We start from the raw sequence: 115,152 nt of genomic DNA, 5'->3' as shown, positions 1-115,152 counted from the left end.
AAAATCAAGGATAAGAGGAACTTCCAGATATAACCGAAGAGGAAATCGAATCAGCGTTGAAAGGTATGAAGAACAGCAAATCACCTGTAGAAGATGGCATTGTAAGTGAAATGCTAAAATTAGGAGGCGAATGCGTAATAAAAGCTTTAAAAACACTTTATAATGCCTGCCTCTTTGAAGGAGTTGCACCAGAAAAATGGAATAATGCCATTATGATAATATTACACAAAAAAGGAGATGTAACAGAAATTGGAAACTACAGACCTATCAGCTTGTTATCTCATTTATATAAGCTCTTTATGAGAATAATTACTAACAGACTGGAACCTAAGTTGGTTTTTCACCAACTATTAGAGCAGGCCGGATTTAGGAGTGGCTTTGGAATGAATGACCACCTACAAGTAATAAAATCCTTAATAGAGAAAGTTACAGAATACAACTAGCCATTGATATTAATATTTGTAGACTTTGAGAAAGCGTTTGACTCAGTCCAGCATAGCTCCACGTTAAGAGCTCTTACAGAGTGCAGTATTGATCATAGGTACACAACTCTTCTTTGGAATATATATAATAGCGCAACAGCTGCAGTTAGAATGTATTATGGCAACACAAATACATTTCCCTTCGAGAGGGGTATTTGGCAAGGAAATACCATCTCTCCTAAGCTATTCACCGCTTTGTTGCAGAGTGCTATGAGAAACAATAATTGGGAGAATATTGGAGTCAACATAAATGGAGAATTTCTGAACAACTTGAGATTTGCAGACGACATAGTCCTTATTGCAGACCGGGTAGATCATGCCTGCCAGCTTCTTCAAGACCTTCAGAGCTCGTGTACACGAGTTGGATTTAAAATTAATTTCTCTAAAACACAATATATGACCAACCTAGTACTGGCGAAAAACATCTCAACTAACCTAATAAATATCTGGACCACGAGATTAAATTAGGAAGAGATAATCAAACAACGGAGCTAAACAGGAGAATAGGACTGAGAGAAGTCTTTAGATCAGATATTCCCATGTTTGAAAAGGAAGGTCTTTGATCAATGTGTACTCCCAGTTCTAATGTATAAAGCAGAAACATTGACCCTTACCAGAAAAGTAATCAATAAAATACAAGTGGCACAGAGAGCGATGGAGAGGTCAATGCTGAATATATCCATCAGAGACAGAGTATCAAATACAATAATTAGGAGAAAAACTGGTGTAACTGACGCAGTTCAAAGGATTACAACATTGAAATGGAACTGGACGGGGCATGTTGCCAGATTAAAAGATGGAAGGTGGAAGATGGAAAAGAAAATTCTGGAATGAAGACCTAGACACGATGCTTATCGTAATCGAGGTGGTCAGATGACATCAAGCGCATTCAGCACAACTGGATTCAGGGTGCTCAAGATAAAATGCATTGGTATTACTTACGGGAGGCCTATGTCCAGCAGTGGACTCAAAACGGCTAATGATGAGTAAGCGATACGTATTTCTAATACAACCATGAGTTTCAAAATAAATTTGCACAATTTCGAAGCAGACGTCCGTCTATTCATGTTGACAAGACAAACCAAACTAAACATAAATTTATAGCTGTCATCAAAAATAGCATTGTCAACTTAAGGAGGTATGTTCACGCCGCAGTTAAAATGAGTGGCATGCAAATTACTAACGTTTAAAAATTCTTTGAGTAGATGGCAGCACGTACATCGTATCCTAATATTTTAATTTTCTTGAGATTTAATTCTCTAAACAGCGACCTTGTTGCCAGCGATGCCAAGTACTGGTATTTACGATCGGTACAGTTCGCTCTCAATCGGCAGTATTCATCAATGAAAGTTGATATTAGTTGGAAGTTTTACAAATTCTAATTTTCGGATTGGATAATTCGATATAATTTTTGTATTGTGTTGTTGTTTATTTACCTTTGAGGTTAAGTTGTTTTGATTTTGAGTGTTGTTTTTTTGTTTTAAAACCATTTTAAATAGTGTATAGCAGTCTTGTTTCCTAATATTGGTTGACTGAATATTTTTTAACAAGTATTGATAAAGACATAAACACTAAAAAGTGTATTTATCCTACTATACACATTTTTAATTAATTTCAAACGTTTACTGATTTTTCAAATTAAAATATAATAAAAATAATCATATTTTTCTTCATTCTTTTTTGCGTAGAAAATTACGAGAATAGGAAAAGCTAATGAAATATAAACAAAATTTACAACTGTTTGAAATACAAGTAAATAATGATCAAAAAGGGGATTATGCTAATTCTCAAGTGAATGAAGATTGAGTTACTATTTATTTATAAGAACAGTGTTTCTAATACTACTACTAGGTCAAACGAGGCCAAAATTTTTACTGGAGAGGCTGCTCTGCTAAACAAAACTACGTGATTCGTATTTCCATGGTTACTGCATAACCACAAAACTCGTTTTCAATGTTTTGCAGATTTTTCTTAAATTTGGCAAACGCACATCTGTCGCCATTTAAAACATCACTGTTACCTTCTATTAAATAACACGTGAACTTATTTGCCAAGAAGGGACAGCCGAACTAATTTCTCCCTACCAAAATGAAAACTTGTTACTATAATACCAACAAAATCCCCAGTTTGCAGATTTTAATTGTAATTTTATCTGTAGGTAAAGTTAATTTAAAAATTACGGCAGTACGAAGTAATTTACGTTTGCTTAAAATAAAGCTTTTTGGATAGTTAATCATTTAACCTAGTTATTTTGTACCTAAGTTCAAAAATTATTACACAATACCAAATTTTAGGCAGTTTACCAAGTAAGTTATAACATGGGTTCATTTAAGTACAGTTATGAAAAATTTACCGCCTTCTTTGGAAATTTTAACTAGATATCATTAAAATAGAAAGTTTACAGTTCACGTCAATAACCATAAGGTGAAGATTTGTTTTAAAATAGTGACGATAACTGTACCTAAAAAGTATATAAATTTTAACATTGTGACATACCACCTTAAAGTTCTATCAATCTAAAAAACACCCAGTATTTTTATCCTTTTTATCTCACATTGGTTTTGCCACTTTTGTAAGATTTCTTCTCGGATATCGGCTCTCACTTGTAGGTGGCTCTTTCTGTTTTGTTATGTCGTTGTCTCTTGCTTTCAACAAGGAGAATGGATATAACTTATGTGGCAATCGTCGAATTAGTTTCAATAGCTCTCTCTCAACGGGTTTCCATATAGCATAGAGGAATCCAAAATCTGTACACAGATACAATTTTCTTTTATGATAACTTAAATATTCAATCTAAAAAAACCGGATTTGGCACTCCGGTAGAAACCGAGGAGGAAAAGCATAACTTTCTTATCGTATAAGTACGAAGCGATGGTATTTAATTTAATTTATTTATTTTATTTCGTTTCATTTTATAGATTCGATTCTATTTTATTATATTTTATTAATAAACACTCATAGGACTGCGTTACTACTCCACGTAGTGTGTGGTCGCGCGATCTGTCGTTACAGTCGGTTATTTTTTTCATACCTGTGTGCGATCCACCACTCCATCCGTAGCCCGCGATATGAAAGCTGCGCTTCCACCTTCCAATAAAAATACAGTCACGTTGAAACAAAATTTATTTTGTTATTTTACGATATGTATACACTGGTTCCAAAAAATAAGTTTCGAACATCATTACTTCCGACATTAATTTCTAAACATATACGTTTCGCACAGACATGACAAATTTTTAACTACTTAAAATATTTAATGATGGATGGAGAATATTATCAAAGAGATAGCTCTGCTGTCAAATAAGTAACTAATTTGATTGTTTTATTGTGTTAAATGTATACTCTACCAAGATAAAAAACTTATATGAAGAAATTTAATTAGAGAAGCCTTCCCTCGTAGGGATAAAAACAGAAAGTAATCAGTACCTTTAGTAAAACTAGTTCTTTTGATTTGATTTGATTCACTGCAAAGTTTAACAATCCAAAACCGTTGGATGTTCCTTTTTTTGTCGAGCTCTGATCAGAACCATACACACTACGTAAATAGTATTTTGCGAGTGTAATATTGAAATTCAAGTTAGGGATAATAATTAATATATGGTGAGAGAGATTTATTTTATACCAGCTATAAGAAGTCAAAGAGAAACTAATCTTTCGATAAGTTGACTGGAGGTGAGTGTCTATCGTTGAGTAAAGATTAGGTTAGGTTTTTTTACATAAAAAATCATTTTTGGGTAAAAAATTAGGGCACACTAAAGGTTCTACATCTTAATTAATTACAAACGTTTTTACCGATATGATGAAACTATGATTTAATTTATTAACGAGATTGTACTGTTTTTCCTTTCATACTGTTTCTCTATTTAATATTTTGATCTGATTCTGCTCCAAATATAGAGCACAAATTGCGTTAAGTTGTAAGATAAAAGCACCACTTCTCAGCACTATGCAATAGTCCCTTATTTGACAACACAGCCAGTCACAAACGTTTTAGTTAAAATTAAACATTGTCATTGAGCAATAAAATCACAATATTTTCACCTTATCCATATATCTAATTCTAAAACTAATTTTAGCATCTATCAGGTAACATTAAATAATTTTCTTCGTAAAATTTGGCATCTAATGGATAACGAACTTACATAGAACTTTGGCTTAACACAGACATTTCTTTAACTTTAATATGACGTGGTAAATTGTTTACACTTATCAACAATAGGTATATATTGTATAATAAAGTACATTTAAACGATAAACTTGGCAAAACGTAAAAGTACACCGTTTAAGTATAGTATTGTGCGAATTAATGTGAACACAATTTTACTTTTTTAGCAGTTGGCAACACATTTATGTCATTTTAGTGATAAGTTTTGACAGTCGGTGAATAATGACACATACTGAGCTACAGATGAAATGTATTTTTGTTTTTTTTTTAATTGAGTTTTTGCTGAAGTAAGCTGAACTAAAGCGCTTTATGAACTCATTCTTGAGGATAGACAACAATTTCATAATGTGCACTAATATTTTTACTTTGGGTGAACAATCGTCATTGAGATAGATTGTCAAGGTAAGTAGTGTAATTTTAACAGCTGTCAAAAATGTAAAACTTTGACATTGGGAAGATTAAAGTGAACACAAAATGAAAATGTAAAAGGAAGAAAAAGACAACAAGACACGAATCCTTAATAAGGGAAATAAATGATTACGGAGAATGCAGGTGTTGTAAGTTGTTTTCTTTTTTGGAATATGGCTGTTCTGTTTTTCAAAAATCTTTCATTAGTGTATAGTTGTTCAAAGAGTGTACTTGTGCAATTTTTAAATTTAAAACTATGGCTGAGAGATTTGCTAGATCTTTTCAAATTGTTACTGTGATTGATAATGGAATGAGTCAAAGAGAAGTGGCCAGACAGCTTGGAGTCAGTTGTTGTATGGTCCAAAAAACATACCAACGATTCGTAGACATTGGATCTCACGAACGACGACCAGTATCAGGCGCGAGAAGAATCACGACGGCCAGAGAAGACCGTTCTTTACAACGGATTTTGCAAAATCGGTTCTTTATGGCTAGAGCAATCCAAACACGTTTTCAAAATGCCCACGTGTGGACATTAAGCACTTCTACAGTGAGAAAAAGGTTGACATAGTGTGATACAAACTGTATTTGAAAATCGACACAGCATCCTGGAATATTTTGAAAATATTGAGTCCGGAAATCCCAAAATATATAACATGAAAACAACAGTTCATTACAAAGCTGTGGGAGAATATGCCCTCAAATTGGAATTGACAATATTTTACTCGCTGCCAGAAATAACACAAAAAATCGAAAATGTATTCGGTTGCTTATGACCTTAAAAAATGTACTCTCATTTGCTTATGAACTTTAAATTTAATAGTGTCATGTGGTTTGGATTGAACATTTTGCGAAATAAGTAAAGTTTTGATATTTTAATAACGACGCCAATGGCAACTGCAGAAACGGAAAGACTTGCTGAGTTGTCCATCGAAAAAACTTGCTGATGTGCTTGTCATCGAAACAACTTTTAAGGGAGAAATTTCCGACTTCAACAACAATTTAAGGAAAGTTTGAGTTTAATTTTAAGAAAGTTTGTTTGTGTTCTCGAATCAGCGCCTCCCTGAACAAAATTATCACCAGCCACCACTGCCAGCAAGTATTAGAAAACTATAACATACTTGTTGATTATATACCAAAACGCGATTAATAAATAATAAAAGCCAAGGGAGGCCATATTTTCTATAAACAGTGAAATTGTATTCTTTTTTCTTTATTTCTTCGTCTATAAATAATGTTGTTTATTTCAAATGATCAATTGTATTCACATTAATTCAAACTAATTGTAGTTTTGTAAACATTCTTTAAAATAGTGTTTTTAATGATTTGAAATCCCCTATTCTCTAAGAAGGAATCAAAAGCTTCAATATGTGTCCTTCCTAACAACTATAAGATCCTCAAATTGAGCGTATTTCATTAATAGAATTTGCATATTTAGAAATTATTTCACAATAAGATTGAGTTGAAGTAAATAGGAGATATTTTATCGGGATTGGCTCGTCAAAAAAAGTCTTGAGGATCGGTTTAGTACAATATTTTTTTAAACATGGATTGAATGAATCTATTACACTGATTCTCCCATGCGGATTTAATTATCACCATGGTCAACATTTTTATGGTATTTTTTTGGTTTTAGCACTCCTTAATAAGGTATTAGTGTAGTCATCCTGTCATTCTCTCCTCTTAACTACATCTGTAAGCTGCTTTAATAGACTAACGAATAGGTTAACAATAAAATTCGATTGATACTAATCTAATGAACAAATCCGCTTGAGAAAAAGATTTAGTACAAGCAATCACTTACTAAGAATTAAAATACGTAAGTATCTAATTGAATACTGCATATCAGATTAAAACGCACTAAATATACTTTCGAACTAATAATGAAAATATATATTACATCTTCATTCTGGTTTTACAACTCTCCGTAAGTCCCATCCTCCTCCGGAATTTCTCTCCTATCGTCCCTAACCATAATAGGTTGCTAGTTATCTGAGTAATCGAGTTCAATATGTGAAGATAAAATCTTTTGTTTCCTCTGTTGTCCGTCAAGGGTCTCATTTGGGACCTTTACTGTTCCACCTATCCATTAATGATATAGCTATAATATTTAAGCGTGCTAAATTTTTACTCTTTGCTGATGATCTTAAACTGTATATGGAGATAGACAGGAATACTTAACTCATAATAACTCATTATAAAGATGGTCGTTGAAATAAATGTTTTAATATAACCTTTTTAAGTCTAGATCATGTATTGACTTTGATTATCAGATACATTCAAATATTTTATGTAGAGGGAGTAAAATTCGAGATCTTGGTATTTGACTCATAGTCAAGAGTCAAGAGATATTACAGATCGGGATCTGAGTAGCTTGGGATTTGTGATAAGGACCTCAACTGAATTTTCAGTTATGGCCTATAGGATTCTTTATTTGACTCTGGTACGTAGTATCCTATCTTATGCCTCAATTGTTTGGTCACCTTATTACCAGTGCCAAATCGATTCTGTAGAAGCAGCGCAGAAACTGTTTTTGAGAACCTTGTCTTGGAAATTTTTCTTTTCTTTTGAGGCTAATTGGTATGGTGGCCCTAAGTGTGTCTCGCAGTTTTCCAAAGGCTGCCCACGCTAAAGTAATTCGTCATTGGATTTCGCATGTTTGGTTATCCCTGCTGAGTTAAAGAAAAGTATTTGACCAAAGCGTATTATCGAACATGACCTATGGGGCAGAAACTGACAAAATAAGACTACAGCTTCGAAATTGTGAGTGACACAGAGACAAATGGAACGGTCTATGCTGGGAGTGACGTTGTGGGACTAAATAAGATACGAAGATCTGCGAAGAAGGACGAGTATTGCTGATGTTGTGGAACACATGGCGGAACTAAAATGGAACTGGGCAGGCCATGTAGCGAGAATGAATGACTCACGATGGACAAGTAAAATCACAAATTAGAGGGCAAGAGCAAACAAACATAGTAGAGGAAGACCACCTACACGTTGGGCTGACGACATCATGCGTATCACCAAAAATTGGCAACAAAGTGTACAAATTCGCAAAGAATGGAGGTGTTTAAGGGAGGCCTATGTCCAGCAGTGGACGTGATAAATGAAGGCTGGATGATGATGATAATGATTAGGTTCTTGGAAATTGAGATTTTGAGGTCAAGATCTTAACAACATCTTACATTTTCTTCCACTGTTTAGGTTAAGGGTCAAGACTGATCTCATATTTTTATATAAGGTTTGAATGGTCTTATGAATTGTTCTAATATTCTGGAATTGCTTGGTCTGTCCCTACGACGCCGACGCACAATTTTCGAGAAAAATTGATTTGTACTTTTCATGTATCAATGCATAGAATTACATTGATAAATAAATTCATTTCTAATTGTGAAAGATAGCCATGGAAATTAAACAAATTGTAGGTCATAAAGATTTCAGATAAGAGCACCATTAAAAAAAAATAAATTTGTTAAATTTTATGTCAAAATGATGGAATTTTGAAAGACAAAAAGTTATGAATAAAAATATACCATACCCCTCCTAAACGAACCGCTTATGACGGCAAATAAAAAACGTATTTCACCATCGCTTTTGTACATTCCACCAAATAAAAATATATAATGTAATCACTAAATAAGACAGCCATGTTGAAGATATTTCAATTAAACTGATGTTGGGGCGTCATCTTTAAAGAAAACATTTTGGATAAGGTGCTTTAAGAACAAGAATTTATAGTTTTCTTTTTTGAAGAATATTTAAGGACATTCTGTATGAAACTAAAGCATGAAAGGACAAATAAGTGAATTAGTGAGAAAATTAAACAAAGAGATGTCGGAAAAGAAACAGCTAAAATAAAAGAGAAATTTTTAGGTTAAAACATTTGATACAAAGATGTAAGGTGGAATAATATATTTCATCTTCGTACAGTGTAGATCTTGGGAAAACAGGAGAGGACAAGAAACGCGATAAATACAACACACACGACAGGAGAACTACCCAAAAAAAAAACACAAGCTCGAAGAAGATAAATGTAGCAATGAAAAAGATAAAATTAGGTGATAACATGGAAGTATTTTAGGATAATTAGGGGGATGAATAAAGCTGAGATATAGATACATATTCTAATTTACAGAGATGGTTTTATTCCTTGAAGCTTTTATCATTGTTATATTTGGTTCCACATAAACATGTTTGTGAATCTTAAAATCCTCTTCCTTTATGTTCATTAATAGGCTTATTAAAAATAGCGACTTCATGAATTATAACTGATTTGGGTGTGCAGTTCACAATTTTTGGATCATTTACAAGTTTTAACGGTAGGAAAATTCAAGCTTCCTTCAAAATATAAAAGTCAAATATAAACACCAAAGCAGAAAAACCTATGTACTTGATATAATTGCTGTGAAAGGCAAGTTATAAAAATTGAACAAAATAATCACCAATAGGCAATATCGGCATGTCTGAGTCGGTGCCAGCTGGAGGGCTTTTCAAAGGTTTGGTAAAGTTAATTATGGAATAGTAGGTAACTGCTTTTCAATCAGCTAACACTGAACAAAAGAATAACAGGGCCTTTCATAATATATCGATTTACTGTATCTTGGAATAACTCGCAAGGAGTTCACTACACTATACATTATTAAGTCATCTGTTTTTAAAAGTATTCGCATACGTCTTGCTTTTATTTAGTCAATTCGATAAAGCTACCCCCTACGCCTTTTTTTAAATGATGCAGAATCAGTCATCACGGACTTTTATCATCAACTTTTATTATTTTTTTTAGTTAAATAAATGAAAGATTATTAATTCTTTAAAACGAGTGTAAAGTTACCATTTCCCATAAAAATCTCCATTTTAGAAATGTTTGAAAAGAATTAGAAATAAGTTCTTACTTTTAAGAAAAAAATTATGCGTAATATTTCTACAATAAAAGTTCAAAATATGGTAATAAAATGAGTAATACAGAAGAAAAATAATAAATATACTTATATAATAATATTTGAGTTGTTATTTCCACGAAATAACCAGAGGAGATTGCAGAGGTATATCCAATTTGTCGATATTTAAGTACTGAAAAAGAAAAAAAAATTAATGTATTGTAGTTGCTATATTAAATTTAATCTCTACATACTTTGTGAAGTACATCTGTATCCTAATTAGATGTTTTATATACAAAGCCATTTAAAAAAAATCGTAATTAGAAGAATAAGCCTTCATTCGTGTGGACCATTCGGGTGGAGCCTCACACAAAAGAAATACAAAGGCAACATATCATAACATAACTTGTCTGATTTCATTAAACCACAAATCTAAAGAAAATAAGGTAGTCTTTTCAAGCTCTTGGTTACTTTTGTAACATTTATAAGAGGGTTATTTGTTAGTTATGTAATAAAATTCATAAACAAGGTTATTCAAAGTTTAGACCTCATTTGACTATGTGTGTATATTTTAAGTATTTTCAAAAGAAGCATATGGAAAAGCTGCAAAATGAACTAACATAAGAAACTAATTACTTTAGAATATATAATTTCAGCGATATAATTGGTATAAGTGGTGAAGCAGTGACTACCTAGTACTTCGAGAAACTTAATTTAGGTAATTTACTTCTAATACAACCAGGAACGAATCTTAAACCCATCATTCATATCATTTTAAATCAAGTTATCATTTTCTTAACATTCCTATGATATTATGAATTTATGATCGACCCTTTACGCCACCACAAAACTTACCCCATCTCGTGCGCTTGCGTCGCACCAATAACTTTAATATGCACTAGAAATAAAATTTAATAAGATCACCACACCAACCTTATCCGAAGATAAATTTCTTTGTAATTAAAAGAACAAAACAAACTTAATAGACCTTCTCAAAAGTGTGCTCTATCAGAAGTGAGTTTTAGTGTCGACCAGGCTGAATCTACAGCTTTCGATAAGATGTTGTAGATCTTCTATACTCGTTGCTATGATCACAGTGTCGTCTGCATATCGTAAGTTGTTAATTAATTTTCCGTTAACGGTAACTCCCGCTTTGATATTATTGAGCGTGTTTTGGAAAATTTCTTCAGAATATAAGTTACACAAAAGTGGCGATAAAACACATCCCTGTCTAACTCTTCTACAGATCTTCATTTCTTTTGAGTGTTACCCATGTCCTACTTTATCGAAAGCTTTTTCGTAGTCAACAAAGCACAAGTGTAGATCAACGTTTACATCCCGACATCGCTGAATCAATATGTTGATGGCAAATAGTCCTTCTCGAGTACCCATTCCATTTCGGAACCCGAACTGCGTCTCGCTAATATCCTCCTCTACCCTTTCGTATATTCTCTTATGTATTACTTTCAGCAGTACTTTTAAAGTATGACTTATGAGACTCAGTGTTCGATCATCAGAGCACTCTTTTGCTGCTTGTTTTTTAGGGATGGTTATAAATGCTGACTGTAGCCACTCTTGTGGTATTATTCCCGTATCGTACACCGTGTTGAATAAATCTGCCAATACTTCCAAGTTATCCTCTTCCACTAGTTTTAACAGTTCTACTGGCATTTCATCTAATCCAGCTGCCTTATTGTCTTTAGAGTTTTTAATAGCATATTTGATTTCATCTATCGTGATCTACTGCCTCTCTAAAGGATTTAATTCTTGTATTTTCTGCATTTCACCTCTTTCATCTTGGAAAAGTTCTCTAACGTACTCCTCCCATCGTCTTAATTTCTCTGGTAAATCTATTAGTAGTATTCCTTTTTTGTCTTTTATGTGTGCTTGCTGTCTATTTCGACTCATTTCAGTCACTTCTCTTATTTTTTTGAGCATATTTCTCATATCATATTTTGTTTCTAGTTCTTCTATCTCTTTACATTGTTTCATCAAATAGATTTCCTTAGCTGCTTTAATTTTTTTCCTTAATTAGAGGATCGGAAAACTTAAATTCATCAAAATTTTACAGAAACATCTTGAGTTGGCTAATGGCACAGCATTATTTCTCAGTAAGAAAGCCGAGCCATCTGTGCTCGCTCGTTTAAAAAATATTTAACTTATCATCGTTTCCGCCAACACAACATGCAGCTGGTTTTCACAATCTTAGATTTTCTTACCAAGAAACACAGCGATCCTTAAGATTGGGGCTGGAAAAAGCATGGAAACATTTGAATTTCAATCAAAACTTTCCAAACCCCCAAACTTCTGAAATTAATTATCTGCAGATGCAAGAGAAACTGTGTAAGTATGTGTGGTTGCCGAAAAGCAGGCCTCAAGTGCTCTGCATTGTGCCTCAATTGTTCTGTTGAAACCTGCAGTAACATCATGGAAATGTCAAAATTATTCGAAAAATTCGAAGATGAATTACCCACAATGGGGCCAATGCTAACTCCCGTTCTTCCGCAAACATTCACCTGCGATACTGAATTAGATCCTGAACCGCAGCCTGGACCATCAAAGAAAATGAAAAAATAATAGCTGGAAAATAGCAGCTAGAAAACAACTTTTTAAATATATAATTATGTTCAATATTATCTCTCGAAAAACCCTATTAATATTACTCTGATATCTTTTTTATTTTTAAATGACCAGAAAAAAAGTTATAAGGCCAAAATAAAATTTGTTCAAACATTTTTAGTTTAGTAGACAATTAAATTTGCTACAATCTGATAAAATTTTCTGAACGGCAAGATGACGGCTGGGGGACAAGCGTGGTGACCCTAGAAACTTAAACTTATTCTTAACACCCAACACACAAAAAAAAAATAACTTCTCTGTCTTTTGCAACGTGGAATAATTCGTCTACAGTCATGTTTGTCCAGTCTCGAATATTTCGCAGCCATGACTTCCTCTTTCTACCTATTCCCTTTTTGCCATCGACTCTACCCTGCATGATGACCTGCAGAAGACTATATTTATTATTTCTTAGTATGTGTCCAAGGTATGCAGTCTTGCGTACTTTTATCGTTCTCAACAATTTTTTGTCTCGACCCATCCTTCTCAGCACTTCCTCATTGGTGACCCTGGCAGTCCATGGAATTCTCAATATTCTCCGGTATATCCAAAGTTCAAAGGCTTCAATCTTTTTAACTATTTGCGCTTTTAGTGTCCATGTTTCTACCCCGTACAATAGTTGCGACCAGACGTAACATTCAACAAACCTCAGTCTCAGCACAGTATTCAGATTTTTGTCACAGAACAATTGTTTGAACTTTAAGAACGCTGCCCTTGCCATTTCTATTCGTACCCGGATCTCTTGGTCTGGATCTAATTCTGTGTTGATGTAAGCTCCCAGATATTTATATTTTGTCACTCTCTCTATTTGCTGTCCACCAAGAGTTAGTTGTTCATTATTTATTGGACTCCTTGATACTATCATAAATTTGGTCTTATCTGTGTTGATGTCAAGTCCCATTTGAATGCATTCACTATTTATTGCATCTAGTAAAGTTTGTAGTTCTTCTATACTCTCAGCCATAATTACCGTGTCATCTGCAAATCTCATGGTGTTTATGATTTCTCCACCAATTCTTATTCCCTCTTTTCTTTCCCATAAGGCTTTTCTGAATATGACCTGTGAGTACACGTTGAAAAGCGTCGGAGACAAGACGCATCCTTGCCTAACCCCTCTCGCAATCGGTAAATTATTTGTTTCTATATCGTTCACCTTTACTACTGCTTTCTGGTTCCAGTATATAGCCTTAATAAACTCAATGTCTTTTTTGTCTAAATTGATGTTTTTTAATTCATCTATTAACTTCATATGCTGCACTCGGTCAAAGGCCTTCCTAAAGTCTATGAAGTATGATATATCTAGTATGATATGAAAATTATTATATGTACATTAATATTGCTCAAAGTAAAATTGAAACAAATGGTACCAAATTCAAACAACTAAAGAGATATAACGATGCATTACTCTCTTATTTTGTATGTCACAAGTTTTTCCTGTCATAGCTCTGACTCTTCATTTTACACGTTTACATATTACAATAACCTTGTTGTTTTGATGGTATCGTGTTGTGTTTCAAATCATAACATATCATGTTGGCCCTTGAGTTTATTACTTAGAAAAGTAAACTGAAGATGTGAAATCTATTAAAAAATTATATGTATTTAAAATCATACATTACCTTATTTGTAGAATTGTAATCGAAATTCTTATGACTAGCACCGTTGACCACAACTTCTTTCACATTGTCTTCAATTCCCAGTACAGCAATTCTGTCGAGATTCGGTGGTATTTCAGATCCGATGAAAGTAGCATAGGAACGTAGGGTGTTTTCTTCGAGTTCGAACATGAGTGATGAATACTGTTTTTCTTTGTAAGAATCTAAAAAATATAAGGACATATTAAAACGAGAAGTAAACTCACAATTCAATTTATATTCATTATTTAATTACTTCAACTCACAATTCAATTTATATTCATTATTTAATTACTTATTGTACAATTGTTATGACATTCTATAAAATACAGCTTAGATCATAATTCCATAAGAATAACCGGTTTTTATATAGATTGAATAATATTCGACATAATCCAGGTAAATAATCAAAAAATTCAGAAGGAATCCGGTTTACAAAGACGCACATAAGGTATTTTTTTAACTCTCTAGCGACTAATGGTGACTCATTACAACTTTCGCAATAATTCTGGAATTTTTCAGTATTACTACTGTCTGGTGACTTCCGACAGACATTACTGGTTATTCCTCTCTTTACATATGCGGATGAGATTAATGTATGTAACACAATCGTTTTTATGGTGAAATGTCGAAACATTTTGATTGATCATTAAGATAAGAGTGGGGGATAAAGGGATGGAATGCAAAAACAAGGAGTTGATTCCAGTTTACTCCAATTAGCCTCTTTTATTCAAATCCGACTCTCACCTTCACGCTGGTGTCCCCTGTAAACCGAGCAAACCAACTGAAGATCAGTTATCCAACCCGGGTGGAAAGTTGGGTCGGGAACTGACGAGAGCGGGTGAAATGGCCCTCCAAAAAGGGGGTTTGGCGTTGGGTTAACTACCCAACCCTGTAAAAAATCTTTTGTTATGAGAGCTAAAAAGAAAGAAACCGGACTGTTAAATCTACGACGAACTCGCAAACGAAATAAGGATAATGATTTAAAAATTTGCACGTGGAACGTAAGAAGCCTTTATCAGCCTGGAGCTACGGCTTTGTTCATACAAGAAATTAATAAAGCCAAAGCAGATATCATTGCTTTACAGGAAATGAGGTGGACTAGCTCAGGCATCCTGGAAAAAAATAACTGCAATATTTACTACAGTGGACATCCTACCCGACAAGAATTTGGTACCGGATTTATTGTAAGCAGCAAGGTCAAACATAGTGTAATTGTTTTCAAAGCTATTGATCATAGGATATGTCGAATAAGACTTAAAGGGAAGTTCTCTAATATTAGCATTATTAGCATCCATGCGCCAACTGAAGAAAAAGAGGATGATGAAAAAGACATGTTCTATGAGGCACTAGGCCAAGAGTACGATGAGTGCCCAAAAAATGACATCAAAATAATAGCAGGAGACTTTAATGTCAAAGGCGGAAGAGAGAATATATTTTCACCCACCATCGGAAAAGAGAGCCTACACGTAGACTCTAATGATAATGGTCTCAGAATCATAAACTTTGCGATGTCTAAGAACATGGTAATAGCTGGGACACGATTTCCCCATAAAGATATACATAAGGGAACTTGGAAATCTCCTGATAATGAAACGATTAACCAAATAGATCATATAAACATCGATGTGATACTGCTCTAACTTATTAGATGTTAGGACTTTTAGAGGAGCAAACGTAGATAGTGATCACTATTTAGTTAAAGCACGATTTAAAGAGAGAATATCCAATTTAAAAAAGGAGACCGGGAAAAGGAGAGAAAAAATCGACATTAATAAACTAAAAGATCCCGACATTGCAAATGTATACAGACAGCAAATAGAAGATCAAATAAGGACAGAAAACTTAGAAGAAGAAGAGGACATTAACTAACTATGGGCAAATATACGAGATATTGTGTTACAGAAATCGGTTGAAATATTGGGCAAAACCAAGTCAGAAAAAAGAAATCATTGGTTTGATCATGAGTGCGAAATGGCCACAAATAGAAAGAACGTAGCATTTTCAAAAACCATCGACGCAGGTTGTACGCGGAGAAAAAAAGAAGAGTATAGACATCTTAGAAGAGAGGAAAAACGTATCCATCGACGAAGGAAGAGGGAATACAAACAGATTTGTATCTCAATGAGATACAAAGTTTATTCGATAAAAATGAAACGAGGAAATACTACAAATCCTTAAATAATAGCCGTCAAGAATTTAAACCACGATTAAAAATTTGTAAAGACACTAACGGTGAAATTCTACATGATAAAAACTCGGTTCGTAACAGATGGGCACAACATTTCAGCGAACATCTAAATATAATCGATATTGAAGGAGGTTACAACATAGACCACCAAGAAGATGAATTGATGATTTGGAAGAAGACCTACACATTCTAAGGGTCAGAAGATGGAGGCAAGTTGCCCAGGACTCTTTGTGAGCAGGCCAAGATCCACAACGGATTGTCGAGCCACTTATGATGATGATGCTTAAGATAAAAGTGCAAAATGATCCATCAGCGCAAATATTTTCCAAAAATTTGCCCAAATGTATTCCAAACATTTGCTAAATATTGAAAACGGTAAAATAAAACTGCATCCAAAAACACAATGCATCAAACTTCTAGATAATTTCTGCACTTTTGTTGAGACCAAACATGAATTAATTGTAAGTGTCTTCCCGACTATACTGAATAATTACTTGAATCATAATTGGTTCATTGAGCGCGCAATTTTGGCGGCGAAAAATGTTGACGTTAACGAAATTAACTTTCAGATTCAACAGTTGTCATCAGGTGATCTGATATCTTTTAAATCAGTCGACAGTATTGTTAATGAAGACGAAGCCGTAAATTATCCAAAAGAATTTTTAAATTCTCTGGATATACCAGGGATGCTATCACGGATTTCATCATATTTACTTAACTCTGTTAAATAACCCTAATATTAGTCGTATAATAATCAAGCCACGGCAAAGCGTGACCGGGTCATCTAATATATATATATATATATATATATATATATATATATATATATATAAACTCCTGGACAAAATTAACGCACCACTTTAATTAATCTAAATATTTACAATATAAACACAAAATGGAACTAAGTTACATTGAAATAATAATAAACACCTACAAATAAGTCCAACATGACTTAAACAAGTCCATTATGACCTTAATTTGCCCTATTGTTTCTTTAAAAATTTGTTTTTGCCGGAAATGCGTAAATAAGCTAGCATAACTCCAAACTACAAAAAGAAAAAAAAAATAGTAAAGTAACACCATAAAATGCATCTGGATCTACACTAATACCGTGTAGGCCCTCCTCTACTTCTTATGACTGCATTTATGCGTCGAGGCATGCTTGATATCAAATGCTCAACAAAAGCTTGCGGAATATTTTCCCATTCTTCAATAACGGCCTCAATGAGTTGGTTGTGATTGGCAATAGGTGGTCTACGACTTCGAATCTTTTTTTTGAGATAGTCCCATAGATGCTCTACAGGATTTATGTCCGGACTGTTAGGTGGCCACTCTAGTAATGGAATATCAACATCATTTAGGTAGCCAATAACCTGTCGAGCCACATGAGGACGAGCGTTGTCTTGCATGAATAAAAAATTAGGTCCAAGAAACGGAGCAAAAGGCATTACATGTTGGATAATAATGTTGTCTAAGTAATAATGGGCATTCATAGACCTCGTACGTATGGGGACCAACTCCGTACGAGCTTCAAAGCAAATTCCCCCCCAAAACATTTTAGAGCCGCCACCAAAAGGTACTTTAGGAGAGATATTGCAGCTGGCAAACCTTTCTCCTCGCCTTCGCCAGACACGCTCACGACCATCTGGAGCTTTTAGGCTTACTCTAGTCTCATCGGAGAAAAGAACTTGTTTCCAATCATCGATGGTCCAATTTTGATGCAATCTTGCAAAATTCAATCTCTGAACCCTGTGTTCTCTGGTAAGCAAGGGTTTTTTGGCCGGTTTCCTGTTGCTCAATTCTGCTTCATGTAAACGTCTTCTAACTGTTCGAGATGATATTGCGACATTTCGAACATCTGCTAGTTCATTTTTTAGCAAATTGCTGGTGACTCTCCTATCTCTGAGAGCACGTTGTCTCAAAAAACGATCATCAATTTGATTAGTGCAACGTTTTCTCCCTTGTCCTGGCCTTCGATGGTACGACCCTGTTTCATTATATCGCCTCACCTTGCGACTTATGCTGGAATGATGTCTTCCTAACAAACCTGCAACGTATCGCATTGAATATCCTTCATCTAGGAGAGTCGATGCTCGCACTGCCTCCTCTATTGACAAATTTCTTTGGCGGTTCATTTTTTTATTTGATTTTTATGCAAATGAACTTCCAAACATGCAATTGATGAAAAACATCACAATAAAAAGCTTGTTTGTCACAAGCACTTTGCTTTAATCGGCACTCTTAATGAAAAATTTAACTCACTTTTAGTCTAAAACGAAGTTTAATACAAATTATTGTTAAAACAAGACTATTATTAGCTTACATAACAACTGTCACTGTCAAACAAGGTCCATAGGCAACTTGTCGTACAGTAAATTATCAATAAATAAAAATTATTGAGAAAAATATGAGTGGTGCGTTAATTTTGTCCAGGAGTTTATATATATTATATTAAATTAATTGGATTCCCATAGACAGCACATACCAGTGTTTTTTATACTTACTCAGAGAATCGCCGTCGTCCCAATACAGATCACCTGAAGCAGATTTCCTCTCATCGTTCGCTATGAGCAATTCGAGTTTTGACTTCCTGGAGTCTGTAGTAGTATTTTTCGGTTTCTGTAACGGAACGATTGCTCCACCTCTAACCAGCAACGGTATCGTGTCAAGAGGGGCATTCAGAGTGAAATTTTCACCTTTGCTATAAAATCCGTCGAGGGTGTAAAAATTGTACCAGTTGCCTTTAGGGATATAAGCAGATACTTTTACATCGTTTTCCTTGAAAAATAAAACAAAGATAAAAGTGTATAATTAAATTTTAAAGTTTATATCAAAAGATACAGTAGTTAGTTATAGTTAAATACATTGCTCTACAAAATTAAGCTATTTATCTCGTGATGCGCGGGGAAGAGGGAGAGGGGAAGACACCATACGAGCGTATTTTCAGAATTCGCTAAAAATCTGCATTGTTGAAAAGGACGTGGTGGAGAGCATTTGAGATATTACTTTCCCACGCCATATCCACTCCCCCCCTCACACTTTATCACATCTACTCTTCTATTACAACATTCTTCGGCTCTTTCTTCAGTTTCCTTTTCTATTTTATAAATCATAACAGTTACCTCTCCACGGAGCATAAATTCAACTAGTCCCTGCACATCATTTCGCCTAGCCCCTGTGATGTGATGAGAGTTATGTATATATAAGTGTATAATTAAATTTTAAAGTTTATATCAAAAGATATAGTAGTTAGTTATAGTTAAATACATTGCTCTACAAAATTAAGCTATTTATCTCGTGATGCGCGGGGAAGAGGGAGAGGGGAAGACACCATACGAGCGTATTTGCAGAATTCACTAAAAATCTGCATTGTTGAAAAGGACGTGGTGGAGAGCATTTGAGATATTACTTTCCCACGCCATATCCACTCCCCCCTCACACTTTATCACATCTACTCTTCTATTACAACATTCTTCGGCTTTTTCTTCAGTTTCCTTTTCTATTTTATAAATCATAACAGTTACGATTTTTAAATCGCTCTCCACGGAGCATAAATTCAACTAGTCCCTGCACATCATTTCGCCTAGCCCCTGTGATGTGATGACAGTTTGTATATTATATAAATGTCAACTTATTGTGTATATTCCTAAATGTAAAGTGTCACGATTATCCAAGTCAAGTTTATCCTGAGTAAGCCATAGGGTGATTCGAATAATCTACTTTACATCCGTTTTAAAAATCAGAATAAACGTATATTACGCCCTGCAAAGACGTGTTCTCTCTTAACTACTCAACAATAAAAATAACCTACTTCCCGAAACCGTACAGTCCTACTCACATCTAAGTGAAAAGCTCGGCTCGCATCTAAGTGAAAAAAGAACTCAAAAACACTATCAACTGTGCCCCGGGACTTGTCGAAATAAACAGACAAACGGTTTGAAACGTCAGAATGATTCTAAACGTCAAAAAATTGTTTGGTTTAACTAAATGATGCATCTTAAGTTCAAATAGCACGTGCAGATAGTCTAATTAAAAGCGGAAAATCTTTTTGTTTTGATGATATTGATCTTTAAGTTAGCCCTTCAGTCATTCATTTGTTGTGGACACGCTTTATTGAGAAAATAGGAACTTCATAAAAGGTCGAGATTATCTGTTTAGTAGTAAATCACAAAATAGCACTGTTGCCATTTGAAAGAATCCACGTGATTGGTACTATATTTTTCAAGGATGAGTATAAGTTTCCTGCTATCTGTATATCTGTTGTCATTCAGAAAATTTACCAATTTAGTGTTGAATATGTGTGTTTTTCGTCGAAGTAAGTATAGATAATCAAACAGATATATTTATCCATATTAACCTTCGCATTTTTTATTTTGGTTAAGGTACTTACTGGACGTCATTAATGATGTTTTAACATTACGGAGATGGTTGTTATCACTTTGTTTAGTTAACATATATATTATATTCCCATCAAAACTGCTTGAATTTATTCATTTGGCATCTTCCCCACAATGTTTTGGACCCACAAAAAGTATTGTGATCATTTGGTGGAGCAGGTTTGGCAGGTTTTCAAATTTTGAGAAAAATAACGAGCAAAGAATAAAACAACGATACCTATCACTTCTAAATTCAACACAAGTGTACCAACTTCGTGAATTAAAATCGCTCTTAAGCAACAAAAATGTCGGAATAGAAATTATAAATATACATTACTATTTTTACTGGGAAAAGCCACAATTTTATCTTAAAATAAGTTTATTTTGACGCTTTGATTTCCACTTGAATGATGCCACAAGAATATAACTTACATTCACTTCAGAACAAAACATTTAGTCAAATACAAATTTTTATTCAATTATTTCTGCTTACAATTTTCTTTTGTCCCACTACTAAAACACGATCTGTTAATACACACAAGTTAACCATTATCTTCGATACATCTAATGGGTTAATGAACAGTTAATTTAGTTCATTGTAAAAAGTTTTAAGATGAATTAAGAATCCATTTTAAATCAAATAGGTCACATAATTATTGCAAAAGTGTACAACAACAGTATACAACAAAATAAATTAATATTTAATGAAAATAAATAGAAACAAAACAAGAGTTAAAAAATAATCTTGTTAAAAACAATTCGAGCCGCTTGTTAAAAATACAACATAGTTTAATTAATAGTAAATAATAAAAACAAAACTAAAGTGTCAACATCGCAACTGTCAAATAAGTGTTACCAATTTATGCCAAAATTTCACCTTCGTTCGATTACAGTTACAGTGTGTTCCGAACAAATATTCTTGATAAAAACGCTTTATAATGCATTTATACAAATTAAATGAAACATATTATTGTGTATTTCTTTAAGTTAACATTAATAGAAATCTTTAAATATTATTTCTACGCGTATATAATAAAATATGTCTAGTGGCTGTAATGCCAGTGTACTCGGCAAAGTGATTCTAGAAAAGAACACACCTACCGCCTAAATATTTCGTGTTGGTATCATGTGACGTCACGGGCTATGACGCCGATGACGTGCAACGGTTTGTAAATTAGATGGACTGTACGTCGATAGAGATGAACGCATACCGTCCATATACCGAACAGGACGAAACATACGAGAAAGTACAAAAATAATAATATCCAATGGCACTATTCCATTAAGATGGACTCGCTGAATTGGATAGCTTTATTTTTTTACGAACACAAAATAAATAACTGCACTACTAACCTTTAATACAGGAACAATCAGTAAGTCAGAACCCCATAAAAAGTGAGTATCAATTCCATACGTATTTTTATCTTGAGGAAACCTGAAACACAAGTTGCAGTTTTTGCGTTAAAAAATATGTACCTACTAGTAGTAATATTCTCTTTTTCAAATAATTGCTTCAAAAACTAAAACTTATATTTTATTTATACTATCCTTGTAAAATAAATATATTCGTTACTCAGTCAAGTATATGTTACATTCTTCTTGCAGTACCGTCTCCTATCGTAGGTTGGCTACCATCACAGCAATCTTTACTTTGTTGGCTGCAGCTCTGAACAACTGTATTGAACTGCACCCATACCACTCCCTTAAATTTCGCAACCAGGAAATCCTCCTACGTCCCACATTTCTCTTTCCCGAGATTTTTCCTTGGATTATGAGTCTAAGCAGAGAGTACTTTTCTCCTCTCATTATGTGTCCCAGATATTCCAGTTTTTTCGTTTGTATGATTTTTATGACTTCGCATTCCTTCCCCATCTTCAGCAGAACATCTTGATTTGTTACTCTCTCTGTCCATGGTATTTTCCACATTCTCCTGTAACACCACATCTCGAATGTTATGAAAGCCCTCAATTAGAAAAAAAATTTGAAGTGCGTTTGTTGAATTGCCCCATACGATAAAACCATAGTTTAGATGGATAGTGGAATAAAGTAAAATATGCCATTTTTAATATTTCAAAGTTTAAAACCCTTGCTAGTAGGCGAATAACAAATAATGAACTTGATAGCTTTTTCTTTAATTGTGAGATATGAGCCGACCAATTTAGTCGATTATCTATGGTTTTTCCCAATAGTTTAACAGTCTCTTTGTTATCTGGATCATTATATGTATAAAGTGCTTGCTGATATAACCAAATTTTGCGTTTTATCGGATTAAGTATAAGTTTGTTTGTAGTAAACTATGCGCTAGATTTAGTAGAAACTTCTTCATAATACATTTTTAAAATCCACAAGGAAACAAAGTTCCTGTATTTGGCTGTATACCATATATTAAAAAATTTTGAATAAAATCCTTTATAAAAAGGTATATAAAAAAACCCAGTTGGGCTATGTTGCATTGACAAAACGTTTTCGGAATAAATATTCCATCATCAGTGTCCTAAAATAGTATTTAACCACTTAATTAAAAAGAACATGAAAAGATTTAAGTTTTGACTAAGGTTAATGTAAAAGTGTGGTTAATACTTACAAGTTAATACATGGATGTAGCCACTAAATATGTGGGTAAAAACCCTTTAAAAATTATTAAATAAGATTTGATTTACATTATGTCTAATTTACAGTTAAGATGTTAAAGTTACCGTTGGATTGGTAACATGGTGACATATGACTCTACATTAGTTGCGAGTCCTGAGACGGTATGTCTACGAGGACTTTGTCAAAGCAACTGATTGAAATGACAATCTTGGCAGGTTAAGACGGAAGTTATGACAGAGCAGTCAGTGTAACTGTATATGTCTATTTAAGACAGAAGCCAACGTTGTTTAAAATTGTGAAAGTTGAAATAAAATAAAATTATAACAGTATCAACCATCAATGTTATTGTTTTAAATTATGTATGTGAAATGAAATTGTGGTGAGAAAATTATGTGATTATAGTTAGGCAACCAACTATACAGTGTCGAGTGGTGTGATGAAAAGATTCTTATATAAGGCCCTTTATGTTTTAATAACATTTGGTACCTGGAAAATGGAAACTAGACACTGGTGGAAAGTTGGGTTCTTGAAAAAATATAGGAATTGATATATTTAACATGTGAGGATGTTGTTCAATGAATGAAATAAAACTAATATATAATAGTCTCCCGTTTTATACCGCTGTCGCGGCTTTGGGAGTATAGCAGGGTAGTCTGCTATATCTAGGGCCTACGGTATACAAGGAAGGTAACATGGCCAGTGCTACGCTTCAACCGTCTATTATTACCCCTGGTTTTACCCAAGGTACTCATTTTTATTCAGGCTGAGTCGACCTGGGGCCTATAGACATTTTTAAAATGTCTAGATGTTCTTGCCGGCGGTGGGATTCGAACCCCGGACCACCGGCTTGCGAGGCGAGCATCCTACCGCTTGCGCTACGCAGGCCCTGAATACGCAGCCCATGAAATAAAACTATTATGATATAAAGTTCATGTAAAAATTAACTTCCAACTCAATTATATTAGGCCCTGTATGTCAAAAAACAACATTTGGTACCTGGAAAATGTAAAACTTCTTGAGTTGTAAGTTCATGAATATGAATATCTGATTGGATGTTGACAAACTGAGTGAAGTAGTTATATTTTGTGTGTTGACTAGTATGAAATGGACAAAATTTGATGGTTGAAAGTGGTTTTGTAATATATTGGTCGTAAAGTACTTAACTTATAACTTGAGAAAAAGCCCTATTTGTTATAAAGCAACACTAGGTACATAGGAAGATAAAAGATTAAGTTATAAGTTGGTAAGTTGAATGAACTATTGGTCTATATTGACTATAATAGTAAAATGAAATTGTTGTATGTGGCTCTGTTAAATTTGAGTAAAGAGAATGAAAATTAAGGTGTTTTGAGAAAATTGTGATAAACGGATAGACTACGAAAGGCTGAGGTCCCCAGAGAACCGAAGCCAAACCCTGAGGGAATTGTGTAGAGAAGTAAAATAAGAATTTAATAATATGGAATGGGTGGTGGATGATGCATGATCTGATCTGAATTTGGGAGTGTCGAAATAGAAGCATGGAAAGTATTGGTTATAGTGATTAAGAAATGAAGTTTGGGTTGAAAAGAAAAGAGTGGGATAGATAGAAAGTAAGATGTATTGGAAGAAAGGTTTTTAGAGTGAACTAAGGGAGATGAGTATTAGGTGAACTAGTAATTAATATGGAATTTAATTGTAGAAGTAAATTGGGGATGTAAGTTAGGAGAATAGTTGGCGATAGAGGGAGAAAATCTCGATTGAATGAAACATGACGATTAACGCAACATTTTTAAATCATCACTATTTTTTTCCTGATATAACGTATGTCGTCTCATCTGCGAATTGTAGGGATTTGTAAGGAGATATGAACTTAGGCAAATCGTTGACATAAATAATAAACAAAGGAGGTCCTAAGACCGAACCTTGTGGGATTATGCATAGAAAATCGGAGAGATGACCTTTAAACATTACCGCCTGATGTCTGCCACATAGATTCTGATCCCATAGTAATTTAATTTGTGGAGCAACATGTCATGTGAAACGCAGTCAAAAGCCTTCGACAAATTGCTATGCGATTGCCGCGTTTAAGCCCTCAATCACCTCGCTCACAACATTATATACTGCGTTCGTAGTAGAACGAGCACTTCTGAATCCATACTGTGAGTTGCTAAAGTAATTATTGGACTCAAAATAGGAATAAAATTGTTGTTTGATAACCTGTTCAATCACTTTCCCAAAAGTAGAAACAATGCTTATGGGTTTGTAATTGTCAGTTTTTGAGCAATCACCTTTTTTGTAGATAGGTAGTACTTTTGAGAATTTTAGTACTTCCGGAAATACTCCAGTTGATAGAATTAAATTAATAAGATGAGTGAAAGGTCTTAAAACTATTTGAAAAGTTTCTTTTAAAATTTCTCTAATAATTTCGTGAACGTCCCTACAATTAGAATTACTAAGAGACTTTATTATTTGAGAGACCTCTTCTTCCACAACGGGAAGAAAGAAAAAGGACTTGCTTGGAGAAAGATAATTTCTATAATTGAAGAAGACATCGATATTAACAGTGGGAAAAGATGTAATTATATTCTCTGAAATTGTATTAAAAAATTGATTTATTTCGTTTGGAGGTAGATCAGGTTGTACCGAACTGGATCTTGCATTGTTTCTTTAGAAATTTACTATTTTCCAGCAGTCTCTAGGTTTATTATTGGAATTAGTAATAAAATTACAGTAAGATGACGTTTTAGCATTTTTTAATTGCCGATTATATTCAAATTATTGTTGTTTATATACTTTGAACAAATCGGGATCTTTAGTGGCATCTGGAATGTGTTTAATAAGAGAAAAACCTTAATTCATTATTAAACCATTGCACGGGTGTTTTTTCAGCAGTTTCTCGTACTTTTTTAGTGGAAAATGGTTTAATATTAAGTTGTAATAAGTTTCGGTAAGAAAGACTCAAAAAATCAGGATCATTATCAATATCATATAAAAAATCCATCATTGTACTAGGTAGCGCACGTTTAAGCTTCTGTAAACCAGAAGAAGTAATAAACCGTTGAAATATTTTATTAGTGTCAACAACTATATGCTCAGGGTCAATAAATAAAAATTGAGCTCGATGTCAGAAAAACAAGGATACGCCCACTCTGTAGATATTTTCAGAAAAAATTGTCATAATGTTAGCAACTACTGGACTGGGTGAATTTAGTATTATAATCGTTTATAGTTACTTTTAGACCAAAAGATATTAATAGATTTTGAATAGGCAGAAACACGACCTGACACAGAGAGGACAAAAAGGATGTTAGGAACAGCAGAGATGCAAAACTTAAGAATGGAACGATCATATAAGCCGAATGACAACAAATAGAGTAGTAAAGACGGCAACAGACGGTTCCCCAATGACGATGGAACGACAACTTACTGGAGGCACTTTGGAAAACAGACAGAGTCATGTCTACATAAAAATAAGATGAAGAAGAAAATAAAAAGAAGGGTCAGATCATAAGTATAACTTAATACTAACGTAAATGCAAAATTGGAACAGGCCACAGAAATTAAGGTGACAATAGAACGAGCTACCCCAGATCAACAAACTCAAAATATGAGGCAGTATCACTTTAGTACGCTACTTAATGGAGAAAGTAGAGCTGAAGGAAGGGACGATATAGAACTAGAACAGGAGAAATCTGAGCTACCAACTCGGAAGAAGTAAATAAAGCAATTCAGTCTCTAGCCACAAACAAGTCAAATGGAGCAGACAACTTACCCGCAGAAATATTTAAATGTGGCGGTCAAACATTTGTAACCCTCTTTCACAAACTATTAATAAATGTATGGAAAGAACGCACTTTACCAGAAGATTGGAATACCGGAATTATATGCCCTATACACTGCCAATTGTTAAAAGAGAGCTGACAAGGTATAACCTTTGACTGACTAAACTGGCTTTAGAACACATAGTGGCAATTATGTTTACTTCTCTGGCAGTGAAATCCACGACTATACAGGTGTCGTCATTCTTGTCTCACCAAGATTACAACAGACTGTCTTCGAATTTAAAGCTGTGAGCGAAAGGATAATTCTCCTTAAACGGGAAGGCAAACTACATAAACTCAATATCATACAAGTTTATGCGCCAACCAGTACAGCAGACGACATAATAGTCAGGGAATTCTATGAAAAATTGGAAACAACAATTACCAACATTACAAATAAAGAGCTAACCTTAATATGTGGCGACTTTAACGCAAAAGTCGGCAACACTACACAGAATGACGACCTAAAGAATATACTGGGAAAGTTTGGCATAGGTCAGAGAAACGAAGGAGACCACTTAATCGAGTTTACTATCACAAATGACTATTCTATTATGAATACTCAATTTAAACACCATTTACGCCTACTTTATACTTCGAAAAGTAATCACGATGACCACTACACTCCCTCCTGAGGGTCAGGATTGAAGAGACACAAAAAAGGAAACGTGCTTGACTGTTATTGACTGGCCCTGATACTTTTTGAACCTTTGTGATACCTGGAACGACTGGTACACTATACTGACACAACAATAGGATCCTACCAAAGAGGTTTTTTGATAAACAGATGAAGAGTTACTACGAATCTTTGAAAGAGAAGTATTGAGGACTATGGAGAACACGATATCATTTCGAACTCTATAAACTATAGATTTTGGTGATGCAGATATCGTGAAAACCCTCAAAATAGACCATCTAAGATGAGTGGGCTACTTTATGCGGATGGATTCTTTAAGTAATCCTGTTAAAATAACTATGCTAAAATGCTCGGTCAGAAAAAGAAGGAGAGGCGATCTAGTAGGTCAAAAATGAAACTTTATGATAATTTTCTAATTTCTGATGATCCTTCATCTTACATCTACCTTACCGCCTAAATGCTAGTTAAGCAATGTGCAAGGCATCTTTGATCACGAACCTCTCATCCTTGAGGCATCCCTAGGCATCACTACATATTACGGCCGCTTGATGACGGCACCAAAAATCCATAGCAATAATTATGTATAAAAAATCGAGACAAGACAGACATAAAAACTACAGATCCATACCAATCCAAGGACAAGCCAGTTTCTATCAAAAATGCTATTCTATCGTGCTACGAACTAATCTTCATTTATTTTTATATCTAGAGGTCTTTTGTTTATGTAGATTCGTGATATCGTCTCAATATTAATGTTTTTGTTATTAATTCTGAATAGGGCATTGTCGATTGAGTGATCATATTAATATCTGCTTAGCATTCAATATCATACATCATGGGATGGATTTACGGGATTTCAGTAAGTTTTGTTTGTTGGTGCGAGCAGTAAAGTATTGATATCTATGCAGATAACATCTGCATAAACTATCAAACGGCAGTTTTAAAATCGAAAAAAAACTGTAGGAATCAATCTACAGATTTTATTTTATACTTTTTTCAGTTACTCAATACTTACTCGAAAAATAGAGGTCTTGCTACAGTTTCGCCATTCACATGCGCCTTGTGGAACAAGGTGTATAAATAAGGTAAGAGATAATATCTTGCTGATAGCGCTTTTACAGAAGAGGCGATAACTTGTGGTCCAAACGCAACCGGATCTTGATCCTGTAATAATAAATTAGTATATATCAATATTGAAAATGTGGATATAGCAAAATAAAACGTTCTACTTACAATTCCATCGTCTGTATTATGGTTTCTAGAAAACGGATAAAAAGCTCCTAGTTGCATCCATCTATTACATAATGGGGCGGTGGAATTTCCATTAAATCCACATATGTCGGCCCCCATCAAAGGGACACCATACAAACTGAAGGACAAGATTGCTAAAACATAAGTCAATTAAGTTCCAAATTCGTAAATATAGAACAAACATATAAGGAGTAAAATAATTTTGGTAACTTTAGTAAAATATTGCTAAAACACATTTTCATCAACTAAAAATTCCAACCTCCAAATATATTGCCATATCTTTATTTTGCGAAGTCTTAAGTTTATTCTGCTTTGTAAATCGATATATAGTGGATTATTCTATTCACTCTTTGCTAACTTAGCTGTGGCTTTTAATTAATCATAACACTTTTCATAAACAATATACAATGGTATAATATTTGTTCAATCCACCATATTGACAAAGTTAAGCATTTTATTATTATTTAATATTATCTTCTTATCTACTTATTCTCTCTTATTAAGAGAGCCTTGGACACGCTCAAATATATGGCCATATGGAAAGCAATACAGTAAATTGGAATACCAGAAAAAATAATAAATCTCATCAAAGAACTCTCCCAATCGTTGTGCTAAACGGAGTCAAACGGGGCAGTGTTTTCTCCTCCTGCTATTTAACATTTTACTGAACTCCATACTAATAAAGGTAAACTCTAATAGAATAATTTACTGGGGATTAACCATCGAGTTAGAATCTATGGAGAGGCCATCACGTGACTAAAAACGACCTCACTTCGGCCATATCGTTAAGATTGTTTTGACACTTTTGACAGATCGTATATGTTTGTTTACGTTTGTTGTTTTTCGAATATTTTTAGTTGTATAATACTTTTATAGCAACTGTAATAATATAATATATTGTGATAGTAATAATATATTGTGATAATGGTTTCTTGTTCTCAACGTAGTTGCAGTAGCAGAAGCAATGTTAATAAAAAATCTTCAGGATTAACGTTCTATAGGTTAGTATACAAATATGTAAACAAAGTAATGGCCCGTACTTCAGAGAATAAATTAATAGTATTTGACTGTATTAATTTATCTTTATGTATAATATATCGTATTTTTAGTGTTTACCGCGGGATAAATTACCGCGTGTTTACCGTGCTTTTTTAGATTATGATTAAATCTTCTGAATAACTAGTCATATTTTTATAGTAGTTTTAATATTATTGAGTCCGGCCATGATCCCACCGCCATATTGATATCACAGTTAGCCACGCCTAGTTTTTAGTACATACGTTAATATGCTCATAGCTTCTCCATAGATTCTAACTCGATGTATTTTCGAAACCCTATGTTGTCTATAAGTCAGTTATTGATTACGAGGCGAAAACTAAAAGTTTTGCACAGAGCCATCTAGCGGAAGTTACTCGGCTTCGTAAATATGATTATCTTAAATGACACTTCTTATGGTAAACGACATTGATAGATTGAAAATCAAGCGCGTGGTTTAGCAGCAACAAATTTTCAAAATAGTTAATTTCGTGAAAAAATTAAATATCTCGTGAAAATTTTCGTGCGATGATTTTATACGATTTTAAAGTTAGCCTAACTAGAGGACAATACGTCCATGACTTCGTCTTGTTTTTCGTGGTAAAGCACTAGACCTATCAACTGTTGACAGAGATGGTTTGAGGAATTCATGCGTGGATGCACCAGTCTCAGTGACGAATTCTTCCGGCCGCATCTGTTGTCCCGGAAATCATTGAAGCAGATAGACATATTACCTATCTTGAGATTGGTGCATCACTAGGCATAGGCACGAGGCAAATACAAACAATTTTGAATGACCATTTAACAAGAAGAAAGCTCAAAAGATCAAATGATCAAAAGATTCGCTGGGTTAGGTGAATTAATATAACAAGAAGCAAAAAGAATGGAAGAAATTGGGGAAGGCTTATGTCCCATATTAGATTAATGAAGCTGGCATATATAGATATAATAACATAGGGATCTTTATCAACCTTTGTATCATACTATTATATGTGGTAACGGTTTGTTTAAATAGACAAAACGATTTAATATTTGTCTGAAAGACTCGTCAACTACAACCATGAAACTTTTGTTCTACAATAAACCTTAACAGGAGACACATAATCTTACACATTGCAAATAATCTCCAAAAACTGTACCACACTAACAGAATAATAGAAAAAAGGGTAAAACATACTTAAAGCTATTATTTTAATGTCTAACTGCTTGCTAATATTTTTATATCCTTACTTGGTATAGAAAATTTCAAATCGTCCCAAGAAGACCACACATCTCCACTCCAATGTCCTGCATAATGGCCGAGTCCAGAAAATGATGAACGTGATATTACCATCGGTCTTTTGCCGCGGATTTCTGCTAATGCACTAAAGATAATAATAAGTTAATTTAAGCAAATCATTAAAATAGAAACAGCTGCAAGTTAATTGAACATTAATTTATTATTAATTAATTGAATTAATTAATAATTTCATCGATACTTGATGAAAATTATTTTATGAATAAAATACAGAATATTTCTGTGTTAAAATATGTAAAATATATTTTATGATAAAAAATACTTACAAATTAGTAACTATTGCTTCTGTTAATCCATACAAATTGTGGACATTGTAATGTAAACCAGCGTATTGCTTAGCAGTCATACACACAGTTTTGTAGTTGATCACACCACCGTCAATGGCTGGGAAGTATGGTGGTGTTTCCAGACTCGAATTGGGACAGCCGTTGAAGGAGCCAGACAGAAAATTGGAAGGTTCGTTCATGTCGATCCAAGCACCGTCAAATTGGATTTCTTTGTGTAAGTTCTTTAACATCAAGGTCCAGTAGTCTACGACGTTGGGATTGGTAAAGTCAGGCCACACAGTCGAAACTCTGTTCCAAACCTTTGTATAAAACAGGAATTAAACTTTTTAACAAAAGTCAAAGAACTATATTTAACAAACTATTATACTTAAGAAACGTCCTGCAAAAACATGAAGTGATTATCGGACAATAAGTTTGATGATTCACGGTTTAAAGATATTCTTGAGATATGAATATTAGATGAGAGTCAGTTCGTTACCTTCCCTACAAAGGGCTCTCCGCTCGAGTTCTTTATGAAGATATCCATTTCTATTCCTACATCATAGGGTGGATAGGTACCTGGTTGTTCACTGGCACTAACACCTGGATCAATTAGAGGTATGTAATGCATTCCTCTCGAGTGCAACTCTCTTACAAAACTTGGTAAATCTTTAAAATTTACTCGATTGTATGTAAAATCGTTGCTGTCGTTCATATAGTCCAGATCGTTCCACTGGGTATCCTAAAATAAATATAAATAAAGTAATAATTAATAATATAGGTAAATGAAAATTACTACAATTAGATTAAAATTAAGAAATAAAATTTTTGAGATATTGAAGAAGCCAACCTATCAGTCCGTCCCGATAGTTTGGATGTAGAAATAATTTTTCGAGTAGGGACTTATATTTCCGGTTGGTAATCCACTTTCATCGGCATACTGCCAAATAATTTAATATTTTCAAGTATTATCAATGTAAACCTAACCACTGATTGGTTTTGCGGTTATTTACACAAATACTACAAATGTTCACTGAAGATGTACTGACTAGTCCGAAAACGTTCTGAACTTTTAAATTTAATTTTAATTAAATATACCACTTACAACAGAAGTGTTTTACTATATAGTATACAGCCAACTCCCGGGAATTATCCCTTTTTCAATTTTTTAACCACTTCATTCCATTGATTTCTGTCCAATGCTTTTTCTTACCAATTCTCAATATTACTTTTTTGTATTCTTCATATACGCTGTCCTTCCATCTCTTTCCTTCTTTTTTGTATCGGCTTTCGTGAGAGTACTTCGGCATTCTTTCCTTTCCTATTCTTTTAATGTGTCTTAAATATCATATTCTCTGTGGTTTGGTTACCGTCATTATTTTTGGTTCATTATATCATTCTTCAAGTTCTTTATTATTCCTTCTTCTTCATTGATCATCTATTTTCATACCTCCATATATTTTATCTAATTTTACAGCCAGGTAACAAAATTCTGAAACTCTTTTGAACATGCATGTATTTTTTCCTTCTATCTCCAATGTGAAATTGTCTTCTTTTTCTTTATCTGTTTCTCCCATTATCATGTATTTTGTCTTTTCCTGATAACTTTATCAAGAGGATATATTAAAAGGAAAATGTGCCCAAAGACTGGACTAAGGCTTCATTATACCCTATATACAAATACGGTGATAGATTTTCATGTGAAAACTACAGAGTTATCGCTCTGATAGATACCTTGGATACTCATCAGCCGCTTCATAAGGTCGCAAAGAGTTAGATCGATAGGGAATGGATAATGAGAGGATATAAAAGATGGTAATAAAAGAAGAATAATATAAAGATGGTTTGATAGTGTACAGGAAGATCTCATAAAAATAGGAGTCCATGACTAGAAAGTAAAAATAAAAAGCAAACATTAGTGAAGGATTCAGCAGACTATGAGCATAGTTAGACCAAAAGCCACCTAAATGGACAATATGTATATAAGTGATGGATTGGACCGTTACTTGATAAAAGTTCATTTTATCTAAATAAAACACCGAAAACATTTGTTTTCAACACTTCTACAAAATTTATTTTAAATTATTATTACTACAGCTGTTTCGACAGAGTGCGATTCTCAAGTGGATGTATTTTTGAGGGGAGATGTCTGAATAGGTTAAGGAGGGGAGAGCTGCTTGTCTAAGTTCAGTCTGAATTATATCTATATTTTTTAATTTATCAATTTCCATAGATTCTAATAAAGATAGCTTAAGGCCTTTATCTTGAATACGGAGAATTTTAAATTGGTTATTAACCTCTGTTTTTCTATTATTGAAAGCCCATTTGTGTTCTGCTATATGCTTGTTAAAGATTCTACCAGTTTGACCGATGTAAGTTTTTGGGCAGTCACCACATGTACGTTTGTATACACCACTGTTTAAGTGTTTTTTCTTTTGGTTCATGTTGTTCTTAATATATTCGTTTGTCCTGAAAGCTGGTGTTATTCTTTTCTTTTTTATGTATTTGGCTATTTTTTGATATCTTGTCAATATATGTAATCAAGTAGAAGGTACTGGGTTTTTTCTCCGTTGGTGAAAAGACTAATTTTAGGGCTTTCTTATGAAGTTTTTGGTTTAAAATTATGTTTATTATTTGTTCGTTTTACATTGCAAATAGCAGTAAATAATAATAAGTAAATAAATAAAACCCATTACCTTAAAGGCACTTAAACAGTAATGTATAAAAACTTACATCAGACAAACTGGCAGAACCTTTAACAATCGTATAGCAGAACACAAAAGGATTTTCAATACTAGAAAAATAGATTCTACGTACACACTTTATCTTGTAGATCATTATCATTCTTTTAATGACTGATTTCAAATTCTCAATTTGTTAGACAATATGTATATTTTTGAAATAAGTAATGATTTATTTATATTTTAGCTCTAGGCCTACACGGCCTGCTGAGCATTAAAAGTAACAATATAATACTAAGAATCTTCTAATATATCCACCAAATCTGTATAAATTTGCGATATTCTTTTAAAAGCAAAAATTTTATCATCGCGTTGTTCTACACAATCCATTTTGATTTACAACATTTTAATTTCGTTATTTAAGTGGTATACGTAGACAACCTATTTCAAATAAATTCAACGAGAAACAAAATTATTAGTAACCTAAATTTTTTTAAATATATTACTAAACTTACTAATGGTATTCCAGCATCAATATTCCTCTGCATTACGTGTCTAGTATTGTTCAAGGTTTTGTAGCCGAATCTGCACAAGTGGAATCCCAAACCCCAGTACGGAGGCATGTAAGGTCTACCGATTAGATCGGTATATTGGCTGATGACGTCGCTGGGTGTTGGTCCCAAGAAGAAATAGAAGTCAAAGATACCTCCGATTGTTCTGAATGTTATTGCAGGAGTCGGTTGTAAAATGATATCTACACATAATTTAAATGAGAAATATTATAGTACACAGTTATATAAAACAATACGAACATTATAATGCGTTATCTGAAATTTAGGTTTAATATGACTTAATATATGTTTTAAAAAGTTTGCTGCCAAAAAACTACTGTCAATATCTTGCTAATGTAATGGATTTTTTTTTTGGTGTTATCATGGTCTATCAAAGTACTTAGCTAACAAACGTCTGTCTCAAAAAACTCGTATAAGAATGTTTTGCAGACGATCAAGTAGTGATTGCACAAGACCAAGACGACCTCAGCTACATGATGAAGAAACTACAAGAAGAATATACCAAGGCTGGCCTAGATATTAACCTCGCGAAAACAGAGTACCTATCTACAAGTGAAGAAGACATAGAAGATCTACAGATTGATGACAACGTAACAATCAAAGGAAAGGATAAATTCAAATACCTGGGGTTCATAATCACGAAAAAGGCAACAACAGAGGAAGAAATTACACAAAGATTAGGACAAACAAGAACAGCAATCCGACAACTTAACTCAGTATGGTGGGATAGACACCTAAATATGAAGACAAAAACGCAGATTTATAAAACATTAGTGCGAAGTATTATGACATATGGGGCCGAAAATTGGATCATAAACAAGAAAAACAGCAGTAAGATAATAGCAACAGAGATGGAATGCCTGCGAAGATGCTGCAGAGTAACAAGAATGGATAGGAGAAGTAATGACGAAATAAAGCAAAGAACATCAATAGAAACAGACATACTAACATATATAGAACAAAAAAGACTAAAGTGGTATGGACATGTAAGAAGAGCTAGCGACAGCAGATGGATAAAAAGACTAACCGAATGGAGCCCCATAGGAAGGAGGAAAAGAGGACGACCCCGAAAATCCTGGAGGAACGAAGTAGACGACGCCATGAGTAAGAGAGGACTAAACGATGGAGAATGGAACAACAGAGAGAGATGGAAACGGTTGAGCGAGGGAAGGCAGTGAATACTGTAGAATCCCTAAATATATATAGAATGTATAGAACACTGATAGTCCCCGTTCTCACATATGGATCAGAGGCATGGACGCTAACGAAAACAGATAAATCCGCTCTATCCATTTTTGAAAGAAAGGTGCTACGCAAGATATTCGGAGCGGTCTGTGAGAACGAAGTATGGAGGCGTAGATATAACTTTGAACTGCAGAATAGCTACAAGCATACGTTTGGTGGTAAAGATATTACCACTATAATTAAGCGAAACCGCCTGCAGTGGGCAGAACATGTAGCCCGGGCCCCTAAGTCAAACATGATAAAAAAGATTCTAACAGCGCAACCCGTCGGAATGAGAAGACTTGGTAGACCAAAGCTAAGGTGGATGGACGGGGTAACACAAGATGCCGAGAAGATCGGAGTCGGCAACTGGAAAATGCAAGCGAGTGACAGAATAGAATGGCGTAGAAAGCTTGAGAAGGTCGAGGCCCTCTAAGGGCTGTAGCACCAAGATGATGATGATGTAATGGATTTTTAAGTACACAAAAATAAAATAGCATTTCATAAAAACAGTTAAACAAGTAATTCCTCCAAAAATCGTAAATATCAACTAATTAATATAAAAAGCACCATATATTATATTCATACAGAAAACTGAGAATTTCTGGTTCCCGAGTGACGTAGATGCGCGGCTGGATACCGTTAGTTCTGTATAGCGTGGGTAGATTGTTATTAGAGACGGCGGCGTATTATGGTTTAGAAGACATGTATGATGGGCAGAAAATACCACTGTGTGGCTCTGTGTACAGAGCGCTACATTTGAAATATTTCTATCTGTCAAAAACAAATTTATGTAATTATTTATTATTTAATAAGGCACGAATATAGATTATTTCTCTGTATATATGTCTTTAAATTTAAGATTGTTAGGTACAATTAAAAATATTACAACAAAAACTTTTATATGAAAATATTCTTACCCATTGCATTACTATTAAGTAAAAAAACTCCATGGCTTTTTGTCGAATTCTCAATCATTAAGTAAAAAGGATGGCTTCCATACAGATTTTTCTAAAACACAACACAAAATATTGAAAGCAGTGCACAAAAATAAGCGTGGTTTTAACCTTTGTTAAGAGGGAATAACAAAAAAAAAGAGTTCTGGTACGACAGCGCTGGCATGACAGTGGCATGCTTTTTTGCGCCAGTCCAGCGCTGTCTCGAATAGAGAGTTCGTCTATTTTTCATGCCAGTGGCCCTCATTCGCGTCCTCCCTCTAACCCCCGCTAACGGTTGTTGATACGTGTAAATACATCGTTCCAGTCGCTGGCTTAGGAGGTGGAGGAACTGGCATATCAATGAGACTGGCGCCAGCTACTGGATATGTGTAAACGTGCCTGTCCAGCACTGATATGCCAGTGAGACTAGTGCCAGTTACTGACACTAGTCTCACTGGCCTCATATACTGTACAGTGGACAATGCTCATATAAATATATTATGAATTCAAACAGGCGAGAACACTAAAGAGAGAACATTGCATGCATTCTAGAATATTGTCGGTTTATCCAAAATTATACAGGGAATTGTAATAATAAGTCAGGCTATTTACAATACACTTTTTACATTAAATACTTACATTATCTGTAGGAATCATATCATGGTTGAATAGTGTAAACTTGGACCATTCCGTTGACCGTAGAAGATTTGATCTATGCTCTCCAATACCATAAATATATTTTGAAGGCAATTTTGAACTTATTTGTAACATTTGATTTGAATAGATGAAGTTTAGGAAGGTATTTGAGTCAAATCTGAAAACATAATAAAATGATAAATATCCTACCAAATAAACAATACTGAACATATTTAGAAAAAGAGACACTCGGCTTTACTTAACAAATATGTATGAGAGAATCTCTTAAAAAGCAATAGATAGAAAACTACTTTTTTATGACAGTTTGAATTTATATAAAGTCATGTCGAATTTTTATACTACTGAGCTCTTATTAGATTACATTACATTACTTATAGGCATATTTCACATTTTCTTTGATTATTATTTTGTTAGCCTAAGTACAGTTTTGGGTCCAATGGGTGCTTTGTTATTTTCTTAGTCACTGTTACCAATTTCAAATCAGCCTTAACTCAAGATTATATGATTTTATGACCTTTAAAGGGAGATCCTGACTGTATGAAAACTTCAAACATAAAAACATACCAGTGAATATAAAATCTGGCGTTAATTGAACGTAAAATTTACAGAAAACTTGTTTTTAAAGTAGTTTAAAAAATAGCTTCTTCAAGTGCAATACCCATCGGTGGAGCTTGGCACCAATTTGGCGGTTTTATACCGTTCTCAGGAGTGTATGTGAATTAATTCCTGTCCAATCACAGACGTTCTTCAGCTAGGAACACTGCATACAACAAGGCTACTGCTTTGCTCTTTTTAATTTCTTTTAGGGCAGTAATACTTACGCTTTTCATTATAAACTGGCTAGATTCACATTTTCTTGCTGTTAGCAGGATCGTCGTATTGTCGCTAAATAGTTTCCCTATATATCTGGTTCATACTTCTTCTGCTTGACACCGTGATGAGCGTTTTCTCGATTCCCCTGCCACTTTGTCTTGTAGCTGCTCAATTTTAATTTTAATGCATCTTTCTTTCACCCATACCGCTTTGGCTTGTCTGAATTTATGTTTTATGATGTTATTTACTTTTTTTCTGTTGGTCTCTATTTTTAGTGTTTTAGATTTCATCTTGTCCTTCTCGTTTTTCCTGGTTGATATTTCCTCTGATTTTATCTAGTTTGTTGGTGAGACATTCGGAGATACGACTTTAGCTTGTGGGTTCTTTTTTAGTATATGGGTGTTTAGTCCTGATGATTTTCTCTTTTCTTTTATCTTTTTATTTTCTATTTGTCAATACTTCTATTCTTTGTCAATTTTTGCATATCCAGTTGTTCGTTATTTTTCCTCATCAATTTTATTGAGTCGGAATCTTTCCGACTCTTGTTTCAATTTTTGAGCAAATAATAAAAATATTTAAAAATGCTATTTTAAAGCATAATGAAAAGTGGGAACTAAACTAACCTAATCTAAGCTAAACAAAAAATATTTAAAACGCATAATTAATACATAGTTTAGTAGTGGTGTACGGGTTGCGTTGTAGAAGTATGCCTTTTGGTTTGAGATGATCGCATTGAAAATCATAAACTGAAGATGATTTCAAACTAGTCCTCACAAGCTCTCACTTATAGCTTCACGACTCACAACCCGGTAAAAACATTGACCTGCAGGAATAAGTGAAAGTAGCCATATATGACGAGAGAACTTAGCCGTGGTCTCAACACTGAACATATACAAGAGCTCAACAAAATTCAATGATAATTTCTCAGTTGACAGCACAGTAGTATCCATAAAAAGGTGGCACCTGAAAGTTGGCTAAATATTTGCATAAGCAAAACTGCAAGCTAAACTAAGTGAGAGTAACCGGATATGGAGAGAGAACTTAGCCGTGGCAGTTGACGGTCTTAAAACTGAATATAGACAAGAGCTCAATAAACTTCAATGATCATGTTTCAAATGCAGCATAGTGGAATCCACAAAAAGGTGTCACGAACCAATTCCAAAGGCTATAGCGGGATATGATGGTAAAATTTGTACTCGGCTGGATTCTTATTTGGGATTGCGCACTCGAAGGTAGATATTTAGAAACCTCTTTAGTCAAATTTAGCTCCCTTGGTGGCCCCAGGGGTATCATGTCGCAAAAATGCGTTTTTTCGAAAAAAAAATTCTTGGGTGAGTTTTGCTTTAAAAAATCTGAAAAAATTTATTACGTTTTCATGGCCAAAAACACTAATTTTTTTTCAATCTTTTGTACCACAATTGAGCTCAGAAAAAATATTTGAATTTTCCAAATAATTTTTAGGTTATGTACGTAATTCTTGACAAACTTCTAAATAATTATTTTTCATGTATTTTTTCTGTTTTTTTGAATGGAGGGGTTAGATCTGCTATTTTCTTTCCGGAAAATCTTCAAAATTAAAAAAAAAAACAACAACAATTTTTTGTGTTTTCCCCATGTTATTAGCACATAAATTCAACTGGATGTCAATAAATAACGATTTTTTATATATTTTTTCGTTATTTCTAATAGCGGGATTATGTTTGCCATTTTCAGACCAGAACATCATCAAAATATAACAAACCCTCTTCTTTTGATATTTTTTCCCATGTTTTCAGTTCTTATACTAAACTACATATATGTACGGCTAAATTGGTTTTTCATAAGATATTTCTTCATCTTACTTGTGTCCTCCTATTTCTCAGTCGGAATTACCATTTTTATACTGTAACAAGTTGGTGCCAAGAATTCTCTGTTTGCAATGTCAATTTCCCAAAAATGACAAAATGCATGGTTATAACGGCAAATTTACTAAGATGTAAATTGGAGCTGGAAGGTCAGATAATAGAACAAGTGATGGAGATATCTGGCTACGGAAAGCTCGAAACTGAAGTAGAAGATCAAGTGAATAGAGCAAACAGAGCCGCAGGTTGCCTGAATGAAACAATATGGAGAAAGAAATAAAAGGCAGAATTTACAAAAGAGTCATCAGACCAATAATGACATACGCGGCACAAACACGACCTGACACAGAGAATACCAAAAGAATGTTAGAAACAGCAGAGATGAAAACACTTAAAATTGATAGTAAAACACTATGGGACAGAGCTAGACGTACAGATATACGACGTAGATGCAAGGTGGAGAACATCAAGGACTGAGTACGAAATAGAAGAGTAGAATGGAACGATCATATAAGCCGAATGACATCAAATAGAGTACTAAAGACGGCAAGAGACGGTTCTTCAATAGGAAGACGATCATTAGGAAGACCACGTAAAGGACGGAACGACAACTTGGAGGGCGAATACTCGTACTCGAACTCAAAGTCCCTAAGTCTTGATACTCAGACCACCGTCTATTTTTTTTTGCTGATATTAATTAATCGTGTAGTAAACTCTCTATTTGAAAGATATATTTTTACTGATTTTATCTCAATTAAAATATTAAATTTACGTAAGAATAAAAATTTTGATACTGAACAAAATCGGATACTTCCACGGCCATCGGGTTTGGATCGTGTCTTTTTTAAACGACCTATGATTCTACCTCATCGTCCCGCTACCATTGTAGATAGCTCCTTTTACAGGGTGCAGACGAAAGCAAAGAATTCGCGCATAGTACTCAAATATTCAAATAATCCAGAGGTGAAACGTGAAGCCCTATTGAGTATTTGAGTTACTGGGCGAGTGACCAATAGCCTTCTTCTGTTCATGAAGAAGCAATTTATCAGGGTAGTGAAACGTCTACATCGACCCACATACGGGTCGTCCAAAACAGACAATTAGTTAATTTAAATAATTTGTAATGATTAAAGTAATTATAAGGTAGGTACTAACATTGTAACATTGTCACTTTTTCTTAACACCTTAAATCCAGATTTGAACGTGTTAATTTGGATAACATATGACAAAGTTAACGACGCCTTATCAACAATTGGTACTTCTGGATAAGGTGATTCAAATCTGAAGCTACTTGGATCTACAAACTGAAAAAATACATAATTAATTATTAATCGTATTAGTATCTTAAAACGTAATTGTTATGAAAAATTTAAATATAAAGTGTGGTTACTAAATAACGAGACTGACGCTTTAACATATTTTATTTCGCTTTCATGCGAATCTTTTATTGTTCAAAACAGTGCCAGAAGTATTTTTATGTTAGCTATCATTGTTAAGTGAAATTATTTATTTATTTCGTGTACAAACTGCATTGATCACAAATCTTACAGTTTAAGTTAAACCAACGTTAAAACAATCGCCATTCCCTATTCTGCCATATTCCTGTACATAAACGACTTAAATCTAGAAAATCATTCATGGACACAGCCAAGCCATTATCCCACAACGCAAAAGCCACGAGATATGTAATGTGGAAAGAGCAACAAACAAGAAATATCACCAATATCTCAGAAGTACTCCCACCAGGTGCACAACTTGATTGGCAAAGATGGAAAACATTGAATGGACTGCATACAGGTCTAGGTGATATTCAAACACAATATGGTATCCTGGGGATACATTGAGGGGGATGACAACTGTGGATGCGGTGTGAATCAATCAATGAGGTATCTACTGCAGTGTCGTCTCGTAAACCGTGAGAAAAAGTGTTTTGATAAGAGATTTGTAGAATGCAACAACCGAGCATAGGCTGATGTCAACCACTGGTTAAATCAAAATTTGAAAGTTTTAATTCATTTTTATAAGCACTTACATCTATTTGAATGTATTTTACTTATTATAATTTTCCTGTGCTGTATTTTAATTTTTATTTCTCTTCTTGATGTGCCTATCCGTTACGAATCTTGGCGATCATCATGGCAATATTTATCTTATCTGCAGCAGTGTGGAAAAGCTGCACAGATGTTGTATTGAACCAGATTTTGAGGTTCTTTAACCAAGATGTTCCTCTTCTTCCTGGACCTCGTTTTCCAAATATTTTTCCTTGCAGGATGGCTTGACGGAGAGCATATCTGGATTCAATAATAAGTAAAATACATTCAAATTGATGTAAGTGCTTATAAAAATGAATTAAAACTTTCAAATTTTGATTTAACCAGTGGTTGACATCAGCCTATGCTGGGTTGTTGCATTCTACAAATCTCTATCAAAACACTTTTTCTCACGGTTTACGAGACGACACTCCAGTAGATACCTCATTGATTGATTCACACCGCATCCACAGTTGTCATCTCCCTCAATGTATCCCCAGGATACCATATTGTGTTTGAATGTCACCTACACCTGTATGCCGTCCATTCAATGTTTTCCATCTTTGCCAATCAAGTTGTGCACCTGGTGGGAGTACTTCTGAGATATTTGTGATATTTCCTGTTTGTTGCTCTTCACACATTACATATCTCGTGGCTTTTGCGTTGTGGGATAATGGCTTGGCTGTGTCAATGAATGAGCTTCTAGATTTAAGTCGTTTATATACAGGAATATGGTCGAATAGGAAATGGCGATTTTCGTTTATCAGTTTAGTCCGTTATGCCATGCTATGTGTTTTCCTTTTTATAACTGGGGTGCGATTCCTGTCAGTGAGTAGATGTGTTGAACTTTTGTTGGCTTCGGCAGCTGGTAATCAGTCGACATGTGTTGTTTATTACACTGTTTATTTTATAACAGCGTCTTGATCGCTCCAAACGGGACAGGCATATTCTACTTTTTATAGACAAAGTGCTAACGCTGGTGTTCGTAACACACTTGCGTTAGCTTCCCATCTGGATGATGTTAGTCTTTGTAGCACATTATTTCTAGCTTGGGTCTTAACTTTTAGTATTTTCCATGTGCTGCTTGTAGCTGTTCTATCTAGGGTAACTACGAGGTACTTAGGGAATGGGCAATGTGACTCCATTCCATTGAACGGTAAGGTTTTTTGTGGCTTCCTTGTTGTTGAGATAGAAGAGGGTAATTTGTGTTTTTTGTGCATTTGGGTGTGACTGATAGGCGGTTGCACGATCATCAGCATAAATAAATGTTTTTGACGCATTACGGATCGGTTAGTCATTAGTGTATATATATTGAAGAGTACTGGCAGGAGTATTCATCCTTGTGGTACTCGCGTTTTTTTGGTTTTTTTGGGCAGTACTTGTTGTCCCTGGAACTCAACAGTTAAACGAATGCTTAATTGAAGGTAAAATCGAACAGAAGTACTAAATTTTTCCGACATTATCTGTTTTTAATAGAAAATAATCGCCGATATATTGAGAAAAGGGTACTACGTGATTCGCTAAAATCTTCTCAATATACCGATGTGCAGTCAACGAACCCTCAATAAATACCAATTCAGTGTGCGCCTCTCGGGTTATTCCTGCCCATACCATCACCGAACCCCCTCCAGTTCGACGCCATACTCGTTCTCGCCTCATCCGTAAAAATTAACATTACCCCATTGTCCTAAATTCCAATGTAAATATTCCCTGGAAAATTGTAGTCTAGCCACTCTGTGCCGTGGAAGTAATTTGGGCCCAGTTAGTCTGCAACTTTGCAAACCACATTTATGTAATCTTCGATGAACTGTAAATACACACTTGCATTGTTGCCTCGAACCTCTTGAAGCTGATTTCTTGTTTGCACCGCTGTTAAGCGGTAGTTTTGCGCTACCCTTTGGATGGAAGAGCGATGAGTGTGTAGTACTCTAGCCACATATTCATAATTTCGCCCATCTTCAACCAGAGCAACGGCTTTCGCACAATCTTCGACACTAAGAACCATGATCAATCATAGGCAAACAAAATGTAAGTTCAATATGACATAATGATAACAGTCACCAAAGCCACCTCGTCATATTACAAAATAACTCCAAAATAATCATAATTAAAAAAAGTCCTAAATTGTGGGTGGCAAATTAATTTGGCTCTAAAAAATGAACCAAGGCATATTTTGACATGAAACAAAAAACACAATGCTTATGAGACATGGTTGCAACCGAAAAATAAGATTTAACGAAAATTCGCAAACGGAATTATTCCGCAGGATGTTTCAAAGTTAGGATAATAAAACCACGTTTTAATTAACCCAGTACAATAAGTCAAATATAAAATTTTATCAAAAACTGACTATACCAAATTAAAATGTATCAATTTATACACAGTGTGCTAAAAAAATCATCAAAATAGAGCTAAAAATAAAAAAATTGAAATACTTTGAATTTTACCAAAATTTTCTCTGTTGCATTTTCTTTGCATCTGAGTGTAGTTAGTTGATGAAATATATTATAAATAAATATATTTACGAAAGAACCGCTAGTTTTATTGTTAAACACGTTAAAATATACTTGTTTTAATAAATTATGGGTTTCAGTAGCGGTTTTCCAAGTTTCATGTGAAATTTAACAACAATTCGTTGTTCCACTATCACACTGACCATTTACCAGCGAAATACAAAAAAAAAAATGTAATAAAAATAAACGCTATATGCATTAATTTACAGAAGCAGGAGTTACTGATTCTAAAAGAGAGGGCTACACGCTAAACAGCTGACAGTCGCTGGTATATCAGCTGACAGTCGCTGGCATATTAATATCTAAAAAAATTGATATTTCAATTACTCATAATTTTTAAAAAACCAAAATCATCACAAATCCTACCTTTACACGTAGTCTTGTTTCTGTTTCATACTTAACAATCATCTTTAATTCATCCACGTCATCAGGATATGCCGTCCTATACTGTCTCCTCCAAAAAGCTATTAGGCCAAAACTGGTCTCTGTAATATTTACCACTTTATAAGTGTTATAATTTGGAGGATAAAAACAATACGGCACATCAAGCGGAGCTTGCGATAATACAGATTTATTCCTCGGAATCCAGCAGCATCCCCTAGCTTCACATTTCTCAGCGTTGGCACCATCTTCTGGAAAACAATCGAATTTATCTAAATCCGTTAATAATTTGCATTGGTTGTAATCAGGTGCTGGAGGAACTGGTAGATCGTGTAACTTCCAAGGTCTTTTTGTGGTTTGTCCTTTAGGCTCTTTAGTACTTGTATCACTGTAGATCTACAAAGCACATAAATATACTTTAGTACGTGGAAGATAAATGAATAGTCCAGATCCTTCGAAATCAATTTTATTGTGATAAAAACTGAGAAATCATGTTTATTAACTTTTATACTATCTGAAAGAAAATTGATTTATTTCACTATAAACAGAAACTACAAGATGTTTTACACAGAGTTATTGTAATTTACCTTTATACTTGAACTAACAATTGTATTAGAATTTAAAAAAAAACGGGTGTGGCAGTTCAGTGGGACTGCCGGTGGAAGTTACACTTCTATACACGCATTCGCCGTTATAAATTTATTTGGGAATCAATCTGCACAATTATTACATATGTAATTCTATAGGTAAGACATAGTAGAAAGAGAAACAGAATTAATAACAACTTACTAACAATGAAGGATTGAATCAATATTTTGATGAAAATGTATATTTTTATTTTCATATATGTATGAAAGGAGTTGAATGCAAAAATTTTTTTACACATACTCTGCAGTAAAATTCATTGTTTATTTTGTTATTAATATAATAATACAATACAAATTAAACTGCAATATTCATAAGTATTTAAAAATGACAATAATATATATAAAAAAATACACTACAATACAGTGCAACATAATTCCATATAATAATACAATACAAATTAAAATGCAATATCCATAAGTATTTAAAAATGGCAATAATGTAATAATATTAATAAAAAGTCCTCCCCGACTGGGAATCGAACCCAGGTCTCCCGCGTGACAGGCGGGGATACTGACTACTATACTACCGAGGACATGACACAAAGGTATTTCAAAATTGACAGTTCTGGATCATACAGTGATTTATTGAGATTATTATTTTGAAATACAAAAGACTAATATAATTATGAACATTTAATAAATAATACAAAACATATCATATAAATAATAATATTAATAAATATTTTATTATATGTATAATATTATATGTATATATATTTTTATATAATATATATAATATTAAATTATATATACAAAAGGAACATTTTTATATTCGAGAGAGGAAGAGAGAGAAAATATATCTTCTGTCTCTCTCTTACTCATTATCTTACATATGTAATGATTTCACAGATTCACTCCCATACAAATTTCCAACGTGGAGCGCGCGTATAGAAGTATAACTTCAAAAAAACTAGTCAACTTATACGAATGTGTATGGAAGGGTTATGATGTAAGGTGAGAGTTGGACAACAATACTCGGAGACATTTGAAATAAACAATGGAACACATAATCTGAACTGTCAAAATCGAAAAACCGACTACAGTGTTTCATTAAGAAGGACCAAACTTACTGTTGGCATTTGCAGACAATATGGATCTAATAGGAAACACCAGATTAAGGATGAAGAAGACTTTCGTCAAATTCGAGAATATTAATAAATATTTTATTATATGCATAATATTATATGTATATATATCTTTATATAATATATATATATATATATATATATATATATATATATATAAGTATATATATATATATATATATATATATATATATATATATATATATATATACACTTGCGTGCATAGAAATCGGCCCACTGTAAACTTTTGACTTTAACTATATTTTTTTCAAGAAATATTCATCAGATCACAAAAACAAATATACTGTTTGAAAGACAATTTAATATGCTTTAATGTGAGTATAAATTTATCAAGAAGGCTTATCGTTTACATGCGTAGTAACCGGTAAACAAATGAAACGTGTTTATGTGGTGATTGTCACGAAAATAACAAATTTGTCTAATTGTAAAAGTATTGCCTTTGCAAGTGAAATTCGCATATTATTCGTTTTTCATAATCTCAGCAGTGTTCAAGTGTGTTAGTTTAATGCACACTACACCACAAAAAGCCGCCCAAGTTATTGCTCTAATCGAAAATGGACTTAGTCAGCGAGCTGTTGCTAGACAATTGGATATGACACGCGCAGCGGTTCGAAGAGTGTGCCAACGTTATGAGGAGACTGGATCCTTTCATAGGCGACCTGGAACAGGCAGACGGCGATTTACAACCGCTCGTGATGACCGCTTTATTGTGTCAACAACATTAAGAAATCGTCACCTTAATGCCGTTCAGGTGCAACGACAGCTCCGTGAGGTGCGAAGAGTGGCTGTTAGTCAGTGGACAGTGAGACGAAGACTGCGGGAAAATAACCTGACCCCTAAAACACCTGCGATTGGTCCAAAACTTACTTCAGCTCATCGGCAAGCACGCCTGCGTTTTGCACAGGATCATCGGAATTGGACGTTGGAACAATGGGGGATCTGTTCTGTTCTCAGATGAGACCAAAATATGCCTCTATGGTAGCGACCGAAGAAGGAAAGTGTACCGGAGACCAGGAGAGAGATTTGCAGAATGCTGCTTTGAAGAGCGGAGTGCTTATGAGGGTGGTTCCTGCATGATCTGGGGTGCAATTTCTATAGGAGCACGAACCGATCTTGAGTTCATTCGTAGGGACGACCGTGTTCACGGAAGAAGAGGTTTAACGGCTGCCAGATATATCGAGGAGATTTTAGCAATTCATGTGGTACCTTACGTCGACTACATTGGAGACGAATTTATCTTTATGCATGACAATGCAAGGGCACACACTGCAAGAATCGTGCAAGATTACATTGCAGAAGTCGCTTTTCAGGTTATAGACTGGCCAGCAAACAGTCCTGACCTAAATCCGATCGAACATTTATGGGATGAGCTAAAACAAAGAATTCGAGCTAGACTTCATACCCCAGACTCGATCCCAGAGCTTATTCTTGCAGCAGAAGAAGAGTGGCTTAACATCCCACAAGCAACAATAGCAAACTTGATTAGATCTATGCCTAATCGTATGAGAGATGTTATTAGGGCAAGAGGAGGTCATGCCCATTATTAAAAAATTAAGTGTTAAGTTTTAAATTGTCAATAACCCTATTTATGTTAATAATAAAAAAGCTTAATTTGCTTAATGAATTCATTTCACTATGTTAAACATAGGAAGCCGAAATAAGTTTTCATAAATTTATACTCACATTAAAGCATATTAAATTGTCTTTCAAACAGTATATTTGTTTTTGTGATCTGATGAATATTTCTTGAAAAAAATATAGTTAAAGTCAAAAGTTTACAGTGGGCCGATTTCTATACACGTAAGTTTATATATATAATATTAAATTATATATACAAAAGGAACATTTTTATATTCGAGAGAGGAAGAGAGAGAAAATATATCTTGTCCCTCTCTTACTCATTATCTTACATATGTAATGATTTCACAGATTCACTCCCATACAAATTTCCAACGTGGAGCGCGCGTATAGAAGTATAACTTCAATAATTTATATTTGTTGCTAATTGCTTCTCCAGATTCTATGTCTTAAGGTTTAAGAGATTGAACACAAACTAGAGATTTTAAACAAATGTGTATCATTATTATAACGAATCTATGAAGTTGAAAAGCAAACACTATTTGATATCAATGAAAACAAAGTAAAACTACAAAATATCAAATCGAAGTTTTAATATCTTATAAAAACAGATCTACATGGAAATCATTTGAAAGGATTCATTTTTCAACAACTCAATAAAAAACTTTCCTAGTGGTTTATCGAGTATTATATATGTTATTTTTTTATTTAGTGTAGAATGTAGTGCTTGCCTAGTGATCTCAACATTGAGGGCTAGAATTTCAAACACCAGTAAAGAAAATAAAATGGATACAAAAAAATGGAATGAGCAAAAGCTGAGTGATGCGACAATTACAGAATGGTACTTGGAAAGCATCACCAACAGGCTATGGAATCAAAATGTAAATGAAGAAGGCCAGACAGATATAAACTCCTACTTCACAAGAAGAAAAGAAGACATTAAAGAAGCACCAAAAGATGAAATAGGAACAGAAATTTGTGCCCGTAAAAATCATTAGTTTGACAATGAATGCAAGAATTTGGCTTTGTGATTTTGTTTTGGTTCAATACTTTGAAGTGATTGAATCAAAACAAACAAACCAATCGCGATTGATACAACATTAGCAAGAATGCAACAAAAGAAAAAAATAAAGCCTACAAAAAGATGCTTACCCAAAGAACTAGAACAACTGTAGAGAATTGCCAGACAAAGAGAAGGGAAGAAAAGAGGATATAGATAAGAAAAAAACGAAACCACCTAAATAAGAAACTTAAATATATAGAAAACCTCAACAGAGAGAAAGAATTCAGAGCATTCTATAAGAGAGTTAACATCAACAGAAAAGAATTCATGGCAACCACAAGACAATGCAGAAGTCAGAATGGTGACCTATTAACAACAAGGAAAGATGTATTGAATAGGTGGGTGGAATACTTTAACCAGGCACTTAATATGGAGAAAGAAGAAGAAAACCTGGAAGACAAAAGAGATGAGGTAAGGGGAGCAGACGGGAGGGAAGAGGAACCACCAACGATTCTTGAAGTTAAAGATGCAGTTAAAAAACCAGCCAGAAGCAGCCAGAAAGAAGGTGGCCATGATACCATTACAGCATTACAGCAGCTTATAAAAGAAATATGGACACAGAAATCCCCCCAATGATTGGAATATTTTAATACTTTGCACCATACACAAAAAAGGAGATATCTTTCATGTTCTAACCACAGAGGAATTATGCTTCTAAATGCAGCATACAAAATATTTTACACAGTACTATGTAACTGTATGGCACCATATGCAGAACATATAAGTAATGCAGATGGAACAAAATGACCAAGCTAGAAAAATGCTCCCTGATAGACCCATTGGTCAGAGAAGAGGAAGACCCGGAACAAGGTTCTTTGGTAACATCGATGAAGACATGAGAAATATGGGAATACATGTGACACGGAGAAAGGCAATGGATAGAGATGACTGGAGAGAAATTCTTGAGAAGGCTAGGACCCAGGCAGGGTTGTAAATCCAGAATGATGGTGTAGAATGTAGTGTTTAACGTAAAAATATGTTTTTCTTTCTCTTATGTCTTTTCATACAATTTAAAGTTACTTTGAACTTTTGAGATTTTTATAAAGATGTATTTTTAGGAACAAGATCATATATTTAGGATAATAATTATAATAAATAATACTTACAGCTGGAGCATTACGATGATAAAAATCTTGATTGTCAAAAGTGAATCTAAAGCAATTAATTAGATATATTATCGGTAGTATTATAAAAACAGATATTAGTATGAAAATCACCAGTATTATAGGGAGACTAGGACGGAATACTGGTTTTGCCTCACTTGTTTCTTTAAAACGTACATAACCACCAATATATTCTTCATTCTGAAACAAAAAAACATTTTTTGTCACACATTTTAATCGTTTCCAATACATTAAACAGCTGTTTTTCTTTACCAGCAGGTTAATAGGTTGTAGTTTCATTATATTAAACAATAGAGAAGCATACTAAATACTAACCCTTATGAATTTTGATTTCATATTAAATTATTCAATGTTTAGTTCATTGACTGATTCACTTAACAAATGCAAGCTTGTAAAGTTCTACTTATAACTTGCAATAATATTGTTTTTAAAAACAGTATTGACCTATATGCCTTTATCATGGGTTTTTAATTTCATTGCCTTTTAATAAGTTATTAATAGTGCATTTATTATCAAATAACGTCATTATTATTAAATGCATAACAAATAAATCTTAACTTTATGTAATATGTAGAATTTTATTTACCTGGGACGGAGACAGATTGGACTTTGTGCAAGACTCTTTTAAATCGGAAAATTTGTTACCCCTATCGTCGTAAAATGCTTCAAAAGAAACCAAATTTGTTGTTGAAATTTGCCTTCCTTTTCGAAATCGAAACGATTTGATAAAATCTCGTATTTTCATTTTGTGTTATTGAACCTCTTGTGCATCTATAGATAAAAATATTTAACTGAACAAAACTCCTGTTTATATTCACTTCATATTTATACAATCAAACTGATAAACATTTCCTATTTCTCCGATAAACAAGGATTTCTCCTTCTGTTTATATTTTTATTGCGGATGACATACTTTAGTATCTGATTTATTTTGATTCGGTTCTTTCAGGGGGTAATGGACAATTCCCGATCTATATACAGCAGACCAATGGAGGAGTCATTAGTAATCTATTATAAATTATCGAGTAATTGTATTGGTTTACTGGAACAAATAGTTCTGCAATATTTTATCATCGCAGAATAAGTTTAAATTGTTTTTTAATGTAATTTAAATAGTATACATAATAATATTTGTAATATTAGAACGACAAATCAAGTTTTTCTTTTTCGTGTTTGTTTTATTTTATCAAAATTACATATTTCAGATTATTTCAAATATAAACTGTTCTTCTTCTTTAGATATACCTGCCCTTTTTTAATCGGTATGCAGCTATGTTTTAAAATTATCTCCTTCCAAAATTCCAATTTTTATATTTTTCTATGTATTTCCTGTTTTCTATAAACGTATTGCTTAAGTTTCCCACCTAATTTCTAAATACATATTTGTAAACTGAAAATTCACCATAAAATGGAGCCTAAAAGAGCCCTAAAACCGAGTTTTATTGATTATTACCATTATCTTGGAACTACGTCGCTATGATTTTAAGTTTTTTACTTCCTTGTATTTGAATTTAAACTTTAACACGTTTGATGCTTCTCTAATTTAGTGTGATTCCACATTTTTACTGCGATTGTAAATGTGAACAGTAAAGCCTCACCAAACAAAGCAGTGGCGTTCCAAAAAATACTTATGATTTAAATCAAATTGTTAAAGATAGGTACACACAATTTATTAAACAATGATATTAGATTATATTTTTGGCAATATTGTACTACATTTTAATACATATTATTATATCACATACATAAAATATATTGTCTGTATGTGAAACCGTAGATACGTATTACAGATTACAGTATTAATAAATATTAATTACAAAGATTGTTTTAACTTTAACCTTTATTATTTAACCTGTATTATTACTCACTTAAACGTCACAAAGTTAAATAGAAGAATATACGGAATGATTGTAATAAAGTAAAAAATAATACATGCATACAGGGCAGTTTGGAAAACTTATATTCACATAGGTTACATAGGTACATCGTAATGTTAAATTATATTATTCACTTTCATAATCAGATGCACTGTCGTCGTCACTAGAATCATTTAAATCAATCCTTAATTCTTCAGTAATTACATCTATGCGACGTTCACTTTCCAAATACTTATCTTCAACCTTGACAACATGTTCACACACTTTCTTCCAGTTATCTACAGTTACTCTAGCAAATTCCTGTTCCACCAACATTTTTACGTCTTCAACTTAAAAATAAACGTTTTGTTTTGCATTCATTTTTAATTTGCGCCCAAACCATTTCTATAGGGTTCAAGTCTGGATGATATGGCGGAAGTTTTAAAGAAACATGTCCACTTTCTTGCAGTACTTTGTCAAATTTATATTGAATGTGATCTTGTTTGTGTCGTTTGATGATTTCATACAATTGCGGTTTTAACATTGACGTTACAAATGGTAAATTTTTTTTCTGTCAACCAAGATATCATATCCATTTTTTTTTAGAATTACTGGTGGGTGCTTTATTAATTTGTACATTATGATTGACGCATTATCAGTAACAACAACAGATACAACAGGCAAATTGGGGATTAACTGTTTTTTCATAATTTTCTGAAATCATATCATCATGATAATCTCCTGTCTTAAAAATCAAAAGGGCATTCTGTATGAAACCCATCTCCCCACCACCATGTACGATAACCAACCTACTTCCTTTTGAAATGTTTTTGAACAATCCTTTGCCACTGTCATCTGTCCAGCTATTTGGCGTAGTGTGTCCTGCGTACATGCTATGTACATAGGCTTCATCAACATATACAATTGACTTACCTTCGCTTCTGTAATATTTAATTTTGTCCAAATATTTAATGCGTAGAGCACGAATATCATTCCGTTCAATTAATAAACGTCGATTAGCTTTCGTTTTCTTCCATTTAAATCCCAAATCTTTCACAATTCTGTAGAGAGATCTCACACTTCCAGTCCACTCGTACACCTCTTCAAGCCTTTTCTGCAAAAGCTTCAATGATCGACAACAACGTTCAGTCTCATGAAAACGATGAATGGTATTTCTAATGAACTGTTTGTCATACTCTCTCAAGTCTGTCACGGTTGCTTTCCTTTTAGCAAGTGTTGTAGCTGGAAATTTTAGTGTATTATTTAACTCTGCGTTTGTTAACATACTCGCTTGTTGAATGATTATTTCTAATATACGTAAAGATACTCCAGTAGCTTTACTCACACGTTATTTACTACTGGTTCGATTATCACCAGGAAATAGTATTTGCATATATTTAAATACATTGTAAACTATTCCTTTGGATTCTGGTGTCAATCTGATCTGTTTACTCGTACTACACTTAACTATCTCCATTCTATAAAATAGTTCTAATACGCGTGATAGCACCTTTCTTGTTGAGACTCGACAACATAATGAGACTAAATTACGAACTCGATTGAAATCCAGTGACTAGAAATTCTCGGAAATAATTCTTATCAGTTCTTTGTATGTCCTTAACGAGTCATTAATAATGACTTTATAATTACGGTTTTAAGGTAACTGATACTAAATTAGAAATTAACTTTTACCAAACTTTATAGAGGTATCAATTATTAAAGATGGTATTATAACAAACAAAAAGTTTGGTATCTATAAAACAATCTGTTTACAATCAAACTCCATTTATTATTTAAGTGAGTAATAATTTTGTAATTAGTGCGATTTCAAATAATTTAATTTGTTTAATATTGCAACGCCACTGCATGGGTCTGATCATAGATATTCTATTGTCTGCACGATTAACTATTTCGTGGAAGGGCTCGCCACTTGATTTGAAATAAGCTGTATTATATAAGTTTTGAGAAGGAGATAGCATTCCTTTTATCGGATCAGAACAATTCTGTGGTATAAGATCATCTTTTCGATTAAAACGTAGATGTAAGTAATACACCAAAGATCTTTCGGTCACATTGGAAAGGTCTACAGTCTACAGGGTAAAACAATCATTTTGAAATATACTTATATAGAAACGCCATTTATGTTCTACAATAATATAAATTTATGGCAACTCTATATCACCTTGATGGGAATTTGATGACAATAAAAAACAATGTAAAAAAATAAAACTTTATTTCTAAATATTACTGATATCTTTCACTTTTATTTATTTTTGATGATGAATTTAGAGGCGTAAAGACTTCATAATCAGCCACCATAAAATTGTAATCTCCCATTAACACAGACGGAGAAGCGCCTTCTCCGTCGTATGTATGTGGAAGGTTTGAATAACTATCCATGTTTGTATTGCAATTACTTGAAATAAGTAGATCAGCCCCAGCTCCAAAAATGGGACCAGAACTAAAATAGATAAAAATTTATAAAAAAGAGTATATTTATTATGCTCTTATCTGTAAAACTAAAATACATATACATACTCTGGATGATAACATATGGCAAACGGTTTTTTCACCAAATGAAACTGAGTGGGAGGTACATCTTGATGATTATACAGTGTAAAAACAAAAGCTCTTTCAGAATGCACATAATGACTTTTTCCTGGAGGTCTGCCCCATGCAGCATCACTAAATCCACCACATATTTCTCCCCTGGTGCCCTGCAATGGGGTAAAACTTTAAAACATGTTATATACGGGTACGCAAACTTAAAATCATACCAGAACTATGACATAAGTAGGAGATATTCCGTCACAATGTCTGTGAAAGGAAGATGCAGAATAACCATGGCTGCTAGCTCTATAGATGAGCCTCCAGTTTTGTTTACTGTTACCGTACCAAGCATTTAGAATTCTTTGAAAATGGCTCTTGTCTTGGCCCAGTATAGCAGAACCAGGAAATACGTGTGGAGATATTCTCGGTTTTAGACGTTGATCTTCCGAAGCTTCTGGATATTTGCTTGGTAAAGCAGCATGGCGATATCTTTCTAAGCTCAGTTCCATAGGCACTGCACCAGTTGGTTCCACTTCTTCAGCAAAAACTTGGCTATCTGAAAAATAAAATCGTTGATAAATATAAGTTCACTTACAGTGAAGATTTGACAATGTGACCTATGAGATCCATTTAATCCCTTTTCTGACGCTTTTTTTGGTTCATTCGTAGTGCATTTACAAGCACTGTTGTTATTTTACAGAAATTTGACGTTTATTAATTTTAGAATACCCCTCATCATTCAGATTCTCCTAAGTATTATAATTTGGGACTAGCATAGGGTTCGCCCTGTATTTCATTTTCAGTAAATCTTAGAAAATCTATTAGGTAGATACTAGTATTAGTTTTTCAGATGTTTTCATCACTAAATATTTAAATGTCTTCCAGTATATGAGAGTGATGTAAATAATATACATCATTAAATTTATGTAATGGTTGAGAACTCTATCAAAATTATGTGTCTCGTCCGAATTAAGAAGATAGTATATGATCAAATTGATTGTTTTATTAACTTAAGGAGGTTTAATAGAACGCCACATACCTATGAGCAAAAGACGAACATGGCTAATAACCAAAGATAAATATTGGCAAACACGAGCTCTTTCTTCTTCAGTCCAATGAGGTGTAGGTTGTGTAACACCAGCTTGATATTTTGCCCAGTTGAGGACAGCTCTCCAAACATCTTCTTCTTCAAGGCACAACTAAAATTGATAAAAAATTACAGCACTGAAACTATCTCTTGTTAATATATAAGCAATGAGTCCAAGAATGTAGGAAGTTCTTGAAATATTTTAAAGAAGTCATGCAAGGAATCTAGAATACTACATTAATAAACATATGGTCCATATAAAGAAATAACATATGAAAAGTATTAGAATAAAGAGGAAGTATTAGTAGCCTATAACTAATAAAAAATTTCGGTACGAAGAAAAACATTGTAAATAGGAATTACGGGCCGAAATTTTAATTAAAAAAAGGATGCACTAGTTGATCGATCTAGAAGAAAATGTTATATTTTATATACATTTGCTTTCAAACTAGAATAAGAAGAAAGCTAAAGATTTCCCGTGGTTTTATATTCCAGGAGGGGCCCAATAAATTGCTTATTACGACACTATAATCACAAACAACTAAATTTATTATTATTAGTATTATTTTATAATAATCATAATCATATCCTTAAGCTTTTCGGGCGAGTGACTCCACATTTATAAGAAACATTATATTAAATATTTTATTATGGGTTCGAGATAGGACAATCATACAGAATATAGAACAGACAACTAGAATGGTTCTAAAATGACATTAACAATGTTTGGAAGGCTGATAGTAAAATCGGAAAGTAAAACTAATATGGAAAGGTTGCATTTTGTAAAAAGAAAATGAGATAAGTTACCATGAACATGTGTAAAATGAAGTGAAATCTGATCGTGCCGTTCCACTTTGACGTGATGATGGGGCTTGATCCAGAGAGACTGTTGCCAGAGCACCAAAATAATAACAATATGCAAGGTAAAGACATATTGTACCGTACCCAAACCTACATCGCAGGTACATATCTAAAAAAAACCGTAACAAATGGTCTACTGGAGGCTTCATATTGTACCTTATTTCATATTATGTCTTATACTTAGGAATCTAAGAAGCAGCTGAAAACTAACAAAACTATTTCTAAAAGGATATCATTTAACACCAGTCCCAAAATATCGGACAAAAACCAACATTAGACGATTCTAGTACTCTTACAGAAAGCATCGAGACACTTGACATATCTCGGCAATGGTATGTGGAGCTCAAAGAAGGAACCTCAGGAAAATAAAGGAGCAGGATACTACTCCCGCCACTAGTAAGTTCATGGTACCATGGAAACCGCCAGCTACTTCTCGAGAGAGAATTGCACCTGCCAAGCGGACTAGATCTACTAGAAGTGCTAAACGAGAATATGACAAAAAAGTGCAAACCTTGCAACTTCCTCTCCATAAAAGATACTCTAACAAACCTTTTTGATGAAGGTTCATGTGCCCCTTGATTTGAAGGATTTATACTCATGGACTCTTTGGGTGGATATTTGTCAAGAAAGAGTTTTTTAATATCACAAAGGATTTCCTTAAAGAAAAAACGAAAAGAGGAAGCTGTTAAGGCTGAAAAAGTCCCTAAATCTAAGCATGTGCTAGCATACCTAGCCAGTAAACTTAATAAACAAAAATAAAGCGCTGGGCAATAATGGGCTTCAAGACGGCTACCGATAAGTTACTACATATGAGACTCAGGGTCGACAAGAAGGAAGAAGAATAATGTGTCTTAAGTAATTACCAACTGTATGGTGCTACTTTTATGCATTTAGATGAAAATAAATCTACTTAGGCTGGATAGTGGTATTAATGAACCAAAGTCGACGAAAATAATTTCCACGCATGAGACCAAAATAGAATTCAATGCAGACAGAACAAACGTCATATGGGCAATAAATCGATCATCTAAAGTTCAGGGGAACAAATTTTAGGGGACGGGACTGGGTATACCGGGTTTCAAATTTAGACCAAAGAATTATCTAATGAAATAAACATAGAACCAGATTTTCCATCAACATCTATTATTCATCCTAGATGTAAAACTTAGCAGCAGATCATCTGCTGATATCATCATTTATATGTAATTTGTTTTAATTACATTTCGCATCTTTAGTATTTCCGAATGTTGCCGAGAAGCGGTTTATGGGCGATAGTCTTAACAAAGTGCTGTATCGTGATCGGTGACATTATCGTTTTGATGATATATCATCAGAGAAAAATATTCCTTGAAGTCTGAAATTAGTCATGCAATATATTCCAGTGTTAATTCTGGAACATAATAAATGGTACTTCTCTTAAATACAATAGTTTCGATACTTGAAATTTTCTTATAGTAACCTATGTTTCTGGAATTTTCTCATACTACTATAGTTTTATAATCTAGAATTATCTGAAATATATATATTTTTTTTTAAATTATTATTTCGTAAACATTGGTTTTATTACATACATAGGTACTAAAAGTCATACCAAAATTACATAAAGTATGCATGCCTAATTTATTGTTGCATTTAGATACATTTTTAACTTACATAATCTGAAGAAATAATTTTGATGACCGCTTCCTTTGAAAGATTCAAAAATGAATTGGTACGAACACATTCTGATGCATTCTCTCCGATGAAACTAATACATCTTTCCACAAATCCCGAGGCAGCTTTACCACCTGAAATATTGGTCAATAATAATACTAGTATTTGTATTTAGTATACTGAAAAGTAACATTAAGATTACATTTTTGAGGGGAAGCAATTTTTTTTATGTGTGGGGGTGGTTAGTATAAGCTTAAGTTAAAGTTTGTGGGGTCACCACCCTTGTCCCCCGGCCGTCATCTTGGCAGTTTTCTGGGGGTAAAGGGTTTTCACGTTGTATATTGTAAATTAGCAACCCTACAAAAAAGTTACATTGGATATTATTATCTACATACTCTAATGAAATGTCTACAACTTGATTCCTATTATTTTTGATCGTAAAATAAAAAAATTATAAACAAAAATAACTAAAAATTTTGAAACAAATTTTCTTTTGGGTTTTATAACTTTTTTTCTGGTCATTTCACAATAAAAATACATCACAGCAATATTATAACGGGTTTTCAACGAATATTTCAATATTTTCATTACAAATGTGTTTATTTTAATTAATTTCTCTGGGTTTTATAGCACTCCGAAGTTGACCAGGTTCTTGAATACTCATAAGAATACGATAAACACGAATAATTAGGCTTAATTTTTTATTAAAGTAATATATTATTTTGTTAACATTTCTATGGTATTATTAATTTATTATGGACCTTTTTCCTGACCAACTATGAGGTAGAGTTTGGAGGCAGGTTTTTTAAGTGGTATCCCCATTAGACCTAATTCACTGACAATTTCCAGGTGAGATAATACTGAGCATAATTATATATTTAAAAAGTTGTTTTCCAGCTATTGTTTGTTCATGCGAAAGAACAGAAGATAGAATTAGCGTCATTGGCATCATCTTCGAATTCTTCAATTCATTTTAATATTTGCATGATGTCACTGCAGAACAATTGAGGTACAATACAGAGCATTTGAACCTCTATGGAAGGTTGTCACTTCCTCTTCTTCGCGGTCGTCCGATACTTCTGCCAATTGGGGACTTATCTCTTGCATTTTGAAGACACTTGTCTCCTCCATTCTGCTTATTCCATTCTTTTTTATCTTTAGTGTCCATTTCATTTATACACTGTATGTTACATTTTCTTCTAATTCTTCACTTCTCTTTCAATCTCTCCGAGCGTATTTCCTATTATTCTTCTCAGTACTCTCATCTCTGCTGTTTCCAGTAGCCTTTGTGTTGTGTCTGGGTCAGGTCTTGTTTTTGAAGCATATTTCATTATTGGTCTTACACTGGCTTTATATATTCTTGACTTCATCTCAGTGCTAATGTGTCTGTTTCGCCATAGAGGGTTATTAAGGCATCCTGCCAGTCTATTTGCTTTTTGTGAACCAGTTATTAGCTGTTATATTTCTATCAGTGTTGATCAGTTGCTGAACTACCCTAAGAATTGTTTATTCTTCATTGTATAATGTGAATCTATCTGAACCTTTTCTACAATAAATATATCTGTTAAGAAAGTAACTGGTATGTGCATTCGTCAGTGCAATAACTTTTAGTCCATATTTATTGGGCTATTAGACATATAAACCTTAAATTTATATCTCCTCAAAAAGAATTCACACCACAATCTTTGACAGTTATCTACAAACGATTTTACCTATCTTTTATTGAGCATGGTTGAAACCCCTGTATAATATTGTGCTGAAGGGGTTTTCAGCAGGTCAAAGGACCTACAGGCGCAAAACCTGAGCATCAAGGTTACGTGTGAAAAGCGTGAGCTTGGCGGCCAGATCTTTCGAGCACTCAACTGACGATAATAACAATTTATTTTGCCGATTCGGCGGCTGAGTGACTGAGCATACACAAATCCGGACAAATGTCTGGAACACAAGTCCAAAGTCAAGTAATAAATTCAATCAGTCATAGAGAGAAAAGCTCGTCGAGCTACCCCTAAAATTAGGTGGCCTAACCACACAAAATAAAACAGAGGATACTCCATTACTCAGGGCATTAAAAGTAATGCTCAGTACAAAAGCCTCCCCATTTGTTGTCCTACAATGGGGAGTGGTGGTTGGTTATAGCTTGGTGGGTCAAATAAATACTGCTCCATTAAGGAGTGTGACCGGTTTTGAGACATGTGGGTCCCACTAATCCATTGGAAAACACATGTCACTCGAAACTGGTGTCTGTACAAATTGTGTGTGTGACATACATTTTACATGCAATTCCAAATATGTGTCTGATAAGCACTCCGAGTTTATTGTAATGTCTTATCACAAGCGAAGTACAAGAGATAACTAAATGAAAGTATCATTTCTGTTGAAATTAATAACGGGTTATTAAGGAGATAACAAGATAGTTAGAGGAGAGGGGGTTTATTTTAATTTGTAAGATGGTGAGGGCTACATTAAAATTTTTATTTTGTAAATTTGTATCCTTAAACCGAAGTATGTGTTAAGAGACACATACTTCAATTTAAGGATTAGTAAACAATATATGTGAATATTTTTTTAATGATACATGAAATTGTAGTTAAATTGCTAATTTTAATTTTATAAATAATAGCTTCTTAACATTCCATAATACACTCCGCGTCATAGAAAACGGGACACCCCAAATATTTAAAATATTTTCGAAATTATTATTTATTGCTAAAAAATTAAGCATTAATTTTTTTGTATATTGAATCAATAACTCGTTTAGTATAAAATTTCATCATTATCGTAAAACATCAATCGAAAATAAAAAATTTAAGAAAAATAGGAAATTTATTGAAAAAATCAACTTACATTTTTTAAAACAACAATGAACTGTATATTTAAAAAAAAGCTGGTATCCATTTTCAGTAATGGGTATTGCCACCTCGATTTTGGATGACACTCCTCATTCGATTTGGCATGGAATTTATAACGTTTTGGATATCTCTTTGGGGAAAAGTGGCCCATTCCTCAATGAGTGCCATCTGAAGCTCTCCAGGTGTTGTTGGAGCATTTATGCGACGCCTAACGCGACTTTTTAGCAGGCTCCATGTATGCTCAATAGGATTAAAATCGGGGCTTTGAGCAGGCCAGCCTATTTTTGGAATACTAACCTCGTCAAGGTACTCCGTTACTATCCTTGCCGTGTGTGGTCTCGCATTCTCCTGCATTAGCAGGAATTCGTTGCCAATAAATCCAGCATAGGGCATCACATGATGTTGTAAGATTTCTGTTATGTACCTTACTGCTGTTACCGCACCTCTGTCGATCACGACGAGATCCGTATGCGCAACCAAAGAAATCCCTGCCCAAAACATTACTGAACTACCACCAAAAGCAACCCGTGGTGCCAGAGTGCAACCAGCGAAACGTTCTCCAGCCCGTCTGTACACCTTACTGCGTCCATCTTTACCATAAATAGACATTCTACACTCATTCGTAAACAATACTTTTTTACAATCGTCTGCTGTCCAACTGATGTGCTCACAGGCAAAATCGAGTCTTCGTCTTTTGTAAACTAGGGAAAGTAAGGGTCCCGTTGCTGGACTGCAAGCTGTCAAACCTTGCTCCCTTATCTTCGCTGAATAGTAGAAAGGCTGATTGCTGGTCCTTGAGCTTGCTGTAAATGGCCTTGAAGTATTCTAGCGGTTTGGATCTGATTCCATAATGCAGCAAGAATGATGACGTGATCTTCCCTAGCGGTTGTTTTCCTTTTTGAACCTGTACCAGGTCGTCGTTGGTGAGATCCTGTCACAATAAATCGTTGCTGGGTCCTTTGTGCAGTCGAACGACTAACATTCAATTGTCTTGCAACTTGTCTTTGACTTAATCCACTTCCCAGTAACGTTACACTTTCAACCGATTTTTGAAAATTCTCCATCGTTATTAACTCAAGACTACTTCACACTAAGTCGGCTACTGTAATACTGAGATGAGTTTAAAACTCATTAGAACCCTTTACAATATCATACATTTCTCAAAACAATCGCTTCCTCGAAAATTGATCAAGTTGTAAACAACTTTTTCTCAAAATTGTTTTGTTATAGATTCTACAAATATCCTCAATCCAGTTACATGGTCGGTTTTCTTTCGCAACAACCCATTTAACTTAAATAACCCAAGACGCATTAAAAATAAAATAATATTAATTCAATATACAAAAAAAAAATAAATGCTTAATTTTGTAGCAATAAATAATCATTTCAAAAATATTTTAAATATTTGGGGTGGCCCGTTTTCTATGACGCGCAGTGTATGACAATCAAGTTCATAAAATAGGTAACGAACATGATACAGCCAACAAAATATTTTGAAGTTGTTCAAATATCTGGTATTAATAAAGTCACTGTCAAGAAAAAAATTTTATGATTTTAAATTAATTAAAAATCAAGTAGTCAATCTATGAAAAGAATAGTCTGGTTGGTACTTTAATAAAATTGACATATACACACCCAAGAATCATGTAAAACATTGTTAGATGTTGTGTATCATAAACTTTCCAATCACATTGATTTCAGTTTTGTTAATGGGATTAGGCTTGTAACTAACGTTAGTGATATTTTGGATCTAATGAATACATCTTTATATCCTTGTGATAAGAAATATAGCAATAGTCAGATCCTCAATTTTACAATCTTGAAATCAAATTTCAAAACCTATAGGTCATACCATACATAACTTGATTAAAACAAATACTGTTGAAGAGTTCCAGAGAAATTAAAAGTTAATACTATAACACCTATCCCCAAAGTAAAAATACCACCCAAATACCTGGAATTTATCTATACATTAAAACCTATTGAAAAAATTTAGAAAAAGCAGTTTATAACCAGATTTTATAATATATTGGAAAGTATATCTTAGTTTGGTTTTGATTCTAGCCTTAATACCCCTCAAGAGAAATTGTCGCTAATAAATATTCACTTTTTGTTTTTTTAGGTTTATGGAGTGCATTGTAATAATTGTTTCCACAAATATTCTTTTGGCAAAATTAAGAGAATATTACAGTCTAGTGAACTGGTTAACAAACATTTAATTTTTAGAAGACAAACATTGAAAGAAAATTCAGTTATTTATTTTGAAATTAAAATTAACATCAGTGTCCCCTAGGGCAGTTTCTTAGGGCATATCTATTTATTTTATTTCTAAATGATATGATCTTTTCATTGACTGTGAATGTTTTAAAAACTATTTGGTGACTGGCGGAAATAGGCTGAAGGCTATTCTTGATAAAATGGATATTTTAAATTTAACAAATTAAATGTTAAAATTTTCCATTAAAATAAATAACAAAAATGCCCCCGGAAGTTAATAGAAAATGTTACTTAGTACCAAATATAATTATTTCCGTAGCCTGTTTTTTAAAAAATGCTCGTTATTTTATGCAGAACAACTCCTACAAAACTATCAGTTTAATTATTAGCTAAATGATATTGTCAAGAACCTTCAATGAGAGGAACTAGTTATTTGGCAATGTCTAAAAAATCATCTACTGTTTTAATAGATGATACAAAAACAAATATTTGATTATTTAAACTTACAGACACATACTTATAATTAAAAACAATAATTTATAAAATGTAATATCCGAACATTACAGTCAATGAAATATTTAAGAGGAAAAGTTGTATTGAGATAATTTTTTATAAAATGAACGTCCTTGTCAAAAAACTCCAAAAAAAAGTCGAAAAAACAAGTTTTTCCATGTTTTATGAAGAAACAAATGTAAAAAATACTGTTGCTTACTCTTTATTTTTAAATCACTTAGATTAAATAAAACTTACTCAATATTCTATTTTAAATCAATTCAAGTATATGGATATGTTGTTTAAGTCATAAAAAAGCTGTGCATCTTAATACTGCAGGTTTCAAGTTTGGACACACTGTCTCAAAAGAAACTGTTTAAAGTGTAACAAAACAGTCAGTATAACTCATTCAACCATCAAAGCTTACTCTCTAATATTATTTGGTATGTGTATTATAGAGAAAACCTATTTATAATAAAGGATACTGGTAGTAATCACACTAGCCTTTACAAAAAAAAACTTATATTACGGAATTATATTTTTGTTAACTTAAATTACACTTAAGCTATGATTTTCAATAGTTAGGTTAAGTTTAAGAGTCCGGTTTTACATTTTGGATCACAGTTATATTGTCCCCTTTTAACATAACTCTTCCGAGCTGTCTACGATTTTTAGTTTTCATATGAACTTCTTCCGCCTCGTCCAGAACAAGATTCATGTATTCATCAAAGCCGACGATGTGCCCCTCAATTCTTAAGTTGATATTTTCGTACAGCCAAACTTGTACTCTAGATCTATTTTGAAGATATCGAAATATCAAGTTGATGGGTTGCACCATCACTTTTTGCACTTTTTGTGGTTTGTAAGCCATTTTTTCTGATTTTTTTTTAAAAACTCAGTAACTTTTTTAAAAGAGTAACTAACCTAACAAAGCGTTCGAAAGAAACGTTTTGTTTTTGCTGCCAACCTCTGCAATGCCGATCTTCTTTTCTATGTCCTACAACCAGTCTGTAATTCAGCCAGGTTATCACCTCGAATGTCACTGGCGTAGAATTAAAAGGATTTAATAATGAAATTATAAAAATAAATATGCGCGATCGAATTGTACTGTGAACTTAATAACTGATTTAAATGATATTCTCGACCTCGAGGATAAAGTACTTCCTTATTTATTCTAAAGGTAATGTAGAATAAGAGCTTCGAACCTTGATTTCTATTATCCAATCGCAGTAACATAAAAAAGACGGTTACGTGAGAGGGGAGAATGATACGAAATAGGAAGATATTTGCAACAATAAAACATATGTTTATTCAGTTCTTTTACTCAATTAGAAGCATATTTTTCAGCATTTCTGTAAAAAATGATAAGGTTAAGTAACACCATCATGTCAATGGGATAGTAGGTACATTTATCAGATTTTTACTTTAATCATAGACCACTAGCTAAATACCTTGCTTATACAAATCAAGTAAATATTATTCGGTAAATGAATGATTTCGTACCTGGAGATTTATCATGAATATCCATTGCTGCGGCAAGAAAAGTACAAGCTGATGGCACTGATAACGTCGATGTGACATGATCTTCACATGCATTACGCAGTTCATCTACCCCTAACTCTTGAGCTAGGGCCATCATTTCGAAAATTCCATTGTCTTGAAGAAGTATCTGCAATGTTTGGTAAAATATAAAACACGGTTTTTTATGTTTATAAAGTAAAACCAAACCAAAACGTTGAGTGAAAAAATATAGTTAACAGATAAACGAAATGGGAGGGAGTGTGGAAATAACGAATGTGTTATAGAAGTAAACAGTTTTGTTGGAATCATGTTGTAGCTATAAAACCTACTAACCTTCCCTGTGTACACGTATAAAAGAAATTGTTTGAAAGTTTCGGGCGCTGTTTGGGCTAGTCTTATAGGAGTAGGAGTTCCTGGAGCAGCTGGAGAAACGGTGCATCCTGGTATTCTGCATATTTCACCTCTCTTCGCGGTTTGAAAACTTCGGCATCTATAACAAAATAGTATTTGACTACTTATATAATTAATGTATGCAACATTCATTATTGCAATATTGATTATATTACTGACATCTAGAAAAAATTCTCAAAAGAATTCTCAAAAATCGTAAGATGATAAATAGTAAACAGTCCAATAAACTCTTTTCTGTCTAAAAGTCTGTCTAAAAGTTGATTCTATGACATGTTTTGGTCTAGTTGGACTTCATATGATAGTGGTACAGCCGAAGACAGACTCAATGAATGGAAGCCATGATTCTTAGCCAAACCTCCTATCATTGTTTAAGATCTAATTTTGATGACAAAGAATAGACATTACTGGAAACATGGCATATTGTGAAAGAAGACAGAGTTTTAGAGAGAAAAGACAGGTAATCATACAATTCTGTTGTCCCTATAAAACAAATAAAAGAAAGTTCTTTCTGGAAGATAGATGATAATAATATCAGAAGGTTAGGAGACAGAAAGAGATATGAAAGGTCTAAAAGAGAGGATAGGAAGAGACATAGGGATACATACAAGGTAGTGATGAGGAAAACAAAGCGCGCTGTAGTTATGCTGAGCAAAGATCTTCTGTAAAGCTGTATGAAGAGTTGGAAATTCTCGAGGGGATGAAAAGGTTATACAGCATTGCTAAAGCAAGGGACTTGACTCACGGGTGGCAGATTAAGAGTGCGTATCTTAATCTTATCTAATATGGTATGAGTACTTTAGAAAGTTGCTAAATGAAGAACACCAGAGGAGAGACAGGGCGAAAATTTTGGGGGAGAGATATAGAGCGAGGGTTAAGGAGGAGAGAGACGTCGATAAGAGAAAACCAGTTTGGGTTTATGCCAGGAAGGAGGACAATGGATGCCTTGTTTGCTTTGAGGCAGTTGATAGAGCTATGGAGTATAAGAAAGAAAGTGGTTTTTGAGAAGTACGTAAGGCTCGTGAAAAATATGTGTGAGGGAGCGTACACCAAACTAAGGACTTGTGTCAGATTGAGCAAAAGTTTTCCAGTGACGATTGGTTTGCATCAAGGCTCTCCACTGACTCTCTATCTGTTTAACATTATTTAACATTATTATGAATGCACTGACGGAGAAGGTAAGGGAGGGGGCCCCTTGGTCTATGCTCTTTGCAGATCATATAGTGTTAGTGAAGGAGAGCAAAGAAATGTTGCAGGAGAAGTTAGAGGGTTCGAGAAGGGCTATTGATGAGGAAGGTCGTAAGGTTAGCAGGTCGAAAATGGAGTATATGTGGTTGGAAATACTAGGATGAGTACAAGAATTTAAATACCTTGGCTCCTACATAACGATAAATGGGACACTAGATCGAGAAATTGCCCACAGGATACAGGCTGGTTGGTTTAACTGGAAGCGAATGTGCGGGGTATTATGTGAACAGAAAATCGAGAAAGGGTTAAACCTTTGAAAGGAAAAATATTATATAAGCTTGTTATATAAAAAAAGTGAGTGAAAGATATATCTGCGTTGTTTTACGGCGGTAAAGTGTGGCATGTAAAAAAGGTCCAGGAAAAGCAGATGGAGGTAGCTGAAATAAAAGTATTACGGTGGATGTTGGGTACGACTAGAAGGGACAAGATCAGGAATAATGTGATTAAGGAAAAGCCGCGCTGACTACAGTCTCAAAAAAAGTTCAAGAACAAAGACTGCAATGGTTTGGTCACACCAGAAGTAGAAATGAGAACTATGTGAGATGAAGGATACAATTGTTGGAAGTTGTGGGAAAGAGAGGTGAAGAGGGGTGAATGGAAGAGGGGAAAGTTGAGGAGAAGATAGAATGACGGTTTGGCAGAGGACTTGAAAGAGAAAGGATTAAATGAAGAAGACACAATGGACAGAAATAAGCGGCGAAGAAGAATGAGGAACAACGATCACTAAAAAGGGAAAAGCTGAGGAAGAAGAAGATACTGGAAGATATATGATTAACAAAAACTATGTTTCGAATCAATTCATCTCGATTCTTTACCAATATCCTGTAACGTGATTAATAAAAGCAGCGGTTCTAATTTATGTAAATATATTCAGAGAGATAGATATAACCGTTATATGGGGTACCTCGAAATTAGCTTGTTCGTTACAATATTATCATCCTGAGGAAGATATTTCCAGGGTATTTCCAATGCAGCAATCTGCAGACATATTTTTCATTTTATTTAAAAATTCTCAATAATAATTCCACACTACGCTGTGACTGAAGAATCTCTTTAAATTAAAACTCTACAGAAAATTTTATACAACATTATTTGTAGCAAATTAAATTTTCTATACCTTTATTTGTATTACTTTTTATCGTAAAGTTGAAAATATAAAAGTAATAAACAAAAATAACTAAAAATTTTTAAACAATTTTCTTTTGGGCCTTATACCTTTTTTCTGGCAATTTTACTATAAAATAACATCAGAACAATATTATAGAGGGTTTTTCATAGAGTATTTTTTACCGCAAATTTGTTTAATTTCATTAATTTCTCTGGATTTTACAGCGCTTCGAAGTTGAGGGGTTCTTGAATATTCGCCATCTTGGAATAAGGGGTGCAAAGTGTTTTCGCACTATATCCCGTAAACTAGCAGCAGTACAAAAATTTTTTTTAACATTATTGGTAGAAAATTAAATTGTCTACAACTTTATTTCTATGAATTTTTATTGCAAAATGGAAAATAAAAAAGTTATTAACAAAAATAACTAAACATTTTTGAATAATTTTTTTTTGGACCTTATAACTTTTTTCTTGTCATCGTCATCATAAGTGGCTGGACAATCCGTTGCGGATTTTGGCCTGCTCTTGTCATTTTACAATAAAAAGACATCAGAGTAATATTATAGAGGGTTTTCAACGAATACTTTTCAAAAGAAATATATTTAATTTCATTAATTTATCTGCGTTTTACAGCACCTCAAAATTTACCGGGTTCTTGAATACTCATAAGAATGCGATAACAACGAACCATTAGGCTTAGTTTTTTGTTATATATTTTGCATATAATTTATTATTTTGTTAACATTCCTATGGTATTATTAGTTTATTATCGACCTTTTTCCCGACCACCTATGAGGTAGAGTCCGAAGGCGCGGTTTTTAAGTGGTATCCCCATTAGCCCTAATTCACTGACAATTTCCAGGCGAGATAATATTCAGCATAATTATATATTTAAAAAGTTGTTTTCCAGCTATTGTTTTTCATTTTCTTTGATGATCTAGGCTGCGATTCAGGATCTAATTCAGTATCGAAGGTGAATGTTTGCGAAAGAACGTAAGTTAGAATTGGCGTCATTGTGAGTAATTCATCTTCGAATTCTTCGAATAATTTTAATATTTACATGATATCACTGCAGGTTTCACCAGAGCAATTTAGGCACAGTGCAGAGCATTTGAGGCCTACTTGTCGGCAACCACACATACTTTAGTAGATAAGAATTTAATAGTCAAGAATAAAACTTAAAGGACAGCATAATTGATGCGACTTCACCCCTTTGAAATTTTTAAAAAATTGGACACTTTGAATACACACCATTGGACTGCTCCCTTCCTAATGCCGTAAGCAAGACAAGAATGTCAATGTCTTCTGCTACGACAGTCACAGAAACATAGGCTTGTAATGCAGCAAGGGCAGAACGATGATGACTGTATCTGCATCAGATTCTGTGTCACTAAAACCCACTTCCGATAGAGCAGTTTTGGGAAGGTCTGTTAAGTTTGTTTTGTTCTTATCATTACCAAGAAATTTATCTTGGAATAATATTGGTGCGGTGTTCTTATTTAATTTTAACTCTGCCCATTGGCGCTTTTTCGTGCGACGCAAGTGCACGAAAAACAAGTGAGGATTCATGATATTACTTCTTCTGCAATTAGTGTTAATATTGGCGTACCTCAAGGTAGTGTCTTGGGACCCCTTTTGTTGATATTGTATTTAAATGATATAAACTTGTTTGTTAATGTGATTTCTTCAATTTGTATGCAGATGACACCCTACTTGCATGTTTTGATTCAAACTTAGAAAAAGCTGTATCTAAAATGAATTCAGCATTGCAGTCTGTTAATAAATATTTAAAGATGAACAAACTAAAGTTAAATGTGTTAAAGACGAAGGCTATGATAATAACAACTAAATATAATACTCAAATATTGATATAAAAACTATTAATCTTCAAATTGACAATGATAAAATAGAAATCATCACAACAATTAAGTACCTTGGTTTTCAATTGGATAATTTATTGTCTTTTAATGACCATTTTAATTAACATATTAAAAAAGATTTGTAAAGAATTATACTTTTTTCAAGAATATCTAAAAATTTGTCAACTTCAACTAAAATTACAGTTTTTAATGCAATTATTCAACCTCACTTCGATTTTTGCTTATCGCTTATTTTTCTCTTCAATTTAAATCAATCGGCCCAGTTGCAAAAATTACAAAATCGTGGAATGAGAATCATTCTTCGTGGAAGCAGATATACACATATAGCAACAATGCTTTGCATGCTGCAGTGGGTTTTATTCAACAAAGGGTCTTTTACCTTACAATGGTGTTCATTTATACAATTTTAAATAATTTGGCCCCTGCTTACTTTTGTGAGTTTATTATGCGAAATTGTGATATTCACAATTACCCTACTCGAGGTAATTGCAATTTACACATTGTGAAAACGAAAAGAACGGCTTCAAGAAACTCTTTGTTGTATAACGGTTTTGATCTTTTTAATAAGCTTCCTCAAACAGTTAAAAGTTGTTCATCTGTACAAATGCTTAAAAACAAATTAATGGACCATATTAAAAGCACCAATAGTTAGGTAGCTGTTTTGTAGTCATGTTTTATGTTATATATTATTGTTTTATATTTTTAATAAGTGTACTATAGTTTAAGTGTAATTGTTATTTTTATCTTATGTATTAATGTTATAAATTGATTACTTTTGTATGTATTAGGGCTTTCCCTATTTTTGAATAAATAAACCTCTTTTACTAATATGATTAGTGACTATTAGAAAGTTTAACCCGTCTAAAAGAAATAATTTTTTGATTATATGTAGACATATTTGAAAAAAAATATTTAGTTAGTAACATTTATTTCATAAACAAATTGAATATCTAGCGTCACATTTTATTATTTCAATGATTTCCCTCGCGCGCCTGCTTTTACGATTATAAGTCAAAGCTAAACCGAATTGTGGGAAAATTTTTAAAAATTTTCTATTAATTATATGAGAAATTGTTTTGGATACAAAAATATTATTTTAGTTTTAATTAACCTATACGCCAATCCTTTCTAAGGTAGCTAATTACAAATTCTAAATATCAAAGTGGCATTCTGGCGGAAACACTTTCCGTCTACGCATCGTAGATGCGACAAGATCATCGTCAAGTAATTGAAAAAGTGATATACCGAAGCGATGCAACAAACAAAAGATTCCAGTCGATCCCTCGCCCCGGCAGCTCATCTTTGATCACGACATCAAAGCCCAGTTTTATGAGACATTGTCTTTAAGTCTATTACTCTCCTTTAGAATTTCCTATAATGATGCTAATGATAAGACCCTTCTACTTTTTAATGACGCTTGTTTGGGATGATAATTAAAGATGTCTTTTAACAATTACACTTTGATCTCGTATGCTCATAAGGAGAAAGCCACCGTGGGATGCGAATGGATACTAGTGAGTGTACCTGACGGATTATAGAGTGACTCTTTACGACTGTTTCTTTGTTGTGGAGATATACAAAGAATATATTAAGTAGTCTCGAGAGAGTTTTACTTACTTCATGTAATAAACTCGATGAAATAAATCAAGAAACTACTTCAATTGTTATTGATGCAAAAAATAAATGGTGAAACTCTTATTAAAACTTATATTCAAATTTGCTAATTTTCATAGATACTAACAAGCAGTGGCGGCTCGTGGCTTGAGAGACAAGGTCGGCAAGGTATTTTTTGTCTCCTCAGATAGGTATACCGTCTAATAAAGACTTAAGTAAATCATCATAGGAGATTTTTTGTTTTCTTGTTTTTTGTTTTTTTTTGTTTTTTCCTATAAATTTAGAACCTAAACATGTTTATAAATTAACTCAAGTCTACTTTTTTTTATAAGTAGCAAAATGGGTTATAACGTCATCGTAAAATTTATTAGAGTTTTGGAGAGATTTTAAAAGTTTTTTTTCTATTGACATTTGAGACAAGCTTGACATTCTCTCTTGTTTCATGGTATTTCGACAATAAGTTTTGATTCTTTTAAGGCAAGAGAAATCTCGTTCATTTGAGGCAGACGTTGGTGGTAATGAGAGAATTAATGACAATAATTTATTAATTGCAGTATATAAAATTATACATATCTTGTAACTTATCCCATCTTCCGAAAATATTTGGATCAGCATATAAAACTTTTAATTCATTTTCTAATTTTATTTTATTAAAGAATGATGGATAATTTTTAATTAACCTGTCTAATAAATATCTTGGAAATTCTTTGGCGTAACTTTTAAATTTTGAATCGTCAAAGAGGTCAAAAATTTGCAAATCTTCAAAATTCGAAAAACGAGTATCTATTTGCATAATAATAGTATCCAAAATTTCAAAATATACTCGTTTTTCGATATCTGTTTCTGTGTCATGCCTTTGTCTTTTTTTTTGGGGGTTCGGAAATATCAAGCGAGTTCAAAACTTCACTGCGTATATACTGGAAATTACTATCATTACGAAAATCTCTGAGATTTTGCACCAGTCTTGTTATTCTATTTTTGGAATGAATAATGTCAGTTAACTGATTTTGAACAACATTGAATATCAAATCAGTTTGGGTAAACACTTTCTTAAAAATATTTAAAAGTATGTTAAAAGAATAATCATTTAATAAAGTTTTCTAACCGATTGCTTCACGGATCGAGATATCATCACTTTGAAAATCGTCGCATTCAATAATAAAATCAAAAACTTCCAAAAGCTGTTCACGAAAATCTGCTACAGTGAAAACTAACCGAGATTTAAAATTCCATCGCGTCTGACAAACTGTTGGCATTTTTTTCGAAACAAACCGTTCTAAAACATTAGTCCGTTTAGGTGAGCTTGAGAAAAATGAAGCAAATCCGCTTAAACTGCCAAAAAAAAGACGACATTCTTTAATTTTTTTACATGTATCCTGCAAAACTAAATTCATTCTATGCGCATGACAGTGAGTAAATAAAGCTTGCGGTGCAATAGTTTTAACTTTTGCCTGGAGACCATTTAATTCACCAGACATCACGACAGCGCCGTCATAAGTTTGCCCTACCAATTTATTTTTGATATCAAAAAATTTTAATCTGTCCTTTAAGACACCAAAAATATATTCTGCCTTATGGCTTTTACTCACGTCTGTAAAACCTAAAAACCTCTCATAGATATTACCACGTAACGCGTATCGAACAACAATTGATAATTGTGAATGACATGATATGTCGGTAGTTTCATCTACTTCTAGTGAAAAGCAAATGGTTTCCTGAATCTCAGATTCAATAAGTTACTCAAAATGTAACTAATTGATTCTATTAATTCATTCTGGATTGTTTTAGATACACCGCTAAATGTCTTCGAATCAGAAAGTAAATTAGAAAATTCCAAATCGTATTTCTTAAACATTTTTATTAGTTCTCTATAATTACCTTGATTTAACGATCCGATTAATCGTGTCCCCTAAAAGATAATTCCTGACAACTTAAAAAAATTACAATATCAATTAAACGACGTAAAACTGCGTGATTATTTTTTACAATTTCTTTATGTTTAATAGCATTTTCACGTTGGGCATTATCTAATGAAACATAGATATTTTGTTTTCCAAATAAATCTAATTTAATCTGGCTGTAAGTATGATCTTTCGAAATATCATGTTTATGTAAAGCCCTAAATAATTCCTTTAAATTATCGTAACCAGATTCACACCACGGATTTTGATGTTTGCCCCTATTTGTCGAAAATAAAATGCAAGGCCAACAGAAAAGTTTGTTTTTTATTTCACTCCCGGTAAGCCATGAGTACTTGCTGTACCAATTATCTGAAAATTATCTATTACTTCCCTTACCCGCACTAATATTTATAAGCCGGGACATTTTAGGCAAAGGACGCCCCTTATTTTTAATAACAATTTGTTCTTCGTATGGAATAGATGAAAACCCATTATGCAAAATATAATTTAGAATATCAGACTTATCAATACTTACAGTTTCTCCCATGGCTTGCATTTTTTAGGTTAATTTACCTGAATTTGTTTACACTTTAATTTAAAAAAAACTTCTACTATGTCAAACCCTTTAACCTTTAACTATTTACGGCAGACGTAACGTATCACAGTATTACTTTAGAAAATAAAAATAAATCACATAAAGAAAGGCTAGTTCGTGCACTGAATATCACTTCACTTTACTACTTACGTTCTTATATGAAATAACATTTCATCCCGCGCTCGCAATGTACAGTTCGCGACCAATCACCAATCTAAATGAAGCATCGGCAAATTTAATTTTGCCGTACTTGGTAATTAAGTTCATATGGAAAGAAATGTATATTTGGTTGCTAATCAACTAATATTCCGTTGATTTTTACAAGTAAATCGTCAAGGTTGGGATGGGCTCGCCGAAAACGCAAAACGTGCCTTTTTAAGAATCCACAGGCGGATGGATGTCTCCGATATCGGATCATCAATTCGAAAAGTGTCTACGCAGGGATCACTTAACGCTAAGATTGGACGAATTCTTTTAAAAACCATGAATAAAATTTAGTCTGGTCGAATTCTTTTAAAAACCATGAATAAAATTTAGTCTTTATTATCTCATTATCTCACAGATATCTTTTTATTTCACAAAAACAAATGACATCAACTGATTACCTGCCACAATTAATTATTAAACTACTGATTAAATTAAATATTAAAAAAATCTATAATATCTATAAAGGTGTGGGTCGGCACTGCCGACTCTGCCGACCCTGACCGGCCGCCACTGCTAACAAGCAGTTTACGTACAGTATTTTTTATGAGTTCGGCATGTTTTGCAATACAACTTTTAAAACGTAAGAGGTATATAAAGAAGTATAAAAAATAAACAAGTTTTCACAGTATTTTCATATTTATAGTTGACATGTTTCACCACACTTTGCTTGGATGTTAAAACAAAATAAACTTAAAAAAATAATTATAAGTGAAGCGTTTATTTGAAAAAAAACACTTGTCCAAAAATTAAAATTTTGTCAAATCAAGGAAAACTGATCAGCTTCAATTTATTTCAAATCTTACTTTTACTAAGATATTCATTGGAAAGGATGTGGATATCAAAATAATTGTACAAGTTGATTTCATATTTTTATCGATATTTTAAACAAAAATCGGTAGAAACTTAGCAACATATATGGGAAAATGAACAAAAGTATATATAATCCTCGCAGAAATAACAAAAAATTATATGATATCTATTCGCACCACTGCTATTATCATCGCTAAATAGTTCTACGAGTGGAGTATGGACCTTGGTTTCTCCGGATTCTGGTTCTATATAGATTAAGATAAAATTCTTTATTAAGAGGATTCTTGAAATATTTAGTTGACTTATTTTATTTTTCGCTTTATTTGGTATCAGAGTTATTTATTTTGGTGTTGTTTTTCCAGTAATGGTGTGGAACGTCCATGGGCCTTGTTAACTTTGACTTATTAAAATTGGCCCAGGATACTTCACAGATACTCGGTACATTCATGCTGGTTTCAACGAACCTTTTGGTTTTGGATTCTTTAAAAATAAATCCCTAAAATTTTCGTCCATAAGAAAACAGTCAGTTTTCCCCCCAGCATTAACCACTTTAAATAGAGAAGGTTTAGACCTTGACTGTCGAAGAGGATCATCCCATTCTTCTGGAACATCAACAACTACTTTTTTTGCACGAGAAATGATACTAAAGTCACTATGGCAAGGTAGGTATGAATGTCCTCGTATTGGGTATACGTGTGTTATCTCTGATGCTAATTTCAGTACATGCACCAGGATAAAAAGCGGATAAAGATATTTAATCCATTTTACCGAATATATGAACTTTTAGATAATGAAATATCATGGAAGTTACTTTATTTTGACCACGATTACCTATTTCTTCGTAATATGTATATGGACATCATTACCTCCGATGTCGTGTACACCAAATATATACATAGTACCAAAGTTGTCCCAAAAGAAGAAGCAGTTTTAAAGAAAATAAAAAATGTGTCTCAAATGATCAAAGAAACTTCTAGAAAAAATGATAATACATTTGAAAATGTCTCGCAAATGATTGAAGAAACTTCTAGAAAAAATGATGAAAGATTCGATGAAACGTCTCAAATTATTAAAGACGTAGCTGGACAAAACGACGAGAAACTCGAAAATGTGTCTAGAAGATTCGACGAGAAATTTGAAAATGTTTCTCAAATGATGGAAGAAACTTCTAGAACGAACAATGAGAAATTTAAAGAAGTTTCTAAAACATTCGATAAAGTAGAAGAGAAGATCAAACAGTTAGAGAGCATGATAACCAATACAAAAGTGCTACCACCAGTTAATACAATAGTTTTAGATCCGGTAATGAAAAAAGAATCACCTAGAGACGAAACGACACACCATATGCGATTCAAATTGCCACAATTTGATGGAAAGTCTTCTTGGTTCATATACCTTAGACAATTTAAAGTAATTGCGACAGCCAATCATTGGACAGAACAAGAAAAAGCTGTTTTCTTGACTGCTGCTTTACGAGGTGATGCTGCGGATATCCTAAGATCAATTCCTAAGGGTCACGAAAAATGTTACCAGACCTTGTTCACTCGACTAGACAAACGTTACGGAGATGCCCATCTACAACAAGTATACAAGGCGCAACTAAGAAGTAGAATTCAACGAGCAAGTGATAATTTGCAAGAGTATGAAGCAGATGTTGCTCGTATAGTGCGGTTGGCTTATCCGAAGGTACCAGACAACATTTTGGAAGAAATTGCTGTAGATACCTTCGTCAATGGGTTAAAAGAAAGTGAATTACAGAAAGCTTTACGACTAGCAAGACTGAAAGTTCTAGATGAAGCGCTCGCTATTGCATTGGAACATGAAACAGCTAGTCAAACTTCACGGAGCTATCGAGTAAGAACCATTGAAGAAGGCGACAAACCAAACGATGAACGTCTGGAAGAAATGGTACGAAAAGTAGTTTGTAACACGATGCCGAAGAGACGCAAGCCCAGATGTTGGAATTGTGGTGACGTAGGTCACATTCGCCGTAATTGCAAGAAAACAATACAACAGTCGGAAAACTAGAACGGGTCGACACCAAGGGGCAACTGCCGACCTCGAGAAACACAGCCCCCATAGTAACTGTTAACATTACGTTCTCTGGTGGAATTCATAGCTTGTACATCGAGGGTCGTATCAATAATAAATGTAGATCGTTTTGGTAGATACAGGTGCAATAAGAACTATTGCACGTCCAGAAGTAGTACGAGGCCATCTTAAATTATCGCCTGCAACAGTAAAGCTTAGAACAGCAACTGGTAAGATAATTAATACATATGGCGAGGCTAATATGTCAGTATCCATTGGCCAGACTACAGTGAAACATAGAGTATTAATTGCAGAGATCTCCGACGAGTTCATATTGGGGATAAATTTACTAAGAAAAGTTGGGGCTGTATTGAACGTCAAAATGGAGTTCTCGAGATCAGTGGTGAAGAGTTGCCGTTTCATGAAGACAAAGAAGATGTTATCAGCTTAATAACTACTTGTGACGTAACAATACCCGGTAATAGTGAGAACATTTTGATGACCAGACCTGATGGTTACTGTTGCGAGGGAAGTTTAAGATGTGAACAATGCCGAGTTCCTAACGGCAAAAGCTTAGGTGAGAATTTGAGATGTCGTTCCTGTAAGAGTTATGCATTTAAAGGGAACTGCTATTAAGTTAAGTAAAAGAACTTTGATCGCACAGTGTGTTCTCGTGGCTTCGATTTGTTCTATGAATACTTATGAGAAACCATCGGAATCTAAGTATCTAAAGTAGCTTGTTGAGATGGTGATTAAAACATGCCAAGATCTTGATGATGAACGAACTAAAAAAGTGAAGTCTATGCTGATAGAATTTCAAGATGTTTTTGCTATTGATAAGAAGGATAAGGGCAAAACAAGCATAGTAAAGCATAAAATTAATACCGGAGATACTCAGCCAATCAGACAACAACCTAGACGACTTCCATTTGCGAAAAAAGATGAAGCCGAAGACATCATCAAAGATATGAACAAACAAGGGGTAATTGAACCATCAAACAGTCCATGGACATCACCAGTAGTGCTAGTAAAGAAGAAAGATGGTTCAACGCGTTTTTGTATTAACTACCGACAGCTCAATGCGGTAACTAAAAAAGATAGTTATGCTTTGCCCAGAATAGACGAAACTTTGGATACACTTTCTGGTTCTCGTTGGTTCTCCACACTCGATCTGAAAAGTGGATATTGGCAAGTAGACATGGAGCTAGCTGATCGGGAAAAAACCGCATTCTCGATAGGATCAGGGCTTTGACAGTTCACAGTTATGCATGATGGTTTATTTGGATGATGTAATTGTGGTTGGAAGATCCTTCGATGAACATGCCAACAATCTGAAAGAAGCCTTTCAACGATTTCTGGCAGTGAAGTGAAGTACATGGGACATATTGTAGCAAGTAATGGTGTAACAGCTGATCCTGAAAAACTTGCAGCAATTAAAGATTGGCTAGTACCAAGAAATAAACACGAAATTAGAAGTTTTCTTGGTCCATGTACATATTACCGACATTTTGTCAAACAATTTGCCAACATCTCCAAGCAACAAAGTTGACAGAAGAAGGTAAAGAATATACATGGAGCGAAGAGTGTCAAAAAGCTTTCGAATAATTACAAATGGCTCTGATCAGTGCACTGATTTTAAACTACCCTAGACAGGAAGGAAAATTTGTGTTGGACACCGATGCCAGCAACAGTGCAATAGGAGCTGTTCTTTCCCAAATCCAAGATGAACAGCCTCAACAGCTAAAAGACATGTTAAAGAACGGATTAAGAATTTAGAACCTGATTGTGAAATAAACAGGTACAGAAATAAAATTTTGAGAGGAGAGAACAGAAAGGGCAAAAATAGGGGAACCAAGAAAGATAGATCGTCTTAGAATGAATGTTAGTTCTGGTTGTAAAAGCTTAGAAACAGTGAATTTTTGAAACAAGTTACTAATTTAATTAAGTACAAAAAAGTGTGAGTGAAATTTATTGTTCTACGGGGCCCTTGATATATTGGAGATAGATGAGCCCCCAAATACACTGTAAGTTATTTGACGTGGCTCGAAGTTTTATGATCCTGAAGTTGGCCTGAAGGACACAAACGATTGTGGGTTTCGTTTTGGTATATTTCGAACAAATTTTGAAAGAAAAATTATTTCTTTGCATACTTATTACATTACTAAAGTCTTCGATTTGGTTAGAAAGTCAGTTTTCCGTGTAAAAGTATACATTTTTTTAATAAGGAAACCATTACTAATAGTTTATTGTAGACGATTGAACATTTATTATTATTATTTAAATGATAATCAAAAATAGTGTCATTAAGTAGTTTTTGCTCTGATCAGACAATTATTAGGAATACATTTTTTTTGTCTTTCCACATGTCAATAATTTTTTTTTTGATATTTAAGTTTTTTATTTCCAATTGGCTTATATATATATATATATATATATATATATATATATATATATATATATATATATATATATAAACAAACAACACAGTTTGTTAGGGCTGCAGTCAGTAGGTTTGGCCGGGATGTTATAGAAACACTCTTTTGACTTTTGGTCGAGCTTTCGGAATTCTTTTACTTCTTCAAGACACTGTAATTAGAAGAAAGTGTAAATATTTACAACATATCTCAAATTGTCATTACAACTTACTAGTCGTTGAGATTATTTGTGTAAAGCTACGACACTCAACATTAAAAACACACATATAAAATATAACATGTAAAATAATGGACAAAATACATTTTAAAATTTAGTTGGAAAGTTAAAATTTTGTTAGTGACATCTTTATATAAATATAATATCTATCATAAAACATATCGTCGTTCATCGTTTACTTATCTACAAAACGTGAATATTAAAAGCAACAACGAGAAAACGTTCAAATGCCCATTCCAATAGAACGGCATACACTTTTGTACATTATGTCATATACAGAGCTCAGAATATCCGTCTCAAAATATCTGATGTGTCAATAATTGCGCGTAATGAAAAGATTCATTTCCTGATGACGGCAGAGTTCGACTTTCGTAACCGGAAAAGAAACGTTTCAAGTCAGACCAATAATGGAAGAGAGAAAATCTACTCTCGAATAATCAATTTTTATAGTACAAGTAATGTACTGGAGCCAGGGCCGCCGCTAAGGTATTTGCCGCCCGTGTGCAACTTAATATTTGCCATACATACATTTGCTTAAGACATACATACTATTATTTAAAGAAATGTGCAGAAGATGCATAATATAACAATAATAATTTGTAAACAGATAAATATTTACTTGAACATTTAGACTAACCTCCATGATCCAACGTCCATATATTATCCTAATGTATATCCTAATATCCTATCCTAATATCCTAATTTAATAACCATGATCCAACGTCCAGAATATGTATACCCTAATATCCTAATTTAAACGTCCATTTAATTAAAATAAACCGTGAATAGAAACATAAACACATAAAAAAACTAAAAACGCACTTTTCGGGCTTTCGTCTCGAAAAACTTTTTGACAATATCTTTAATGTTCAAGGTCGCACACACTTCATGTTCTATAGATAACATTGCAGAAAGCAGAAACACATCTTACTATAATTGTTATTTGTTCTACGTGCGCCCCAATGTTTTTTCTCCATTTCATATAATTTGTGATGAGCAGAGTCAACTGTTAATCCTTTTTTTAATGTTGTAGATAGTTCAAACAGTTTTTGAGAATATTTTCTATGAGTTGCACCGGATTCATGTCTTTTTAAAATAATAGCTAAATGTTGCCAGTCCCTTACCCCATTAATTCCACTAAGTAATTGTCGCCTGCGTCCATCACAACAAAATAGTTTACAAGATGCACAAAAAAGACTATTTAGTGATAATGAGTAAAGTAACCACGGGCGATGAATTTGGTCTTGATTAGGTAATGTGCGATAATAATAAATTTCTGAAAATTTCCTATTATTTGTATCTCTGGGGAAGTTAATTTTTGTAATTTGCTGAGGAAAATTTTCAACAAGAAATTGAACTTCACTTGGATTCATATTTGCAGGCCATTTTCCAGGATCATCTAAAACCAAGTATATGCTGGAGCTTCCTACACTGCAATCCAGATTAACTGGAACATTAATTGTTCTGTCTTGGTTGGTGTTTTCAGGTTCAGGCGTTTCAGCATCAGCACTCCCATTATCGCTATTATTGTCATCAAATCATCCGTCTATATCCGCAGGAATATTCAATTGTTTCGTACTTTTTTCTATGGTTTGGACTTTGCTCGAATTTGAAGGTCCTAAATTTATATCCGAGTCTTCTATATTTTCATGTATGTTTTTCATCAAAAATGATTTTTTCTCCTTAGTTTTTGCTTCTTTTATTTTTCTATATTAAAAACCTGAAAGTCGTTTTCTTTTTCTTTCGGACATTTTGAAATTATCACTTAAGAACGAAGCCGGGCGAATTTAACAAAATAAATCCAAAAACACTGCAAATAAGTTGTCCAAATAATGTTTCTCCAAATAATATGTAGCCGTAATGCGTATACGAATAAAATTGCTCTGATCTCGACGTTACTTCGAAATACAGTACCTACTGTGCAAAAGAAACGGGTTCACTACTATATTTTACAAACAAAATCGTTTATTAAAAGCGTGTCTAAATTCATAAGACATAATAACCCATCTATAAACATAACCATAGGAACAATATTATAACAGAAACTTTACAACCACTTGCCTAAATTCTTGTAAAGTATCTACGTGTGAAATCTCAAAAAATAACTGAAGTCCAAAAGCCGCCAGCCGCTTTGAATTAAAAAGTATTCCGAAACTGTACATACAGTTCATACAATAAATAATATTTTCTGACATTTTTTTTAGATTAGGATGAAAAAAAGAAGTATACATGATAAATGAAACGCATTTAAGTATTATCACGTACTGAATAATTATTATTGTTTGGATTATTAGAGTTCACAGAATGAATTATCTGAATCATTATTATTTAATTATTTGAATTTATTTTCGTTTTAAAAAAGTATTATCATCAGTGGACTGCTTTTGGCCGCCCCTATTGTTGGCCGCCCGTGTGCGATGCACACTTGGCACACATGGTAGCGGCGGCCCTGACTGGAGCATCGTCGATACTTAAAATAGTCTGGGTGGGTTTACCAATTATTATTATTGTGTATATAATAATATGATATGTAACATGAATTTTGTAATTTCACACAGTAAATCTAGGACTTACTAAAAAATTTGACCTTATTGATAAACCTTGTCCCATTCTAGAGAGATATGCTGATTTTTGATATCTTTTATTAGAACGACTTGTGTTTGGTCTGAAAATAAGCCTAAGTTTTCACAATAATCTTTTCACTTGAACCAAATCTCTTTCCCTTGAACATTTTTTTGAGATCTTGAAATATACTGTAGTTCGCAGTAGGTTAGATCTGAAAAATACGGTGGGTGAAGAAGCAATTGAAATACAATTAATTTACTTTTGCCAATGTTGCGACCTGCATGTGACACTACCTTGATGCATTTTTCGTGTGATAGAGCAAGTTTTCCTTCTTTAATCATGGCCTTCACAATTTCTTCCTCCTTTGCTATTAATGTTTTTTATTTCTCAAGGCAATTAATGATAAAAATACCTTGCGTATTCCAAAATACGAAAGACAAAAAGTTGATAGCTAATGTTTGCATCTTCGGTCCCTTTAACGACTTTAAAATCTATCCAATCTGTGTTGTCTACTCAACTAACCGCCGATTTGATTTCTGTGTGAAGTGGTGGATTCACGTTTCATGGAATTATCACGATAGTATAGCAACGCTGCCAATGACAAATGTTCATACAAAATGGTGAAAACACTTCCTTCTGATATGTTAAACTACTCTATTATCTCATGCAACTTCCATTTATGGTCGATCAAAACAATTTTATAAAGTGTTTTTGTGTGGTGTGGAAACAGTAGTTTACTAAGCCCATTATTATTTAATATCATTACGGAGGAGGTAATAATGTAATTATGAAAAGCAAAAGTATATAAAATGGGGAATGCGATGTGAAAATATTGTGTTATGCAGACGATTCTATCCTGTTAGCAGAGGAAGAAAACGATTTTTAGGTTCTTAAAATCGTTTGAACGCTAAAGGGAAAAGTCTGAATATTATATTCAAACCAATACATTTGAATATAAAATGCTGTATGTTTGCTATTAATAATTAAGCTGTAAATATTGTGGTGTTTACATCAGTACATCAGTTATTAAATCAACGCATCAAGATATTCCTTCTGTGTTGTGCTCTAGGATCCCAGATAGCAGCAGCAACATCTATGCGATTGGTTGTCTAGGAACGTTCAGCCACTTCCCGTCGATGCCAAATTTGACCAATAGAACACAAATTAATTACTAAATTTACTTTTCAGTTCAGTGAATAGAGTATAATACGAATACCTGAAGACAATTCTTGACGAGACCTAAAAATGACTGTTTGGAAATTAGTGAAAATTGAAGAGGCACTTGTCGATTAAGAATAATGGAGAAATAGTCATTGCTTTGCTTGTAGAGTATTTTTTCCATCAGGTAGCAATGTTTTTGGAATTCAGATACATTGTTTTAAAAATTTTACGACTAGCTTCACTTGTGCCAATTTAGCTTCTAGCAATAACCAAATTAAGCTCAAATTTTGACAGGAGACGTTTGAAGGTTGATACTTTCCATAAATGGATTTGCATAAACGGTATGGATTTGAAATCACTCATCTATAAGTCAGATCGGTGAGATATTAAGTGATGTGGTATTTAAAAAGAATATTAATAAATAAAACAAAGTAGTCAGGATACGGGCAACAATACATTGCCTTATAGGGCAGTCCTTACAGTAGGTAACCTGGTCTATACAGAGAAATGCAAGCCGGTGTGGGGTAATAATGCACTTTTATTGTATTGGTGGTGTGTTGGCTAAATCATGAAGGATATGATGCTGATAGAAAAGACATTCAGGCATCAAATGTCCGAAAAATTTTTCAGGCCATATTATTGAAAATAACGTCTCCAATGTAATAAAAATTATACTGACATAATGGCATCTCCTGAGGTAAAATGTTCCGGAAACAAACTGAGCCTCCGGATTTTCGGTTTTGGACTATTTCAGGGGGAACCATAGACATATAATACCAATGATAGACTGAGCGCTACAATACAAGCCCGTTCTCCCAGTGCGACAGAGAAAACTGACGCAAAGAAGTCCCTGCATCTCTTTCTAATGGGTCGGGTTTATCGACCACGTGACCTTAATGACCAATAAACCCGGCCCATTAGAAGGAGATGCAGGGACTGCTTTGCGTGAGTTTTATCTGTTGCACTAAGGGAATGCGTCTATTGCAGCGCTCTGGTATATTTTTGTGGGGGGACACCATTACGGGTTAGAAAAATTCTGATAGGGTCTTGGAATCTTAGAAGTCTTACAGGTAATAGGTGAAGGATACAAACTGTAGTATGTAGGGAAAAGTAACACTAGGAATTGAGTAAGTATAATTGCTGATAGTGAAATGAAAGATAACATAATAGAAGTTGTAAGAACGAGTGATAGACTAATGTAAGTAAAATTTGAACTTGATAAAGAAGTATTTTGTGTGTGTATGCTCCTTAAACATAGCTAGGTCAGAATACAATAAAAGCTTTCCAGGATCAATTAGGAGACGTACTGAGTGATACTCCATCAGAGGAGGAGGGAAGTTATAATAGGAGGTGATTTTAATGCACATACGGGCCAATCCAAACCATGATAAGAAGCCTTTGGAAGACTAGCTTTTGGAACTAGAAATGAAGCTGGAGATGATATGTTTATTTAGCAACAGCATTAAATATGACGATTGGGCTGCAAGGTACTAGTTAGTAGTAAGTTGCTTGTGCTGGACATCGAAATAAAAAGATAAACTAAACCAAAGTATCGTAGAGGACTAGACAAAAACAAGTGGTGGATGTTAAAAGATGAGAAAGGTCTACTCAGGACACGAATAGCCGAAAAAATGTGTTAAAACATGAAAGGAAGGGCTAATACAGTTTGGAGAAAGATGGCCAGTATTATCAGATATGCTGCTATTAAAATACTTGACAAAACATCAGAAAAGAAGTTTGAGAATAAAAAGACCTGAGGGTGGTCAAACGAAGTTCCAGAAAAAATAAAATAGAGAAAATTATCTAAACAATGGCAGGAAAATAGGTCTGACATATATTTTCAAAACTATATTTTCATCAAAAGAACTATGTGTGAGTAAAATATTGAAGCAAAAATAGGCATTTTAAGAAACTATACCTTGCCATTAAGATTACTCGATGAGCCAGTACTCTTTCTTCGTCCCTTCCAAGCACAAACGCAATATCTGCGGAATCAGTGTCTTCTGACAGTCTTTGAAGATCATCGAGCAGTCGTGGTACTCCAGCCAGGGCTTTGTCTGCTGGAAGACCTGTTCCTAAGCCTCCTATTCTTGAGCCCATCTTTCTTCTGTCTGTAAAAATATTAATGTTAATGTTAATTCTAAAAGACCTTAACAACAAAAAAATTAACAGAACAGCAACACAATCGAAAAATATAACGTATAATTATTTATTATTATTAATGGACTGAGTTGACAAAAACTCTGTACCAGAAGAAAGTAGAAGAAATAAAAAAGTATTCAGAAACATCAAATATGGATACTGAATGAGATGAGATGAATACTGGGCCAATTTATAAAACATTGATATGACAGTTAAGAAAGCACTATGAAAATAAAAGGTAAAAAGAAAAGAAAAACCTAATAACCATGGATCAGACAAGAAGTGAATCGAAAATGCAAACAAAAACGAGAAGCATATATAAAATTTAGAATTATTAGGAACACAGAAAGCAAATTAAAAGCAAATGAAGGACACCTACTGTCCAGAGAAGCAAATATGGAGAACAAAAAGGAATCAACAAATGAAGTTAATCAGTTGTATAGACAGAATATGTAACAGACTTATTTAAATGGGATGAACGCAAAGCACAAGTTAATTTCGAATATTCAATGAAATTAAGACGTACAGTTTAACATGAAAGTGAATAAATTACTAAGTTAAAAACAGTTAAAAACACATAGTCACCCTGACCAGATAAAATATCCAATGAACTGTTAAAATATGGACTTGTAGCGTAAGAGAAATAGAGAAATCATAAAATTATTGCAAAAGGTCCTTGAACATAATAGAATCCCAAGTTGCTAGCCCAAGCTCATGGTTAAGAAAGAAGATAAGTAAACTTCTTCCAATTATAAAAGCTCAAGTCTTTGAACACCAAAGTGACAACTAACAAATGGTATATAAATAATCATTTGTTTTTCGACTGTCTTCGATAAAATAAGGAAAAACAACAAAAAAAGTCGCATCATATGTGTCATCTTTGATCACATGAATATTAACTCCAGTACAGCACGTCAACGTCAAATAGGTGATTATTTAAAGAAGAAAAACATCGAGTTAAAATGTCATTGCCCGTATTTCTTCGATTTATCGCCTAACGATTTTTTCTTGTTTCCCACTGTTAAAAAAAAAGATACCTAAATCATTCTCATCACCTCAAAAGTCTGTTACAGTCTTTCAAAGTCAGGTTTCTGTGATCTTCAGAATAGAGAAAATATCCTTTTTGTAAAGATTTGAAAGGAACCGTTATATTATGCGACAAATATTAAAAATATCTACATTGAATATAATAGACCAGCATTCCGGTGTTTCGTAGACTTACGGAAAATTTTGATATAATTCAGCTGAAATGTGTTATGGAATTATTGTGCAACAGTCTAATTCCACAAAATTTAATAAGAACAATTGAAGATATTTATAGAAACAATACTGAAAGAATTATAAGGGGGAGATTTAATTCAACATACTACAACATGTTAGTATTAGTAATTAACGTTTACGCTCCAACAAAAAAAAGTAATGGAGAAGGGAAGAAAGATTTCTATGAGCAACTCCAAGCGACATGCGACAATGTGAATGGTAAATACAAATTAATATATAAAAATAGTAATTGGAGACATGAACCTAAAAGTATTAGTCTATTGAAATGTTGCCTAAGCGTGCATTTCTTAGGGGACACCATTTTATTTTTTTTAATAATAATAATGATTTTTTTGATGTATTGGGGGGATTGAAGTATAAGCTTAAGTTCAAGTTGGGTTGCCACCCTTGTTCCCCGGCCGCCATCTTGGAAAAAGGTATATTAGCGCTGTATCTCGTAAACTACCAACCCTATAAACAATTGTATTGGAAAATATTCGTAGCAAATTAAATTGTCTAAAACTTAATTTTATTACTTTTAATCGTAAAATGGAAAATAAAAGAGTTATAAATAAAACTAACTAAAAATTATGGAACAAATTTTCTTTTAGGCCTTATAACATTTTTTCTGGTAATTTTACAATAAAATGACATCAGAGCAATATCATAGAAGGTTTTTCATAGAATAATTTTCACAAGATATTTGTTTAATTTAATTAATTTATCTGGTTTTTACCCTTTTCATTAATTTAATTTGCTACAAATAATCTTTTATAGCATTTTCTGCAGGATTGTTAATTTACGAGATATAGCGCGAAAACTTGTTGCCCCCTTTTTCCAAGATGGAACTTGAACTTAAGCTTATAATAACCACCCCCATACATCAAAAAAATAAAATTGCGTCCTCTCAAAAATGTTGTCTCAATGCAACTTTTCAATGGACTGTATAGGAACGAACGAATTTGGAGAAAGAAATAATAATGGAAGTCAACTGATACAGTTTTGTAAACAACACGAGATTATAATAGGTGTATATAATGTTCAAGCACAAAAAGATACACAAGGAAACGTGGAGATCTGAAGAATGAAGATACAGAAATCAAATCGACCATGTACTGATCCAGTCAAAATGGAAAAGCTAGTTACAAGATGTTAGGAGCCTATAAGAGGCAGATATGGAATCAGATCACATGCTAGTCAGGGCCAAAATAAAGATGAAATTAGCCAGAGACAAAAACCGGAAGGTGAAGAGAAGAAGATACAACGTCTAAGCTCTTAAATAAAAATCGAATTCACAGATAGACTGAAAATAAACAGCAGCTCCTCAAAATGAGAAAACAGTGAAGGAAATATAGAAGAGCTTTAAGGACATAATGTCAAAAACTGCAAATAAAATGATTGGGATAAAAAAAGAGAAAACAGAAGAGGATAAAAAAGAGACACATTATAACTAATAGAAGAAAGAAAGAAAATCAAAGAAGAAATGTTAAAAGGGAGCAACCGAAGAGGAAAAAGCACTGGAAAGAAAATACAAAAAAATAGCAGATAAAAAGCAAGTCAGAAAAAATAAAAAAAATTACGTAAGTGAATTGATAAACTTTGATAGAATATGAAATAATACAAAGATGTTACGAATATTTCGAAGAAATATACTCCAAACACGTGACAACACCAGACACAGATGAAGAAAATGAAATACAAGAGTTAAACATTAGCACACATGAAATTACGAAAGAAGAAATATGAAATACACTGAAACAGCTAAAATATAATCATTAAGATACCAACGAGGAGCTACCGAAGGAATGGCACGAGGGTGTAATCATTAATATACCAAAAAAGAACGATCTAACTAGATGTGGGAATTGGCGAGCAATAACACTGCAAAACACCCACACACCAAAATTGTGTCTAAGATCATGTTGAAAAGACTGAAACCAGAGTTAGGCAAGAAACTAAGAAGCAACCAAGCAGGCTTTCGCGCTAAACGCTCCACTATCAACCACATTTGTACTCTACGAATTATCTTAGAACAAGCTAGTGAATAGCAAAGAAATATAATTATAATGTTTATTGACTTCGAAAAGGCCTTCGAAGGATTCTCAAACTACATGGACTACCGATGAAATACATTAACCTGATTAGATTATTCTACAAGGGAGACAGAGCCAGACTAGAACATGCGGAAGATACTGAAGAAGATAGAGCTACACAAATTGAAGTTAAACAAGGATGTATACTGTTCCCGACAGTATTCCTAATCATAACGGAATGGATCATGGAGAAAGTAAGGGATAAAAAATATGTGGAACTTGCACAACCAGTTGGAGAGCGTGAAGTTCATAGACGATATTTGTCAACAGTGTACTTTTTTACCATATTTCTCAGGATTATTGGTCGACTTAAAAAACGCCTGTGTTACTGTTAAGACTACAAGATATCAAAGACGGAACAGGCAATTAGCCTATTAAGAAGAATGAAGAAACAGAAGAAGTTTTGCGTGTCAATATCTACAGGAGTTCTTGATTGTTTTAATTTTTAACTAGTACGCACATCATATAGTTTTGGATACAGTTGTTGCCAGATACCAGAAGTTTCCGTAATTAATGTAGAACATATGACGACCTACATAACAATGCGTATGCACCATTTTTCAAGTTTACATGGGGCGACATAATATAAGAACCGTTTTGAAGTGTCTGAAGACTGGATTTTTTGTTCTTTTTTTTTTCGTACTAGTTTATTAAATGTGTAACATTTTTTATTTATCTTTTATTCATTTCGCTTGTAACTAAGCTTTTTCTTTTGTATAAAGTTCTAATTATTACATAGTAATTCCAAATATTATCAGTCATCAACAAAACACCGCAGATTAACAGATAATTCTCTCCTACTACAATATTATTCAGATCATGTTTATTGATATACATACACAAAGCAGTAATGCATATTGAACGTACCAATCAAAATTCATCACCGCACACTGATACTACGTACGACATATTACATATTCCGAACTTTAAGACATTTCCTGTACACAAACACCTGTTGTCACACAAATAACGCACTTACACTGTAGAAAAGTATTTTAAATCAGTTTACTGGTAACGACAATGTGGGATGCTGCCGATACAGTTAAATCTTTACCCAACCGACCAGGTAGAAGCTTTGTTTTAATTGTGGTTCCGATCTTGCTGTTCAGTTTAGTTTTCAGGTAGATTCCGTGAGGTGGTTTTTGTAAAATGAGCGGAGGACTGTAACGAATGGTTCTGTGGGTACCAAAACAAGTCTTGTTGTCTCAAAACCGGCATTCTTCAGTTTAGTGCCCTCGCGAAGACTACGTTGCCAAATCTGGTTTCTTCCTATACGTATTACATGAGTCATCGAGATTGAAAGAAAAACGTTAGTTGTTTGTTGTGGTTATGTAATTTAAAAAAGAATTAGATCAGTATGCTTAGGCTTAGATCACGTAGATTTAATATTAAAAATGGATCTTAGTTTGTCAAAAGTATACGAGATAAAGTGAGATGACAGTTAACCAGTTTTTAAAGTAGATTGTCGAAAATTTGGTCATTCTTTGGGAAATGGCTAATAAAGGAAATAATAAATTAAAAATTTTGCAATGAAATGCTTAATCAGCAGTTTATATTAAGTTAAGTTTATTAAAATGTTTAGATGAACATCAAATATAATCAGATATAATATAGCTTTATTCTTCGAAACTTGGTTTAAGTCTGACAGACAGATTTCTTTTCGTGGTTATAATATTGTACCTACGTAAATATAGAGATGACATTTACGCCCGTGTAGCAATTATATTTATTTTCTCGTTAGTAGTTATTTTCTAATAAATAAAAGGTTTCGTAATGCGGTTACTTCAATAAAAACCTATCCTGGAGCAGATATCAACTCCGACCATAACTTATTGCTTGCTGAACTGAAGGTAAGGATGAAAAAAACTCGAAAGTCGGGCGTTATAAGAACGATGGACATACAAAAACTTAAACAAAGCAACATAAAACAACAAATGCAAGAAGAAATAAACACCAAAATTAACGACATTGCAACACATAATAGAAAAGATATACAGATTGAACGAATTTAAAACGGAACATACGAAATCAATGTATTTCGGCTCAACTCCGCTCTAGGTGGTTGGCCAACAAAAGGTTGTCAAATAATTATATTATAAAAATCCAATACTTCAGCGAGCTACTGGATTCGGAACTCATTCAAGAACAAGTCAAAACTCCACCCAAATAGGTTGCCTAGAATCACTGAAAAACTAGACTTAAAAAGCAGTTATTATGCTGTCAATCCACTTATCGCTTCCTTATAGTCCAAGAGATAGGGCCGAATTTATAATGTTAACTATTAAATATTTTTGGTATAACAAATAGTAATTTTACTTATTTTTTATTACAATAAAAAGGTTTTTAAATTTACATTGCATAAATAATGATTGTTCAGATATAAGAAAAATTTGATTTATTATTACATTAATAATCAAATACAAAATATATTATTTCTATTTATCAATAGGTAAAATTCAAATTGTAGAATTCCTTTAACATTTTATAAATAATTATTAATAAAAATCAATTTAATAGTGGAATTATCAATTTTTTAAGTTTTGAAATTTACTTTGTAGATATTTTTAATATTTTTTTGACGTGACAACGTCTTAAATTAGGTTGTGGCTCGGAGTCATTCATGAAAAAGTGTAACGCCTGCTCACGTCTGTTACAGTGAGTCACCGAACGAGAGAGAGGCCCGCCGGACCGGCGAATGCCTTGCGTCTCTCTCCCACTCAAACATGATCGGTCCGCTGCGCGCGCAGCACTAGAGAATTAGGCGCGTTGAATCGGTGCGTGCTTCCGTGCTTGTGTCTCTGTCTTTCTCGAGCGTTCTTGGCGTTCAAGACACATTACAGCAGAAACACTTCCTTTCATTTCATATTTCTCCTATCATCGTCCTATCCTCAACAAAATCACTCAAATAGAAATTAGTTAAGTTTAAGTTTACATGTACAATGTTTTAGTAAACAAAATATATTTCTATAGTTAAAATTTGTGCAATTCTTATTTTCATTCAATTCCTTGTTCCTATTGTGCAATTTAATAATATTCATATCAATAAATATTCTACCGAGAAAAAGACGTTGTCACGTAAAATCTTCGCCCGTAAAACCGACTTTACAGGCAACCGATTTTTTTTTAACTTTCAAGTTGATTGAATTTTTTTTCATTAGTTAATTATAATTTTACAAATTCTGTTTGGACATTAATTTTGCATCATTATTATTTTAAAATATTAAAATAATGATGATGCGCGTTCATTTAGATCAGTAATTCTAGACGCATGCGCTAAATGTAATAAGTATCAAGATGCTTTTATTCAACTTCGATTTGACTGACTTCGATTGTAATGAAGTTTTTGAAACCTTAGTCACTTATATGGAACAGGACTGACGAGAACAATTCCAAAAAGAAAAGTAAACGATGTCAGATTTTTACTATTTAACCGGCAGTATAAGTTGCATGATGTGAACGAGCCTTAAAAAAAAACTAAAAAATTTCGATGCTTCAAGCTTACCACCATGTCAAGATGAATTACACCAACATCTACTGCGAGCTCATTATATTTCAAATATTTGGACAAATGCTCATAAAAAAGTACCAACAGAATTGATTGTTGAAGAACATGGTTGGGAGTTTGAAGATGAAACATATAAATTCAAATGGTTTAGTGGACCTCAGATGCCAGAATCAGTTCGAGAAGTAGTGATTGAAAATGAAGCAGATAATGAATGTGATATTATTGAAAGTAAAAGTGACGAAGATTATGAATGTGATAACATCAATGAGAGTGAGAAAAATGACGAAGTTTTTCTAAATTTTTTTTTTCTTATCGGAAAAATCGTTTGAAAATTTTTGGAAAAAAATCATGGTATAACTTACAGAAAATTGAAAGGATTCTACAAATTAGATTTTACCTCAAAAAATTACGAAAATTTTCATTTACGGAAATTTTTTTGGAAAATTTTGAGGAAAACTCTACTTGACGCTTCTCAGAATAGTAACAGCAGTGAGCATACAAATTTTCAAATCAATCGGTATAAAAATATCATAATAAAATCAGTTTGAAAATTGTTACCGAGACCTAAAATGCGCAGGCAAGTGGTACATTTGACCCCGTTTTGTGGCTCTCTGTACCAACCCAGCTGTCCGCCCTTTTGGATTTAGAGTTTTTAGGGGCTAAATAATAAGCCATGAAAATGGCGGACATATTACTTATCGTTAATTTTTCCCCAAAAAATTGCAACTTCACCCCTGTCCGCCACCCCTTACGTATCCACTCTCGCGTCCGCCTTTTGGGATTTCGTCTAGTTATACCAAGATCTTACTCTGGGCAAATTTTCAGCCATATTATCGATCGTTAATTTTTCCGAAAAAAATTTCAACTTCATCCCTGTATAGCCACCCCCTGTACCACGAGGGACGTCCGCCTGTAAGGCAAAGTCTTAACCCAGATACAATGAATATATTCCAATAGAGAAATGTCATATTACTGATCAGTTCAAAATTTCGGCTCTATCTCTCCGACTATTAGGCAAACTCCTCTTTCCTTTAAAGGAGACAGATAGTTGAACGATATTTTATACAATGTCTATCACCGGGTATGTATTTATTTTTGTCCAAGTTTTATATTGGTCCACTATTTCAAATGCAGTTCAAACAGACATATATTAAATTGTATGTTCCGTTTTAAATTGGTTCAATCTGTAGATACAATGTGGAACGAGATCAAAGATGTATTAGTAACAACAACAATAAACAACATCAAACAAGAAAGACAAATAAAACAACCATGGATGACACATCAGAGTTTAGAGCTTATGGAGCAAAGAAGAAAGTTTAAGAATAAAGACGCAGAAAAGTACAAGGAACACCACAAAAAGGTACTTAAAGAAATAACATTAGCAAAAGAATCCTGGCTGTTAGAGAAATGCTTAGAAATAGAGATCCTACAGAAAAAACATGATATATTCAATATGCACAGGAAGATCAAAGAAATGGCAGGAATATATAGAACAACAATACCCACTGCACTGTTTGATAAAGATGAAAACATACTATTCAATACGCAAGAAAAACTGGACAGATGACAGGAATATATAGCAGAACTGTTCAGTAACAACCAACACATTGAAGTTAATGACAACGTCGAGAATGGACCAACAATAACAAAATCAGAAGTAAGATCTGCTATAAGTCATCTAAAAAACAACAAAGTGCCAGGACCTGATGGAATATATGCTGAGGTATTGAAATTGATAGAAGATAATCAACTTGACATTATGACAGAATTATTTAAAATATATGAAACAGGAACTTTACCAAAAGATTGGTACATGTCCATATTTATACCACTGCCAAAAAAAGCAAATACTAAGAAATGTGAAGAACACCGAATCATTAACCTCATGAACCACTCACGATCACGATTAAACATCATCCATGCTCGCATATATAAGAAATTGGAGGAGGGTATTGCTGATGTACAATTTGGATTTCGCAGCGGTCTTGGCACAAGAGAAGCACTTTTTAGCATACAAGTATTGATACAACGAGCAAGAGATGTTAATACAGATGTCTTTGCCTGTTTCATTGACTTCGAAAAGGCATTTGACAAAGTACAGCATGAGAGGCTTATTGAAACTTTGCGAATCGCATACATCGATGACAAGGATATAAGAATAATAGCCAATCTCTATAGGAAACAAGTAGCCAAGATTTGAGTAGATAATCAATTATCCCAAATTCCCAATACAAAGAGGAGTACGACAAGGTTGCATACTTTCGCCTTTGCTGTTTAATGCGTACTCTGAACATCTATTTCGAGAAGCTTTGGGAGAAACGACTGATGGCGTGATTGTTAACGGTGAAGAAATAAATAATCTAAGATATGCAGACGACACTGTCCTTGTTGCGGATAGTGCTGAAGGATTACAAAGACTGATAGATCAAGTAGTTAACATCGGTAGAAAATATGGAATGAAACTTAATAATAAGAAGACGAAAATTATGATCATCATAAGCAAAAACCAAGATACAGATGCAAAGTTTATGGCAGACAATGAGGTATTGGATAGAACAGAAAAAATAACATACCTCGGATACAACATCACAGACAGCTGGGATCACTCATACGAGATTAAACACAGGATCGAAAATGCAAGGAGTGCCTTCTAACAGATGAAGAAAGTTCTCTGCAATTTAACCTTGAACTTACATCTCCGACTCAAAATCCTTAATTGTTATGTGTTTTCTGTTCTTATGTATGGAGCAGAGGCATGGACACTCACTGATGCGTTTTGCAGACGGTTGCAGTCTTTCGAGATGTGGTGCTATCGTCGCATGCTCAGAATATCATATGTACATCATATAACTAATGACGCAGTAATGCAACGTTTACAAAAAGAACCTGAAGTCTTGAAATCCATTAAAGAAAGAAAGTTAGTATACTTATACATATAGTGAGAAATGAAAATAAATACAGAATCCTACTATTGCTATTAGAAGGAAAAATAGAAGGAAATAGAGGACCAGGACGCCGCCGAATATCCTGGCTTAAGAATTTGAGACAGTGGACAGGTATGACCACCACAGACCTATTTCAAACAGCTGCTAATAAAATACGATGGGCCATTGTGGTAGTCAACATTTATAGAGGATAGGCACTAGCAGAAGAAGAAGCAATTATAATAAAAAAATCTTTTAATTACTTTCTACTTAATGTACGTCAAACTTTTTCTAACAAAATATTAATGTGTGGTATCCAGATTATAACTAATAATAGGGAAAATTTTAAATGTTTCTCCGTCTACTGCCCATTCAACATAAAGATAAGCCGCTCAGACTGGCGAATGTATTAAACACACTTCATGGTACTGGTATTATATGAGGCGACTTCAATGCACACCATGAAATGTGGGGTTCTCTAAATGAACTCATGTATTAGACGTACTCGAGAATACTGATATAGTGCTTTTATATATTGGTGAACCTACCAGACAAAGAATAGCATTAAATCAGTGGTCGACTTAACATTTTCTTCATTAGATCTTGTTATTGGTTGTGAGTGGTATACACTTATGCACGTGATGGGATCAAATCATTTTCCAGTTATTATCGAAATAGACAAAAATATATATTCAAATAATACAACTTTCAACCGAAAACCTAAATGGAACCTGCGCAAGGCAAACTGGAAAATATACAAACATATAGCGTGTACATTTTTTACTGAAAATCATTCTGAAAATAATACAACGCAATACAAATACGATTAAAAAAAGGAATAACCGCTGCGGCAACAACAGCAATATCTATAAATAAGGCTCCTAAAATTTTAGAAATAAATTCACAAAAGTTTTACCACCTTGGCTGGACAACGAATGTGAGACAGCTATAAAAAAAGAAAACATAAATTGGACATATAGGGCTCTGGAAAATTATTCATTGCACATTACTTTCCACATTCCACTTTTTTTTTATCCATTTTATTTTCTTTACTGGCATTTGAAATTCTAGCCCTCAACGTTGAGATTACTAAACAATGATCTGAGTCTATGTTTGCGGGAACAAAAACTTGTGCCCCCAAAAATGTATGGTTTGATGATAAATGCAAGAATGCAACAAAAGAAAAAAATGATGCCTACAACAAGAAGCTTACCCGACGAACTAGAACAACTGTAGAGAATTAACAGACAAAGAGAAGAGAAGAAAAGAAGATACACATAATATCGGAAAAAGAGCAAATGTATGAATAATGGAATATTTAGGTATACCTACTAATAGAATATGAGAACAGAAACTTTTAAATACATAAAAAATTAAAAGTAGTATGTGTACTTTTACATGTTTTTATATTTTTTCAATTCCGCTAAAAGAATTAGTGTCAGTTGGTGTTAAAAGTTCAAATAATAAACATTCATTCCCTTTAAGTATCAATTGTGTTCCTGTACTCAACATAAAACAGACGCTTTGGTTAATGTCTCTTAAATTAAACAATGTCGCTTCTCTCGAATAAATGAAATTAAATTGAAATCAAATAACTGCGTTTGCTTTTAAGTAATTACCATATGGAATGTGGATATATCACGGTATAAGTCAATCGAGAAATCTAGGACTCACAAATCTGTCAGAGTGTGACGTATTTTTATAAATAGCACATAAATTCATTAAAAATTTCAATTCCTTTTAGTTCGGGCGATAAAGAAAATAATAATTTGAAGCAGTGAAAGCAACTTAGATAAACTGAATGGACAAAAAATAAAGATATTCTTTCTTGGATAGTATAAAACATTTATTTCCGTCTCCGAAACATTTTATTTCGTTTTATGTCCACCTATCAACACTATTTTTCTAGTCTGTATTATATTCTCCGTTCCCTTATATCATAATATATCATAATTCAGCTATTCTCGCTCACTGCTGAATGTAGACCTTCTTCAATTTCTTCTAATTTATTTTAATTGCTTAAAATAAATTTTCTGTTATTTATTACGTTATTGGTCTATTTGGTCGTTAGTCACTTCGGTTCTATTTGTAGAGTATTAAATGTTTTGTTTTCGAAATGTAAGAGAGGTCAATAAGGTAGTTTTCTACATGACCTAAAGCAACTTTTTGGGTCAATGTAAGGATGAATAAAAATAGGGTTTATAAATGTTTGTGCCTCTTAACTCTGCTTGGGGGTTATGAGCGCTAGAACTGGGTGGATTGAGTAGCTTAGAAGCCGCGTTTATGCCCACATGCCAGTCCCAAGCCCAGATAAAAGGGGAGGGTTGAATGGCCAGGTTAGCATCCTACCCATTTTAAAAAAACACAAGGTTTAAAGAACCGATATAAATCTTCAGAACCAGATGGAACCTAAGATGACGAACCACGCAAAGAAAAGGAAAACGAGAAGAAAAAATAAGCCCACAATTAGATTAGCAACATGGAACATTACTTCTTTCATCAACAAAGACCAAAAGATAATAGAAGAACTGATAAATAAAGACATAGACATTTGTGCAGTCCAAAAAACCAAGAAGAAAGGCAAAGGCCAAAGAGACTATAACCAATATTTTCTAGCATACAGTGGAGTGAAGAAAGAAGAACGAGCACGAGCAGGTGTAGGTATACTTGTCCATAAAAAATTTAGAGACAACATAAATAACTGCCGTTATATCTCCGGAAGAATAATACATATAAACATCACAATGGACTACCAAAAATTAAATGTCATATCTATCTATAGCTCCGAGGACTGCAAACCTAAGGAAGAACGAGAGGCATTCTACGAACAATTACACAAAATAGATTTAATAAAAACCATGTCAACGCAAATGGAGAACTTATGGCTAATCTCTGTGCTTTTAACGAACTGAGAATCAATTATTACATTTTTCGACCATAAGCTCCAGTATAAATATACATTTGAAAACTCCAGAGGCACAAATCTATGATTGATTTTATAGTTACTAGTAGAAAAATCCACTCGAAGCAGATTCTAGATATCCTAGATATCCGAACAAAAGAGGCTAGCACAGAAGATACAGCTGAAACGAAGACGACATCGAAGATATAAACGCGAGCTGGGAGAAAATTAAAAACAACATTGAAAAGCAGCAACATAAGCTCTAGGAAAATGCAAAGTCATACTGAACAAAAAAAAACAACAACAATGCACCATTGTTCAGAAAAGAAATAAAAGAGAAATGAGAGGCCTACACGAAGTACAAAACATCAAATACTTCAGAATCCCGAGACACCTATAGAAGAATACGAAATGAAACAAAGCAGTTGGTAAGAAGAACCAAAAATGAACACTGGGAACAGTTTACAAAAAGGATGGAAAGCGACTTCTACGGTACACAAAAACAAATGAAGATTTATAAGAAACCAACGGAAAGAAATGGCAGAATTGAAGGAATACAATAACATACCAGCAAACGAATGGGAAAGTTACCTGACGGAACTGTTTAAAGAAAAGGAAAGAACTAATGCTCAAGAAAGGAGATAAAGAAGACCTCAATAGAGGTATAAATCTACTGAACACCGCACTTAAGTTTACCACAAAAGTCCTAACCAACAAAATCAATAAATTAACAACTTTATCAGATGAATAATAAGGATTCAGATCCGGAAGATCCTGCGTAGACGCCGTATTTGTACTAAGACAAATCACAGAAAAGGCCATCTAGTACAATAAACCAGCATATCTATGTTTTATAGACCTGACAAAGGCTTTCGGTCGAATCCAAGTCGAAAACGTCTTACACCTACTTTATAAAAGAAACATACCAATCGATATTATACAAACCATCGAAAACATCTACTTAGGTACATAATCGAATACAGTCAAAGATAAACGGAGAACTTACACAGTGTATACCACTACAAAGGGGAGTCAGACAGGGTAACTCGTTAAGCCCACTTCTCTTTAATATAATGTAGCGTGATTAAATAAAACGAGCGGTTCGAATTTATATACATATATTTATTTATAACTTTACAGTTCGGTAGTATCTTAACGACTAACTCTACTTCTAACATTGTTACCTATATATACTACAGTTACTAGGTTCGAGAATATTCTGGCGTTGTCCCACCTCTAATTCGCCTACGTGACCGGTTATTCTCTCTCGCACTCGATACACGGAGAAGCTTCTGGAAGGGTATTAGAGATGCAATGCAACCGTTACCTGGGCCATGCCAAAAGTATGTTCGTAACACTGCTCCCCTCTTAAATCTGATCGTCCCGATCAGCAACTCTATAGGTAGGCACAGGATGGCGGAATCTACAGGACTCTCCAGCTCTGCATGAACCCTTTAGAAAGAAATAACAGTCTACTGACTTTGAAGGATACGATCTCATCGGGTTAATGCAACACACAGTAATTCGTCCGCCGGTGTCTCGGAAGATCACTTCAAGCATGCTTCTGATAATCTTCCAGTCCAGATTATCTAGTGCATGGCCTATCTTGGGTAAGGCCAAATTCTTGATGTCGTAATTGCACACAATTTTCTTCAAATTAGTTAGAGCACGCCATATATCCTCGTAGCTTGCCCTGTCTGTATATGACTTCCTGGTCACCATATACAGCAAAGATCGAGAACCATCTTCTAATCTCAGTACTCTTCCAACTTTAGGCTGCTGGTTTTTTAACTCGTCCAAACGACCGAATTTCTTATAAAATACGGATGAGATTCCTTTAGTCATCTCAAGATCTTGGGCAACACAGTGGGCTAGAGAGACGTTATGCGGAACACTAAAAAGATCCTGCTGAACTTCTGTGGTTACGCCGAATCTAGCACTCTTTCTCTCTGCGTAATTTGTCATAAATTCATTAAAGCTTGGTCGCCGGTCATCTTTGATCTCATGTTGAAGGGTTCGTGCTTCTTCTCTTTCATTTGAGCCAGCATATGGTGCAAGACGATTTATGTGAACTACTTTTGGTTTACCTTTCGGCAACTTCTTAATTCGGTATATTACGTCATTTATTTTCTTTTTAATTTCATACGGACCTTCCCATTGTCTTTGTAGTTTGGGAGACAAGCCTCGACGACGTTGTGGATTATAAAGCCAAACAAGATCACCTACTTCATAGCTTTCACTCTTGCATCGAGAATCATATTGATCTTTCATTCTGTCACTGGCTATCTGGATGTGTTGTCGGGCAAGTTCATGAATGTTGTTCATTCTTAACTTCAGGCGGTCGACATAATCTTCGCTTGCAACATGTTCTTCGGAAGGTCTGCAGCCAAACTCTAGGTCGCAGGGCAAACGAACTTCACGACCTAACATCAGGCAGGTTGGAGTCTGGCCTGTAGTTTCATTCACGGCCGAGCGGTAGGCCATTAGGAATAAATGAATATGCTGGTCCCAATCTCTTTGATGTTCTGATACAACCTTGGATAGGTGTTTACCCATTGTTCGGTTCATTCTCTCTACCATTCCGTCTGATTGAGGATGCAGGGGTGTCGTTCTGGTCTTATTGACACCAATCAATTTACAAACGTTTTGGAAAAGGGTTGACTCGAAGTTTCGCCCTTGGTCGGAGTGGATCTCCAAGGGAACACCAAATCGGCTAAAGAATTCTTTAACAAGTACCTCTGCAACGGTAGCAGCTTCTTGATTTGGTATCGCATAAGCCTCAGTCCATTTCGTAAAATAATCCATGGCTACCAGGATATATTTATTTCCATCATTTGTCTCTGGAAGTGGACCTGCAATGTCGATTCCTACTCTTTCCATAGGACTACCAACATTGTACTGTCTCATGGGTGCCCTCTTTTTACCAGCTGGACCATTACTGGTTGCACACAGTTCACATTTCCGGCACCATCTTCTTACATCATCTTTACAGTTCACCCAATAGAACCGTTCTCGAACCTTTTGCAGAGTCTTCGTGATACCAAAGTGTCCACCTGATGCACCGTCATGCAGCTGACGCAATACTTCTGACACTTTACTTTTAGGTACAATTAACTGAAGCTTAGTTTCTGTATCATCATCGTTCTCAAAGGTTCTATACAGAAGATCATCTTTCAGCACTAGGCAATTCCATTGGCTCCAGTAACACTTGACTTCTGGACTACATGCACTAATGTCTTGCCAAGAAGGTCTCTCACTTCGACGCATCCAATCCAATACTCTTTTTATACATGAATCATCTGCTTGAGCGTCTTGTAGCTGTTGAGGCTGCCATTGCTCATTAATGACGGTGGTTCGTCTCACGAGGCAAAGTCGTTCTTCTAATTTAAGACAGTGATTACAATTTGCACTGCACGGCCGTCTCGAAAGGGCATCAGCATTTGAATGAACTCTGCCAGCCCTGTGTTCGATCTCGTAATCATATTCTTGTAATCGTTCTAACCATCTTGCCATCTGGCCCTCTGGATTACGAAATTGTAGGAGCCATTTTAGAGCAGCGTGATCCGTGCGAAGAAGAAACTTTCTGCCATACAAGTATTTATGGAAATGCTCACAAGCCTTCACTACGCCTAGCAATTCTCTTCTGGTAACGCAATAGTTTCTTTCTGGTTTTGACAAGACTTTGCTAAAGTAAGCGATGACTTTCTCCTGCCCATCTTGGATTTGGGAAAGAACAGCTCCTATTGCACTGTTGCTTGCATCGGTGTCCAACACAAATTTTCCTGCCTGTCTAGGGTAGCTTAAAATCGGTGCGCTGATCAGAGCCATTTGTAAGTGTTCAAAAGCTCTTTGACACTCTTTGCTCCATGTATATTCTTTGCCTTCTTCTGTCAACTTTGTTAATGGCTTGGAGATATTGGCAAATCCTTTGACAAAACGGCGGTAATATGTACATAGGCTAAGAAAACTTCTAATTTCGTGTTTATCTCTTGGTACTGGCCAATCCTTAATTGCTGCAAGTTTTTCAGGATCAGCTGTTACACCATTACTTGCTACAATATGTCCCAAGTACTTCACTTCTCGTCGAAACAAGTGACATTTCTTCGGACTCAACTTCAGATTCGCTGCCCGCAATCGTTGAAAGACTTCTGTTAGATTATTGGCATGTTCATCGAAGGATCTTCCAACTACAATTACATCATCCAAATAAACCAGGCATGTTTTCCATGTTAGACCCCACACCTGACACCAACTGTAGCGTGATTAAATAAAACGAGCGGTTCGAATTTATATACATATATTTATTTATAACTTTACAGTTCGGTAGTATCTTAACGACTAACTCTACTTCTAACATTGTTACCTATATATACTACAGTTACTAGGTTCGAGAATATTCTGGCGTTGTCCCACCTCTAATTCGCCTACGTGACCGGTTATTCTCTCTCGCACTCGATACACGGAGAAGCTTCTGGAAGGGTATTAGAGATGCAATGCAACCGTTACCTGGGCCATGCCAAAAGTATGTTCGTAACAATAATAATACAATATGATAATGTTATCAGAAAAAACCAAATGTATGACAACATCTAAATACCCACTACGATGTAAAATCGAAATTGATTGGAAAATAATAAAGCAAGAAGCAACGTTTAGGTATCTGGGAATAGATATAACTAGTTTCGGAGATGTTGCAGAAGAAGTACAACAACAAAGCTTAAAAGCAAGTAAAGTGGGGGATCTCTTAATGATACAATCTGGAATAACAAACACCTAAGACAAGACACAAAAACAAGAATCTATAAAGCAGTAATTAGACCTGTATTAACATACACGGCGGAGACAAGACCTGACACTTTTAAAATGAGAGTACTACTAGAAACAACGAGATGAAAATACTCCGACGAATATCAGGGAAAAGTCTGTTAGATAGGGAGAGAAGCGAATACATAAGAAGAGCATGCAATATAGAAGACATAAATGGATGGGTGACAAAACGGAAACAGGAGTGGAACAAACACATTATTAGAATTGCAGAGGATAGGATAGTACGAATAGCAAGAGATAAATCACCAAATGGAGGAAGAAGTATTGGCAGACCAAGAACAAGGTGGTGCGATAATTTAAACAATTTATTAGGCTAATATTGAAGAAAAAACAGGCTTTAAAGCCTACATATCAGAAGGAAGAAGAAGTATTTTATCAATGTTTGTGCCTGATTAGATAGATCTAATTGTTAATATTTTAGTTGTTAATAATCGAAATGTCTGATCATATATCGCAATTAGTGCTAAACTCACAAATTCTGCTTCTTTCTAGCTTTGCAGCCCTTGGTAGTCTTAGCTTCTCTTAAAAGGTCCTTCCAGCGTTATTTATTCAGGGACAGGCTTCTCCATGTCCTTATTTGCACATCTTATATTTTGCGCATAAATATCTTCCACATCATTGAAGTAGTGCTTTTTAGTATTTCTTATTGTCTTTGCTCTACAAGGTTTCTCAAATATATATTTACTGAACGAGTCTTCATCTTTTATCTTTAAGACATCACACCAAACTCAAGATGTTGATTTTAATTGTTTTTATGATATGTAATTCTCTATATAGATGGTTCAGCCTCAAATTGAAATAATTCTTAATCTTTAAACACTTAGAAAAATTGATGGTAAAAAAATAAAATCCACAAGGAAAATAATTCCTGTAGCTGGCTGTATACCACGTATAACAAAAGAGGTTATTCTTTGTATGTGGGTATATTTTATTTTATAAAAACCCTTAAAAGGGCAACATTACAAGCACGAACGTTTTATAAAATAAAATATACCCACATACAAAGAATAACCTCTTTTGATGGTAAAACACTTAGAAAAATTGATGGTAAGACACTATGGGACAGAGCTAGAAGTACAGATATACGACGTAGATGCAAGGTGGACAACATCAAGGACTAGGTAAGAAATAAAAGAGTAGAATGGAACGATCATATAAGCCGAATGACAACAAATAGAGTAATATAGACGGCAAGGGACGGTTCTCCAATAAGAAGACGATTAGCAGGAAGACCACGAAAACGATGGAACGACAACTTACTGAAGGCACATTGCAAAACAGACAGTGTCATGTCTACATAAAAAAGAAGAAGAAGAAGAAGAGAATTCGTTCTCGCTATTATGTTTACTTTTTTCTACACCTTTTATGGTTTCCGGATCTAAAATTAAAGCTTCTATTTCGCTTTTTCCAACCACCAGGTATTCACACTTAGATATGTTCACGGTAAAACCTCACGATATACAATATCCATCTCTATAATAATTCTCCGAAGCTTTAATCAAAACGAAACTAATTTCTAGATTTTGCATTTTTGGTCATAGTCGCGCAATTCATACACTGTCATATAATTTTCCAAGTTCTATTAAAGCTACATGTGTTTCTATATTCCGCTGTACCCTTTTTCCAATTCAGTTGTTAGTGTACATACATTATCTAGAGTAGACCTGCGCCAAATCCTGCATGCACTTCCATTTTTTATATAGTGTTTTTCTCGATAAATTCCTTTAAAACTGTAGAATAAATTCCTCAGCTTTTGTACTTTTTTCTAGATAGGCGAAATATGAGACTGTCTCCTTTCTTCTGGAACATCCTCTCCTTTTAATTTTCTGGGTCAAACCGTACAAGCCATGAGACTTTACAACAATTTGTAATAGTTTTTTGTTCTTTTATTTTCATTTGTTTTGGACTTAGTTTAGAAAAAGTCTCCCTATTTTGAAAGTCTCCGAATAAATATTTTTTACTTATTATCCTGACTAATCCGTCGTAGCAGATTTCTTACTAAAATCTTGACTCACTTTTAAAATAAATAATAGAGTAATTCATCACGTGAAAATAAAACAGTGTTGTTTGTTATGCCGTCGTGCTTTACGACCTTATCGAGAGCTTTATATTATTTGAAAACATTTCCCAGTAATACGCATTGCAGGAACGATATTCTTAAATGCATCATCATGCCAGCACCACAATCTTTAATGAGGGATGATCTACAGAAATTGTTTTTATTTGGAAATAAATCTAAATTTTTAAATAAATCTAGGAAGAAGAAAGACATGTTTGTAAACAGCAACGACAAAGAGATAACCGTTTTGTAGATAAACTGTTTGTAAAAAACTTCCAACCGCACTCAGCATGTAAGGTATAGTTCTATTCGGGAATTAACTATTTTGAAACCTGGAGTTGTTTTTTTTAATAATTTATCAAATACAATTTATATAATTATTACATATAACTGACTAAATTAATATATAACACTGTAACACACAAATCATCAACTTCCCAAAATAAAAATATCAGTGCTGGGAGCAACAGAGATTCCATTTTCCAAGGAAACAAAGTACCTAGAGGTATATTTTGATCATAGGTTTACATGGAATACTCACGTACTGAAAACGGCAGAGAAAGCTACTATGTCCTTGTTTAGATGTAGAAAGATATGTGGTAAAAGTAATAAGAAACTTAATACTTAAACTTAATATCCAACAAGATACAGGGTCAACAGCAAGTGCTGATAAAATAAAAAACTAAGGAAAATCAGACAAACCTACATACTGAACCGATGACAAGGATTTAGCAAATGAAACGAAGTGGATAAGAAAAGAGAAAGCTATAGCAGAAAAACAAATTCAAAAGCCAAAACTGGCACCACCGATTGTAGTAGAAGATTTCGAAAATGCTGCTAACTTAATTAAAACTCTAGTCCATGCTGGCATTAAATTCACCATAAAAGGCATAAATAGTGAAGTTATAAAAATTAATACACTCGACAATGATCGATATAGAAAACTAATAATTATAATATAATAATAAAATAAACAAGAAAGATGGATCAACGTAATGGTTGAAAACTACTTCATACCTGTTGAAGTGGAAAAGTGGTCAACCAATTGAAGTGGGGAACTAAAAAACTCTAGATACGTTCATTGTTCATACTGACGTTCAGACAAGATGAATATATTAACAAAATCCTTGGAATAACTGACATATTAAGCATGGGCGTTGAAATCCAAACACTAAGGAGTTTAAGGCTTATGATACTATAATGTATAAATAAAAATATAGGCACAGAAATCCCCCCCTTAATTGAATATTGAAATATTTTGCACCATACACAAAAAAGGAGATAGCTTTCAATGCTTTAACCACAGAGGAATTACGCTTCTAAATGCAGCGTATAAAATATTTTCCGCATTGCTATGTTACCGCATGGCAAGAACGGATAGTGGGAAAATACCAGGCTGGTTTCAGAGATGGTAAATCGACAATTCATCAGATTACAACCCTATGTGGATAGAAGAGAAATGTTCAAAGCAATGGAAGAGCTAGGAATACCAAATCAGTTGGTAAATTTAACAAAACTAAAATTCACAAGGAAACTAAGTTCCTGTAGCTGGCTGTATGCTATGTATCACAAAAAATTTATTTAAAAATCCTTTATAAAAGGTATATAATTAAAACATCCTATCGGGCTGCATCACAGAACGGTTTCGAAATGAATAATCCATCATCAGTGTTATCCTAAAAGTATATAACTACTTTAATTGACATTTAATGAAATTTAAAATTTTGACCAGGGTTAATAGAAAATGTGGTTAATACTTACTATAATAGACTATTATAGATGTATATATTTTGAGCCAATAAATAGATGGGTAAAAACCCTTTAAATGTTGTTAAATTGAATTAAAGTTACATTATTTGATCTTATATACTAGGATGTTTAAGTTAAGCCTGTTTAAGCAGATATGTGTAGGAAGTTGGGTTCTTTAAATTTTATTGTTGAAGAGTGAAATGTTAAATGATGTATTTGAAAGTGCTATTGAGATAAAGTGTAAATAGAATAAATTCTCTCAATAGCACTTTCAAATACATCATTTACCATTTCACTCTTCAGCAATAAAATTTAAAGAACCCAACTTCCTACATATATCTGCTTTCCATTTTACAGGTACCAAATGTTTCAAAAACATAAAGGGCCTTTTGTAAAAATCTTTAGTTTACCACTGAATTTAATTATTTGTATAGTTGGTTGCCTATCAGTACTTACAAAATGTTATCAAACTTCAGTCCACCTACATTATTAAAAAAAATTTCAAATTTAAAAATTTCAAATTTCTCAACGTGAATTTAAGATAAATTCATAATTCAAACTACAACATATTGATGGTTGCTACTGTTACTTTTATTATAATTTTAACATATTCAATTTTAAACATTGCTGGCTACTGTCATATTTAGACAAATACCTCAAGTTATATTGACTGCTCTATTCCAACTTCCGTCCTAACATGTCATTATTGTCATTTCAATCAGTTGCTATCAACAAGTCCTTGAAGACACTTTGTCTCAGGACTAGCAACCTCCAGTGGAGTCTTACGTTGCCATGTTATCAATTCCTGTTGTAACTTAAACATCCTAATATATAAGATCAAATAATATAACTTAAATAAAATAAAAAGTATTTAGTGGCTCAAAACATGTACATTTAGTAATAATTAACCACATTTTGTATTAACCTTGGTCAAAATTTTAAATTTCATGTTTTCTTTAATTAAAGTGGTTACTTATATACTTTTAGGATAACACTGATGATGGAATATTAATTCCGATATCGTTCTTTGATGTAGCCCGATAGGGTGTTTTAATTATACCTTTTAAAAAATATTTTTAAATAAATTTTTTAACAAAACTAACTTTTGAAACAGTTGAATGAACAGTGCGAATTCAGGGGGAGATGTCTGAACCTTTTAAAACAAATAACAGGCTGCGCCAGGGAGACCCTCTCTCCTGTATACCGTTCAATCTAGCTCTGAAAAAAGTAATACATATGTCACAAATCACAATCACTGGTCCAATATATAATAAATAAGTGCAAATCCTGGCCTATGCTGATGATATTAATGTTGTTGGGAGAACGGAAAACGCTGTACGAGAGGCGTATGTAGCATTAAAAGAATCAGCTACAAAAATATGTTTAATAATAAACACTAACAAAACGAAGTATATGAAAATAATCACGCAACTACAAATCCGAAGACAACTTGTTATAGAAAACGACGTCATCGAAGCAGTGAAAGAATTTGTATACCTGGGAGCGCTCCTTAACACTGAAAATAATACTACCGCAGAGACAAATTGCAGAATTTGCACCGCCAACAGATGCTATTTTGGGCTCAATCTCCTCCTTAAGTCCACAATTATATCGAGAAATACAAAAATAAAAATCTACAAAACAATAATACGACCAGTCCTAACATATGGTTCAGAGACATGGACTCTAACTAAAAATAATAAAAACGTGTTAGGATGTTTCGAAAGAAACGTACTAAGGTGAATCTATGGAGCAGTAAATGACAATGGAGTGTGGAGAAGACGATACAACTTCGAACTTTATAGAATATACCATAAACCAGATATCGTAAAACATATGAAGATAGGACGTCTGAGGTGAATAGGGCATGTAATGCAGATGAAACAAAATGACCCAGCTATAAAAATGCTCCTTGAGAAGAAGAGGAAGACCCAGAATAAGGTTCCTTGATAACATCGATAAAGACATGAGAAATATTAGAGAAAGGCTATGGATAGATACGACTGGAGACAAATTCTTGAGGAGGCTAAGACCCATGCAGGGTTGTAAAGCCAGAATGATGATGATGTAGGAGTTTAAGGCTGGTGGCACAGTGCAAAAGATTCCAGTTTTTGGTCACATCAAGATGTGTTAAATGCATTGGTAAGCAACGTACAAGAGATTGTGAGAAACCACTAAAAGGGGAACCAAAATGCATTGTTATGTAGCCAAAAAACTACAAAAGTTGAAAAATTAGAGGACAAATAGACAAATAAAGCTTGTACTGCAAAAACCTCACAAGGGGTTAATTAAAAGAAAAAACCAAAAGCACAAAAAGTTTTTAAATATAAGAAATATAGTGATGTAGTAAATTATGCAAAATAATCGCAACAAGAATTATTGGAAATCGATAATACATTGAAAATGACGTTAGAAAAACTCATTAAAACTACTCCCAGATATTTAATTTTTTCTACACCTTTTATGCTTTCCGTATCTATGGTTTCCGTATGATACAATAACTCAAATTCTGATAAGGTTTCGTAGAATCACCGTTTATCTGTTTTTGATGCACTTTGTGATGACGCATATCAAAGAATATATTCCAATGATCTCGAGATCGTACCCTTTCCACGTAATAGATACTCTAATAATTCTCCCATTGATTTGTTCCCAGCTTTTCAGGTTTCCTTTTAAGTCTTTTTTATCTATATTGATAGCGCTGCTTGTGCCCTCTTGTCTTTCTCTACTCTATTATAAATATGAATAAAACCTCCTATGTGTTCGATACCTTGGCCTTTCTTTTTTGTTCCGGTAAGAACTGTGATATATGATTTTATTTTTTTACTTCTGCTATAACTTCATCTGACTTAGTTCTCCACCCTTGGATATTCCATGTATTTATATTCAAAGACCCTGTTCGTTTGATACGCCGTCTTCGTTTTTTCCTATCCGTGTTCCGAGGCTGGATTTTAGAATTTTTTGCAGTAAGTTTTTTTACAGGTGAAGAGGAGCAGGTCCCACGCTTCAACCCCCTACAAGGAGGACCCGGATTTTCTGTTAGGGTTTTCTTCCTTAGTCAAGAGTATGTAGTAGAAGAAAATATAGTGACCCGTCTGCTTTCAGAAACCTAATAGTCATTCAGGGTCGGAAGAAACAAAAGTTTGCAAGAGAGGCTGATAGGAAAGATTACAGTCATTATACTCAAGACAAGTTAAAAAGGGCGAACTGTGAAGGCCCCTATGGTCCGCCAGGTGCGTTTCGTAAGCGTATGAGTATTAATACACTTTGTGTTCCCGCTTATACCTCGGAGTGTTCACTACAGACTGTATCGCTCGTCCACCCAGAATGCCATATCATGGAGGATGGGGTGCACGTCAGTTTTATAATGTAGACATCCCAACTCCATGTCCTGACCATATCTATACTTCATCTAATTTACTTACCGTTGCACGTCATCCGCGTCATAGCCCGTGAGGTCACATAATACCAACACGAAATATTTAGGCGGTAGGTGTGTTCTTTTTTAGAATCACTTTGCCGAGTACACTGGCATTACAGCCACTAGACATATTTTATTATATACGCGTAGAAATAATATTTAAAGATTTCTATTAATGTTAACTTAAAGAAATACACAATAATATGTTTCATTTAATTTGTATAAATGCATTATAAAGCGTTTTTATGAAGAACATTTGTTCGGAACACACTATAACTGTAATCGAACGAAGGTGATATTTTGACATAAATTGGTAACAATTATTTGACAATTGCGGTGTTCACACTTTTTATTTTACATTTTACATAAAATAAAATAAATATCTATGTATTCCAGTTTATATCTTTATACGACGCATACAAGCGGCTCAAATTGTTTTTAATAAGATAATTTTTTAGCTCTTGTTTTGTTTCTATTTATTTACATTAAATATTAATTTGTTTTGTTGTATAATCCACCTTTGCAATAATTATGTGACCTATTTGATTTAAAATGGATTCAAGATTTTTTTAGACTTTGGCAACTATGTCAACTTCGATCTCTGTCAATGATAATGACTTGCAACGGTAAGTAAATTAGATGGACTGTATCTGTCTTTGATCCGCATTTTTCTATCATCTATATCTTTACCCATCCCCAACGAAGCTGAGCAACGTGGTCTTCGTTAAGTAGTGGTGAACGGCCAGCTTTTTATTATCTACTTTATTTTAGGTGTTGAATAAAAAAAAAACACAGTTTACTTTTAGTATATTTGGACGGCTAGTATACATTTCCAAATGCGACAGAAACAATAAGAAAGTTTTAATTGGTAATCGCATTTTGCTGACTTGTTGTAGTCCTTAGTAAAGTAGTTGAAAAGGAAAATGCAATCAAACAAAAACAAATGATACCTTTTACTCCATCCCTGAGCTTTTAATAGTTAAATACGTATCTCCCCTTCCGATCAGTTTTGCAGCCTCAGAAATTGTATAGAAGTTTCTAGCTCACGTTTCACGAGCGTTAAATAGAAATATACCTCTCATTGTTTTCGCCAACACTATTGTTTACGAATATTGTATATCTGGCTCGCAACCGTGAACATGAAATGCCATTTTCGAAATATCAATATCACGCTAAAATCGTCAAATGTTCACACCAAACAATCATCGCCGTAATATAGTTAATAACAAAGTATAATTGAGTTGCTATCTGATTTATTTGAAATATGAAATATGGCAGAGCGAAATGGTGGATGACAAGCGTATTGAAGAATGATATATTCCAGACTCGGATTTATTCAAATAGATGTGTAGAGATTATAAGAGTGAGGATCTGGGTTTAATGCAGTATTAGCTAATTTTCATGGCGGAGTTAATATAATATGGGAGATATATTTTGAGTTTTAAATGGAGGATCGGCAGCACAATTCAATTATTTTCAATGTGACGAAGATTTAATTTCTAGAAGTTACAAAGTAAATTTCAGAAAGATAATTAGTTTTCAAACATACAACACTGACTATATCCAAATTGTATTAATATAAATTAAATTTAAATCAGGGATGATTTTGAAGGGGTATATCATCTACTTTATTTAACTCTTCTCTAGAAAATAAATTATTAAGGGAGATGATAACAAGAATATCTGTGAGACTATAGGATTATGTAGACACGTTAGCAATACGAACTATCCGTATAGGCCGAAGACACATTTTAAAATTTTATAAGTATTCTGTACTTCGTTAAGTTTGAAGATAAGCTCGAGGTAAACAGTTTCAGACGCGTGAACGGTGGATGTGTGTGTCGTCGCAGTTTGTCATAGCTAAATTAGTTTGAAGTCTGTGTGAAGTCATGTGTTTTCCAAAAGCATATACAGAAGACTGCACCAGTGGCGGATCCAAGGGGGGGTCACGGGAGTCATGACCACCCCCAAAACAAAATTAAATATCAATCAAATAATCATAAAAAAATAATTTAAAACCCATCAACCCTATAAGCAGGAAGTCAAGAGTTGAAATGATTCAAATTCATTTATTCTAGGGGTAAGTGTAGAATTATACGAAAGCCTTTTTAAATTGCTCTTTAAAAAAATCAACAATTCTAAATACCTCGACAAAGACTTCCACGAATTCAGAGTTACGCGATTTTCAAATTTTGTCAATAATTCGTCATTTGAGTGCCAGAGAATCGTTCGATTATCGATGAGATAGAATTACCGCCCCCACATTATTGCTCATTCAATGTACATGACATGAATTTTCGCACGAAAACAACACATTTTATTTTATATTGGGTATTTCTTATCTTCAGTTTTGTCTATGAATTGGTTGTTTGTAATTTGAATATGTATTATAATTGTTGAGACTGTGTGCTACATTTTATAATTTATCTATAATTCTTCTTAAAAGGCATAGATTAAAGCAGAAATCTGAATTTGGTTTCGACAATTAGAAATCTTCCGATTTCGTTTCGTAATTTATCATCAGATGTCGCTATTGCGTCCATATCGAAGCCATTTTAGTGTTGCTTCTATTATGACAGGAAAGATTGTTCACGTTCAAAGCGGTTGTGAATAGCCGCTCCGAAGATTTCTTTTAGGATGAAATACGTATAAGCGGATACACAAACGCACTGTACGTGAAATCAAATATTAACTGTTTTTCCTTTTATCTATAATAAATATCAAAGTGAATATTGTTGTTGCATTACCTCTTCTGATACGTTAGTGAGTATAAATAAAGGAACTGGGTGCTGCTGTCCAAGGTATGTGTGAAACTGTGAAACAGTAGTTTGTCTTAGTGATGTTTTACGTATAACATTATCACTTAGTCGTCTTCTTCAGTCACCAAAATTAAATTTTAAGTAAGCTACTTAGCCCATAGAGGACACTAAATACATTCTTTAAAATAAAAGATCAAATGCTGAATCTGTTTTTAGCAAACTTTACTATGATGTAAACAAATAGCTGAACAACTTGACATCGATTTGAAGATGCCTCGTATAGTTTCTCGTCAAACCTGTCGTCAAACCAATCTGCTAACTCCTGCGAAGAATATGTCCGAAAGAACGACTTTCACACCGAAAGTTATGAATCTATTTAATCTTCGAGTTGTTTTACCTAAAACTGATAATACACCAGAAGATAAAGTTGCATTAAAAAAAATTGTTGACACCTTCCAGGATATTATTGGACCAACTACTTACTGCATATTCCACAGTAGAACAAGAGTTTTCACTGTGGATTCAAAAGTGGAAAAGAGTCGTGCAAAATAATGAAAAACTTCCTGATTGTATTTTAGAAGTATTAGAAAACTGCGATATTCATATGTATCCAAATATCAGAATATTTCTGCAAATATTAATTACACTGCCAGTCAGTGCAGCAACAGCAGAGCGTTCTACGCTTAAGCTTCTAAAGACTTGGCTTAGAAATAGAACTTCTGCGAAAAGGTTAACTGGTTTAGCACTCATCAACGTGCATCCTGAAATTTCTCTAGATGTTGATGCAATCATAGAGCGATTTGCTAAATCGGATAGGCGAAAAGAATACATTTTTATAAAATTATATAATTTTTACTTATCTTATTCTTATAGTATTTTTAATCACTGAACTTTTATTTACCACTCGTTGCCGGCTGACAATTCGTGAGAAAAATTTCAATACCGAGTAAAAAAATATTTCACTCACTTGTAGCCTAATATGCCTAATTATAGAAATAACTATTTCTTTATTATATTATGTTTTTTGTTGAATAAATTAATTTAAATAAAATGCTGTTTACACTTATTCTTAAGGTTTCTTCTTCATTACGGAAGGGTGGCTATAACTACAGCTCTATCTTGAGCTGTTCTTAGTATCGAATGTGTGTCCATGCCTGTCCAGTCTCTTACATTCTTCAGCCAGAAGCATTTCTTTTTCCTTCTACTTTCCCTTCCATTCCAGTCGTAGAAAGTTATATTTTTCTTCTCTGTAAATATGTCCTAGATAACTTCATTTTTCTGTTGTTTACAATATTTAGGAGTTCTCTCTCAGTCCTCATTCTTCTCAGCATCTCGTTATTGGTCACGTGCTCTGTCCATGAAATCTTCAGCATTCTTCGAAAAACACACATTTCAAAGGCTTCTATACGCCTCATACTTGTAATTCCGAGAGTCCATGTTTCCAC

General features: G+C 33.8%; 3 protein-coding genes across 4 annotated transcripts; all 3 read right to left on the bottom strand.

The window, feature by feature from the left end:
- Positions 1 to 3,587: 3,587 nt before the first annotated feature.
- On the bottom strand, positions 3,588 to 51,744 carry LOC140439338 (lysosomal alpha-glucosidase-like). 2 transcript variants are annotated; one of them, XM_072529183.1, is made up of 16 exons: positions 51,385 to 51,744; positions 50,781 to 50,978; positions 45,266 to 45,676; positions 41,512 to 41,660; positions 37,685 to 37,859; positions 37,028 to 37,118; positions 34,827 to 35,065; positions 32,130 to 32,372; positions 31,631 to 31,950; positions 31,298 to 31,431; positions 29,015 to 29,166; positions 28,797 to 28,945; positions 22,106 to 22,187; positions 18,881 to 19,154; positions 14,171 to 14,370; positions 3,588 to 10,128 (listed from the first exon to the last, which is right to left on the bottom strand). In XM_072529183.1, exons 1-16 carry the CDS (start codon positions 51,541 to 51,543, stop codon positions 10,066 to 10,068), a joined length of 3,039 nt encoding a protein of 1,012 aa, XP_072385284.1. In that variant the 5' UTR covers positions 51,544 to 51,744; the 3' UTR covers positions 3,588 to 10,065. The 2 variants fall into 2 exon arrangements, with proteins under 2 accessions (XP_072385284.1, XP_072385285.1); XM_072529184.1 differs by lacking the exon at positions 51,385 to 51,744 and adding an exon at positions 51,114 to 51,201.
- A 3,126-nt stretch (positions 51,745 to 54,870) lies between these two features.
- Positions 54,871 to 90,669, bottom strand: LOC140438180 (serine-enriched protein). The gene is made up of 9 exons (XM_072527891.1): positions 90,426 to 90,669; positions 85,982 to 86,174; positions 66,218 to 66,374; positions 65,867 to 66,032; positions 58,806 to 58,939; positions 56,244 to 56,403; positions 55,432 to 55,760; positions 55,193 to 55,371; positions 54,871 to 55,115 (listed from the first exon to the last, which is right to left on the bottom strand). The coding sequence occupies exons 2-9, from the start codon at positions 86,161 to 86,163 to the stop codon at positions 54,899 to 54,901; spliced, it is 1,524 nt and encodes a 507-aa protein (XP_072383992.1). The 5' UTR covers positions 86,164 to 86,174; positions 90,426 to 90,669; the 3' UTR covers positions 54,871 to 54,898.
- SmE (Small ribonucleoprotein particle protein SmE) lies at positions 64,869 to 65,326 on the bottom strand. The gene has a single exon (XM_072527890.1). It carries the CDS (start codon positions 65,232 to 65,234, stop codon positions 64,956 to 64,958), a length of 279 nt encoding a protein of 92 aa, XP_072383991.1. The 5' UTR covers positions 65,235 to 65,326; the 3' UTR covers positions 64,869 to 64,955.
- Positions 90,670 to 115,152: the final 24,483 nt, after the last annotated feature.

The sequence above is a fragment of the Diabrotica undecimpunctata genome, chromosome 4 (assembly GCF_040954645.1).
Source record: "Diabrotica undecimpunctata isolate CICGRU chromosome 4, icDiaUnde3, whole genome shotgun sequence".
NCBI classification, from domain to species: Eukaryota; Metazoa; Arthropoda; class Insecta; order Coleoptera; family Chrysomelidae; genus Diabrotica; species Diabrotica undecimpunctata.
The sequence above is the reverse complement of the archived record's forward strand: the minus strand, read 5'-3'. Positions and strand labels throughout refer to the sequence as shown.

Excerpts from the sequence above, each read along its gene's own strand:
- LOC140439338 (XM_072529183.1), bottom strand. The coding sequence starts at position 51,543 with ATGAAAATACGAGATTTTATCAAATCGTTTCGATTTCGAAAAGGAAGG. Across the intron at positions 14,371-18,880 it reads GGACGACGGCGATTCTCTGA|ATTCTTACAAAGAAAAACAG; the intron begins GTAAGTATAAAA and ends TATATTTTTTAG. Across the intron at positions 10,129-14,170 it reads ATTACAATTCTACAAATAAG|TACTTAAATATCGACAAATT; the intron begins GTAATGTATGAT and ends TTTCTTTTTCAG.
- SmE (XM_072527890.1), bottom strand. The coding sequence starts at position 65,234 with ATGGCTTACAAACCACAAAAAGTGCAAAAAGTGATGGTGCAACCCATC.
- LOC140438180 (XM_072527891.1), bottom strand. The coding sequence starts at position 86,163 with ATGGGCTCAAGAATAGGAGGCTTAGGAACAGGTCTTCCAGCAGACAAA. Across the intron at positions 66,375-85,981 it reads CGAGTAATCTTAATGGCAAG|ATGCCGAAGTTTTCAAACCG; the intron begins GTATAGTTTCTT and ends ATTTTGTTATAG. Across the intron at positions 66,033-66,217 it reads TATACGTGTACACAGGGAAG|ATACTTCTTCAAGACAATGG; the intron begins GTTAGTAGGTTT and ends CAAACATTGCAG.